At 41.5% G+C, this 144179-nt stretch overlaps 1 protein-coding gene and 3 long non-coding RNA genes across 4 annotated transcripts; 3 read left to right on the forward strand and 1 right to left on the reverse strand.

The window, feature by feature from the left end:
• Positions 1-1763: 1763 nt before the first annotated feature.
• ELL2 (elongation factor for RNA polymerase II 2) lies at positions 1764-40793 on the reverse strand. Its single transcript, XM_082191465.1, has 12 exons — positions 40477-40793; positions 32637-32684; positions 26236-26357; positions 24528-24691; positions 20804-21063; positions 17838-17962; positions 17614-17707; positions 15215-15788; positions 12766-12832; positions 8801-8972; positions 6350-6394; positions 1764-3257 (listed from the first exon to the last, which is right to left on the reverse strand). Exons 1-12 carry the CDS (start codon positions 40606-40608, stop codon positions 3141-3143), a joined length of 1920 nt encoding a protein of 639 aa, XP_082047591.1. The 5' UTR covers positions 40609-40793; the 3' UTR covers positions 1764-3140.
• A 19-nt stretch (positions 40794-40812) lies between these two features.
• Positions 40813-55679, forward strand: LOC309514402. Its single transcript, XR_014211966.1, has 3 exons — positions 40813-41263; positions 44482-44569; positions 54274-55679. It is a non-coding gene; the product is annotated as an uncharacterized lncRNA (long non-coding RNA).
• On the forward strand, positions 41277-43636 carry LOC309514412. Its single transcript, XR_014211976.1, has 2 exons — positions 41277-41698; positions 43448-43636. It is a non-coding gene; the product is annotated as an uncharacterized lncRNA (long non-coding RNA).
• Positions 45730-47385, forward strand: LOC309514406. The gene is made up of 2 exons (XR_014211970.1): positions 45730-46866; positions 47236-47385. It is a non-coding gene; the product is annotated as an uncharacterized lncRNA (long non-coding RNA).
• Positions 55680-144179: the final 88500 nt, after the last annotated feature.

Consider the following 144179-nt stretch of genomic DNA (forward strand, 5'->3'; position numbering starts at 1 on the left):
CAATTTATAATACTCTGTTTCCAGAGCAGTTGCCATGTTAATCTTCTGAAGCAAAAGCAGCACTTAAATGATAACAAGATCATATACATTTGAAGTCTAAAGTTCACTTTGTCCAGCTGCGGGAAATGAATTTTGTTTGCAGAAATATTATGTTAAGGAGAATGTGGATTGAGAGGTTAGTGTGTGGAACAACTGGACATTTCCCAGGTCTCATGGAAAAAGTGCACATAATCCACCCACAAAGAAGGAATTGTGCACATTTCCCAGACAATATATGTAGTCTCCAACTGGCCTTGGAAAATATGTATATATCAAATGAATTTTGTCCATTCTCTGGTCATTATGCATTATGCCCAACAGGCTTTGAGAAATCCTGTCAACGTATACACAAGGAGGGTGGGAAGAGGGAAAATGTAAGATGGGGGTTCAATGGCAATGAGATGTAAAAAGTACATTCAATTAACACTTAAATGTATATTAAATATAATGCACTGGGCCAGATGGTGTATCTTGTCTAAGGCCATGCTGTGGGTTCATGGGTGCACTGAAATTTGAACTTAGAACTTTTTGTTCGTAAATCACTTAGCTATACTGCTACAGCAATTCTCAAATTACAGTTCATTTAAAGTAGTAGATAGGTAGCCGTGTTGGTCTGCCATAGTCAAAATAAAAAAATTCTTTCCAGTAGCACCTTAAAGACCAACTAAGTTAGTTCTTGGTATGAGCTTTTGTGTGCATGCACACGAAAGCTCATACCAAGAACTAACTTAGTTGGTCTTTAAGGTGCTACTGGAAAGATTTTTTTTATTTAGTTCATTTAAAGTAGTTGTCAGCTTTCAAGGCATGTAATGATGGAACCTTAGAGAAATAATCACTCTTCAGCTACTTGTAAACAAGCTTGTAAAATCATGAAGTGCATGCAACTTCATGGGTGGATTTATTTTGCATTATGATGTATTACAGATGCAGCATTAGTGCTTTACAATCTCTCTGCCGATTAGCTGTATCACCACTTTGAGCTAAGTAACCATCATTCTGGTTTTACAGGGAGGAAATGAGATGGAGGAAGTGATTTGCCCAAGGCCATGGCTGAGTTAGGTTACAAACCAAAGCTTCTCTGCCACTCAGACTGATGTCCATGCACTTGCAGCAGATTGAGATTTCCCACTCAAGTCTCGTGAGTAACAAAACTACATATGACAACTGGTCAAAAACCAAGTTTGATATTACTGTTGGGTCCTCTATGCAAATAACATGAACATAAAAAAGAATGTTGCCAAATGCAATTCAGAAATTTCTGCATCAGTCCACTAAGCCTTGAAAGCCAATACACCAAAAAAGTACTCCTGAGGAGGAAGTTTGACTGTGGTAACTCGTAATATGTTAAAATGACTACACTAAAAAGCTGTGAAAATTTATGCTTTGTGGCTAAAATAATGGGCTGTGTACATAGTTTCTTGTGAAAAATGTTCCAGATATTATTATTTTTTGTCTTTAAAATCTGAGTGCAGAATTTCAGAGTTATATGTGTATAACGCTTACAGGATGAGCCTGGATAGCTCAGTGGGTTAGACCGTGGTGCTGATAACGCCAAGGTTGCAGGTTCGATCCCTGTATGGACCAGCTGCATATTCCTGCATTGCAGGGGGTTGGACTAGATGACCCTCAGGGTCCCTTCCAACTCTACAGTGCTATGCTATGCTATTTGCATGAAATGTACCATGTTCTGTTGTTCTGCTGTACAGCAACACACGACAACTGAGTTGATGCTGGAGACAAGTTTATTAAAGATACTACCAAAATTTTGGCAAACATTCCAAAAAATAAAATAAAATCAGACTTGTAAACATAATGCTTCCCTTTTCAATTGGCAGCACTTTTGAAAGAAATATATTAAGACAAAAGAAAAGACAAGTATAAGTCAATTTTGTGACCAAATAACTTATGTTCCCACATGATAAAGTGACGGTTTAACTTAAATTAAACCAATTAACTGCATGAAATGAAAGTTTGTGCTGTTTGATGATCACAGTATTTTATAGTTAAATACATCTTTGTTATATTCCTGACACACAGGAAGAAAAATCTTTAAATATACATTTCATGTAGGCAATAGCTTCATTGCATATTCTCTTCAAAAATACTTTTATAGCAGTATATAAATAGGTCACCTACATGTTAATTTTATAATTTTGCCCCAAAACTATAGAATATTTTTTTTTGTAAAGTATCAATTTTTCCTGGATAAGAAAGCTGACAAATCGTTGAAATTGTTGAAATGGAAATATTTGTCTTCCAGAACAGATGCAGCAGTTTTATTGGAAAAAAACCCTGCATTAACACTTGTCAGTTGTCAACCTGAACATTTGGCCTATATAGCAGATTTACCCCCCAACTGTGTATGCAACACAACCCCCCTCCTCTCTCTCTCTCTCTCTCTCTCTCTCTCTCTCTCTCTCTCATGCACACACGCAGATATACACACACACACTTATTTCAGACACAGTAGTGCTTCCCATTTTAATGTACTGGGAAGCAGTGTTTATGGAGAAATGGATTAAGTACAATTCAGATACATAAGCAAACAATGTAAGGCAATCATTGAAGTGGGGGTTGAAATCACAGAAATAAGTTACTCTTGTTGATAGGTGTGTGCATGTGGGCATTCGCACATACACACCCCTGAACCCTCCAGAAACAATGTTTATTTTATTGTGCAAATTTTTAAACTTTCTACCATTTAAGGCAAATCGTTTTTGCATTAACAAGAAAAAGTCAGGAAGAAAACAGGCTTGTAATTCATCCAAAAGCATCTGCTTCTGCTACAATTTATATATATATATATTTTAAAAATGTGCACAACCTCAGAACTACAGAGACTGGATCCCCAGTACCCAATGGTAAAATGATTTCCCATGGATAAACGAGTAAATGTTAAGGATAAAAAGGGACCGGGGGGGAAAGCAGCTTCAACTATGCAGGGAAGCAACATCCTCACCATCAAGAAAAACAGCAACTTGGTCTGCTAATGCTGAAACTCCCGCATTAGAGATTTCACTTTGTTTTTAAACCTTAGAGCAAGTCATATGGAATTTTAAATAAATAATCTTTAGTTTATTCACATCTTCTGGTCCAGAGCCCTAGTGCCATGACTCTGCGTGCCGTTGGTCATATTCACCTATAAGTCTCTTAATGTGAGCCAGCTTGTTGTGGAGATATTCACATCTGTACTTTTCTTCATGGTAGTTAGGACTAGACTGCAACAGAAACAAACGTAGAATTCTAACTATATACAGAGTATACATTTAGCATATTTATATCTCATCATCCTGACACTGACGGTATATAAGACACAAAACAATGTTTATATGCTTGCATTTCATTACCTTTTAAATCACAGATAAAACAAAACCTAATCTGCCCCCACCCCCCGCAAACATCTCCTGAAACCCTACCAATTCAGAAAGAATAGGAACCATCACAAAGTTGGGCTCTTAAACCCATCTCCGATACACAGTTCAGGAGGAGGACACCATGGTAGTTGGCACTGATGCTGAGAGGTCCTGCACAATAATCATGCTTCCCCTGTGTAGTATCAGTCAGGGATGTTTCAGTCACAAAATTGGAATAGAAAACAGGCTGAAGATTCAGACAATCAAATTCCATATAGGAAACTTTTGATTTCAGGGTTTTTTTTGTTAGCCTTTTTTTGTCCTTTGTATGTTATACAACCCATGCCCAGGCATTTTCCATAATTAATCAGATAGTTAACAAAACTTAAATAATGATACAGTGTAATTCACTGTATTCTGTTCTCTGCCTATCAAGGAACTTGTGTGCTTTGCTTAATGCTGGTGACAGATCTGGCAGCTACCACATGTTTTTAAAAATGCGGGTACGTCCTTCTCAGAGAATCCATGGTGTAACCTGAGACTCACTGCACCTAGCAGAGACTAATCAAATGAAGTCTTCAATCTTTATCTTGAGACCTTACAGCCCAACACAGAGTTCCCTTATGCCTGGATAGCTCAGTTGGTTGAAGTGTGGTGCTGATAACACCAAGGTTGCAAGTTCAATCCCCGTATGGGACAACTGCGTATTCCTGCAATACAGGGGGTTCGATTAGATGACCCTCAGGTCCCTTCCAACTGCACAATTCTATTCTACAACACCAAGCCATTTTAGAATCATAGAGTTGGAAGAGACCACAAGGGCCATCGAGTCCAACCCCCTGCCAACATGGGTTTTGTTAGTTTAGTTCTCTCTTGTCCTCATTCCCTGCTTTGTCTAACACCCACCCTGATGGGCAGTTCAGGAGAATGCGAAAGCTTGCTCCCTATTTTGTGACATTTTGGTTGGTCCTAATAAAAGGACGCAGGAGGCGCTGTGGGTAAAACCTCAGCGCCTAGGACTTGCCGATCGCATGGTCGGCGGTTCGAATCCCCGCGGCGGGGTGAGCTCCCGTCGTTCGGTCCCAGCTCCTGCCCACCTAGCAGTTTGAAAGCACCCTTAAGTGCAAGTAGATAAATAGGTACCGCTTTATAGCGGGAAGGTAAATGGCGTTTCCGTGTGCTGCTCTGATGCCAGTTTGCCGGAGCAGCTTCGTCACGCTGGCCACGTGACCCGGAAGTGTCTGCGGACAGTGCTGGCCCCCGGCCTCTTAAGTGAGATGAGCGCACAACCCTAGAGTCTGTCAAGACTGGCCCGTATGGGCAGGGGTACCTTTACCTTTACCTAATAAAAGGATTGCTAAACTGCAGCTTTCAGAATTTTTCATATAGACCAACCAAGCTTTTTTTGGTTTTTATGCATAAGTTGAGGCCACTGCTATCTTGAGAAAGTCAGAACTCTTGACATACACAGTATTCAAAAGGCATATCTAACTAATGCTACATAGGAACAAGCAATGTTCCAATACTAACGTGGCCTTGCGGTTACAGTGGAGGCTGGCTGCATATCGTACTGCAGTAGAAAGGACAGGTGCCATTTTGTTTCAAAGTGGGACCAGCTGAAATATTTGTGAAGTGCTGTATGTGGACCCAGGATGTGCTTCTGGAGACGCAGTGCTTATAAAGGGTGTGGCACAAATACACAAATAGTGCATATAAAGTGTGTGTCCACAAATACAGCCATGGGTTCCCATAACTAATTTGATCACTGTGGTAACTGAAAAAAATGGTTACCGCACAAAAGAGAATTGGGCACAGCTATTGCTTTTGGACCCATGGCTGAACCAGATCATGTACTTCTTCCTCCACACTGCTGGGTCCTTGCAGTCACTCTCACAGTTTTAACATGGGTTTAACACACATGAATTGACCCAGAATTTTTAGGAACTCTGTAAAATTCTGGAAGCAGGAGGTACAATGCAGGGAATACTAGGTACGTCTAAATCCTACTGTGCAGGGGGAGCCCAATGAACACAGTTACACGAGATAAGATGAAGCCTCTTGCACTTTAGTGGGATTCAGACATTAATGTATCTGGATTGCTCATGAGAAAAACACTTGTTGGGCGGTTTATACCACCCTCATCTGCCTCTCCACCTCTGCCAATGGGACCAGCTGATGTCCTTCTCAGTTCATGCCTCTCTGGCAGAATGCTCCTCCCCTATCCTCAACAGATGGTTCTTCCAAGGCCTGAGTGACTGTCGCTTCCCTTTCCAGCTCTGCTCGGCTTCCTAAGTTATGTGCCCAGGCTCAGAAAGTGATGTAGCCACATGAGGCATACAGATGCTCAGTACCATATTTGCCATTACTCCTTCAGTTTTAAGCAGCAAATGAGGGAGAGCACATAAGAAGAGGCATATGGTCAATTAGAGCCTCATTTCTAAGTCACAATTCTAAAATTCTCATTGTTCTAAGAGCACTATTTATAATTCTGAATATCTGGGATCAATACCAAGCCTTGGCTGTCACTATGGCTAGAGGATTCAGTTGGAAAGTGGAATGCTATAGAAGGCAGGACAAAAATGTATTTCACTCATATGAAGATTCACAATTCACATTGATCATAGAAGCCAAAACGAAACATTTGCCACAAACATATTAAAAACAGACAAATAGAAGCATTTGTCCAGACTGAAAAGCAAGCCCAATGCAATGAGAATCCAAGAGGCAATGATCCAAAATGGTTTCAGAATTTAAATACACGTCACCTAAATATGTGTTTTAAACCATTTGACTGTAAAATTAGAAGTGCTAGAATCCTATACAGTGAAGCCACTATGAGTACAGGAATTAGGTCTTTTTGATGTTAACTCTGAGCTCTAATTAATCCTATTCAACTGGCATTGCATACAGTTTTATACATACACCATACACAATAATTAAGTATAGGTTATACAAACCTGTTTGATCTTCCGATATTCTTGTAAAACTTCATCATGAAGGATCTACAAGTTTAAGGATAAATTTATGGTTACTAAGTACAGCCAGCAATTAACAATTACCTTAAGATTGACTGAAGACACTGTACCACACCTGTACAGTAAGAACGTCCATCTTACACATTCCGGGATCACACATTCATTTTACCAAAAACTCCCACTCTCCCCTCAAGAATTGGGATGGTGTGAATTTGGTATTACAGTCTGAAAACCCATTTGGTAGAGCCCCTCATTTCCGCCTTCTCTGCAGAGAAAAATAACTGCTCACTAATAGAGAAGAACAGTCAGTAACAAAGAGTCACTGAGCCAGTTCAGACAATCATATCTCAGATTACTAGGCCAAAATATGAATAAGACTATAAACCAACTTCAAACTGTTGCTTAATGTCTTGACTTGTTCTGGAGCTGGTATCCCTGGAATACTGAAGCTACAGTATCCCAGTTTGGATGAAACAGGAAACTATGATTTGTGGGAGAGCCTTGTTGTTTTGATGGATGTCATTGGAGGCTAGAGCTTAACCCCCCCCCCCCAAAGGGGACTATGAACTTAAAGCAATGTTGAGATACAACTTATGTTTAAGAGGAAGAACATGGGCCAAAAAGTAAAAAGTGAAGGTGAGAGGAATTTTGCAACATATACGTGAAGCGGTACAGGGTCTCTGAAGATGCTTCTGATGGGAGCACGACGGTGGTCCCCACTTGTCGGCTATACTTGGAGAAAAATATCCTGCCTTCAAACTGAGAAAGAAAATTGCAAGTTCCTGGAACTTGTTGATCTAGCTCACCAACTGAAAGGAGAAGACTATAGTTCCTTTGGAACTTCCTACTATGGGATAGAAGGGACAGGAACTGAGCAGAGGAAGATTGGAGTCATCCTTGAGATTTCAGCTGTCCACCCCAATCACAATGGAACAACAGTACATGGTACCTCGGTTTACGAACTTAATCTGTTCTGGAAGTCCGTTCTTAAACCAAAACCATTCCAAAAACCAAAACCACTGGCGGCCTCCTGCCGCCAGTGCCCGTCCACTGTTTTGATTCCGTTCTTAGACCGAGGTAAAATTTGAAAACTGGGACACTACTTCTAGTTTTGCGGAGTTCGCAAACTGAATCGTTCGTAAACAGGACTGTTCTTAAACCGAGGTACCAATGTATTGTGACCAGCCAGCAAAGAATGCAGTTTAATACATCAATGGCAGATACACAAGACCAATGAATGTCAACAACTGGATTTATCAGATCACATCTGGACTTAAAAGAAAAGAAATATTGCTCCTCACTTGATGTTATATGAAAAGTTAAATAATATAATACAATGAATAGAAATCATTAGGAGTGCGGCTGTTGACTAAGTGATAATTTTATAAAATGGAATATAACCAGAGGTAAATAGGAGTATGAAACACAGTATTAGTAGATGATAAAGACGCATCAAGAATGGCATGTGGGAAGCCACTTAAACAAAATTGTATTAATTTGGAAATAATTAGTATAATTTTCATAATCAAGCTAAAATTTGGAAAACCAATAAAACTGACCAAAAAAGAAACAGGAAGCTATGGCTAATTAGCAGCTTTCTGGTTGGTTGGTTTACACTGCATGCATACAGCCCCTTTGCTCTTCCACTTGCAGTGTGAGCAAATGTTTATTAAACCAAGATATGCTGAATGTGGGCATTGCCTTTTAGCATCAGAGAGCTTTCCGACTAGACACTATAGGAAGTCTCCTCTCCTCCTGTTCTGTTTGTGCTAAGCAACACTCCAGGGGTTAGAGGCTAGGACAAAAGAACCAAGTTTATACAAATATATTGTTGATCCTACCACAACATGAGCGTCATCCTGCTCTTGCACAACCCTTTGTCATCACTAATCATTGGTTTTAAGACTCAGCAGCAAGCACTGCTTCTATGATTCTATGATTCTATGATTCATTTATCTTAAAGTAATCTGAAGGCACAAGACTGATGAACCTATATCCCTAATCACTATATTGGTTTGAACCAGAGAATGGGAGTAAACACTGAGGATCAGTTCATGATTGATATGTAAATAATTCTCCTAAAATAATCCAATACTAGTTTAAGCCTTGCCAAGGAAAGTAAAGATCCATCACTTCCCAAAATAAAAAGATGTGACGGGTTTACAAAATAGAACCAGCCTCTGCCAAGTCTGCAGGACAGGAATGATCACAATTGTGGAACATTTTCCAAGAGTTCTTCTCTATAAGGCCTCCATGGAGGGATTTGGCACATGCAAGGTACAGTCAAAAGTTCTTATAGAACTTAACATTATGGCCATGCCATGGGGAACAGATGTAACGTGCGTCCAACAATATTAATCCAAATCATGAGGCATACTTGGATGAAGGTTAAAGCTACATTAACATCAGAGGAAGGTGGAAAGCAAGTTTTACCTGATATTCTTTTGATCCTGGAGAAACCAGCTTACGCTGTGCATCTAGTTTCATAAACCTTCTAGTAACACTCTCCATCCTTGCATGCAAGGTTCTATATTCATCATATTCTGCGTTGAAGTCATCCTTGTAACTTTGCCGTTGTTCATAAGAGATAATAGCTATGTATTTTCTTTTTTTAAAAAAGAAATAAACAAGATTTAAAATTCATGGTATTGTAATTTTTTAAAAAGGTTATCATAATTCATTTCCCTTTAAAAACTTATTAAGAGGTATAAATTACTTAATTCTCCCTTCACTGTCATGGTGATCTAACCACCTTTTAACCAGTCAGAATTTAGTTTCTGCAATCTCCAGGTTACTGTTTATTTTGTTCAAAAAAATGTTCACAATGACATGCATTTTTACATAGGAACCAATAATATTAAAATCAAACACTGCTGCTTTTTAAAATTCTTCTGTGAATCTGATTATAGTTTATATTTCCTACAATTAATACAACTGAAGGACCTTTTAAATATCAGGCAAAATCTCATGACTTGGGTGGACTAAAGAAGTTAATAAAAAGCCCAGGTGGCTAAGACTTAAGAAATAGTTACAGTATTGTATCAACTACAATTGTGTGGGAGGAAAGATAAACAGCTTCCACCTCACAGATGTTTTAGTGGAAATACATTTTATGCAATCAACCTAATTGTTGCCTATTGCTACATATCTCCAAGCCTCCCTCTCTGCTGGGTTAGGGGAATTAGAAGGAACAATATTATAGATTGTCTCCTTTCTGTTCTTGCATTGTCCTACGTTATACCCTTCACTTTATCATTATTCACCTTTTCATTGCTCTGACCATGCAACAGCCCTCTTTAATTCCCTAAACTGGCTTCCTGTTTGCTCCTAGATCATGCACAAGATTCTTATCTGTACCTTCACAACTCTCTGTGGCCTTTGCCTTTCCATATTCAGTTCTTGTATCTTGATACAACCCTAACTGTAGCTATTACTCATCCAGCTCCACCCTCCTCAACTATCTGAAGGTCTTCTCCTACCTGAAATAACTTCACTCTTTGCTGCCCCTTCTACCCAAAACTGTCTCCCTGAACACCTCCATGTTGTTTACTCTCTTCAAGTACTTCCTCAAAACCCGCTTTTGCCATGTTATGAAGCCTCTGGGACAATCCCCAGTCCTGATAGCCGATTGTAACTAAACCCAAGTACATTTATGAGAAATAATGGTACATTCTACTTCCATTTACTGCTGCCTCCATCACTCTCCACTTCCTCTATTTCCCTTGTGCCTATTTTTAGACTGCAGGTGCTTAAAGACCCGTTTTCTCTTTTTGTAAAACGCCATGTACATAGGCAGCACTGTAGATTTAAAAAAACATTATTCCACTGGCCTTGGAACCCTTTATCTGTTTTCTGTATGACTGCTAACAAACAGTGCCTTTGGGAGAGAAATTGCTAGCCACACCGTCAAATGAGTTTCTACAGGAATGCAAGACACCATCGTCTCAGATTTTTCTGCACAAAAGGAGTGTGTGCTGCCCAAGTAGAACAAAACAGGACTCTGTGCCAGTTACAGCTGATACGCGATAGACATGTGCAGGCAGCGTGATTCCAGGGACAAGGGTCATGTGAACATGATTGGAGTCATTGCACTCTCACCGCCCTGTTGTACAGTAGCACTACTGGGCAAGGTTGTGTCAGCATTTTGATTCACAACATTCAAAAGCACACACTGCTCTTTTTTTTTTTTTACACCAAGGGTTATTAGGTTTACTGCATGTATTTAAATCCCCAGTACGGATGGATCTTTTTAAAAAAAAAATCTTGTTAGAGAAAGAGAAATAAATCTCTTTCCAACACAGAGGGGTGTTGGAAAATCATTTCAAATAACTCATAAAATGTGCATTTCACTTTCTTTGTCTCAAGAAACAATTACAAACAGGACATACTGAAAATCAGCAACCAGATGTTTGAAAATAGTTACTTTTCAGCAGGATTTCTACAATAGCACTAACTAGTTAATTATTAGTGAATAGCTAAATCTGTGACTGCTGCAAACTGGACATCTACCAAGAAGAGATGTTATGTCTGAACAGTGCAAAGTTCTAGTTGTAGAAATGTTTACACCCCAAGCAGGCTGCAGTCCCACACCACTGGCACTGCTGAGGAGACAGCTCCACCAGATGTTTCAGCTTCCTCAACTATCACCTGACAGCAGCTATTCCATCAGGTTGCAGGAAAGAGCAAGGCTGAAGCAGAAGAGGAGCAACTTTTGGCTCCTCCTCTCCTTGAACCATTTCTGTCTCAGCTGGTCATTAGAAAAACTTAACTGAGAATTAATGCCCAACTCCCCCTCCCCTTCCTTCATCCTAATCTCTTTTTCTTTTGTGTCTCTTTTTAAGCCTGAGGGCAGAGACTGTCTTATCACTGGTCTTTGTGAGGCACCCTGGGAGCCTTTTCAGATGAACAGCTGGGTGGGAATGCTTTAAAAAAATAAGTGAGCTTAGTTGATTAGACAATATTTTTGTTTTTTACATCCCCACCACTATCTCATCTAAGAAGCACACACACTCCACATGATCTATTTCAAATTTTAGAGAAACAACAATGATTTTGAAGCACAGACATATTCTGGGGAAGAGGAGCAGAGAAAAGTCAAAACAATAGTATTTTTTACATGAAGTTTTGCTGTTTTGATTATAAACAGTCATAACCCAGTCTGCAATGCAATGGCTTTTTCAAAACAGGTGTAGCCTGCTAGGCCACAGGAATATTCATGCAGCCATACATTCATGTTGTTCTGATGCCCATTTGTTTCCTTGACTGCAATGGCTTTTGTGTGCCATTATTCTTTTTCACTCCCTTTTGCTTTCGATGCCATTTATCAAGGGTGACCCATGCGATTTTGTTTGCATCTGCGCCACAAAATTGCAAGGCATACCAGTGTGCAGTTGTCAACAAAATCACATGGATTGCCAAGGCCAAATTAAACGGCAAAAAGGGAAAGGAGAAAAAATGGTTTATAATCAGTCGCTGCCAAGGGAACAAAATGGATGCAGAACATACCAAAAACACACACAAAAAACCCAAAACAAATAAATTCAGGTTGCTGAGAGTCATTTGACTCCAAACGTCTGGGAACAATTTTAATTCAGCCAGCTATCTCATCTAAGAGAGTTATTCTTTTAACAGATTACACTTTCTGGAAGGATGAATGGGCAGATCTCAGTACCAGGAATCAAGATGGCAGACAAGCTAGCCAAAGAACACAGGTACTTTTGACTATTTTATTCTTATGAAAAGGCCAGAGGTGAGGTAAACATGAACTTTATTCACAAGCACTCCTCGAGATGGCATATCAACTAAGAGACTTTTCTCTTCAGCGTGGGAATCGGAGGGAAAGTCAAGGCAGAGCTGCAATAACGCAAGTCTACTTGAAATAGACTTGAAATGGGTGGTGCTGTGGTCTAAACTACAGAGCCTAGGGCTTGCCGATCAGAAGGTTGGCGGTTCGAATCCCCGCGACGGGGTGAGCTCTCTTTGTTCAGTCCCTGCTCCTGCCAACCTAGAATTTCGAAAGCACGTCAAAGTGCAAGTATATAAATAGGTACCGCTCCGGTGGGAAGGTAAACAGCATTTCCGTGTGCTGCTCTGGTTCGCCAGAAGTAGCTTAGTCATGCTGGCCATATGACCTGGAAGCTGTCTGCAGACAAGACGCCTTCTCCCTTGGCCAGTAAATAGAGATGAGCACCGCAACCCCAGAGTCGTCTGCGACTGGACTTAACAGTCAGGGGTCCCTTTACCTTACTTGAAATCTTACACAGAGCAACATTTCCAGGCAGCTTTCCCCTCTTTACTTAGTAACTTTCTTGGTTACTAAGTGCTTATGCAGTACAAAGAGGACTGCATAAATTGTTCCCTACCGCTCTATCCCCTTTCTCCAGTATTATCCTACTTACACAAAGTAGTCCGGTAGTTCACTTGTTGACAAAGGATCTGTGGTGGAAGCGCAAGTCTCTTCAACACCTATAAAGAAATACAAGTTTACACACTTTGATAAGAGATTGTTCCCAAACCAAACTGGATTTGACTTTCAAGTGCCTACACTGAGGGTTCCTGTCTAGGCATTAGCTTTAAGAGACAATTAAGAGCAAATCACCCTATTGAATATCTGTAATAGGAGTTGCATGACAAATTCTGAATCAGCCAATGGCAGGAACTTAAAATGCAAAAGGAACTTTGGTCTGCGTACAATAAAAGCAGTCCAGTCTTAACCTAAGGTCAGCCTTCTATTATTTCAAGACAAGTTGTGGCATCTGCACAGCAATTCAAGAATTTATGTGGCAGATGTCGGTGGACAAAAGGAGATGGGAGTTTTACATCAACATCCAGCTTTCACTAGGGCACAATAAACAACAATGGAGTGGAATGCCGAAGTGCTTTTCTTTCTGCTAATTCTTCCCCTTCACACAAAGTTATGAATATGCAAAGATAATCAAATAATTTACTATAAAAGAAGATGACAAGCAATTACTGGGTTGAATCTATCCGTCATCAGAATGGCAGGGTTAAAAATAATTGCTTGGATGTAAAGAAATTTCTTGTATGAACAGAAGGCACTTGCATTTACATGTGAGACAATATATATATATAGATTTCTTACAATGATGCCAAACACAATCAAATATAGTGGTATGTTAATGTATTTCATATCAATATATAATCCAAGTTAACACATTAGAAAAGGAAAAGCTTATTTTGTATTCCTAAAAATATAATTTTAAAATGTGTGTTTCTTAAGCTGGACTTAGTCTGATAAAGAAGACCAATAATCTGTGAGAGTACCCTGTGCGACCAAGCAACTAAACAAAGACAATTCAAATTGTCCCAGGCCCTGGCTAGGACAACCAAGTCATGAGCCTCAGTGAATTGGAAATCTATTGTATCTAGTCAGCAATAATATTTAAACAGGAATTAGTTCAAATATGTAGTCAAATTTTTATTTAACTTCACAAAATAGTTTTGAAATAGTTCACAACTAAATTTGGCTCTACAAAGTGTGTCACAGGTCCTTTAGAAAAAGTTACAAATCACAGTGCCCTTGCTGATATTCAATAACTTTTTTAAAAAATAGCAGCTACATTTCCTCCCTGTCTGGATTTTTCTAACCACAGCATCTTCGTATCCTTTCTAAAATAGGGAAGGCAACAGATAGGTGGTCAACTTTCAGGATAACAACTCAAGTTCCCTGAGCGGCTGTCACTACAACTAATAGGGGAAGCCTGGAACTCTGTATCTAAATACTGTGTCTTGAGAGAATGGTATGGATAATTATTTCTAGCTATTTACTAATGGAATGCCTATGCACTTTAATAATGTGCACCAATAACTTAATCATGCTACAGCCATCAATCATGTTTGTATTTTTCGCTATCTGAAAAGTTATGCGGTGTGGTTCTTGAATTGGGCCACAAGTGTGGTCACAGTAGTCAATATAACAAACTTGTGCCTTTCAGCTGTTTATGCATAGCTCCAGCCTATATCATATGGGGAGTGGGGGCTTGTCACCCTGACTCTCTGCTCTTGAGACACCTAGAAGTACAAAGCAAACGCTAGCCCTACTCTTCAGTTGCAAGAATGATGGCTTACCTCTAAGTATTGTGATTTCAATAACACCCCACTAGACCTTCTCAAAGCTCAACTCTGAGGTGAGTCAGTGTCCTGGTGACTGTAAGTTTGCGACTGGTAATTAAGGCCAGCCCAGATTTGTAGACTAATGCATACTGGGTTCATTACTGTCAATGATTTAAATATTATTCCTGTCCTACCCACTAGATTAAATCTCAAATAAATCAATACAAAGGAAATCTGTGGGGCAGGTTAGAATAAATGATGGTCAGAATACATTCCCACAGCTTTTTGCAGATGTTACTTCTCTCCAACACTGAAACTGTGTATGCAAGTTAATAAAGAGAAAAACAACCTTACAAGAACAGGCTTACGAATATAAACTTCAGCTGATTAGAGAAATTGTTTGGAGGCAAGATATATACACTGTATAAGGCTTTCATTCATGTGGCTCTGAATATGCATTGGTCGTTGGCAACAGATTTCAAGTTCAGGCAAAAGGAAAGAGACAGGGAATTTCCATGTATTACATTTGCATGGGTTTAACTGCTTGTGGGCTGGCCCCATCCTGCACTAATAACAGGAATGCCTGCATCCTGGAGACAAGGGAGGGGTTGACATGGGAGGCAACCACTTCATTCAACTATCCCTTGTCTACCTGTATGCAGGTATTACTGTATGCAGGTATTACCATGGGCAAATAACTCCCATGCTTCAGTGCTAATGTAATTATAGGGCATAGGTGCCTTGGTCATCCAAAGTGAAAAGCAATGACAATACCTTCAATCAATTTCAGGCTGGAGTTCTTCAGTTTGACAATTTCCTTCTTTTCACAGTCTCTCTCCTTCTCTGCAGCATTCCCAGTGATGTGGTCTTTGATTTGGTCCTTCTCCCTATGCTTCTTTGACTTCTTCTTGGATTTTTTGTGCAACGCTGAGTGTTTCTCATCCGTAGACTTTGGGCACACTGACAGATCTTCAGCAGGTGCTGGGATTTCCAGCGGAGTCCTAGAAGTATATTTCTGGTGCTGGTCCCCATAAATGCTGCCATTCTGACTCAAAGTGTCAACAGGCAGGTCTTGAGTCCCCCGGCCTTCAGGAGTGCTGGGGGAATTGGAGTTAGAATTCACAGTTCGAGGAGGATTTGAAACAGGAAGGCAAGTTGGAGGAAGTGGCAGAGCAGCTGGTGTTGCAGCAACTGCAGGGGGAGGGGGAGGCTGGGAAGCTTCAGTATTCTTTTCACCAGAAGCAGTCAAGTGACCATTTAGTGTTGGTTGAACTCTATTGGTAAGATGAGATATCCTTGGTTTTTTGCTCATTAAAGGATCAATAAAATCAGAATCCAAAAGCCGTTTCTGCAATAAATTGAGGCGCACAAACAGCACTGTTACTTTTGCAGTTATTAAGAAATGACAATTAGAAATACTTATATAGCAAATATAGAAGATAAAGGAACACTATTTCAAGCTTTAGAAGAAGAATTGTGTGAGCAGAAGGGAGCTTCTGCAATGGATTTTATTTATGGTGCCATGGGAATTCTCTATTGGACATGGATTCTTTCCTTAAGAAAACCAAACAATTCACACTGTGATAATTTAGATATTAAAGGAAAAATGTTTGTACGTAACATGTCAATTGGTGCTAAATTAGTTTTCTGAAACCACTAAATACACTTTCCTTGTCCTAATTTCTCGTGTCCACATGCAGCCATGACCCAAAATATTTTGCTGCCTGAAGCAAAGCATCAAATCATGACTCCCCACCATGATAGAACCAACACTTAAAAAAAGTTTTGCTATACTCTTCAGACGTTAATTTCTGCATTCATCAATCCCTTTCACCTATGCTATCTGAAATGGTCAGCTTCACCTTGCTGCAGGATAGGACCAGACTTTTTCACATGGGAGGAAAGAATTATTCCAATATTGTCTGAAGTCACTCTCACCCAATAGTGGAGGTGTTTAAAAAAAACCACAGAGTGAATATATGCCCAAGAGCACGTATGCACACACCCAAGCTAGATGCTACTTTGCCAAATCAGCACTTTCCCGGGGAAACAACAAGCCACATTTTGAAACTGAAAAGCTTAAAATGCGCTTTGGTGGCATGGGGCTGCCAAACTGGAAAGACAACTAATGCCAGGTGTATGTGTGCTCAAGTAGTCAAGTGGGTTGTGTCCAATGACTCATATCTGTAAGGACATGGACTGTTTCAGTACAGTGCAGGAAATCTTACCAGAAGGGCTCAGCACCAATCTACACAACAGATTTAAATTAGATGTGAGTCAGAGAGAGTGCACAGAAGAGACAGAAACCAGCAGACCAAAAGGCAAGCACAAAAAATCATTCTTTCTCCTTAGGGTGGATTAGAACTGCTTCTGATTCTTCTTCTCTTGGAACACTTATTAGGAATTTTAAGCCACTCTGTAAGTGCAGTATTTTCAACTTTGGAAGACAGTTGCAATTCCCTCTCCAAAACAGGTGTTACCATAATATAGGTATCTATAGAAATACTTCAGAGAAAGAGAAGCTGCCTTATATCAAACTGGAACACTCAACCTTCTAGTTCAGTGTTGTCTATAGCTAGTAGCAGCCAGAGGCGTAGCGTGGTGGGTGCCGTGGCTGCCATGGCCCCGGGTGCAAATTTGAAAGGGCACAAACAGGCGCCCCACAGCAGGCTCCTTCATCAGACCCTGGCTCCGTGCCAGAAGAAGCTATGCCTTGGCTGCAACACTTGTGCCTGTTGCAGTTCCACCCCCTGGTTCAGGCCTGACCCGGGAGGAAGGAGAGCAGGCAAGTGGGTGGAAGAGCTGCTGCTCACCCTCCTTGGCACACCTTGCGCCTGGCAGCAGTAGCTCCACTACCGAGTCACGTCTGACCCGGAGGCAGAGAGCAGTAGAAGAGTGGGCAGGAGCTTCCCCGCCCCTCTCCAATCCTGGACTCTATGCCCTGCCCGCCCCAGGCAGCGCGGGCATAAACTCCAACACTGGTAGCAGCTCTTTCAAACTTCAGACAAGAAGATGCCAGGACTGAACCTAGGACCTTTTTGCATGCCAAGTGAGTGGCTCGTTCTACATGGCTCTTTCCCACTCGACAACTGGAGCTTCCAAACATACATCAGCATTTGTCATGTGTTGCCTTATTGGATGAATCAGGGTATAAAGAGTGACAAATAAAATACCTGGGAAGGAGAAGCAGATGCAGCATCTTTTTGAGAGCCCAGAGGAGCTTCCAAGTGACCGGTGCTGGTGACATTCTGAGATGAACTGAGTTTTCTGTAAAGATCACCCACATTCCAGGTTACAAGGAATATCAAGTTAACGATGCTCTAGCAGTTATTATTTGTAGGAAGCAAACAGCTTTTGTTTTCAAGTCAACATATTACAAAGAAGGGATTGAACTTACCGGGAGAGTATTAATTCCAGCGACTGTTTATCTATTTCATTGTACCCAGGCCAGTCTTTCTGAACTTCCTTATAAATATAGTCTTTCAGTGTATAAGAGTTGTCCTTTGGATTCAAATTGGCTACCTACAGATAAAGAGATAAAAATACAAACAGTATCAGCAAGTTGACAGAACCTGGTGTTCAACACAGCAAACGATGAAGGAAGGTCTTCTCCACAGTGGTGCCTACTCTATAGAATGCCTTCCCCCAACTCCAATGTTTGGGAGGCACAGACTGTTGGGTTTGTCCACTGCTTCCTAAAATCCCACTTATCAGACTTTCCCTGACTGGTAGCACTACACCCCTCCTAGTTTTATTCCTGTGAATGGGCTTCTCAGTATTATTTACTCTTGTAAATCACTTTGCAAGTGTAAATCACCATGCAAGTGGTATAGAAATATTATTAAAGAAATAAGCTACAGAGAAAATTTGGGTAAGACCATGCAAGACTGATGTAAAAGTCACAACAGCTACATATAGATTTATCCCAAGAGTTTAAAGAGAATATAAATACCATGTTAAAATAGTTTTGCTTACTCAGTGTATGTGTTTGCACACAGACTTACAGAAATGTTTTAAATACAAAACATATAACATATACATACACATGATTAAATATGGTTAAACAGACATATGATCTGATATGATGACTGAATACATCCAGACTCCATCCTAAGCACAAATTTGGTTCAAATTATCACATACCTAGGTCACACAGTATTGAAATATGTGTGAATGTATATATTCTGAAAAAGAGGCCGACATTGCATTTTCCCTTCATATGTATTAACCTGTACAATTCAACATATTAGTCTAATCCTGCATTTCTCTACACCTGAACATTACCTAATTATCCTCCTAAATTGCTTTGGTTACTGAAACTACTGCAAAATAGCTGGTGTTCTTTCTGATGTTTATCCCACTTGTTTTTTAAGACACATATTTATTTCCCTCCTTATTCTTCCTAGATAACGAAAAGCAGAATTTTTAGCTAACCCTAACTGATCTCTCAACTGGCCTAAGATTTCTACTTTCTTCCCCAAATCACTGCACCATCCATCAGAACATTCCAGATTTGTAAAACCTATGTAAACCATGGAATCTTTTCACTTTCTAGAGTTAGTGGCGGAGCATATGCCCACGCTGCCCAGGGCAGGCTCGTTCCCGAGGGGCATGGGGGCATGTTCCCAAAGGGTGTGGAGTGGGAGCACGGGGAAATGGAGCACTGCCTACCCGTGACTCCTGCGCCTACTGCCAGCCATCAGAGGAAGGGGGGGAGCTGGTGCACCACGCTCCTGGCTGGAGGAGGCAAGCAGGCAGGGGATAGGATGGGAAGGAGGCAGGCGAGCGGGAAGGGGAGATGAAGGAAGTGGGATCGGTGGGTGCACACGGCTATCCTGCGCCTGGGAGGGCACACTCCACACCCTTTGGGAACATGCCCCCATGCCCCTCGAGAACGAGCCCGCACTGAGCAGCGTGGGCATATGCTCCGCCACTAACTCTAGAAAGTGAAAAGATTCCATGGTTTACATAGGTTTTACAAATCTGGAATGTTCTGATGGATGGTGCAGTGATTTGGGGAAGAAAGTAGAAATCTTAGGCCAGTTGAGAGATCAGTTAGGGTTAGCTAAAAATTCTGCCCCCTTCTTTCGACGGCTTGCGTTAGCGTGGGAGTCCGAGATGTGGGCGGGCGGAGCGCCGAATGTCACCCCCGCTCAGGGATGACACCCAGAGCAGTGCGCCGCCCCCCCGCCCCCACTTTCCTTCGCCAGTGTCTAGAGTGATATGAGTAAGTGCTTAAAAGATAACCAAATATGAAATTATTCAACTATTTTATGCGATCACTTTTAAACACCAATCAAGTATAGCTCTCTATCTCAGATACCTAAACGATGGCTATATTCCAAAGAAAAGATCTGCATGTGCAGGAATGAATTGCACATGAAGCTGGAACTTTGCTTATTGTTCTTGGCACAGCAGTTTCTGAAGAAGCAAACTGCTGTTTAGCTTAAAAACCAGGTTGCCTCTCTGGCAGTGAGAGTAGGAATACAGCAATGCTGCATCAGTAGAAGTTAACTTCAGATATTCTACTCAGTCAAGACTTCTGAAATATACGTCTCAGCTACCTTGTAGTTTCTGCAGAAAGAAGAGTCTACATTTTTACACATGTAGAATTACTTCATCATCCCACTTTGAAGGCTTGCATTTAGCAAAAGAGTTCTCTTCTGCCCACTCTTTTTCTAAATTCTTTAAGTAGCTTAGTCTTATTTTCTATTTCCTTATTGTCAATTTAAAGACCCCATTATAATCGCTTCCTAGTAAGATTTCTTCTTCAGCTAATAAAATTAATTTAGCTGAGGGGTGGGGAGGAGAGCCTTATAGAAGTTCTCATTGATTCAAGTTTGAAGAGTAACAATTCTCCCTCATTAAAATATCAGGGGGGAAATTTCTTGAGGAGTTTGTTTTCTCAATTCCTAAAATAAGAATTTTAGAAAAAAACTGCTCTTTTTAACTGGGTTGTTTAAATCCATTGGCTTGGAAGCAAAGATGCCTTCCTTCACTTTTTCATTCAAGTGCTGTTTCTGCCCAAGCATAAATGTGCTTGGTCATGAAAAATATGACCCCAGATTCAAAGTAGTCCTCCCATTTGAGCAAGCTAATGCACAAGCTTTATCTCAAGAGTTTTTACACAAACCACACTGTGGCACATGTTAGAAGAGTCTTTAGGTTTAGACCCAACTTGCAGTTTTTTATATAGATGGATGTTGGCAAAACTGGAGGCATTTTCATGATATGCAAAAGAAAAACAAAAAAGAAAAACTAATTTGGCATAACACCACTAATTTAAGTATGGCAATATATGTACCGTAACCACTGAAAACAAAAACACGAGAAAGGATAGGAGAGTAAAACAAAGAATCTCACCTGTTGAAGAATAATTGCAAGGGAATTCCTGTCTTTTTGACTAACACCATCTTTGAGTAAGCGAGCAAGAAGCTCCGGTTTTTTATAGGTTTTCAGTGCCAATAAGTGAATGACTCTATCCCTATATGGCCGCTGAGAAATACTGTTGTTTGTATGCGTCTTGCGTATTGTACTTGCTGGGTTGATGGGAGTGGACCTTTTCCTCTCAGGCACTGCATCTGGAATACTTTGTGGCGCTTTCCGAATTTGTACTCTTTTACCTATATGCAAGATAAACAGCCGTTTTCATTTCTCTCCACCTTAGACACAAACGAGTTACCCAAAATTTACTTCCTAACTGACTTTTTAAAAAAAGGATTTTCAACCGTTTTAGAGAGTTGTTCGTTCTTTGTGCCTATAGCCTATATTAATATCGGTAACAATGGATATAATTTCATTACCTTGTAATTTAAGACTCAAGTAAATCCCTGCAGTATATTTCCAATGGGCAAGTTTGGTCAGTGTTAAGGCTATGTAATTGGTGGGATCATCAACCCATCTCTTTTTATTCTGTAAAATTTAACTGTGGCATCCTGCTAGTGCAACAGACTAGGTGAGTCAAACTATGTGCTAGTTGATGAAATAGAACCATTCTCTCTTTTTTTTGTCGGTATTATTTTCTTTTAGTATTAAATTTTCTGCTGGTGTGTGTCTGTATCCTCTGCTCTCAACTGTTCTTTTTAATGCAACTAAGTCCAAGGATCACTGACTGGTACCCTTGCTATTGCACTTTACAAATTCTAAATAGGGCAAAATGGATTCAAAATTTAGTAGAAGAGACAATTTTACTAGCAGTTTCCTGGCAGCTATAAATAAAATAATTAATCTTTTGACACCTGATAGATACTACTTAAAGACTTTCTACTGCTTCATTTTACACTAGAAGGAGATGCTAATAAGCTATTTCTAGGAAATAAGAGTTTTCCAAATCAGTGAAACACCCAAATTCAAAGCTATGCGTGGCTGAACTTACCAGGTTGCTTTGAACAAGTTTATTGTGGGATATGGTTTATTTATATACAGTTTTTAGTCCAAAAGCCCCCAAAGTGGTGAACTATATTTGTATTACTACAAAAGACCACTATGATATTGCTCACATAGGTTATATGGCATATAACCTATGCCACACAGAGTTACGACAGAGCACTAAAGATGATAAGCAAATATGTTTCTCGTTAATATTGCAGGATCCAATATGCCTAGTTATTTCCACAGCCAGTCAACATAGTTGCTATGAAATTTCTCTGAAGAACCCACAACTAGCATGTTTTGGTTCTGGAGCTTTGCTGTATCTTTCCAGGAAAAGAGCTTTGCATCACCACAAGCATTCAAAATTATTTGGCAAGAGCTGTGTCTTTTAAAAAAGTTCTGCAGTGCTTCATCTCTTCTGTAAATCTTGGTAACTGTGTGGAAGGAGGAGTTCTAATGAAAACCACCTGAACTCATTCCACATACACACAGATCCCAGATTTGAACAAGGGATGACGTGGTTTCAACAACAGCTACTAATGCTTCGGAATATGGCTATTTAAGAGTTCTTTGGTGTCGTGAGTTAGGAGATGACTGGCTGAGAAAGCGGATGACAATGTTTTGTAGAACTGGATTATACTAGGAAACTCACTGCTTTGGAGGCCAACTAAAGGTAAAAGACAGAAAACTAGATGGTTTTATTACTGCTATACTAAAACCTTTGTTAGTTTTTATAAAAAATCTAACACACTTTAACCAAACACAGGTAAAACCTATGTTATTTAAAGAAACTATTATCTTATTTCAGCCATCCTTTGATAACACTTCAGTAAGTGTTCTCTCATAAATCAGGTTGTTATTTTCTTGTTTTAGAAATAGTTTCCTCCTAGTTAACATAATAGCTTCCCAGTTATTATGAAATATATTAGCAACTTGACTAGAATTTTACTATTGCAAAAAAGACCCAAATGCTTCTCTAATTCTAATCTACTGCAAACAACAAATTCACTAGAACCAAAACATTCTTTGGAAGTTAAATGTTTACTGCTAATAGTGAATACAGATTAAATGATCTGTTTAGATCATGACACAGCTTGCTTGAGAACTGCTAGAAAATTACTATTCCTCTAGGTTTCACTTGGCAAAAATATGTTTGCATGAACAAGTCTGGAGTTTTGGCATCCTTTGCCCATCTTTGAAGTGAGAATCATAGCCATCTACCTTACAGATTGCCAAAGAAAAAAAAATAAAAGACTAGAAATTAAGAGAGTTACAAAAAATTTATTTGGCTAATTTTATAAAATTTAGCTTTTCTTCCAAAAGACGTTTAATGATTTGCCAAGTGGACAGCGCATTACAAAGAATGCCATTCCGAGCATGTACAACTCAAGTTTCTAAAGTCAATAAAGTAAAAGATAACTTGAAGCTCATATACAACATGCAGCAACTTGAATTCCTGCTACAGGACATTAAAATAGACACATAAATAGAAAAAAAATTAAAAGCACTAATCCAAATGAATTAACTGCAGTTAATTCCTATTATCCTATGCAGCTTAATCCTCACTGCTGTGTTTCTTCAAACTCCTGAAGAGCCATAGAGATAAGGTAAGATAGAGAAGAACTCTTCCTTCTCTGTCCTACCTTATCTCTATGACTCTTCAGGAAGCTGAGCCTTCCCTGGCATATTACCCAACAACCAAAGAGTATCAAATAGTATAGATTACATATGGAGTCTCTCCATTTTCCTTTACTCAGGCTACAAATCCTATACTCCCTTGCTTGAGAACAAGCCCCACTGAATTCAGTAAGTCTTACTTCTGAATAGACCTATATAAGATTCTGAAGGAAGCCATATCACAACAACTGAATGCCAATCCACCTATTATTACAATTACCGTCATTAGCAATCCTGTAGCTACCACTGGTATAAGAACTAGCAGACAGTAGCATAAATATTCTAGCTTTAATACCTACGCACTTGGTATGTCAGCTGCAGCTGTCAAAAACTTCAGCTGGCACAACTTCTGCAGACACTGGACACACTTTTTTTTTAAATGCACACAGAAATGTCTGGGTCAAAGTATCTCTGCATATGGTTTAACTTATTTAACACATCTGACAGAATATAAATTGGCAAAACTGGTGTCTCAATTAATCTCTCTTCTTCATATCTCTCTTCCATCACTGTACACTGTAGCTGCTAGTGCCATCTAAAATCCTGTTAAAATACTGCCTCCAACATAAATTTGGACACTGAACTAAATAACCTCTGAGATCCCTTCTAAATCCAGTTCTATGATTTTGAGATACTAATGTTCTACTCCTTAAAATCAGAAAGATATCAAAACAGGAACTTATATCTACTGCAGAGTCCTGAAATGCATTAAAAATATTGTTCAAACGGTAACTACGGTAATTCAGTAACTACGGTAATTCAGAAGCAGAATTCAGATGAACCTGACATGATGCCATCAGGATCAAGAAATACATCACTAACAGAGAGTCATTCCCATAGCACAAATGTCAACCATCGTTTCCTCTCAAACAATGCATTCTGGTGCCATATGGATGCTTTCAAAAAAAGGCAACGTATGAATGTTGCAGTCCTATATATGTTTACATAGCAGTAAGGTTCATTGAAACCAACAGGTTATACTTCAACCGTTACAACAGGCTGTTACAGAGGGAGAGAAAAAAGAAGACGACAGTCATACCTACATATGGTCCACCAGGTTTTATGACCTTTGTACTTCGATTGCGAGACTCCTCTTCTGCTTGGGTCATACGTTCTCTAGTCATTTGGTAAGAATCATTTGTTGCACATACTGTGATTTTGTCCTGTATAAACCCCAAGCAACTGAGCTGGGAAGATCCGGTACTAAGCAATAATGAGGGGGAAAGAATCTTATTTAAAACATTTGGATGTAGATGCAAAGATATAACAAAACTAAGTATGAAAAGATACTATTTTATTTCCTTCTGGTCATGTAAAGCCAAGTTATGGACTGTAACATATTCATCTGTTTGCCAGTTTTGTATATAAATCTGTAATAGATGTTTTTGTAACAGAGAACTCAGGCAACAACATAAAACAGCATAGTGGTTTATACAAATATACTGCAGCAGGGAAGTGAAATGAAATGATTTCTTAAAGCAAAAGCAATGAATGTGGTGAAAAAATTAAGAGCAGCCTTGATTGATCAGATCAAAAATTGAATCAGTCTAACATCCAGTTTTGGCCAATCAGATGCCTCAGGACACCCCATAATCAGGGCTAGAAAACAAAAGTCCTCTCCTGTTGTTGATCCTAGACAATTCTTAGTGGTCTAGTTTGTACATAATGCTAAACCATGGTTAAGTGCTCTGTGTATAAAGAGGATAGATTCACCATGAGTCTTGGTCTCACACGATGCTCATTCCTCCCTGGTGCCTGAAAGTCAGGGTTGAGGAACTCTTCTTCCACTTGGCTTTATAGAATGAAGAGAAAAGAGTGGGAGCCAGAGCCCAAGACTCATAGCAGCTCCTCCCTGATTCTGCACAAAGCTAACCTATGGTTTAGCAGAACAGGGCCAATGTTTTTAGTTAGCTGCCCATTATGAAGAGGCATTTGAGCCAGACTTAAGAACTAGATTTGACACTTAAAATTTACAAAAATGATCCTAAAGATTTTTACTCAGAAATCAGTATACATAGAAGTACAGACTTCTCCATATTACACCAACTCACAGTAATATTTGCAGGTGCTTCAAGATCAAGAATTTACAAAAAGGCAAAATGTGTGTAAATAGACACTTATCTGCTCAACCCCCACTGATCATTAGATTAAATATTCTGGTGCCTACAGAAGAAGCCACAATAAGTAGTTTCTAAGAGGCTGTAGCCTTAAAAAAATTTGTACTGAATTTCTATAATACACACAAAGCAATTGTGCCAAGAATACATATTAACATTCCTTTCATTCCATTCTATAGCAAAGGCATGATTCATCAGTAGTATCCTGGGTGCATCTGCCATATTTAGCAGGCTGAGTAACAAAAGTAAACAGCTCTTTCTATATGCTCTTTATTAAATGTGTGAGCACCGTGGATCATCTCTAAGCATCACACGTGTATGCCTGGTAGAAAGAAACTCGATAATGTAAATTGGACAGGATACTTTGGCACATTTATAGGATAAATAGTGGAAGGCATTTCATATCAAATAGCAGCAGGGGAAGAAGTGGCTTTTTTTTGTCGAACACTAAGTCTCAACAAGATTATTTCCCACAGACAGGTAATTGCATTCTGCAGCAGATTGTAGCACATTTTAAAGTAATGTTTAAATTAGGAGAGGGATTCCTCATCAATAGTTCATTGCAATTACTCTTCAGATCATAGAAGCAATTAAAAACAAACAATTTCATTTCCCTTTCATAAACATTACCTTGAAACAGTTTGCTGGACGCAGTCAAAGCTTCCCTGAGGATTATCTTTGCCAACATTTGACAAATAGAAATTAAAGGTATGCACTTCATTTGGGAGATCAGTTTTGGGAATCTTGACAAGCTGAAAAAACAATTAAAAGAGAGACTCAGACATGCTTACTTTATGGAAAAGTACCATATCTGATCATTAATACTGTAATGAATAATACAGCAAACTTGCAATGCCAGCCGCTTATTATCATGTAACAGATGCAACTGAAAGATGACAATTTGCCAAAGGGACACCCACTGGGTGATATCCAACCAAGTCATAGAGTAGGTCTTCTGAAATCAATGGACTGAAGTTCACTGATTTCAATAGATTTATTCCAAGTATGAATAACACTATATCCCACACACTGAGTCTAAGAAAGAACTGCATTCTAATCACAAAAGCACAAGCAAAGGTTTTGCTACACATAGAAATATTTTAGAGTTCACAATATATTTTCCTTTCACTGGTTTATTAATCCATAATAAGGCATACAACAAACTAGACATTTCTTGCAAGGTATAGTAGCCCTAAATGCACCTTTACATAATTCATTTACATTTAAAGTCTCAATAATCTCATGTGTACACACAAGGGGGGGAGGTGTAATTGTTTTGTTCTTGTTTTTATTATGTATTTTGATTGTGTAGGTTTATGCTGTGAACTGCCTGAGATCTTCAGATGAAGGGTGGTATACAAATTTAATAAATATGAATAAATGCAGGCTCAACAGACTTCTTCCAAATTTATTGGCTATAGGACACAGCAGTAGTGATGCCAGGCAGCTTGGCCACTCAGCATTATCTACAAACCCAGAGTATTTCATTTGGGTCCAGAGGGCCATTTTGGACTTGACATATTATATGTCCACTCAGGTGCCAAGCTAAAGTTGCTAGGATTTTCTTCTTTATAAAAACTGAAGATATAGTTAGGATAAAATAGGGATAACTATGGTCCAAATCTTGACTAGCATAAATGTCAACAGTATTACTTTATTTTTTAAATGTTTTTCATTAATGCAGTACATTTCATAGAATTACAGGCCAGTATTTCATGGAATTATAAGCCTAATTAGATAGGTATTTCCAACAGAAGTTCAATGGGGTGAGGACTTTAATTGCATCTTCTTTCTTGCTCTGTAGCTGTTGCTATTGTCAAAAGGTAAACGGCAAGAGACCCAAGAAAGGAAAATGAGGCCAATACAAACATTGATACCTGCCCACTACAGCAAACATACCAGTGGGTTCACAAGTAACCCTGCTACTAAAGTTGGCTTCAAAATCCCTCTGAGGACCCAGCAACTTCTATCAACAGCTTTTGTACAAAAGCATAATGGGGCCAGCATAATGCAGCTATGCTGTTCCACTGACTGCAACTGATACTGTATTCTAGTAGAGATTATAAAGTACTGTACTGTGCAAGCACAGATAATATATACAAAAGGGGGGGAGACACTCTGTCATGTGGTCCACTATACAAAGGCATATCTTATGGAGCAAGTATTTTTGAAAAGGTAAGCAACACTAGAAAATGTCTAAATAAATTAAGCAAAGGGGATCTAGTTCAAAGATAATGTCTAAGTCCAACAAGAGTGATTTATCTAGGGTTTCTTCCATACCTGGGGTATCACACCCAACAGTTTTCTTGTACACTTAAGCACAGCTTAGCAAGAAGAGTGTGCACAACCATGTGCCCTAAACAGAAGCAGGAGAAGGAAGGGAGACATACAGTAGGTTCACCCTGGCACTTCCTCTTCTTTGGGGAAACAGAAATTGGGTGTGGAGTAAGACCCCTTCTTTGGGGTGTCGGGCAAAAAGACTTCACTCAGAATCCCCTCACGATGCAGATATGCTGGGGCTTTTATTGGAGGGAAAGGCGGGGTTTGGGAGCCTTCTGAATGTCAGCTTCAATCTATGAGAATATAGCTACAACAATGGTTGCATAGTTCTGTCTGCTAGTGGCTCCTCATTTTGGAACCTTTATGCAGTATTCCCAACTGAAATATTTTTCTTGCATGTGTGTTCTCTTTCCAAAAAAATCTATGTGTGTCTTAGATTCAATTCCATTCAATATTACTATTGTAGACTGCTCTTTCTAAGATAATAGGGAGTTCTTAATGGGACCCAAAGGTGGCATAAAAATGTCTTTATAAACAGATTTATAAGTAAATAGTTGCACCTACTGGTTTACATTCAAACAGGTTCTTCAATACATTGATCTTTGGGCTTAAATCTAATTTTGCTCCTGTAGTATTTATAATTCTAAAGTATCATGGATGATAGCCAATGTGGTGCACTGCTTAGAGTGTTGGCTGCAACCCAGTCATGATGTTCACTGGGTGACCTTGCGCCAGTCACTGTCTTAGCCTAAAATCCCTCACAGGGTTCTTTGGAGGATAACATTGTGAGATGAGAGAAACCTTGACCTCCTTTTTCCTCCAAGGAAAATGGGATGTAAATGTAATAATTAATTAAGGTGGGGAGGGCACAACAGTCCATGAGTACATGAAGGCATTTCAGCCCCTTTTCCAATTAAGCTCCTTCTGCCTCCCCAAAAGGTGTTCCTGGAGATCAGAGATGCCATAAAGTGGCATTTGATATGACAACAACCAAACGGAAAAATTGTGTGTGTAAAATAACACATTGTAAGTGATATAATTTAGCATTAAGGTAACTTAAATGATTGTGTAGAATTTGCATATTTGGAAAATTCTTTCCAAGGACCTCTTTTCTTTTTGCTTCCTAAGGTATTTTCCTAAAGGTTCAAGTTCTCTGCATAGTCACTGAAGTCTTCCAGAAACAAGGAAGAATAAGTAGCAACTAAATGTGCTTGCTTACAAACTCCCATACAATTTGGGCATAACATATATAAGGAAATGTTTCTAGTTCCTGTAATTCTCTGCACTCTAAGGCATTACCATCCATACAACAAGGACTGAGCATATAGAGAAGAACTTTATGTGCCTATCTGCCCCAGTTCTCTAGGGCAACTTGCTGAAGACCAGACCTAGACACCACCTGGAAGCATTTTTTATTTGGAACTAGCAGTTTTGTACCCAGTATTGCACTGGAATTCTACACTCCTGCTATCAGTGAAGTTTAATCAGTAGTTAAAGGCAGTAGAGTTTTCAATTGTGCAGTCCATCATTTTGATTCAAAATGGTACCCAACTGTATCCAAGCAGAGACAAAAACCTGCTCCTTGATCTTGGGCATCATCATGCACAATTTGGTTATGACACCTTAAGGGGTGTTCAAATGCACAGTAAAAGAACAACTTTGCAAAATATGGTAGATATTAATGGGCTTAGATGACTGAATTGATGTATTGCCCCTTTTAATATCAATGGCTTGGATCCAATGACAAGGGAGGAAAGCTTTCCATCCTCACGGCAACCCTCTGAATAACATCTACATAGGAATATGTGTGTGTGTGTGTGTGTGTTCTCTTGAAAAATGCAAAATTGCATAGGAGGAAGAGAGTATGGGAACCTTCCATGTATAACTGTAATCCTATATACATTTATTGGAGTAAGACCCTCTGTACTCTAAGTAGATAAATATAGGGCTGGATTCAGGCTTGTGTTGAGATGGGGAGAGGCCACAACTTAGTGGCAGAGTGTGTTATGTTCAATCTCCATTTCCAGGGAGAACTGTAAGAAGATCCCACCTTGTTTGAGACCCTGGAAAGTCATTGCTTGTCAGTGAAGACAATGCTGCACTTGACAGACTGATAGTCATTTAAAAAGGGGAGGGGGTAGCAACACGCCATGAATATGCTAGGGACTGTTTCAGGTCAGTAAATAAATTTTCAGAAGTATATCCTTTGGCAAGAGAAAGGCAACATTCCTTATATTTCTGCCAGGCACAATAAACTGGATGGCTAGGGGCTGACATACCAGCAAAAATGAAGTAGTTTATTAGTCACCACGTTAAAGGGAGATTCACACGTCACTTCTTTAATTACAGCAGAAGGTGTAGTTTTCAAAAAGTTTTTAATTTTTGGACTTTCTTTATACATTACCAACCATTTTAGAAGTGGCATTGCCAAAGATAATATTTGGTATGACTCACAAATAGTATGTGAAATTCTTCAGATGTATCTTATCTACTACTGAGAGGAATCCATGCCAGTCGAAACAGAACCAACATTGGAACTGTATCTAGTTACTACAGTGGTACCTCGGGTTAAATACTTAATTCGTTCCGGAGGTCCGTTCTTAACCTGAAACTGTTCTTAACCTGAAGCACCACTTTAGCTAATGGGGCCTCCTGCTGCCGCCGGAGCACAATGTCTGTTCTCATCCTGAAGCAAAGTTCTTAACCCGAGGTACTATTTCTGGGTTAGCGGAGGTTGTAACCTGAAGTGTATGTAACCTGAAGCATATGTAACCCGAGGTACCACTGTATTCTTAAATACAGTTATACCTCAGGTTAAATGTGCTTCAGGTTGAGTGTTTTCAGGTTACACTCCGCGGCGACCTGGAAGTAACGGAGTGTGTTACTTCCGGGTTTCACCGCTCGTGCATGCGCAGATGCTCAAAATGATGCTTCAGGATGCGAATGGGGCTCCGGAACGGATCCTGTTCGCATGCAGAGGTACCACTGTACTTAAACTTCTTCAGTTGTTCTTAGACTTCCAATATTTGGGTATATACAGGGCAATCCAGTCCTCAAAATCTGGCTTTAAACCTAATGAAACTCTGAAGGCTGTAAAATAGCAGATGGCATCATCTTTGTAAATAGATCATCAGTAAGTCTGCCGATTCTGAGGAAGGCATTTAGGTACTGTGGCCTGCTTAGTTCAGCTAACCAACCAATGTGGTTAAACAGTAACCAGATGTGCAAGCAGAGAGACGGACAGAAAAGTCAACTTCAGACTCAATCCAAAATTTAAGATAAGACGAACCAAAGAAAGAAAATACTTGCCAACAGTCTAGTGGCTTATGGAGAAGCCGAGCAGTGGTGGCTTTGCATGCTAAAATTTAAGATTCAAATTCACAAAATCTACAGAGTTTCATACAGAGTTTCTAGCTATTGCCAGCAAAGAATTCAATTTTGTATTGCCTTATTTTCCCAAGTGTTCATACCTATTATAAGAGGTAATCACATGAAGCAGCCACAGTCATAGTACAGTGGTCCCTTGGGTTACAAACACTTTGGGTTACAAACTCCGCTAATCCGGAAGTAGTACCTTGGGTTACAAACTTTGCCCCAGTACGAGAACGGAAATTGTGCGGCGGCAGTGTGAGGCCCCATTAGTGAAAGCTTGCCTCAGGTTAAGAATGGTTTCGGGTTAAGAACGGACCTCCGGAAGTTCGTAACTCGAGGTACCACAATATAAGAATGCCCTCTAGTCTGTTTAAAATTATGGCCTGTATTGTTCTAGTAGTTGTTGTTAACAACCAGTCCCAGAGATCAAAGAAAGCCACCTGACTTATCCATGGGTAGCCATAATAGTGCTTTCCAGATGTTCTTAGACTAAAACTCCCATCATTCCTTACCGCTGGCAGTGTTGATGGGAGCTATTGTCCAACAATGTCTGAATGGCCCCATGTTCCCTACCCTGAAGCACTGAATACCAACAGCTGAGCTGTCACTTCTCAGCCTAGAATTTATATTGAAACTGGATTGTCATGAATTCTAGCAAACACACTTATTAAATCTTCCGCGTGTCTTGCCTTCATATTTAATTTAGTTTTTCCCCCTTCCATCACTTGACTAGGAGAGTCCAAAGAACACTGGCATTTAGAGCAATGTTGGTGGTTTGGAACAGAAAGTACACTGACCGTAAGACCAGTTTACTTCAGGAAACACCTTTATTTATTGCATGTATATGTACTCCACCTTTTGTCCAGAAAGACACACTTAAGGCTCCCAAGTTCCAATCCAAGCACTGTCCTGACCCAGATTTGCCTTTAGTAATGTATACTAAATATGCATTTTTAGAAGTCTAACACTCAATATCATTAAGAGCAAGATTACTTATAAAAGCTTTCCTCCCTGTCCCTTCTGTTTGCCTTAGACTTCAAAACTTCTCTGTCATACTAAGGAAAAGCCTCTATACATCTTCCCTCCCAAGTCTTATCTTTCCACATTTCCAAAAAAGTTGAATGAGAAACATTATAGCAAAAATATTAGGTAACTATGAAAAATGCACTTTCACATATTTCAGTTTTCCATATATTAATGTCTCCCCCTCCCTGTTTCTTCCAAACATGTTCGCATGTTAAGTTTTATGTCACTCTGTTCTGAGAGTGCTTGTCTCACATATCCCAGAAAGTCAGTTTATGGAGGCACTACACACGCCAGAAGAGAGAAGCTTTTGTTAACATGATAATAGTTATTTTTTTAAAAAAGTAAATACTCACCCCTTGGAGTCCTTGAAATTGGATGGAAGGTCGAGAAGGAACCAGATTCTAAAGAAGAACAAGGAACAATGAGCTCTCAAAGAAAAGAAAAAAGCAAAGCTACTTCAACAATCATCTGAAGTATTTTGTTCATGCTTGTAATTATTGAACAAAGAACCAAAGGTTAATACACATTAAGTCTGATCTCTGAAATGGCATTGGCTAGGGTCAGATGCAATGTCAAACCATGGCTTAGTGTTACAGGAATGAGTTGCAGCAAGGATTGGGTTTCTGCATTCTGCTCATCCCTGCCTCCCGTCAAGAGGACTTCTGCAGTATTGACTTTTAGTTTTCTTGAACCCTGACTTCCACTACACTCAAACCCAGTATTATGGTTTATTCCCCACCTACAGTCAGTTTGAAATAAAGGCAACTTCACAACATGGGTCCACCTTCTAGCTTCATGGAAAGAAGAAGAGGGAGCAAGCCTGAAGCCCACCATGGCTCATTCATGTAGTACTAAACCATGGCTTAGCATTACATCCATAGTATGCGCTCTGAATGAAACAATGTTGTTGTTCCACTTGCAGCAACAAGTGGAACTAATGTAAGTGAAGGGAAAACAGTTCTCAATCATTCCTTCTGCCCTCTGAAGCCCCCTGCACGACCATCTCCACTGCTCTGAATAGGCTTTCAGGGGTCTGCAGCAGAAAAGCACTTCCTCACTTTCTCTCTCTTTAGCAGAATAGCCACACTTTATCTTTATCTCAGCTGGTCTAACACAAATGTAATTTGATTCAGCTAACTTAGCTGGGAAAGCATTAGATCCCACAAAAATGAAAACAGAATGAATCAGGTAAAGTTCTTCACAAAAAACTAAAACAAGACACAACTGTGGGACACATATCCCTTTCCACTAATTCAGAAAAAAAACACCAGACTATGAATAGCATTTAAAGCATTTAATAGTGAATGGTTTGTTACCTTTCAGCAGGCTTATTTAATATATACAAACAAAAAGTCGTCTGCTATTCCCAATTTGTTTTGGTACAAGAAAAACCTACGACTGCGAATGGAACCTTTGGAAATTATCCAAATACAATAAAATTGAATGAATGGCTTTATTGTAAGGATACTGAACATGCTTTGCAGAAAGCGACAAAAACAGTGATACTTTACTAATTGTTAAAGATCTAATTTGATGGTGCCTCATATAAGATGAATTATAGCTTTACTGTTGCAATACTCGGCTTTAGGCCATAAAAAGGCAGAGGAACTGAAGAATTTCTACAGCCCAATCCCAAATTGCTCAAAATGGGTCATATAGCTCGATCTTTCTGTTTGATGTTTTGGAACAACAACCAAAACCTAACTAGATTTGGTTTTGACAATGTTGCATCAAACTAATTTACCAGCTTAGGCAATTGCTTTTGCAACACCAATGGGGAAACTCAGGCCCAGGATTGAATGTGGCCCTCTAGACCTTTTTATCTGGTCTTTGCAACTCTCCCCAAGCTACACCCTCTTTTCCTGGGCTACACCCTTTGCCAGCTCTGCTTTAAGCCCTACCTCATTTCAGCCCTTTTGTCTGCTTGATGATAATACCTCCTGGTTGCATGGATGGAGGGATATGCTTGGGGGGGGGGTTGTGTAGAAATATTTGAGGTTGACTAGGAGGAAATGTGGCCTTCAAACTGAAAAGAGCTCCTCAGCTTTAATCTAAAAGCACCTCAGTGGACAAGTTCAAGACACCTCAACAAACACTGCCAACAACCGAAATTAGGTTATATATGACAAAACAGTTTAGGTTCTAGTTCTGCAGTTCTGTTGGTTATGCCATGGAATAGTCATTTTAAAAAGAGCAACTCTTCTGTACATATTTGCATTCCTCAACAAGCACCTCACTATTCATTGCTCTAGTGTGGATGCATAAACTATGGTTTATGTGAGATTCAAAATCCTCAGGCGTGTGCACTGCCCTATTATACATGCTGTGGCCATAAGGAGACTGGAAGCTTTCAGGGAAGTTTTCAATTAACAGCATTTTATAATTATGTTTGAGCGCCAAGCTGTGGTTCATCTTTTAACTATATTTTATTGAAACAAGTCAACTTAATAAACCATGGCTTGAAGTTGGCTTATTTCCATAAACCATAGCTTGGCTAACCAGAGTTTGTCCAGATTCAACCAAACACTAAAATGTATTTATCTAAAAATCAAAATGAAAGCTTTGGCTCCCCTCTCCCTGCTGTACAAGACACTTGATGAAACAAGATTCTTTTGCATAATACTAATGTGGAGTTTAATGTCACACTCAAACAAGACCAATATCTGCATCCGTTTCATAGTGACTTGAAGCATCAAAGATTTGTTTCCAGAAATGTATGCGCTTGCTAAGACAGCTGATGCTAAATGCCTTGTGCGTCAAGCAGGTACCTGCTTCCACCTTCATTTTCTTAATCTTCTTCTACGCATGTTTAATTTCAACACAAGCAATACTATAGCTTACTCAGAAATAAGGCTCAGTGTGTTCAGTGGAGCATGTTTTGAGGAAAGTACAACAGTACAAAATATACTTTTGTTATAATTCTTAAATTCATGAAGCATATTCAAATATCTGTTAAATATGAAATGACAACTCAAATATGCTTGTTTAGAGTTTTCAGACTCTATTCCATTCAGATTCACAATATAAACTGTAATTATATTTGATGCTTCAAGGGGTGTGTTACATCACTTAAGTTGATTAGGAACTCAAATAACTTTTTGATTAAGAAAAATGAAGACATCAGCCTAGGAGTTGAAATGGGAAAACATTTTGCAAACCTTGACCTGCATGAAATGTCAAACTACCTACATATTAGCAACATATTAAATATTGAAAAACTATACAATAAAAATCAGCCACAGCTTGATTGCTTAATTCTGTTGCCTTTAAACTACTGTATTCTTACTGTGTTACATAGGTAGGCATTAAATGAAAAACAGCTCTTCATAGTAGAGAGAGTAAAACCAAGCACCTTTTAAACCAAGTGTCCCCTTAATCTCCATACTATTGTTCTCAATTCCCTTCATTTTCCTGTACTCTGTTGCCTATTTATTTTTAGATTGTAAGCTGCTTTGGGCAGAGGTCTCTCTGTATTACCTTTTGTAAAGCTCTCAGTATATTTTTAGGTGCTCCATAATCAACCTAGAAGAACAATATATATTACAAAGTGCAACACCACCCCCAAACTTGTATTAAAAGGGTCATCTTAAGACTTTTGCATGTAGAGTTTATATACTAATAAGCCAGTTGCCTGAACCCAAAGGATGTACATGACACAATGGTACAATCATTTTGGAGCCAGGTAAAAACTCATTTATTTGCCTGGGCAATTTAAAGTCCAAAGTTTTAAAGTTGATCAGTATCCAGCCTGTTGCTTGCTTTTAAAACTGTCTCCATTGTTTTTATGTTGTTTTATCTTTCATAGTATTATATTGTTTTTATTTTTTTAATTAACCTTTGTATGCCATCCAGGTATCTCTGTAGATGAAGGGCACCCTAGGAGCATTTATAATAGATAAATAATCAGCAACAAGCACCAAAGCTTAACATCAACATTATTAAAGTATTACAATTCTAAAAGTGTTATGTGAAGAGAAAAAGGGAGACTAGCACAGTGATCAGACTTTTAGTAGATTAGAAGAACTATTAACACCTGCCCTGACCCCAAAGTTCCTACTGGTTATTTATGGGCACATAAAAAGCTGGCCTTGACACAAATCAGATTCCTGCAGTATTAGTTGTGAGGCCATCCTTCAGGAGAGTGATCACATTCAGAATAGTGCCAGCTTGTAAGCAGTTATACAAAGTCTGATCACCGATCTGCAGCAGGAGCCAATCTGGTCCTCTGAAGAACTCACTTCATGAACTATTCTGAATTTCCTATTCAAACTAAAGAAATAAAATAAAAAGACAGGCTGCTGGAATGATCTGATTAAAAAGGTACAAGATGTGTTTCTACCATAACAAGATTTTATTGCATATATGACGTTTCAGCTTAGCTAAACGTTTTGACAGTACCTATAAATGATACATACATTACACAGCAAATGCTCTGCACCCACATCATGTTTATGACTATAAGCATTTGAAGATAATATTTCTTAAACCCCTTACACAGTGCCTATGGCTTCTTACAATATTTTAATTAATTTATTTTTCAGGAGGCTATTCATGCATGTTACATATTTTTAAATGTCAGGCAAAAACATTCCTCTTCTCCCAGGCCTTTAGCTAATTAAACAACCTATGGCTTTTTAAACTGTATGTGTGTGCGCTTGTTATTGTTTTTGTTATTATGGCAAGTATTGTTTTGTTTTCATATTGTAAAACTGCCCTGTGATTTTTGGATGAATTCAATGACAATAATATCTAACTACTGTGATATAGCAAGAATAAAAATAAATTAACTACAAATTTCCCTGTGTTTTGGACGTGCTGGAAGAACTGTTCAAGTTAGAGATGTTTAATTAATTAGGCAAATGGGCATAGAGAAAGCTGGTGAAGATTACCAATGCAGGCAGCTAAAAGCCAAACTGACTTTTGTTCATCAAACTGTCACTTTAATAGCTACTTTATGACTCTGCAGGCAGCTGATCAAATGGTGGGCAAGTACTGTTCCCTTCCTTTACAAATTCCCGGTATGTTGCATGTTGCAGAACTTACTTTGAACATATTTGCACAGTAATATTTTACCAGACAAGGAAACAGCAACTAGCTTTGTTACTTCAAATTTTATTTATCTCAATTATAGGTAAATAACGTCTGTAAAGTAAACTCCAGGAAATTAAATGATATTTATTCTCATGTAACTGATATTTCACATTCTAAATCACTAAAACAGTTGCAGCTAAGCTCCTGTTTTTAAGTTAATCACATTTGATTTTACAACGCTAGGGCAATTATCTTTCTCGATAATGCATTTACCTACAAAATGCAGACTAGCTGAACTCAGCACAAATTTTAAATAGTCATGTGTTGTAACATGCAAGAGTGTCACTACGTTCAGGTTAAATTAGGTATTACGTACATGAGACCCTATTCATAAGAGACTCCAGAAGAATGCTTAAAATTAATCTCAAATCTACAGTTTTACATATATTTTACATTTTATAGGAAATTAAGTTGATGTGAAAATTATGTATTTTACAATTACAACTTCAGAAACAGTTTATTCTGTGCCGCAAAGTAATATGTCTTACATTATGGAGACCTAAAGCATTATGGAATTTTAAAAGCTAGCAATTTCAGCCTCAACAAAGCCTTTGGTTTCTTTAAACTCTACAAAATAGGCAAAAATTATTCAATATGACTACTTTTTATGTTCTAAATATTGACCGAAGTTAGTTTCAAAACAGGAGAAGAATATTTAAAAATGAACATAAAATTGGTATACTATGCAACTCAATTTTTTATATTAAAGAACTGCTATAACTCAATCTCACTTTAATTAGGTTAAGTCTGAACAACAAAAAATCCTCTGAAGATATTTACTCTAAAACTTTCTTTATAAGCAGTTTGGTTCACAAGTTAATGAGTTTATTTTTAAAAAAACAACGAGTATGAAAAATAATTATACCTCCAACCACACGTTGCTTACTCCAAAGTTCTAACTTTTCTTAATTATTAAAAGATGGGGGAGGGGAACACAAGCCACTCTCTACATTTAAAGAAGAAATCAATAGTGTTTAAAACTATCACATTCCAGAATATGAGCCTTAGAGCAGCCTTGACATAGCAATAACAGTTTGCAGTTCTTCAAGAAACATATGCAGTGGAAAGCTGCAATTTGAAGTTGATTTCGAAGGATCATTTGGCAGAAGTAATGATTTCCACTCAGGTTTAACAAGGGAAACAGCTGATGTACTGCATAATTGTGCAGTACAAAACCCAGAGTAGCTATAATACACTGTTCAATGGCTAAGGGGCAGAGAGAATGATGGCCCAGACACGCTAGAATAGAAGGGGCAAACTCGGTGAAGGAAGCTTACTCTATTTTAGATTCACCTACTTATTATGAAAAACAACCATTAGTCATAAGAAAAGGCACAATTTGGAGGTCAATTCTGGGAAAACCATGTCTGAGTCATCTTTTTACATGAAGAACTACATAAGGAAAGCAGCACTGAGACTCTGAGAAGAGAGACTGTTGTCTGTCAAGAACCTGTTATTTAAATTCTGTCTGGTTTTAGTATGTTCCTGGCTTATCTTTTAAGAATTGCTCCTAGAACTGTTTCAAAGGAAATCTTTTGGAAGAAAGCCTGCTGGCACTACAAAAGACATAGAATTATTTTTTTAAAAAGAAAAGAAAAAAGAAGAGTCGAACAGCACCTTTTCTTGGGATTCATTGTACTCAAAGTAACAATTCTCCAAGATTTCTCAGAACAGTAAGGGAGAGGGGAGAGAGTAACAAATGGGCCTTAGGGGGGGGGAAATGAGACAAGTAACATTTAATTTGAAATTCCATGTTAAAACACCAGCTAATTAGAGCTTAATCCTCCTTGCTGGGACATATAGCCACTTTTAATGTGCCCTGAACAAACACAAGCGGAGGCTCAAGTTTCCAATGGAAAGCTACAGTAAGGAAAAACTAAAGAAGCCTATCAATTCTCCTGTCCCCTACTTTTACAAGAGAAGCCTGACAGAAAGAAATCTATCATATGTTCTTTTTAACTGACCGATTCCCCTAAGTCTAAAATGCCCTTCCCCTATGCTGTTTTTTTTTTTGGGGGGGGTGTAGGGTGTTAATCCCCCAAACAAAGACAACATTGCATGAATCCAACCTAGCTACAGAATATAAATGAAAAGGGGAATACAATCCAGATATAAACCGATTTAAAATATTTCTACATTATCTCCGATGTGGTGAACAATTTATACAGCTGCAGTTACCACTGGAATGTGCTGTGGAACTTGTCCCCATAAGGATTTCTCACAAGGCAGCTGTTACGGATGGGGGTGGGAGAGGGACAAGGTATTGGTGGTGGGGGACACAGGAAGACAGTGAGAAACAGTTTTCCTGACAGCATGATAAAGATGTACAATAAAACTGTCATAGTTGCCATTGTCCCTTAAAAAAACAACCAGGGCCACTTCACATTTTCGGGGTGGGCTGGCTGAGAAGCTGGGCCTAGGGAAAAGCTCAGCCCATCCCTCTCTCCCTGCCCCGGGGAGGGAGAGCAAGCGAGCGAGCGAGATCAGCAGGCAGAAGAACTAAGCCCATAAATAAATGACAGCTCAGCAGAATCGGCCTCATCTGGGAACGGCTGGCTCCGGTCACGGCCAGCTCCAGAGGCACTAGCTGGCACCGACACCGAGAAAAATGACTTTCTTGTGTAAATGCCATTTTCAAAGGATCGCCCTCTGCCACGGCCAACCTCCGCCTCCCTTCTGCGTGAGGTACATGCAGGGCAGCTGGGGGCATTTGTTGCCCCGCAAAACTTTTCCCCCCTTCCCTTACGCAAAAGGAAAAGAAAAAAGAGAGGGGGGGATCAAAAGTTGGTGAGAAGGAAGAATGTGGAATTAGTATTCTTATTCCCACCCCCCCTGCCTATAAATAGGCACGAACCATATGGAGAGACGGTCCCATGGAAAGGGGGGGGGGGGAGAAGAGAAGACTTTTCTAAGGGATCCTCAGCCGGACCCAGAGCAGAGTGTGGGGCGAGATTTCACGCCCTGGGATGAGTGGGGCGCGTGGAATTCCTCGAGGAAGCAGCCCCTCCACGCCCCTTGCGCCGGCTGCGTGTCCCTCTTCCCTTCCCGGGCGTCCCAGCCCGGGCGAGTGAGGACGACCGTCGACCCCGGGGCGCCCCTCACCTTGCTCCCCTGGTAGCTCTCCAGCGCTCGGAAGGCGGTCTCGGTCAGCTTGACATGTAGCACCGTGATGTTGTCCTGGGTGACTCTGCCGCAGGACACGCCATACCTGCCCCCTTCCTGCAGCGCCGCCATCTTACCAAGCCACCGCCGCCAACGCCGCCACCTCCCGCCCCACAGCCACCACTGCCACCGCTGGGGCCGCCAAGCCGCCACCGGAGCCTGCTACTGTTGCTGCTGCTGGGTCAACAGCTACAGCCATCCTGCCGCTGACGTACCAGCCAAGCCCGCCAGCGCGCAGACGCCGCCAGCGCCGCGCCGCCGCCGCGGCACCCCGCCCACTCAGCGCAACGGCCGCCCTTCCCCTCTCCTCCTCCTCCCTCTCCGCACACCTTAGCCACGCCCCCTTTCTTCCCCCCACGCGACAGGCCCGCTGCCAGGCCGCGACACGCACGCCACGCCCCCCTCCCCGCGCGAAGACGCCTCGCGCCGCCGGCCTCGCTGATTGGCCGAAGCTTCCCCAGCCGGGATCCGCGCGAAAGAGGCTTACCCGAGGTCAGCCGGAGAGGAGGGGGGCGGGACAGCACGCTGACGTCAGCGCAGGCGGCGTTCAAGCGCGTTTATATCATTATTGACGCTTAGGGTTGAGTCACCTGTAGGACCATTATGTACCCTGGGCTGTCAGCGGCCGTGCTCTGTGCCGCCTGTTTACCCACATCAGTGTTTGCTCTCCTCCAGGATGCTGTTTCTCCCCACATCTGGATCCACGGGGCTGCATATCTCTCTCTGTGTGTGGCTTGTGCTCTTATATTGCAGGGTTAGGGAGCCTGGGGTTCTTTAGATGTTGAGGCTTTCAACCTCCCTTCTCCCAGACCATTGGCCATGCGTGCTGGCTGGGGCTGATAGGATTTGGAGTCCAACGACCTGCCTCACAGAGTTGTTGTTAGGATAATGTGGGGGGGGGGGGGATACCACATTGAGCTCCTTTCAGGAAAGATGGGATAAAAATCAAATAAGCCTCTGGAGGCGAGCCTTCTCCAAGCCGGTGACCTCCAGCTGTTTTGAACTACTAAATCTAAGCTATGCTGGTTGGGATTGATGGGCGCTAGAGTTTGAAACAACTGGAGAGCACTGGGTGAGGGAAGGCTGGTTTGGAGGATCACAGGATTCCCATCCTCACTGCTTAGCCAAGTGACTTGCTAGGTGGCACAGAATTTAGTTACAGGTGGGTGAAATCAGGAGTTTCCTTATGCCTGATTTGTTCTTTGTAGAAAGTATAAATATCAGTTAAGTGAATGTGGTGGAGGCAGCTAGAATGAATGTACTACCTTTGCCCATTACCAGTCAGTCTTGACAAGATGCTGGGCAAATGTCTGAAGCTGAGAGTCTCTTATACTTGGTTGTATATATTTAAAGTACATTTAAAGACTTCATGGCCTTCATGACAACCATGGGATTATCTCAGATGGGCATTGGTCCAACACATCGGGCAGGGCATACCCTTGATGCTTGATGCCATCCCTCCAAATGTAGCTCTCAAAGTAATCTGGAATAATAAATATATTACTGAGTGATTTATATAGTTCATTTTTTAATTGTGCAAAACACTTCATAATTCTTATTTTACGTATCATTTACTGTTTCCATGCTGTTCCATATACTGTACAGATAAAAATCTCCACTGTATCCATAAGCAGGCATTGAAAGAGGCTTAGAGTTAAACATTTTAACTATTCAGTTTAGCTCCTTTCATGCACTCATCTCAGGGAGTTTGGAAGACATCCCTCCCCTTCCATGAGTTCAAGGGATATGTGTGAGGTGCTCATGCTTGGCTAGTTCCTTGCTTTCCTAGCATTGCACGTGGTGCATTGGGAATGTGGCAATCACACCTAAAGCCCTTTCTCCTGTATCAAACGTGTGACTAAGGGCTTAATCCCCCTTGTGTGAAAGGGGCAGTGTGGCTGGCTGCGAATGTGTGCAGTTCCCTGGCTGCTCTCCATGACATCCATCCATTGAGTGCAAACCTCTGCAGGTCCAGGAGCAGAGTTTCACCACTCATGGTCTATGTGTGTAGCTTTCCTCTTTTCAAGGGGACATTCATGGTTCTCCCCTCCCCATTTTTTAATCCTCTCAACAATTCTGTGAGGTAGGTTATAGACTGAGAGATGATTGGCTCAAGGTCACCCAGCAAACTTTATGGCGGAGTGGGGATTTAAACGCTGGTCTCTCAGGTTCCTCCTCTGAAGCTGAAGCCATACACTACTGTGACTGTATTCAGATCCAGGATAAAGGCAGAAAGGGTGTTATGAATGTAATCCCAATGGGGGTTACAAATTTAATCCCAAGTGTTTATTATGTCTTGCAATATTCTTACATTTGCCATATAAGGGTATAGATGATAGCTAAGAAAAAAAGCGGGTGGAACATCAGTGTGCTTGTCCCCAAACTGGAAATATCTCGAGAAATCAGTACTGTGTGTAATGTTAGAATCCTAGAATTGTAGAGTTGGAAGGGACCCTGAGAATCATCTAGCCCAACACTTTGCAATGCAGGAATATGCAGTTGTCCCATGTGGGGATTGAACATGCAACATTGGCATTATCAGCACCATGTTTTGTTGTCCTTGCTTTGAAATTCTGCATGTTTTTGTTTGTTTGTTTGACAACTAACGTGCTGGCTAATATTTACGTTCTGGTGTTAAAGGAAGACGGCAGATTACTACTAGCAATAGCTGGGCTTGGGGAATCAGCTACTCTTTTAATACAAATTCAGTACATTCCAGCATTTGATACACATACTGAGAAAGGGAGGATGTGTGATTTGGTGGCGGGTTGCAACAGATGGTTGCATAATCCTGTTTGTCTCCATTCTTCCAAGGTCAGGTACTATTTCTCCTTGCCAGGGTTTTTGTTTTCTTTTTAATATGAAGTCTTAAAACAGTTGGATGAACTATTTTGCACTAATTTCTTCCCAGGATAAAAGGCTGCCTCTCTGTGACGATAATGGCATATGGCACAGACAATGGTTAAAACAAAGGAAGAATCACAGAGAATTGTTCATGCTGAAGTTGGTAGCCTTCAGAGCTGCATGTACTCAGTTTCCAAAAGCCTGCGCCAGGTTATTCACATTCCACTACAGGAAAAATAAACACATTTGAATGGTTTCTGTGATGCTAGTGTTTTAACGTAAGATTATTCTGCTTGTGAGGGAATAGTTCAGGAGCACTGTAGGACACTGGAGCCTTGTTCTCTGGCTTCCAAAGGCTAAACTACAGGTAACATTGCTGTTTGCTATTAGCATCCAATCAGGATTGGGACATCTGTGAAACACAGAGAAGGCGGCTGCTGCTGTTTTTAAACCCTCTCCTCCTGTCTGAGGCACCCCTGAAACTGCTATTTAACAAACAATGCTGCAGCACAATTGCTGACAGGAGTGAGGTCTTGTCACTGTATAACACCTGTGCTCAGAGATCAAGAAGAATCCTGAGAACTAGTCTATTAAGGGCAGTGTTTTTTTCTGGGGGTACGCAGGGGTACACATACCCCTAGACATTTTGTGAATCTAACGGGAGAAGAAACTTTTTAAAAAATATTTTCTTCTCTACCATGGTGAATTGTCTGTTCTGTTGCCACCCCAATGGTGGCCTCATTTCCTGTCATGGTGTTTCCTGAGTCTTGGACAGAAGTGAGCGTTTAATGTGTGAAGTAGGAGTTGGAATCTAGCACAGTGATTGGTCAGTTTTGTTGTTACCACCTCCAATGGTGGCTTCCTTTCCTTTCTCCGTGTAATGCATATTCTTTGTACTTTTGTCCATTTACTGTATTTATTTCCCCCGATTTGAACTATAAAATGGTGATTTTCTTGAGTCAAAATGGGAGTACTTATTTTTTTAAGGAAAAAAAGGCACTAGAGTGCTTGGAATGGTGGCTCTGAGGGCTAAACTACAGTTCCCAAGATTCTTTGAGTGGTGCTGGGAATGTATTTTAATTGTATGGTCTCTGTCCGCAGCTTCTGAGATAACTGAAAGAAAAATGGATCCAGTTCACAGCCTGACCAGCATGCCGATTTTCTAGGAAGGAAGTTCCGCTGTGTTCAAGTAAATGTGCATAGGACTGCAGTCTTAGGTGTACACAGTGGTACTAGCACCACCACCACAACACTTCCTAGAATTGAAATAGGATGAAAGCAGCCTTGCATCCAATTATGCTCACCTAAGTCCCATTCAGATTGATAGAACAACTTCAATCAGTGGGACTGAATCATGCATAGTTGCATGCTCGATTACAGCCATTGTGATTTATTCCTCCTGACAACTTCTCCTTAATTCTCCTAAGTACTGAAGTGAGCACCGTTTTTTAAAACTTGCACTGACTTTGAAAGAGTAAAAGCTTAATGAACAGGCAGAAGTGTCCATTGCACTGCATCATGTGTGTTTCTTGCTAGACCGCTTGATTTTATTTATTTTTTACTGAAAACAGGCTGCAGTTGCAGTGGTCCATTTGTCCCATGGCTGCAAATCAGGACGACTTTGTTCAGAACAGGACAAAAGGCTTAGAATCCTGCTTTGGAAACATGTTTTGTCTGTAGAAAGGGATTTCCTAAAGTACTTTAGCATCTGATTTGGAGAGTTCCCATCTGGAGGGGAGCATTGTTAAAGTCACACTGGTGCCAGAAAGTGCAATGATAAGGGCTACAAAAGAGATCAATTGAACCTTCAAAAGTCAGACAATGAATACAAAGAACTTTTACAATGGAGACCATTTGATAGGAGTCTTCTCTCACCAAGGTCACTGGCAAAGTGTCCATACACATGGGTTTTAGGCTTAGATTTGAGAGGTTAATCGTATTTTAAACATGTGAAACACCTGCTGCACAAAATGCAATGCAATGCAGTGTTGCTGTTGTTTTGTTTATTTCCGTTGTGCAGTTGTGCAACGTTCTTGTGGAGGGTTCACATTAAAGGTGAAAAGGGTTTCCATGGAGCAGCCATTCCAGGGAATAAAATGATAGACTACTGCTGGAACTCATTTGCATCTCACTCTGTTGACCCTCTAGATTGTAAGGTAGACTGCCACCACCCTGGGGAAGCTCATGCCCTAAGGTTGGGGAAAAGCTTGGTCTATTTCCTGTACTACATACTGGTCTTCATGGAAATATGAACATGGAGTAAGGTGGGCCAACTTGGACAGTTGGATGTAACAATTCACCTATCAATCACCTGCCATCATTAGGATGTCTAATGGCTGGGCAGCCAATCCAGCAGTGTCTCTCCCTGTTCACATATGATGTAAAGTGTAGGGCAGTTGGGTGTGGTTTGGGAAAATTGCCTCCCGGGCCAAATTTGGATCAGTGGTTCCCGTCCTTCGGTACACCAAAAACCAACAGACGTTTCAGCTAGATCTTCACTTTGTCTTCCTTTGCTAGATCCTTATGACCGACCTTATCATACAAAATGTCACTTTTTGAGGTGCAACCTAGAACAAACTTTGGCTTGTAGTTGGTGAGGACAAAGCTTAACCACAAGCCCAGGTTTGGATGATGTGCTCAGCCATAGCTTAGCAGGGGCAGACTTGGGTCTTTCAAATTGCAGCGGCGCCCTGTTCAAGGCCAAAATTTGGCGCCCCGTCCTGCCTCGGGCCTTCCATTCTATTCAGTTCACTATGCCCATAGTTGCAGTGCTCTGCAGTGCCTCTTAGACTCAGTGCCCAGTGTGGGGAAGCCAGTCATGCTGCTCTTAAATCTGCCTCTGAGCTTGACTTGGCTGTCAGGGCCTGAGGAAGGTGTAGGTCAGCAATCAAAAACAATAAATCACCCAGGGCCAGTGAAGTTACATCTTTATCCACAGAAACAAACCACAGATCAGGCCCTGTAGTCTCAGCAACTCTTTCTTGGAAGTCTTGCCCCAATGACATAGTTGCGAGGCTGAAGGGCCCCGCCTTCCTACTGTGATAGGAATTTTGAGGTCTTAGATATATGGTAATGTTCATAAGCATACCAACCAAGCACGTACATAGATCAGCACAGGAAGACTGACCTGGAACCATTTTGACTCCTAAACTGAGCAAATGTTTTCTCTGCAAGGTCAAAGTGGGAAACCTCCCCATTGTCTCTTTCCTCACAAATCCTGTCTTAAGGGCACATTTAAGATATGAATAGGGTGTGAGCCTGTGACCTGGCCCAGGAACTAAGTATTTATCACTACAAAAGAACGGCCAGGCTCCCCAGGCAATCCAATCAAGTAACCTGCCAGACAGGAGATAAACAACTACAGGAGAAAAACAACATTCAAATTTCTGTTTAGACCGCCTTTTCTGTGATGTAGGTATGATGTATCTGAGGGGTGGTCTTAGGTTACACCCCTTCTGTGATGTATGTATGATGTTTCTGGGGGTGGTCTTGATCTAAAGGTAAAGGTACCCCTGCCCGTACGAGCCAGTCGTGTCCGACTCTAGGGTTGTGTGCCCATCTCACTTAAGAGGCCGGGGGCCAGCGCTGTCTGAAGATACTTCCAGGTCACGTGGCCAGCGTGACGAAGCTGCTCTGGTGAGCCAGCACCAGCGCAGCACACTGAAACACCGTTTACCTTCCCGCTATAAAGTGGTCCCTATTTATCTACTTGCACCCGGCGGTGCTTTCGAACTGCTAGGTTGGCAGGCGCTGGGACCGAACAACGGGAGCGCACCCCACCACGGGGATTCAAACCGCCGACCTGACGATCGGCAAGTCCTAGGCGCTGAGGGTTTACCCACAGCACCACCCAAGGTCTTGATCTACAGGGTGGCAATTTCAAAAGTCTTTATAAGGCCTTGCGCGCCATTTTCCGGGGTTCCTCCTCCTCTCCTGCGGGTGAGGGGAGCACCCTGTGGCAACAGATCAATAAAGATCAAGCTCACTAGCTGCTTTGCTTCTCAATATTCTCTAGTTGGCCTCTGTTATCTTCTTCTGCCAATAGGGAACCTATGTAAGGACTCTATATAGGCTCTTGGATACCCCATAAGCGAAAAGGGCAATTTTTGTTGACAACACTACCTCTCTCTAAGGCTCCTCCTCTCCAGGGATTTCCCCCACACAGTCTCAAACTGTGTCTGCAGAGGTGTCTGCATACCTCTGACCTCTGTTCTGCTCCCCTCATTATTCTGTGCCTTCTTGGGGAGCTTGTCATTGCAGGAGGCGGAGAATCCCTGGATTCTTCAGGAGCCTCTTGATCCCCTCCTCTCCAGCCTCTGCTTCTGCCTCAGAGTCTGAACTGCATTCAGCCACAGACTCTTCCTGCTCACTAAACCCTGTTGCCCCTCCATCTTCCAACACCCCCACCCCCGTCTTCTCCTTCTGACCACTCATCATCGTCCCTCTACCAATCCCCTGGCTCTTGAGTCTTCTTCCCCTGGGGGTTCCTCTGCTGGTGCCTCCCACCACTCTTCTGTATCCAGCCAGTTCGTGACATTAGCTCATCATAGTGTGGTGGCAAAAAGCGCTTGGGAGCAGCAAAGCAGATGCAAGCTCATTTCTAAGGGCCCACAGGTATGTTGTCCAGCCAAGGCTTGGTTTAGGATGCCATGAGAACCAGGCTAGGATTGTAGCCTTTATAAAAAAGAACTTGTACATTCCTCAGCCCTCTGGATCAAAAATATGAATTTGTTTTTTTCGGTATAATGTGTCCCCACCAGAAAATCATTAAACAAATTAGAGGGGAAGGAATTTGTTTCAAACTATAATTGCTTAAGTCTGGTGGACTGCATGTAGGTAATTTAGCATGTAGCAACAGGTTCAGTTTACTATTCCATTTTAAAATATATAATTGTGCCCAGTGTTTAGATATTGTTCCTTAAATAGGAGCCCTGCTGTTCTGGTTTTGTATTTGAAAGTCTCTGTTGTTGTGGAAGCAATAGAATTTTTGTTTCTTTTGCTGGAAGAAGTTGTAGCCACCACTTAAGCCTTCATTACTACTGTCAAAACACTATAACTGCTGTGTTTTCTAGGAAGACGAAGTTTTGCCATTATTTATAGAACCGAAGCTTGTAAATGGGGCATTTCTTATCTTTCATAAACACTATGAACACAGTAGCCAGCAAAATGGAGTACTCGAAAATAAAATGTAGACCTTTTATGTGAATATTTTATTACACCGGAGTGAAGTTTAGTCTGCAATCTTGTACACACTTACTTGGGAGTGAGCCATACTAAAATATCTATAGGATTGTGCTGTTAGGCCACAGTCTTTAAATGCACTTTCTAAGACCACTGAGTGCAGAGGGATTAACTTCTAAATCCCACCTTTCCATGCCTCACAAACTGGCCTTTTAACAATCAATCCCTCTTCACAGGGAACTCTGAGAATTATAGCTCTGTGAAAGGAATAGGAATTGCCTAACAATTCTCACCATACTTAACAAACTACAGTTCCCAGGATTCTTTGGGGGAAGCCATGACAGTGCTACAATACCTACTTAAAATGTAATTTGCAAGTGTGGCATTAATTTTTTTAATGTTGCTTATAGTTTAGCTGTGTGCACTGCAAACTATTGTGCTGATAAAACACAAACCATCTAACACCCAGAATCTAGCATTTCACTATCCCAGAGACAATCTATACATATACATTGTGTATACATCTAAATGTGCATATGTAGACTTTATGCACCTTTATGTCATGCCTCTGCACCCAAGTTCTGCCCTCATCTGGACTATATGCCTACATAAAGTGATTCCAAGGTGATTTTGTAAGTAATTAACTATTTGTAGGGTTGCTATATTTCAAAATAAAAGCCATGGTTTTCCCAGTAGTGATGTATGGAAGTGAGAGCTGGACCATAAAGAAGGCTGATCGCCGAAGAATTGATGCTTTTGAATTATGGTGCTGGAGGAGACTCTTGAGAGTCCCATGGACTGCAAGAAGATCAAACCTCTCCATTCTGAAGGAAATCAGCCCTGAGTGCTCACTGGAAGGACAGATCGTGAAGCTGAGGCTCCAATACTTTGGCCACCTCATGAGAAGAGAGGACTCCCTGGAAAAGACCCTGATGTTGGGAAAGATGGAGGGCACAAGGAGAAGGGGACGACAGAGAATGAGATGGTTGGATGGTGTTCTTGAAGCTACTAGCATGAGTTTGATCAAACTGCGGGAGGCAGTGGAGGACAGAAGTGCCTGGCGTGCTCTGGTCCATGGGGTCACGAAGAGTCGGACACGACTAAACGACTAAACAACAAATATTTCAAAAAGGAAAAACCAGGACATCCCAAAAGTTGTTGAGCTTTATGTTACAAAAACGCCAAAAAACCCCACAATTTTTCAGTTGACTTGCCTAAGATCCTGGACGAAACACCGCCTTTCGGAAATTCCCCTCAGACATCAATTCCGCCTTTGAAACCTTGGAAGTATCCGGGAAAATCCGGATGTATGGCAGCCCTACCATTTGCACAATGTTTGTGTACTCAAAATGCTTGAAGTATGTTATCCAAAAATACTCCCTTTGACTTGAGGAATACCACTTTTCAAGATTTAATGCTGAATCTAATCGTTGTGTATGCCAAGTTTACAAATATGGAGATTTGTGATATTTTAATGTCATTTCTTTCTTGACTTGTGTGGAAATATGTATTTCAAAATAAGGCTTTCTAAAAGTTTCAGCCGTTGGAACCCTTAGCTAAGGTTTACTCACTAGCCAGCTATGTCTCACTTAATGTAAAACAAATATATCAAAGTTCATCTAGCAAATGTTAAGAGTTTTGCACAGCCCAAGTGTACAGAAGTTTGAGAAACAATTTTGAAATTAGGTTAAGAGGCCCCAAACATATTAAAACTCTGGATGCATCCAAGGCAGCGCTTTCACTTTTTGTTCTTATGAATATAAACATGCTTTTACCACTTGGCAATGTTGGCTCATGGTTTTGTTTTGTTTTTAAAACAACAACATTGAGTTTGTGCAATTACATTTGCATCCTCAGGAGATGTGTGCCAGATGAGACTGATGCATTGCACATTGTTGACAAAATGGAGGATGAGGAGACTTCAGATGGGCCGGGTGAAATTTCCGCATGGGACAATAGTGCAAACTCATAATAGGAATGGGTCTGATGATTAAAGAAGAGGGATGAGACGATGGCACGGAAGACAGACAGCAAAACACAGAAAGGTTTGTACTTCTTCAGGCTGCAAGTGGAGCACTTAGTAATATCGTATAAATCATTGCAGACTGCACCACTGGCACACAAATATCAGTGGAATATCGTTCAAAAAGCCTGCTATCTATGTGCAACAGCTGACTTGTCAGCTGAGGAATCTCGAGTCAGACTATTGTCTTTCAGGAGGCTAGAGAAGGTTCTGTGAATGAAATATTGTATATTAGAGCTGATTCACTGACAGATATGCTGAATGTTAAGTCTCTTAATGATGCACTATATGGGGAGAGCCTCCATGCACCTGTAAGGGCCACTAGTTTCAATACTACAGAAGCCTCCCTCTAGCTATCTCTTGCTCTGTGCTCCCAGGAAGGACAGAGTTTAGCATTTGCTCGCTTTGGCATTAGCTTTGCATTTTCTTGTTACTGAGGCGCCAAACAGTGCCAAAGCTGGTTCTCTTTGTTAGTCTCTCCTTGAAGCTACAGACACCTGTACTCACTCTTGGAACTTAGTAGCCACTACAAGTGTATGTAATGTTCTATGTATTAGGGTCCCCTAATGCCTATTAAGGGACGCGGGTGGCGCTGTGGGTTAAACCACAGAGTCTAGGGCTTGACGATCAGAACGTTGGCGGTTCGAATCCCCGCAACAGGGTGAGCGCCCGTTGCTCAGTCCCTGCTCCTGCCAACCTAGCAGTTCGAAAGCACGTTAAAGTGCAAGTACAGTGGTACCTTGGGTTAAGTACTTAATTCGTTCCAGAGGTCTGTTCTTAACCTGCAACTGTTCTTAACCTGAAGCACCACTTTAGCTAATGGGGCCTCCTGCTGCTGCCGTGCCGCCGGAGCACGATTTCTGTACTTATCCTGAAGCAAAGTTATTAACCTGAAGCACTATTTCTGGGTTAGCGGAGTGTGTAACTTAAGTGTATGTAACCCGAGGTACCACTGTACATAAATAGGTACCGCTCCGGCGGGAAGGTAAACGGCATTTCCATGCACTGCTCTGATTCTCCAGAAGCAGCTTAGTCATGCTGGCCACATGACCCGGAAGCTGTACGCCAGCTTCCTTGGCCAAGAAAGCGAGATGAGCGCCGCAACCCCAGAGTCGGTCACGACTGGACCTAATGGTCAGGGGTCCCTTTACCTTTACCTTTAATGCCTATTAAGCGTGGGGGGGGGGCTTAATATATGAACAAATACTAGCCTTCCCCAACCTGATGCCTTCCAGACATTTTGGACTTCAACTCCCTTCAGCCCCAGCCAGCATGGCTAATGACCAGGATGATGGGATTTGTAGTACAAAACTTCTAGAGGACAACAGGTTGAGATAGGCTGCCCTTGCACCATTATCCTATGTGCTTCTTCATGAAAGTACCGTAAGTCCCACTGAGTTGAAGCTCCATGGAATGACTCCCAGGCTTAAGCAATTACAGCCTTGCACTACAATTTAACCACTTTGCTACAATATTGAACACTGATATATAATGGTGGTTTCCCCCCACACTATACTTGCAGACTTTCACCTACATCAATATTGCACATTTTCATCATGTAGGACAGTGGTTCCCAGTTAGCTAAGTACTGCAGACCCCCTGCTTTTCAAAAGCCAAGCCATGGACCCCTACTTTAGAAAATTTTGATATCTCTATGGTAGGTTTTTTTAAATGTGAATGGTGTCACGGACCCCCTGGGTGGGCTATGCAGATGCTCTGGGATCCACAGACCATTAATTTGAAACCAATGGTGTAGGGTATTTATGCAATGAATTGCATAGCCTGCCTTGGACAATGTAAAATCCCTAAGGTATCTCACCTGATTCTTGCAAAGTAATTGACTGCTAGCAAATCCAATAGCTAAGTAATCCTTGTTCAGAATTTTAGCAACTGAGGAGTGACTCTAATTAACTTTGTGGTGTTAACTTGGAGGGATTGTCAGAAGTGCTCCGACCAGAAAGTTTACTTAAGATAAGAACCTTGCCCATGCAAGGACACCAGATATTAAAGCAAAACCTGCATGCTGCAGATGTGTGTCTCTGCTTCCACAGCTAAATCTGATCTTTTAGCTTTCCTTTCAGTGTAACTTTGCTTTTTCTTCTAGATCTTATAGGTTTAGGGAATTAGATGTTTTGCTGGTTATTAGCAACCAGTATTTAATTCATAATGGATATCTCAGAATCTTGGGATATGTTTAGCCAACCAATTGCTGAAGATAAGATTTGTGTGAAGTTTTCAATACAATTTTAGGTCTGCCTCCTTACAGTAAGCAAAAACTACTTACACTGCAAGTGTTCACCTTATACACGTCTGCTCTTGAAACCCATTTAAGATCAATAGGATATTAGAGATATTAATCTCTAGCAAGGATGCAGACTGAATCAGGCTAGCCTAGCCTCTTTGAGGCCATATTCCCACTATATACTTTAAACAAAGAATACTGGGAGCTGCAGTTTCGGAAGGGTGCTAAGAGTTGGTCTGAGGCCCCTACAGTGTTTCCCATGCAGAAGTACAATTTCAAGATTCTTCTGTTAAGAGGGATTGATTGTTAAAACCACTTAGCTTTAGCTCACATTCCTAAAGCTTCTAGGTTGAAATCAGAGAGTTTAATCACTGGTCCCAGAATTTTTTATCCATGTCATTCTTTACAGATGATATAGCAAATCCACCTGGTATAGGGTGGTATATAAATATTCTAATTCTAATAATAATAATAATAATAATAATAATAATAATAATAATAATGGCAACTTTGACAGTGCACCAATTTCCAATGCTTCTTTTGTTTTAGATTTGTATGTGTGTGTAAAATCCTAGTATATTTGCCAGGATTTGTAATTATTTAATAAGTGTACATATTAAATGATTTAAATGTGCATACATTCAGTTTGCCTTTTTGCTAGTTTCAAGGGTAATTTGAAAAAAATAATAATATCTAGGTTGCAGAAAGATCTGCTCTGTTAAAGGGGCTTTAAGAGTGCAATCTGTATCAGGTAAAGCATATAGGAGTGCAGCTTGAGTGTACTTAGTCTGAATGCCCCTTCAAAGGAATGTAACAGGGAGGATTTACTTAACAGGTGTGTCTTGCTTGCTTAATAAATTGGCTTGTTATTGTATAAATATGGGCTGTGAGATAGTTAACAGCGTTATCATATAAGAGGCAATAACAGGACTTCAAAGTTAACTTTCATGAATGGGAGGAACATGCACATTCTACAGCTGCTGTTTTTATCTGAACTAGAACTAAATCAGAAGACAACATTGTTTCAGTTTACATTGTAATCAGGACCAGATTAAGGGATTACAAGGACACATGGCTATAAAATTTGGGGAGGGGTGTTCTTTCTTGCTTAAACTGTGTCTTTTAAACGGGTAGTCACGTGAGAATGATCTGAGAAGCGTCACTGCTTTTTGTTGGGCTCTGTCCATCACCCATCCATTCATCACAGAATGTTAGCCTTATGGTAGTCTCTAATATATATTTCATTTATGAATTGCTTCCCATAAAATACCCAGAAGCAATTTCACAATTAAAAACATCTGCAATAAAAACAATCACAGTTTTGTATATAAAAAACAATTACAACATTTAGAAACACTTTCATACGTGAAAATAGTTTCAAATCATGTTAAGTAATATTGTTATATATAGAGAGTCTTGAAATGTAGTTTTTTGTATTTTCTTCTAGGGGACAGAAATACAAAACATCTACAACAATGCAAAACGCTCTGCAACTAGCAGCAGCCAAGAACGTCACAAGTGGGAAACTTTTTATGACATAGGGAATTCTGAAGAAACATCTGTTCTCCTCTTCCTGAAAGAGTTCTATGAATATTTCTTGCCTAATAGACTTACTCACTTAGTGGCATGACCTCTTTGGCAGTACTCAGAACTGCCCATCTAATATTGAGAAATACACAAGACTAATCAAGACTCAAGTCTAAGTGCACGTCTCAAACAGGAGAATCACAGGATTCTCTGCGGTTTAACTTAAGAAATTTGCGAGTCCTTGCACAGTTCTGACAGTTTTCCATTTACCCATTGCTGTAACCAAGTTCCTTCCACATGTGTGCTTGAAGCATACAAATTGATTCCTAATATATATTTTGGTTATGAAATACGGAAAGAACAGACAGTGAGTTCTGGGTTAGATGCCATCTCTTCATAATGCTCTGCAACACTTATCAGCAATAAGCACTTCATAAAGAACTCACACTTATTCATCCTGGCCCTGCACTGGTCATAAACTAGGTCCGTTTTAGGCAGGACGTGAGAGACTTCATGACTTTGAGCAGGGACTTCCCAGGAGCACCTCTACCATTAAGAATACTTTTTCCCCAAGAAGGCCCGCCAAGCCACTTCCTTAAGGATGCAGGAGATGACATGCAGGATGTCCTTTGGGTTTTTGTTTGTTTTAAAGTTAGTAGCAGCTATAAGACCATGATGCTAGAGAAGGATTATTTTGAAGACTTTCTGTTTTGCACCATTTTCCCAATTAAAAATGTCCCTCTCTCTTGCATTGTTAATTTTCCTCCTATTGAAACCAATGGGAGGGTGTTTTTTGTTTAAAGAAAGGATTAAATAAGTTTTTTAAAAAATAGGAATGAGGAGGAAAGCTGCTTCCTCTACCTTCTAATCTGGTGGCACAATTTCACCAGGGCCATAGGAGCCAACTCCTAGAGGCTGAGAGGTCTTTGGGCCCCCCAATAAAATATTTGAGGGGGTCTAGCACCCCCCAATTTGATGGACATTACCATCATGTGATTGATTATGCAGGGTGGGGCTTACCTGCCCCCCCAATATTTTATTCAAGCTGGCACCCCTGGGCTAAGGAAACAATGGTTTCTCTGTTATAGCATTGCTCTACTAGTGTTTTGGATCTCTTGAGGAGAGTGAAATATTTTATCCATTTCTTTTTTAAAAACATGTTTGTGTGTTTCTAGTTTACTGATTTTATAATGTTTCTTATTTTTATTGTTGATGTTTTTAGCCTTGGGAACTTCTTTAGATATTCAGTTTATATATTTTAAAATAAAAATGAGTGTGAGTACATTATTGGCCCCATTCTTTAGTCCTGATTGTCTCCCTGGCTATCTAGTTTACTCTGGAATACTTTGTATATAGCTTGCATTTTAATGCTATTAATATTGAATTATACACTAAGCACAGGTTGAAATGATTAAACAAACATTCATTATTCACACTCTTAATTGTTTCTTGCTATTATATCATTGGATTTAATTAAAAAAACTGTATTTACATAAGTGCTTGGCAGCCACACTGCTACATGAGGAAGCGCCTCCTGACGTCGGTGGAGACATTTGGATTAATGTGTTAAAGGCTGCTTATGTATTTATTTTGATCCCTCAACCCCTGCTCTACTGTAGTTGACTGGACGAATCTTCTTGAACGAGAGATGCAAGTTGGCACTTGCATGTTCAGAATTAAACAGATGGTGCTGATTTTCACCCACATTAAATAGCTGATAGCTCCTGAGAGGAAAAGTAGCCTATTAAAAACTTGTATATGAGAAATGAAATAAGTTGTTTTGCATACAAAATGTAAACCAAAACACTCAACACATTAGACTTAGCTCCAGGACTAGCTCCAGAGGGTGACAAATGCTCGACTGGACTTGTCACAATAATATCAGAAGTCCCACTACCCTAACAGTGCTGTCATTTCCACTCTGCACAGAGCATCCAAAAAGATCAGATACAACTTAAGAGAATTCTCAGGGTTCATGTCCTATCTCTACCAGGTTCAGGGGTTTCATGCCAGAGAACGCCTCAAAATCCTGAAGCTACTTAGACCAGGCTCCCCACACAGAAGGAAGATAGCTCTTCTCAGCATCTCCAGCTCAAGAAGAGTAAAAGAAAAATGCATTATTCCCTCATTCTTCCTGTGTTGGTGGACAGTAGTTATAGACTGCTGCTTAAACTAGGCCATCTGATGTCCACACATTATCTACGGTATATGATATAAGGGTACATGCGTCAGAAAGGCAATGTGACCACTTTGTACCACTGACTTTTATACATAAAAAAATGAGAGGAAAACCCCCATAGCAACTGTTTTTCATTTTAAATAGGTGGCAAAGTCTACAGCTCTGTGCTCAGGAATGCCAAAGGGGCATTAAACAGCAATGAGCCAAGTGACCTCTTTTCAAGATCTATGGTTTAATAATTTGCTTTTAGCTTTCTTCATTGTCTGAAAAGAACAACAGGAAACGTTCCAGGTAATAAGCTACCTGTTAAAAGTCTGAGAGCTATTATTCCTGACACAGCCGATTGCTTTCTCCTCGCATCTGTGTTTTTCAGTTTCAAAGTCACACGGTGACAATGGCAAAGTATTCAACTGCTGTTTTGTCAATTGCTAGATCTTCCTCCAATTTATTGATACCTCTGAAGTTTTATTTACAATGTTCTGTAGTTACTGTGTATTTAAAAGGAAATATTCACTGTGTTTTTAAAAAATGCCTACCCTCATGGCACAGTAAAATGGGATAACATTTCAATAAGAGTTTACTGACTTTGCTGGTTACTGTGAATTGGCCGTTCACTTCCTGGAATAGAAAAAATGTTAATGTTTCTTAATGGATGTTTGCTAAAAGGGGCAATTTACCTGCAGAGGTGAGGCCTGAGACAAAGGCATAGCAGATTGTATTCAAGCGTAGTAGTTTAGGGCAGAAACAGAGAAGAAAGCCTGATAGCTGGCTGAATATAAAGCACTTTGAATCTAATATGTAGTTCTGGGTAAGTGCCAAGACTTCCAGAATTTTACACTGCTCAGAGAGTGGGGTGGCTTGTTACAGTATGTTTGTTATGAAGTTACACCTGATGTGTCTCCAGTGCACCCTCACCTGAAGAAAACAAACCTAGGTGATGCTGTCCCTAGAAGTTCTTTCACCAACCATGGAAGCTGGCAACATGTAAAAGTATTAATTGGCAGCATGGGTGTGCCTATTACCTCAAGGACACACCTCAGCATAACTCTGTATTGAACAGAAGTTGCAATACATGCTTAGGCCCTGTAATTATTCCCTTCCTATTGTTCGACTTCAGCTTTCTGTCATGAGAGAAAGAAAGCATTCGTTGTGTCTGTGCAAACATAATCTTCGTGATATAATCAATTTGTAGCAGAGCGTCTTTGGAAATCTATATTGCTCAAGATGCCTCTATATCACTTTAGCAACCTGTAGCCCAAGTTTAATGTTTTGATGGACTCTTACCAGGGAGGCTCACCGGCAGGGCTGTCTTAAGCATATCCAGTGCTGTGGTGCAAAGCTCTCTCCGGCTCCCAACCCCCCATTTCCCTGAATTGTCCACCTTTTTTAGGGAGGATGGCACTGCCAGCGGGGCTGGAGAAGGTGGGCAGAGGCTGGAGGGTGGCACCTCCAGCGGGGAAGAGGCAGAGGCTGGCCGTGGCGCCTCTTGGCTCAGATGGACGCTTCGTGCTGTGGTGGCCACGGCAGACGGAGGCTCCGGGCAAGGGCGGCGAGGTGATGCCAGGAGGCACTGCGTCCAGCCTTGGCCTCTTCCCTGGTGCCCTCCAGAACTTGGCACCCTGGTGCCCTGCGCCACTAGCCTCTATAGGTAAGACGACGCCCCTGCTCACCTGGTGCCTTCATTCTGTATCTTTAGGCATCAGGAGAAAACATTTCTCTTCAACCATGAGTTTGGCTCATTAACATTTTGTGGCTTTTAAAATGTGTTTGTGGGAGAGAGTTTATTTGTTTGTTTTTGTTTTATTATGTATTTTGTATTCTCATTTTGAATTTTTCTGTTGTGAACCACCCTGTGATCTTCAGGTTAAGGGCACTATAACAACAACAACAACAACAACAACAAAATGCAAGTCAGGTTTTGTGTTGTTGTTTTTTTAACTTTGGTTGCTTACACAGTTTCTTGCCTGTTATAAGGTGGAGTAATCTGGGGTAGAGATAAATGGGATAGAATCCAAAATAGGTCCTTACATGCACTGCCCGGGCTCCTGAGTTGTCCTTTTATTTTGTTCATTTCTTAATGCAAGAGTGACAGATCCAGTCCTGAATAAGGAAAACAAAACTTCCAGTACCTTGTTTTTCTCCTTAGCAGTGCTCTCTGTGTCACTGCTTGCTGTTCCAGCATATTAGCATTTTAATAATCACCTTTGAAGTTCTGTTGTTCCAAGCAGGTTTTTGGAGGAGGCTTATTTACACACCTCTAGTTGACAAGCATCATTGTGTGTGTGCATGTGTGGGGTGGGGGTGGCGGAACCCTTTTTATTAGATCAGCAAAGAGCAACTCTGGTGATAGGGATAGGACCAGTCATGTCCAATGTTGTTTCAAGTTGGTTTTAAGCTAAAATCCTTTTGCCACGACTGCGTGATTATGGTCAGCCTTGTGTTCCTTAACATGACTCACTGTGGTTTTATGTTGATGCAATTTTCAAGGGAAGTCAGTCCCCAAGGGGGAAAAAATAGTTTTAATTTTTTTGTTCTCCAGACAGCTTTATTCCCTTTATGTTTACCTATTTATGTTGTAATTGACGCGTCACCTGAGGGAATTTGTCCCTCCCCACTTTTACACAATGTCTTTAAATTCTGAATAAAACAACTACTTCGCACAAAGCCTCAGTGGTTGCTGCCAACAGCCCCCTGTGGACTGTTTCTCTGTGCTAAGGCACACTTTGAGGGAAGAACAAGGGAGTAGACAATAATGAGACTTATGCCCTCCCACCACCACATAGTCTCAGTGCTGGTCTTCCCAACCCCCCTAGCATCCTTTCTTATTTTATCTAAATGTTATATCATGTTGCAGAACACCTAGGCATGATTGTTAGGCTCCAGTTTAACATCCGTCACAGAAGTGAAAACAAAAAGGGATTTATTTATTTATTTATAAGTGAAGCACATAGGTACAAAGGGGCAATTCGGAAAGAGAAGGAAAACAATTTCTGGGGGTGGGAATCTAATTTATGTAGTGTAGTTCTGCATAGAATCATAGAATCATAGAATCATAGAGTTGGAAGAGACCACAAGGGCCATCGAGTCCAACCCCCTGCCAAGCAGGAAACACCATCAGAGCACTCCTGACATATGGTTGTCAAGCCTCTGCTTAAAGACCTCCAAAGTAGGAGACTCCACCACACTCCTTGGCAGCAAATTCCACTGTCGAACAGCTCTTACTGTCAGGAAGTTCTTCCTAATGTTTAGGTGGAATCTTCTTTCTTGTAGTTTGGATCCATTGCTCCGTGTCCGCTTCTCCGGAGCAGCAGAAAACAACCTTTCTCCCTCCTCTATGTGACATCCTTTTATATATTTGAACATGGCTATCATATCACCCCTTAACCTTCTCTTCACCAGGCTAAACATGCCCAGCTCCCTTAGCCGTTCCTCATAAGGCATCGTTTCCAGGCCTTTGACCATTTTGGTTGCCCTCCTCTGGACACGTTCCAGTTTGTCAGTGTCCTTCTTGAATTGTGGTGCCCAGAACTGGACACAGTACTCCAGGTGTGGTCTGACCAGAGCAGAATACAGTGGCACTATTACTTCCCTTGATCTAGATGCTATACTCCTATTGATGCAGCCCAGAATTGCATTGGCTTTTTTAGCTGCCGCGTCACACTGTTGGCTCATGTCAAGTTTATGGTCAACCAAGACTCCTAGATCCTTTTCACATGTACTGCTCTCAAGCCAGGTGTCACCCATCTTGTATTTGTGCCTCTCATTTTTTTTGCCCAAGTGCAATACTTTACATTTCTCCCTGTTAAAATTCATCTTGTTTGTTTTTGCCCAGTTCTCTAATCTGTCAAGGTCGTTTTGAAGTGTGATCCTGTCCTCTGGGGTGTTAGCCACCCCTCCCAGTTTGGTGTCATCTGCAAATTTGATCAGGATGCCCTTGAGTCCATCATCCAAGTCGTTGATAAAGATGTTGAATAAGACCGGGCCCAAGACAGAACCCTGTGGCACCCCACTAGTCACTCTTCTCCAGGATGAAGAGGAACCATTGATGAGCACCCTTTGGGTTCGGTCAGTCAGCCAGTTACAAATCCACTGATTTGTACTGAACATCCATCAATGTTCACTGATCCACTGAACATCCATCAATGTTCATTCAAGCCGGCTCCAAGACTGTTGCAATGAGCTCTGTGCAAGGCTGCACTTAAAGGCCGTTTGGAAGCTCCAACTGCTTGCAGAATGTAGCAGCCAGGTTGTTGGCGGCGGTCAGCTGCAAAAATGCATCAAACACCTGATTTAAAGCAGTTGCACTGGTTGTCTGTTAGATTCCAAGCCCACTTTAAGGCTCTCATATCAGTTTTAAGTCGAACTAACTGAAAGAGTGCCTCCTTCTATACAAGCCAGCCCAGGGACTGAGATCAGTGAAGGAGCCCCTGCTGGGGGTTCTGCCGCTCTCAGTGGACAGTGGTAGCAGCGGCAGCTTGTGAGAGTGACTCAATAAATATGGAACTCCCTTTCTATAGAGGTGTGTCTGACACCATCTCTTTATAGCTTTCATCAGTTGTTGAAGAGGCACCTCTTTACCGTGAAAATTAAAGAAATTGATTTTGATGTCCTCCCTGTAATGTGCTTTATAGAATTATTGTTCTGTGGTTACCAGTTTGTTTGTTTTTAAATAATCAAATCCCTGGCATTTATTAATTTCTAGGGTTTACCCCAAATCTCTAACAATATGCTATAACACACCCTACCATCTTCTAGCTAAGGGCTAGTAAAAAAAGTACAACAACAACACATGTGTTTATAGTAACTCTCATACTCACATCCTTTTATGTGAGACATCTTGGAAAACCAATGTTTTGAGGCCTCTCCATAGGCCAAACATCACTTTTCCAAGTGAATATTTACAGAAGATGAAGTCATTCCGCCCCCCCACCCCGTCAAGCCCCAATTAGGCTTGACAACACTTGCAAATTTGAACCAGTTCCTGGTTTTTTTAAGTGGGCATTTAAAGTCTGGGTAATCACTGAAGACAGATGAGATCAGGAAAGGATATTAGAGCTATCAGGGCAGTGACCTTCCTAAACTGTCAACAGTTCCTGCCCATTATATCAATCAGGGCTTGGGGAAGGCCTATACTAGCAGTCAGAAATCCTAAGATTGTGCAAGAAACAGAACCCATGATTACGTTAAGTAATCTCAGTGAAATCTTGGGCTCAGTTTTACTATCTGTTTAGCTGGTGTATAAAAATGGCAACCCAAAGGGCTTTTCCATCGCGATATTATTTTCCACCTCCCTCCCCACGCCCTTAATTAAGCAATATCTATCAAATACTGCAAATAAAGATAAGAATAATGCGAGCCAACAACTCAGAATGGAAAATTCTGTTTACAAAAAGGTAATGAAATTAGTAACACACTTTCAGCTCCTGTTGTAGAATTCAGGGCACAATGTACTGTACTTTAACAAGGTATATGTTCTGTGTTTTTTATATATCTATCTATCACCCCTGAGGCTTCCATTTAATCATTTACTTCTTGATGACTAACTGCTGTTGCTCAGCCCATGGCGTCAGTGTTGCAAGTGGATCCTCTTGCCTCCAGGAGGGAAATGACGTAAGCATTCCCTGTTAGTGCTGCTTGCTTTGGGCTTTGTAGCATTTCCCCTGTGGGATTAGCAGATCTAAAGGAACAGAGGTTAAGCCATTTCAGTTTTAAATAGGTTAAAAGGAGGACGTGCTTGCCTGACATTCCGACAAGTCAAATGAAATGACAGTTCTGAACATTGGGAAAGAGTGGAACTGCAATCTTGATTTTCCTGTTTAATCATCCCTGTATACAAATACTATTATCTAGCTTCTGCTTCTGTTAAATGTCAGCAGCAGCAGCAACAGCAGCAAATTAACTTTTCTATGACCCATCAGCATGCGCCCAGCAAGGGAGGTAGATTAATAATAATAATAATAAATTTTATTTATATCCCGCCTTCCCCAGCCGAAGCCGGGCTCAGGGCGGCTAACAACAATAAAGCAGTTGGCTAGTTCAGATCTGAAAATTAATTCACATGCCTTTTATAAATACTGTATTCTGAGTACTCACTCAGGATAGTGAGCTGGGCATTTGTGAGTCATAGGTCTTTCAGTCCATTCTCTCTTCTCTTTGCCCCTCAGATAACACAGTAGTATGACCTAGTGGTCAAAGTGTAGATCACACATACTGTGTGTGTGTGTGTGTGAGAGAGAGAGAGAGAGAGAGAGAGAGAGAGAGAGAGAGAGAGATCAGGTTACAGTGGTACCTCAGGTTACAGATTCTTCTAACCCAGAAATAGTACCTCGGGTTAAGAACCTTCCTTCAGGATGAGAACAGAAATCGTGCGGCAGCAGCGGGAGGCCCCATTAGCTAAAGTGGTACCTCAGGTTAAGAATGGTTTCAGGATCCGAGACTTGGGAGAAGAGGCAATGGAGGAGGACTGGAAAAAAATTAAAGACTATTTGCAAAAGTATTATAAGTTGTATGAAACATAAGACGTCGTATGATTCGGAACGTTAGCCCCAGCAATGAAATTTAATTATTTATGAAATTGCTAACATTTGTGAAAGAATCAAAGTTTAAATGGGTAAAAATGACATTATGTTATATCTTTAGAGTAAATGGAGAATAAGAGATTTAAACTTAAATTGCAACTGAAAATATAAAGAAACACACGAAATAAGGGTATAATTTGCTGATGACTTTATTATCAAGAATGCATTATGCGGGAGATGTGGGGAAGTCCAATGGAAATTTGAAATAAGCTGTTGAAATGGATGTGATTTTCTGTTCTTTTTTCTTTTTTTCTTCTATTCTGCTTTTCCTTTTGTTCTTTCTGTAATTTGGAAAAAATGCAATAAAAATTATTATAAAAAAAAAAGAATGGTTTCAGGTTAAGAACCGACCTCCGGAACGAATTAAGTTTGTAACCAGAGGTACTACTGTATTATGTTCCTGCTGCACTGTAACAATGTTGTATTAGCAGCATCTTCAGTGAAAGGTCTGTGAATTCTTCACTTCTAAAGCTTGAAATCTATACTCAGTCCTGTGCTGCAGTTTGCTGTGTAGCCAACACAAGAAAGAAAAAAGGATCATGGGAAGTGGTAACAAATCAGAACGGCTGTGGATCTCCACATGCTTCCCAATTTTTGTTAAGAAATTGCATAAAAGGCAGTAAGATCTTGCCTTGGACCTTCTCGGTAGTGGCACCCACCCTGTGGAATGCCCTCCAACCAGATGTCAAAGAGAACAACAACTACCAGACTTTTAGAAGACATCTGAAGGCAGCCCTGTTTCCGGAAGCTTTTAATGTTTGATGCATTACTGTATTTTAATACTTTGTTGGAAGCCACCCAGAGTGGCTGGGGAAACCCAGCCTGATGGGTGGAGTATAAATAATAAATTTTTATTTTTATTTTTATTGGAGAAAGAAAATATTTGCAATGCTTTGGGTTCTTAGAAGGTAAAAGCAAGTCTTCTTACTGATGCCCATCTCTATAGGGAGAGCCTCTGAGATGAATTTTATCGGGACATTGCAAGGGGTTGAGCTAGATGACACTTGAGGTCCCTTCCAGCTCTACAATTCTATGGTTCCACGAATAAATATAAATATAAAAGAGGATCAGAAATAAGAGAGCATGTTTGATTTGAACATTTTTGTTCATGCTACAATACAGATAAGGTGAAACGATTCAAAATGAAACATCCTTTCATATTGCAGTGCAGATCAGATCATCATAAGACGTTAGAATTAGTAAAAAAAAAAAAGATAGGTAGATAAACCTATTATTAAAAAATGAGCATTTCCAGGGGCTTGTGAAAAAAAATCACATCATAGCATGAACATTAATTGTTCTTTGTTTTTCTGTTGCATCAGCTCAGGGCTTTTTGGGCTCATAGTAGTTGGCTTGGCTGGTTTATATTTGGAAATAATTTATTTCGTTCAATGTATGCATGTATACTTTATGGCGTTCATCTAGAAGACAATTAATAAATCAGTGATGATGGTGATGTTGTTGTTTAGTCGTGTCCGGCACTTCGTGACCCCATGGACCAGAGCATGCCAGGCACTTCTGTCTTCCACTACCTCCTGCAGTTTAGTCAAACTCATGCTGGTAGCTTCGAGAACACTGTCCAAGCATCTCGTCCTCTGTCGTCCCCTTCTCCTTGTGCCCTCTATCTTTCCCAATATCAGGGGCTTTTCCAGGGAGTCTTCTCTTCTCATGAGGTGGCCAAAGTATTGGAGTCTCAGCTTCAGGATCTGTCCTTCCAGTGAGAACTCAGGGCTGATTTCTTTAAGAATGGATAGGTTTGATCTTCTTGCAGTCCATGGGACTCTCAAGAGTCTCCTCCAGCACCATAATTAAAAAGTATCAATTCTTTGGCGATCAGCCTTCTTGATGGTCCAGCCCTCACTTCCATATATCACTACTGGGAAAACCATAGCTAATATATATTAAAAACTGTATGCAATACTACTGCTGATAATAACTATTATCATCTTGTAGGGTGCAAACTTTGGTTTAAAAAAGGATGCAATTGTCTCTCATTCTGATAGGTCAAACGGAAATGACAGTTTGAAATATTGGGAAAGAGTGAATCAGCGAACTTAATTTCCCTGTTCAGTCATCTTGGTATACAAATAGTATTATTTGGATTTTGTCTATTCTACATGCCCTACCAATTAAAGCACTTCCGTTATTTCATGATTGAGGGCGATTTCTCATTGTTTGGTCTGAGAATTAAGGGATCACTTGTTTTTACTGCAACAGATTAATAAAGCTACCCCACAGGAGCGGGGGTGGGGAAAGCCAACAGAGTCATATGGCACCTTTAAATATGATTACATTTCATTGTGGCATAAGTTTTTGTGGAGAACAGTCCCAGTCATCGATACATGAAGTGTTATTATAGGAATACACGGCACCCTGTTTTTATTGTAGCTGTTACGGTTCTGGGGATGCAATTACAGTATGAAATAATAATAGTAATAATAGTAATAATAATAATAGTAATAATAAACATTAAATATGGCTTTTCCTTCTGACAAAGTGCCTGATCCAACCACAGAAAAATAGTTTGATTTCAACTTGAGATTGAGTGTTTATGTGTGGGGGAGGGAGGCTTGGTTAATTTCATTGTATGCAGATTGTACATTGACAATAAAGGTATTATTATTATTATTATTAATAATAACATGAGATAGTTAAGTGCTTGTCACAAAATCACAAGGCGATGTCGTGGAGGAAATGGGGAAGAATGGGAAGAGCTCAGAAAGTTGGAGTTTGATGATGCTGTGAAGGGACTCAGTAGGTTGGGGTGGCAGAAACTGGCCCCCAAGAAATGTCAGAACCTGATGAGGGGGCCAGTGATCCAGAGAGTAAGGAGATGGATGCAGGAGCGGGACCAAGTGACAGAGAAATGTTCTACCTCTATGATTTTGACTCCTTCTGGTTAGATACTTGTTGTGGAGCCTCTCTTCTGGGGAGCCTAGTGGAGTGAGACTAAATCCGCGCCGATTCCACTCCTGTGTTCATTGACACAGAAACACCAGTGTGAACCAACTCCACAGGCCCAACCCACTTGAAGGAATGCCCAGTCCCTGGGCTCCAGCTGCTTGCTGCACTGAGAGCTGTGCCCGCCCCACTTTGGAAAGAAGATGCAGGAGGCATGTTGGATCAATGTATTAATAATTCTGAGCCAAGCAACTATGCTTTTCTTGCACCTGCTAAACCTTGTAATCACTGCCTTGCCTGTGTACTGATCTGTTGCGTGCATTAAAGTCTTCAATGGGAAACAGAATGGAGAGCTTGAGTTCTTCATCTGGAAGTAAATCAGACAGGCCTTCTCCATTGCCTGAATTTAGAGAGAAACAAATAAAGAGCTCCACATGCTTCATAATGAATCCGGAAGTCCCTTCCCCATTGTATGCCTCCCTGTCCCCCGGATAGGCCTGGGCCCTGAACCCCCTCTAGCCTGTCTTGAGAGCCTTGCTGTCCTTCATAGCAGCCATACAAGTCTGCAAATATATGTCACAAGATGCTTTCACCATGACTGTTGAAAGTGAGCCTTTGTCACACTCTCTTTCAGTTTATCAGTGTCTTGACTTTTCAAGAATACATTCATAATAATACATTTGACTTTTCAAGATTAGTAATACATTCCTAAGGGATGGAAGTGGTTCTCTCTCTGAGGTAGTTTCCTAGTTACTCTCTTGCATTTTTGAAGTTTCTGAATTCCTGGCTCGGTAGTACAGTGAGTCTATTCTCACTTGTGGGAATTCCTGGTCAGACCACACCTGGAGTACTGTGTCCAGTTCTGGGCACCACAATTCAAGAAGGACACTGACAAACTGGAACGTGTCCAGAGGAGGGCAACCAAAATGGTCAAAGGCCTGGAAACGATGCCTTATGAGGAACGGCTAAGGGAGCTGGGCATGTTTAGCCTGGAGAAGAGGAGGTTAAGGGGTGATATGATAGCCATGTTCAAATATATAAAAGGATGTCACATAGAGGAGGGAGAAAGGTTGTTTTCTGCTGCTCCGGAGAAGCGGACACGGAGCAATGGATCCAAACTACAAGAAAGAAGATTCCACCTAAACATTAGGAAGAACTTCCTGACAGTAAGAGCTGTTCGACAGTGGAATTTGCTGCCAAGGAGTGTGGTGGAGTCTCCTACTTTGGAGGTCTTTAAGCAGAGGCTTGACAACCATATGTCAGGAGTGCTCTGATGGTGTTTCCTGCTTGGCAGGGGGTTGGACTCGATGGCCCTTGTGGTCTCTTCCAACTCTATGATTCTATGATTCTATGATTCTATGACGTCTTGATATAGCATCTCTCTCCATCTGTATTGGGGTTTTCTGTTGCACACTAATGAGTAAATATGTTGTGTATGCAAATGAAGTGTGATATATTGTGTGGGGTTCACTTTTTTTTAAAAAAAAGGCAGTTGTGGGGTGCACAAATGAGATCAGAACTGCAACTTTCTTTATGTGGGGGTGTTAACTGCTTTCTCACTTGCTATCATTCTGATTTCACCTCACCAAAACCCCCACAGAACTGCTATTTGTCCCACAGAGGAAAACAGATGTATCTCTGTGTCAAGGGACTGACATAGATTGGGGGAAAGCTAGGTAGGGAAAGGGTTAAACTCCTTTGTCCAGTTCTATAGACTCAGCCTTAGACCCACCCCCAGCTGCTTTTATCTTGTAAAAATGCAGATCTCCCACAGCCTGCCTCCTGGTGCCCACAGTCTCTTATCTACTGCACTACAGCAGCTTGGCTCTTGTCCAATGTTTCCTTATCGCTTACTTGTTCTAGAGGCACACTCATTTTGGAGACATGGATACAGAACTAGATAAGAATCGTATCTCCAGCTATGAACTCTGCAAGCAGATGATTTGATCATAATGCCACAGATTAGTCCCAGAATTTGCACATCAAGTTTATACATTAGCCCCACCTCTAACCTAAACATTAAGTGCTGTGCTGCCCTCTTTTAGGACACATCTAAGGTTGCTAGGTTTTCATGGCAAGATATCTGTGGCTTTCAGAGTTCCGTCGGGTAGCCTCTTCCCACATGTAGGTGTATTGATGGGCAAGCCAAACCTATTGAATTTCTGCCTGTTGTGCAGCTTTTAAAGTCACAGCAGTGTTACGGGGGTGGGGGGGAGCGAAAACCCTGAACTGATTGCATTAATTTCATTGCATAAAGCTTATAAAAGACAGAAGAAACACTATGGTAAATCACTAGAGCTATATGAAAACTATAGCTAAGACAAATGACCCTTTTTATAATAGACGTTGTGCATTTTTGCTTCAAAGCGATGAGTTGGTACCTGGAGTTGTGATCCTGAGAAAAAGCTCTTATGGCTAAGAATGGATGGATGAGCCCTTTTCCATTCTGTGACAGTTTTGCATCCTCTCAGTCAAAGAGCTGCTGGGAAAGACAAACCCCTCTTGAGATGTAAATGCTATTAACTCTTTCGCCATAAAAATTCAGGTGTAAATATGCGTGAATAAACTATATTTCATAAACAGATAGGTAGCCGTGTTGGTTTGCCATAGTCAAAATAAAAAAAATCCTTCCAGTAGCACCTTAAAGACCAACTAAGTTAGTTCTTGGTATGAGCTTTCGTGTGCATGCACACTTCTTCAGATACACAGCACACGATTGGTGTGGCTTGTAACAGTATTTTAATCTTCGCATTTAAACCATGTTCATCATGGAAGTTAAAAGCATCAAAAAATCTAAAACATAAGTAGTGCTTTGGAGCTGAACAGTGGAGTCCCAGGCTAGGTGCTAAAGAAATGAAGTTGAAAATGTGTTAATTTAGAAACTTTTCTAACCCCTAGTGGTTTTGAACTAAAGACTTGCATGGTGGCATTGCAAGTTCTGAGTTCTGAATTGTTTTGCTGCTCAGACCTAGCTTAGTTATGCTAATTTAAATACAAATGAGCTGTTGTAAATCACCTGAGTTGTTGTGCTGTGTTGTGGGCCAGGAAGTTCAGTCCTGGTACAATGTACCGTAGCCAACAAGAGCATTACAGGGAGCCACAGCAAAAGTGATACTGACCTGAACAAGGCAGAGTCCAAAGATCAGTTTTCAAGAAGGAGAGAAAAGAGATCACTTTCTCAGCCAAAGCTGAACCCTGGACACTTCTGAATAAAACTCACCTTCCTCTCTTTCTCTATCCAAGGGGCCAACGATAGGAAAGGAGGGAAAGGGCTTCACAGCCCCATCTTAACCCTGGGTCACTCTGCTCACTTGTTGAAGTGGCTTTCCTTTCTCCCTGACAGACTGGCATACAGCTTCTCAACTCTGGGGCAATGGGTGTCCTGCAGAAGTTGTAAACTCTGAACACCAGATACTTTGCAACCTGCATTCCCTGATTCAGACCAAGCCAGACTTTAAGATATTATGAGCATCTGGTCATCCACAATTACTGGATTGTCACTTGATGACAGCATGGCATCACGCCTTCTTGGCACTAGCATTCCCACTCTGAGATGCCCTTCTTCATTTGTGAAGTGGAGACAGTTTAAATGACTTCAAAACCCCCCCAAAGTTTACCCACACTTTCCTAGACTCGGATTTTTAAGATATTTACTTTTTTGTTTTGTATACTCCTCAGTTTTCTTTTTACTTGTGATGTAGAGTTGAATTATTATTATTATTATTATTATTATTATTATTATTATTATTATTATTACTACCCTGGCTTAAGGTTTTCTTTTAATGTTTGCATTTTTTATTGTAATTGTATTTTTTGAGAAGTTTATTACATTAAGTTGTACATTGGAATAAATAAATATAAGCTATATCACAGCAGTCAGGCCGTGAGGTTGCTAAATTTTGCATTGGGAATGTTGCAGCTTTCTTCCTATATATACAGATGGCAAAAAGTACTCATACTGAAGACAGAGGCGCAGCAGTGGATCCAGGAATACCTCAAGGCTGCTAATCTGAGTGACTGGGTGAATCCCGCCTTAGTCAGGATCCATCTTTAATTGGTTCATCCATAAATACCCCTGACTGGAGCCAAACATCCAGACCTGCATAATCATGAACAGACAGAGGTGCCAAAAGTTTCCGTTTTGAAAATCATTTTCAGAGAATTAATTTGATACAGTGTTGGCTGCCTGCTCCGTTTCATTATTTTATATTTTAAAGATGTTTTAGGTTTTTTTTCCTTTTACACTGCCATGGTATATATGTGTGTATATGAGAGTTGGTGGTTTAGAAATATGCTTATAAATATAATAAAATATAAAATAAAAGCTGGCTTATTGAGCAAGAGGATACACAACCAAGACATCAGGAAGTCCTGGTGGTCCAGGTAACTGCCCTGCTTTTTCCCTTGTGCCTCATCTCACACGCTGTTCCCAGTTCTTCTGTCATGCATCAATTATATGATATACTGATATCAATGAAATGTGGGTTAGAAATCTCTTTAATAACAGCAGCAGCAGCAATAATAATTTTGTGAAAATTCACTTTTTAAATTGATTTTTTTCACTCGAGTCAGTCAGCAGAGTCAGCTTGAATTATTTCTGACTTAACGGCCAATGTAACTGAGAAGTTTCCAAGCTCTATTTTTTGGCAGAGATATGAGTCAGCTAAACTGTGAAAGCTGACTACACACAACAGCTGTTTAAATTATCTTGTCAATTCAGAGATGGCCTCTTCTGTTTCCGTCTTGCTTGTATGTCACTGTGAGAATTTGTCATGAAAGGCTGTGGCCTATCGGACTTGCTATATTTAGCCATTTGAAGCTTCTCTTGCTGCCTACCTTTGGGACTTTGGCCTCCGGCCATCATGATTGCCTGGAGAGGCAGTGCCAAGGTTTTCCCTCAGCTATACATGGATGGGTACGTCAGCCTTCCTCCAAAAGGAGCTAGTGCCACTGAAAAAAAGTGCCACTCAGCTATGTGGCCGTTCTAGATATTTGACATGCATATTTGTTGTGTGCCATCACCCTGCAGTATGGCATCATCAAAAATACTTTGTCTTTGAAAAATGATCTGCATGAACTGAAATCAAAAATGCATTTGCTGTTCTCTGTTTTCATTGAACACAGACCGTCATCTCTGCTAGCATTCATAGAGAGAGAAGTTTCGTACCTGATCTCCACCAATAACTCTTAGCTCATCATCTGCATAGTTTATGGATGCCTTGCGGGAAATCTAATAGTGTCTGCCTGCCAGAAGAATGGTGGAATGAATTCCCCATCCCTCCTGCAGCTCCCTGTGTGTGCCCAAAATCTGCTCTAAAGCAAATTTGTGGTGTGTGTGTATGTGTATGTGTATGCAGAAGGGATGAGAGGAAGGAAAACTCCATCACATGAGTGGAAGTCAAGTTCAATCTGAAAGTTACCAATGCATGTATAAGAGCAGAAAGCTAAAGGTAGCAGCAATTACTCAAGGATCCATCTCTATGTCTAGCCGTGAGCATCTTTAGAATTCTCATAATTCTCCTGCGCTGGCCTGCTCCTTCCTTCTTTGGCTTCTTCCTCCTTTGTTGAATCCATCTGACAACCATGACATTCTGTCCTCCTAAGCCGTAGGTTTTGCTGAACCTCCTGCTTGATGGTCCAGCCTTGCTTGTTAATGCCATTGGATTATATGCTTTGATATGATAATATCAGACCTGTGTTACAACCCCAACAAGTGAGCCAGCTGCCTGGTGTCAGCATTGTGAGACTCTCTTTGACACCAGTGAACTTGATGGTGGCTCCAGAGATGTCACTGGCTGCCCCTGTTTCCATTGCTTTGATATTCCAGAGAGTTTTGCAAGGACAGCTGGACAGCTGGGCTGGACAGCTCACTGCTTCGGGGCAGTGGGGGAATCCTTTGATTCTGAATGCTAAGATTTAAGGAAAACACCTTGCTGATGATACCTTGTTTGTGCAGATTGGCCTCAAAGCCTTTTATCAGAAATAGACTTATATTGCTGCTTACCTTTTATGTACACCTAATACATCAAGAAGAGGTGGCAAGAATACACAGAGGAATTATACCAGAAAGATATGGATGTCTCATACACCCCAGGTAGTGTGGTTGCTGACCTTGAGCCAGACATCCTGGAGAGTGAAGTCAAATGGGCCTTAGAAAGCACTGCAAATAACAAGGCCAGTGGAAGTGATGGTATTCCAGCTGAACTGTTTAAAATTTTAAAAGATGATGCTGTTAAGGTGCTACACTCAATATGCCAGCAAGTTTGGAAAACTCAGCAGTGGCCAGAGGATTGGAGAAGATCAGTCTACATTCCAATCCCAAAGAAAGGCAGTGCCAAAGAATGCTCCAACTACCGCACAATTTCACTAATTTCACATGCTAGCAAGGTTATGCTTAAAATTCTACAAGGAAGGCTCAAGCAGTATGTGGACCGAGAACTCCCAGAAGTGCAAGCTGGATTTAGAAGAGGCAGAGGAACCAGAGACCAAATTGCAAACATGCACTGGATTATGGAGAAAGCCAGAGAGTTCCAGAAAGACATCTACTTCTGCTTCATTGACTATGCAAAAGCCTTTGACTGTGTTGACCACAGCAAACTATGGCAAGTTCTTAAAGAAATGGGAGTGCCTGATCACCTCATCTGTCTCCTGCGAAATCTCTATGTGGGACAAGAAGCTACAGTTAGAACTGGATATGGAACAACTGATTGGTTCCAAATTGGGAAAGGAGTACGGCAAGGCTGTATATTGTCTCCCTGCTTATTTAACTTATATGCAGAATTCATCATGCGAAAGGCTGGGCTGGATGAATCCCAAGCCGGAATTAAGATTGCCGGAAGAAATATCAACAACCTCAGATATGCAGATGACACAACCTTGATGGCAGAAAGTGAAGAGGAATTAAAGAACCTTTTAATGAGGGTGAAAGAGGAGAGCGCAAAATATGGTCTGAAGCTCAACATCAAAAAAACGAAGATCATGGCCACTGGGCCCATCACCTCCTGGCAAATAGATGGGGAAGAAATGGAGGCAGTGAGAGATTTTACTTTCTTGGGCTCCATGATCAGTGCAGATGGTGACAGCAGTCACGAAATTAAAAGACGCCTGCTCCTTGGGAGAAAGGCGATGGCAAACCTAGACAACATCTTAAAAAGCAGAGACATCACCTTGCCAACAAAGGTCTGTATAGTTAAAGCCATGGTTTTCCCAGTAGTGATGTATGGAAGTGAGAGCTGGACCATAAAGAAGGCTGATCGCCGAAGAATTGATGCTTCTGAATTATGGTGCTGGAGGAGACTCTTGAGAGTCCCATGGACTGCAAGAAGATCAAACCTCTCCATTCTGAAGGAAATCAGCCCTGAGTGCTCACTGGAAGGACAGATCGTGAAGCTGAGGCTCCAATACTTTGGCCACCTCATGAGAAGAGAGGACTCCCTGGAAAAGACCCTGATGTTGGGAAAGATGGAGGGCACAAGGAGAAGGGGACGACAGAGAATGAGATGGTTGGATGGTGTTCTTGAAGCTACTAGCATGAGTTTGATCAAACTGCGGGAGGCAGTGGAGGACAGAAGTGCCTGGCGTGCTCTGGTCCATGGGGTCACGAAGAGTCGGACACGACTAAACGACTAAACAACAACAACAATAGTAATTTTTTTGCCTTGCTGGGATGAATAATCTAAATGATGCACTGAATGTCACCTTTCTTATACTGGACCACATGGTTTACAAAAATGTTGCAAACTGCTTCTCCTCTCTAGAATTAACTGAGTAAAGGAACTTGAAGACTTTACAATGTCGAGGATAATTTCAGGCAGATATTAGTAGAGAGTGCCAGGTGCAAGAGCTACTGATCCATCTTAGTATTAAACAACTTGAAACATAAGAATTCACAAAAGTTGGTGTCAAAACCCACTGTCAAAGCAAACTTACTGCAGATAATTGTCCCAAAAGAGCATGCACTTGTAGATTTATAAGCATTAATACCAGCAACTGTAATATTTTTTTAGCTTCTCGGTGGGTCACAAGCTGCCTATTCCTGTTGTTCACAAGTCATCAACTTTGTCACTTGAGTAGTTACATAATATTGAACCAGTTTCTAAAGTGGTTGCTGAAATCAATGCAATGCAACATGGGCTTGATAGTTCTAAGCACACTCACTATGTATTGTCACAGAAAGAATTACCCAGGATGCAGCATAACCGGTATATCCTGACTTCCACGCTCTGCAGACTTCTCTACCATTCCCCTTTCAATTCCTACTTGTACTATCCACACTGCCTAATCTGTTGCATATTGAAGGTTACACTGAATATGCGTCAAAAATTGATTCTTTTTTTTATACCTGTATTCCTTGTTCATGTATGAGCATGGTCACCAAAATTTCTATTTAAATAACAAACCACAATTTTATAGGTTTTAGGAGAAGACAACTCCTATTCCTGGAAAGTTTTCCTCATTATGGTTGACTGAGTTCAAATGTGGTTTTTGAAAAGATGCCACACTAGTTTCCAATCATAGTTCCCCCCCCCTTAAAATTCAAAAATCATTGTAATTTTTTTTTACAATGAGTGAGGCACATAGGAAACTTGGTTATAAATATTATTATTAATTTATTTCCCCCCCAGATCACTCAAGACTTCCATTTCTCCCTTGTATTTTTTTCAGTTAGTTTTTCACCCAAGAGTACCTTCAGGTTGGCTTATCACAAGCTTGCTTATTTGTGTTTTCTGCAAACACACACACACACACACACACACAGCGCGCAAGAGAGAGAGAGAGGTTTATCTTGTTTTATGTCCTGTTTTTCTGTCCCAGCAACATTCATAGCTGTGTTGCAAATATTTACATCAAAGGTTGGCAAATAAATCCTTAAAAGAAATAGGGCGGGGCCAAGACATTTCATTGCCCGAGGCAACGCAGCACAGTTCCCTCCTCCCACCACTGGTCCCAGTCCAACTGCAATGTACTCAAGGCTGACAATGTTAGTTGGGGACCTGAAGCAAAAATCCCACATGTGTCTCTCTCCCTGGGAACAAAAACACAATAACAACAAACATAACCATTTGCCGCCTTTTCATGACACTCAAAATCTGATGCTTGAGGATATTTCATCAATATGAAAGGAACATTTCGTACAAAGATTACCATAATAAAAGACAAAAGTGGAAAGGACCTAACAGAAGCAGAAGACATCAAGAAGAGGTGGCAAGAATACACAGAGGAACTATACCAGAAAGAAATGGATGCCTCGTATACCCCAGGTAGTGTGGTTGCTGACCTTGAGCCAGACATCCTGGAGAGTGAAGTCAAATGGGCCTTAGAAAGCACTGCTAATAACAAGGCCAGTGGAAGTGATGATATTCCAGCTGAACTATTTAAAATTTTAAAAGAAGATGCTGTTAAGGTGCTACACTCAATATGCCAGCAAGTTTGGAAAACTCAGCAGTAGCCAGAGGATTGGAGAAGATCAGTCTACATCCCAATCCCAAAGAAGGGCAGTGCCAAAGAATGCTCCAACTACCGCACAATTGCACTCATTTCACATGCTAGCAAGGTTATGCTTAAAATTCTACAAGGCAGGCGTAAGCAGCACGTGGACCGAGAACTCCCAGAAGTGCAAGCTGGATTTTGAAGGGGCAGAGGAACCAGAGACCAGAAACATGCACTGGATTATGGAGAAAGCTAGAGAGTTCCAGAAAGACATCTACTGCTTCATTGACTATGCAAAAGCCTTTGACTATGTCGACCACAGCAAACTATGGCAAGTTCTTAAAGAAATGGGAGTGCCTGATCACCTCATCTGTCTCCTGAGAAATCTCTATGTGGGACAAGAAGCTACAGTTAGAACTGGATATGGAACAACTGATTGGTTCAAAATTGGGAAAGGAGTACGGCAAGGCTGTATATTGTCTCCCTGCTTATTTAACTTATATGCAGAATTCATCATGCGAAAGGCTGGGCTGGATGAATCCCAAGCCGGAATTAAGATCGCCTGAAGAAATATCAACAACCTCAGATATGCAGATGACACAACCTTGATGGCAGAAAGTGAGGAGGAATTAAAGAACCTTTTAATGAGGGTGAAAGAGGAGAGCGCAAAATATGGTCTGAAGCTCAACATCAAAAAAACGAAGATCATGGCCACTGGGCCCATCACCTCCTGGCAAATAGAAGGGGAAGAAATGGAGGCAGTGAGAGATTTTACTTTCTTGGGCTCCATGATCACTGCAGATGGTGACAGCAGTCACGAAATTAAAAGATGCCTGCTCCTTGGGAGAAAGGCGATGGCAAACCTAGACAGCGTCTTAAAACGCAGAGACATCACCTTGCCAACAAAGGTCTGTATAGTTAAAGCCATGGTTTTCCCAGTAGTGATGTATGGAAGTGAGAGCTGGACCATGAAGAAGGCTGATCGCCAAAGAATTGATGCTTTTGAATTATGGTGCTGGAGGAGACTCTTGAGAGTCCCATGGACTGCAAGAAGATCAAACGTATCCATTCTTAAGGAAATCAGCCCTGAATGCTCACTGGAAGGACAGATCATGAAGCTGAGGCTCCAATACTTTGGTCACCTCATGAGAAGAGAAGACTCCCTGGAAAATACCCTGATGTTGGGAAAGACTGAGGGCACAAGAAGAAGGGGATGACAGAGGACGAGATGGTTGGACAGTGTTCTCGAAGCTACAAACATGAGTCTGACTAAACTGCGGGAGGCAGTGGAAGACAGGAGTGCCTGGCATGCTCTGGTCCATGGGGTCAAGAAGATTCGGACACGACTAAACGACTAAACAACAACATGAAAAATCAGTATCCTATACACATATGCCTTTTTACCCAAATTGTTAACTTTCTACATATCTTTGACTACACTGCTTATTAACAGTAAACAATATATTTCTGGAAGAGGATCTGGCCCTGAATCTGAATTTATAAAGAATCTCTGCACACTTCAGAAGATCATCACAGAAGAACTGACCGACTTAACCTAACCTTGTTATACCGTATTTTTCGCTCTATAAGACGCACCAGAGCACAAGACGCACCTAGTTTTTGGAGGAGGAAAACAAGAAAAAAAAAAATTCTGAATCTCAGAAGCCAGAACAGCAAGAGGGATCGCTGTGCAGTGAAAGCAGCAATCCCTCTTGCTGTTCTGGCTTCTGGGATAGCTGCGCAGCCTGCATTCGCTCCATAAGACGCACACACATTTCCCCTTACTTTTTAGGAGGGAAAAAGTGAGTCTTATAGAGCAAAAAATACGGTACCTGGTCTTGTGTCAGGAATTTAATGCATATCTAAGCATGCGATATGCTGTAGGGGTAGAAATAGATCCAGCATCGTATAGTAAAAGAGATTATATCAGTATATATATCTGCTGGGGAATTTTCCTCCTCCCTTCCTTCTGGTGGCACAGATGTAAAGAACAATATACCAGTCAGAGCAACACACACAAATTTATGTATAACAGTCTTGTGGCAACCTAAAGACAAAAAATAATAGCTTGGGGGTACTTCTGAATCCAGCTGCTATCACCTGAGTCCAGAGGCATAGGAAGTGGGGTGCAGGTGGGGTCGGAGCGCCCCAGGTGTCATCGCTGAGGGGGGTGACATTCGGCATGCCGCACGCCTGCGACTCCCAAGCCTACCCCGAGCTGTTGACGTGCGGGGAGGGGACACAAAAGAAATTTCGCACCGGTACCACCTGACCTTGCTATGCCTCTGCTTGAGGCTCAAGTGGCTTTGGTGGCATAGAGCACCAGCTTGGGCTGGTGGCTCAGCTGCACTCCTGTCTGGACAGGTGTAGCCTAACTTCTGTTGTCTAGGCTCTGGTAACCTCTAGGTTAGATTACTGCAATGCATTATATGTGGGGCTGCCTTTGAAAATGGTTCGGAAACCGCAGCTGGTGCAAAATTCAGTGGCCAGGTTGCTCACTGGGGCAGGACAGTGTGAGCACATAGCACTAATCCTGGCCCAACTGCACTGGCTACAGATTAGTTTCTGATTTCAATTTAAAGTGCTGGTTGTGACCTATAAAGATTTATGCAACACTGAATCCCAATTTCTCAAGAACCGCCTCTCCCCATATGAACTGACCTGGACCATATGTTCATCTTCTGAAGCCTTTCATTGTGTGCACCTCAGGAGGTGAAGAGGGTGACAACACGAGAATAGGCCCTTTCAGTGGTGGCTCCCTGCTTGTGGAATGTTTTCCCCATGAAGGCTCACCTGGCGCCATCATCACATATATTTAGGCCCCAGGAAAAAGCATTCCTTTTTCAAAAGGCCTTTGGGTTTTAATTATCTATGGCCTTTTCCATAGGTGTGATGTTTTAATCTATTTTTTAAAAACAGATTTGTATTTTAGGCTGTTTAAAATTCAGGTTTTAATATATGTAGGTGTTTGTTTTTTTGCTTAAGATATTCTAAGTTGATATCACTGATAATATATATCAACTTCATATATTCACTCTGATCTAGCACTGTTTTGCAGGTGTTTCAGTGTAGATGAAGAGTTGCCTTTCTTTTAAGGACTGAACTACTGACTCTATGCCAAAGTACCCCCTCTACAAAATCAGAAAAAATGTCTGGGTTTTTGCCACCTGGAAATGTGCATTTGAGTATCACTCTTTGCCTTTTTTGGGTGAATTCCCAAGAAAGCCCAACAACTCTGAGCTCAACAACTTTTGTGTCTGGATTTTTACTTCTTGTAATATGGCAACCCATCTTTGTTGAAATGAATGGGACTTTAGGCACAGGAGCTGCGTGCCTGCTTTGGAGTGGATACACAGCTCTGGATTAATGCAATCAAGTTGTTTATATCATATGATTTTTCTTCATGTGCTATATTACTCTAAAAATGTAACATGGGGAAAGTTAAAATATGCATGTAGCTCTAAGGACAGCTGAGCCAGGGCCCCAGTATATCTGTGGGGTTATTTTATTTTATTTTATTTTTTGTAAAGTTTTTTATTAAGTTTTAACAGTATAAAAGAAAAAATACAAGGACAAAGACAAGAAAAATATAAAAACACAAAATACATACTACAAAATACAACAATACAAACATTAAGCACAAAAATACAAAAATACATACATTAAAAACTAATAATAAAAAGAAAAAGCACATATAGGAAAAACACAAAAATTCCCTTTTTCTTAATTTTATATCTTAAATTCACATATTTTCCTGACTTCCTCGCATCCCCCGTTCTTGTATCCCTTTTCAAAATTGGTTATTTTAAATGATTAATCTGAAACAATGAGTCAATCCTTCCTTTGGTGTTCTGTTTGAAGGTCACTGAAGATATGGGAGCATCGTGTAGGAACACTTCTGTGTTTAAGCTAGATAATGAGGGAAGCATTCCCGAGTTCAGCACTTTGAACTAAAGCTTGGGTGTAAAATGTTGCATGGATCCACCCAAATGTGTCGGTTCTCATGAGCCAGAGGAGTTTTTCTGGTATAACGTGCATCAGAAGCATAAAAAGGATGTGTAATCACCACTAGTGGGGCTGTTTCTGCTGATCTGTCAGGTGTAGAAAACACTTAGCAACTTGGGCTGATCAGTGCAATTCTCCTACAAGGAATATGCCTCACCTTCAAATTTATGTTTCTAAGACATATAAATTTGTGTGTTAAGATTCGGCAACTTGTGCGAATGTGTTTTCCCCGCTCTCCAGTCTGATGAAGACCTTAGTGGTGCACTTTGCTAACAGCACAATGGTTATCTGTGTCATGCTAAACAAATGTTAAAATGTCCACCAGGGTTGGTGGCAGAAGTGGAAGGTGATCAAGGAAACGTTGTTGCTGAGCTAACTTAAAACCAATTCTTTAGAGTCGGGTGCAATGAGAACATGCTGACATTTTGCCTTGCAGTTGCTGCCATTTGGGAAATCTTAAGAAAGGAATTAATTTATAAATTATATGGAAGGTTTTCAAATGAAATCTCCAAGGAGTGTGTGGATGTAATCTGTTGGTTTTTTATCCCTGTGCATTGTTACTGGTATATGTGGTCTGTGATTAGCCAAAGTGCCTTCCCTTCTGTTAGGTATCCTTATTAGCTCAGTTGGCAGAGCATGAGACTCTCAACCTCAGGGTCGTGGGTTTGAGCCCCACATTGGGGAAATAATTCCTGTATTGCAGGGGGTTGGACTAGAGGACCCTCGTGGTCCCTTCCAACTCTACAATTTCTGCTTGTGCAACATGACTTTCCCCTCCTTTCCTTCCCTCATGCCCTTCCCTAAACCAGCTCCAGAGGGCTGGGGAACCCCTGAAACAGATTTTGGGGGGCATGCAGGGGTTGGGGCAGCAGTCCACTGTGCAAAGAGAACAGTTGCCTTAGTGAACTCTACGCATTATCTGGGTTGGGTCCAGCGCTAGTAATTGGACCAACATACAAGCCAGCAGATTCTTGGCAGGCCTAGTTCAGCCTCCAAAATGTCTCCTTTGTGGGGCTCACACTGGTTACCAGTGGCAAGCAAATTGCCAGTATTAGTTTTCTCCACCCAAGCTTTTGTGGGGTGCAGCAGGGCCCTTTATGCCAGCAGAACTGAGCTAAGCCAGGCTGAAGGAGAGCTCCACCATATCCAATTTAGCTTAAGTGTGGTGGCTCAGGGGTCTGTATTGCTCTCCCTGGCTGTTTACATCAGTGGTAACTAAATTGTGGTCCTCCAGATGTTGGTGAAGTACAGCTCCCATCGTCCTGCCATTGGCCTTGCTGACTGGGTCTCATGAGATATGGCATCCAGCCACACTGGAGGGCACCACATTGGCTTTTCTTGACTTGGCCTGTTTACATGTAGCTGTCACCCATAATCTCTTCTTAATCTCAAACTAAATATGACATAATAGGCATCACTGAAACCTGGTGGGATAAGTCCCACGATTGGAATGTAATAATGGAGGGATACAATCTATTTCAGAGAAACAGACCAGACAAGAAAGGTGGAGGAGTGGCGTTATATGTCAGGGATGTGTATACCTGTGAAGAGATCCAAGATTTAGAACCTCAAAGCCAAAGTGAGAGCATTTGGGTCAAAATTAAGGGAGAGAAGAATAACAGAGACCTCATTGTGGGAGTTTACTATAGATCCCCAAGCCAAACGGAGGACATAGATGATGCCTTCCAGGAATAGATGGCCAAGCAGGCAAAAGGAAGGGAGATAGTAGTAATGGGGGACTTCAATTACCCGGATATTTGTTGGATGTCAAACTCAGCCAAGAGCATAAGGTCAAACAGATTGCTCACTGGCCTTGCAGACAACTTCATTGTCCAGAAAGTGGGAGAAGCAACAAGAGGAACAGCCATTTTAGATCTGGTCCTAACCAATGTTGATGACCTGGTTAGTGGGGTAGAAGTGGAAGGATCATTAGGCACGAGTGATCATGCTCTTCTGAAGTTTACTATACAGCGGAAAGGAGCAGCCAAGCATTCTAGGACTCAATTTCTTGACTTTAAGAAAGCTGACTTCATAAAATTTAGGGAAGTGCTGGGTGAGATCCCATGGACAGTAAGACTAAAAGGAAAGGGAGTTCATGATGGCTGGGAGTTTGTTAAGAGGGAGATAGTAAAAGCACAACTTCAGGCAATACCAATGAGATGGAAACATGGAAGGTGCCTAAAGAAGCCAGGGTGGCTATCTAAAGAACTTTTAACTGAGTTAAGATTAAAAAAGGATGTGTACAAAAAATGGAAAAGGGGGGAAACCACCAAAGAGGAATTCAAACAAATAGCCAGCACGTGTAGACACAAAGTCAGAAAAGCTAAAGCACAGAATGAACTCAGGCTTGCTAGAGAGGTTAAAAGCAACAAAAAAGGCTTTTATGGGTATGTCCGTAGCAAAAGGGAGAACAAAGAAACAGTGGGGTCACTCAGAGGAGAAGATGGTGAAATGCAAACAGGGGACACAGAAAGGGCTGAACTCCTCAATGCCTTCTTTGCCTCAGTCTTCTCCGATAAAGAAAACAATGCCCGACCTGAAGAATTTGGAGCAAATGATTCAGCAGAGGAAACACAGCCCAGAATAACTAAGGAGATAGTACAAGAATACTTGGCTAGTTTAGATGTATTCAAGTCTCCAGGGCCAGATGAACTGCATCCAAGAGTATTAAAAGAACTGGCAGATGTGATCTCAGAACCACTGGCTGTCATCTTTGAGAATTCCTGGAGAACAGGCGAAGTCCCGGCAGACTGGAGGAGGGCAAATGTTGTCCCTATTTTCAAAAAGGGGAAAAGAGAGGACCCAAATAATTATCGCCCAGTCAGTCTGACATCAATACCAGGGAAGATTCTGGAGCAGATCATTAAGCAAACAGTCTGTGAGCACCTAGAAAGGAATGCTGTGATCACCAATAGTCAGCATGGATTTCTGAAAAATAAGTCATGTCAGACTAACCTGATCTCATTTTTTGACAGAATTACAAGCCTGGTAGATGAAGGGAACGCAGTGGATGTAGCCTACCTTGATTTCAGCAAGGCATTCGACAAGGTGCCCCATGATATTCTTGTAAAGAAGCTGGTAAAATGTGGTATTGACTATGCTACCACTCAGTGGATTTGTAACTGGCTGACTGACCGAACCCAAAGGGTGCTCATCAATGGTTCCTCTTCATCCTGGAGAAGAGTGATTAGTGGGGTGCCACAGGGTTCTGTCTTGGGCCCGGTCTTATTCAACATCTTTATCAATGACTTGGATGATGGACTCAAGGGCATCCTGATCAAATTTGCAGATGACACCAAACTGGGAGGGGTGGCTAACACCCCAGAGGACAGGATCACACTTCAAAATGACCTTGACAGATTAGAAAACTGGGCCAAAACAAACAAGATGAACTTTAACAGGGAGAAATGTAAACTATTACACTTGGGCAAAAAAAATGAGAGGCACAAATACAAGATGGGGGACACCTGGCTTGAGAGCAGTACATGTGAAAAGGATCTAGGAGTCTTGGTTGACCACAAACTTGACATGAGCCAACAGTGTGACGTGGCAGCTAAAAAAGCCAATGCAATTCTGGGCTGCATCAATAGGAGTATAGCATCTAGATCAAGGGAAGTAATAGTGCCACTGTATTCTGCTCTGGTCAGACCTCACCTGGAGTACTGTGTCCAGTTCTGGGCACCACAGTTCAAGAAGGACACTGACAAACTGGAATGTGTCCAGAGGAGGGCAACCAAAATGGTCAAAGGCCTGGAAACAATGCCTTATGAGGAACGACTAAGGGAGCTGGGCATGTTTAGCCTGGAGAAGAGGATGTTAAGGGGTGATATGATAGCCATGTTCAAATATATAAAAGGATGTCATATAGAGGAGGGAGAAAGGTTGTTTTCTGCTGCTCCAGAGAAGCGGACACGGAGCAATGGATCCAAACTACAAGAAAGAAGATTCTACCTAAACATTAGGAAGAACTTTCTGACAGTAAGAGCTGTTTGACAGTGGAATTTGCTGCCAAGGAGTGTGGTGGAGTCTCCTACTTTGGAGGTCTTTAAGCAGAGGCTTGACAACCATATGTCAGGAGTGCTCTGATGGTGTTTCCTGCTTGGCAGGGGGTTGGACTCGATGGCCCTTGTGGTCTCTTCCAACTCTATGATTCTATGATTCTATGAGTTTCAGCCTTTTGATTCCCAGGCCTGAGTCATACATTTTTCTCATACAAAAATGCCTCTTCCCTCCTCCTAATAGGGAAAAAGGAGAACATTTTTTTTTACCTGGAATTTCTGACAGTAAACATATAATGAATCAATCACCAACCTGATACTGACAAGATAAATTGAGATTAGGTATGTCAGGGGCGTACAAAGTGGGGGGCGCAGGGGGCGGGCTGCCCTGGGTGCCACTCTGGGGTGTATGTGACAAGATGGCCCCTGCCTCCCCCCGGCTGTAGAGCAACCAAGGGTGTGTGCAGACAGAATGGGTGCCGCTTGCGCGGTGTCCTTACAGGCTGCTGCTCTTGTGCGCTGTCCATATGGGCTGCCGCACGTGCGCTGTCCATATGGATGTCATGCGTGCGTCACTGGGTGGTTCGTCCCGCCCCTTGGCATCCCGCCCCGGGTGCTGATGAGGGTTCCTCCACCACTGAGGTGCATCCATGATGCGACAAGCATGCATGTTACCTGAAAAGTCTGATTAATTTATATAAAGATTCCTCCTTCCTCCCACAGACAATCTGAAGCAAGTTATGTGGGAGCAACATCTATACAGATGAGAACAATGTGAATCTCATTATCTTCAGTATGTATATCGTTATTTCATATTATTATTATATATTATTTTTAATTATTTAAAATATATTTAAAGCTGTAAAAAGATTTATACTGTCTGATTTCTAATGTCTACAACATATCCTTTCTTTTTTAAAAGGAGGTTGCAGCACCTTCCAATTCTACATTTCCCCCCTCCTGCTAGAAATCACCCCACTTAACATGCAAGAAGCAGCCTGTTAAGCAAAGAGCACTTGAAGTAAATGAAATATAATTGTTCCCTAAAGCTGCATGAATTTTATAAATCACAGGCAGGCATAGAGTCTATTTTAGGACTTTGACATCTCTGATGATGAGTGATCTGTCAGGAGTACACCTGGCTTGGTGGATAGAATAATTGAAGGTTCACACTGGAAGGAAAAAGCAGACTGTTGGTCTTCCAGGGGCATTACTGTTACAGGCTTATATTGCATTGAAGTCTCATCAGAACTGGTGAAATTCTTATACAGAAGTTGAGTTCCATGGAGAAATTTGTACGTCCCTTTATACAGATCACTGTGCCACATGTTTATTGTAAGACAAACATCCTTAACCTTATCTTGATTTCTTAGATGCTTGCTACAAAAAAGAAGTAGATATGGAAATTACGATACAAAAACACACCGCGAAATATAAATTATGCAAGAGGATGAAAAACTACACCACCAAGCCACAGACAGAATCTCTCCTTCCCTCTAAGCGCATACCCATCATCTTGGTCACCCAAAAATTAGCCAGCTAAAGCACCACAAAGATTCACCGGAAAGAACGATGGAAAAGGAGAGGCAAAGATAGCAGCAGATACAGTACAGTGAAATCACCATGCAGTTAATCACGTGAGGATCATGGCAATTTTGCTACAGATGTAAATGAACTGCAGTAATGGCAAGCAAAGTCCTGGGTTCCTTAATTGTTCTGCCAGGTTTAGTAGTGCTTGTGTAACAGAATTAAACTGTGTGGTGGTCATCTCTAGGACACAAATATATTTAAATGGGGCTTGGAAATGTATTAGGAGCCAGTGTAGCTATACTGAAAAATTGCAAGCAGAAATTTGTCACTGAATGCACACCATGTATGCAGAGAATTATTACGGTACCATCTAGTCGACATTCCATGCATATGTCTATGTGAACCTGGCTTCCAGGTAGGAATTCACAAAGGCTGTCATATTGGATGAGATTGTGGAAGAGGAACTGCTGATGACGGAGGCAACAAGGAACTGATCTCAAGGAATCCTCTATAAAAAGGAATATGTGTTTATTTGACTACTCACTGTACGACCTGAGCCATTTTTGAAAGTAATATTTGAGAGGCAATGGGAATAACATGGGAGGAAGAAGGAAGGTAAGGTCAGTTTGTGAACAAAATGCAGTGTGCAATGTTCTGATAAAGGCTTGCATGCGTCTGATAGTCACACGCACACTCATGACTTCAAATGATTATGCAAGGAAGTTTGAGAAGGATTTTAAAGGTTAGAGTAGTTTGGTAAACATGGACTGAAAGGCCCTTTGCATGGGCTGAAATTGGACACCCCATATTGAAATCCTTCCTGATTTCAGAAGAATCAGCCCTGTCAATAAATGCCTGCTGTTTCACTAGTTTGAATTAATACTCAATGCTGGTAAAACTGAGTATTAATTTCAGTTCATCATTTGAGCAATAGCCAAATTAAGGACAACAGTGGTTTCAGTGAATAAGTTGTTGAGCCTGTATCGTAGTATATGGTGATGATTAAGTTCTAACTCACCTGGCCTTTGTTTTCGGAACCACACCCACACTCTTACACGTTGAGACAGAAAAGGATGAAAGTGAATTACTGTGGCCCTTACTTCAGTTTTTCATTTGTTCTTGAAAACTGTGTTCAGGTTCTGAGCCACAACTTATAACATGAGAAAATGTTGTAGCACAAGAAGAAGATGGGCATATTTTGCCATTTTATTTGTCCTTTCACATTCAGGTGATGCAACTCTTTAAGCTAGCAAGGATGGAATATAATGAAGTTTTTATTTTTTTTAATTAGGACACATTTGCATGGTACACTTTATTTTTTTATTAAGGGGATGGATTTGCATCCACACCCTTGTGAAGAAACGCATCTTGCAACCACTTCTTGATCATTTTCCTGCAACCTCTGGAGGTTCTTGCCAGGGCCCAGGAGAGAAAGAGAGAAAGACAGACAGACAGAGAGAGAGAGAGAGAGAGAGAGAGAGAGAGAGAGAGGGAGACACATGAAGTCTTCTTTTTCATTCATCTCTGCTCCCTGGAAAGCATTGCTTAGTCTCAGGAAAATACTGGCCATATGTACCCAACATCTTCCGGTCTTTTAGTGTGTAGTTTCTATCACTGAAATGAGTGTATGTGTATTATTTTAATATTCTACAACTCCATACCGTCCAACTTTTTTGGATCCAGAATTGGGGTGCACGTCTTTTGGGATGAGTTCCTGGGTGTGTCACATGATGTGCTCTGTGCTCTAGCCCCCCCAAGTGCTTTTTTGGGGGGCTAGAGAACAGCCCAAGAATGTGCAAGATCATGGCACCTAAAATGGACGCTGAGATCTCATGTGAAAAAAATGAGATTTCCCGCCAGGTCACTTGGCAGGTATGCAACTGTTTCCCTGCATTTATTAGGTTGTTAAAGAGGGTACAGCCACCTTGTGATGGCCCTGTTGTGTGTGGACACTGTTGATCTTTTGGATCACAAATAAGATATTAGGTTTTTAAAAAAACAAAAATGCAAAAAGCAAAACACTGGCTAACAAATATTCCGCTTTTCCCCTAGCTAAGAAGAAGGGGGCTTCAAAAATAGGACGTTGGAAGGGCACTAATATACTCGGGACACACCCACACCATACCTTTCAAGCACATTTATACCACTTTAGTAGTCATAGATTCAACAAAAGAATCGTGGGAACCGTAGTTCAGCCTCAATAGTACTACAGTCACCAGCACCCTTACCAAACTACAGTTCCCAGAATTTTTTGTGTTGGTGGAGAGAAGCCACAACTGTTAAAGTGATATAAGAGTGCTTTAAATGTGTTAGCCAAAGCAGCTTTTGCCAGAGTTTGTGCAAAATGGCATTTGGGGATTGGCTGAAAGCACATTTTCTATGGATTGAATGGTCTCACATATCCAGGGAATAAGGGGGACCTTGTCTTGAATACTTCTGTGACAATCCTGTTCATATTCATGAGTTCATGAGGATGGTCATTTTTTGAAAACTTATTGTTATATTTTAAGCCTTTGTGCAGAGACAAATGGATTTCTTCATAATGGATGCGACATTGCAGAAAAAGTGGAGACAGTAAGGAAGGACACACTGAGATGGAATGATTTATCCAGGCTTTTTTATTATTATTTTAAGAGAAAGTGAAAACAGGGAACAAAAATGTCTTCACTCTCAGTCCTGCACTTTCTTCAGACAATCTTCCTACAATCTCTGTTGAAAACCCAGTGCCATTTCTCCAAGGTATCAGGACGATCAGCCATCTATTTCATCCGCCTTTGTTGGCGTCAGGAATCTCAGCCTATCTTTAAAAAGCTCTCGGTGGCTTTGTACTGATGTCTCACTTGGTTTGCCTGAAGCATCATCCTGTGTGATAGTGTTGAGAGCCTCCACACCCAGAGCATTAAATTCGTAGAACAGCAACCAGCCATACTAGTCCTCATTAAAATGTCAATGTACATTTTGCTCATGGATACAAGTGGTGCTAAAGTGGCAATTTATCTCTATTATAGGAAGCTTACTAGAGCTAGCATGCCCACCATATGTTTTTCATTATGTTCCTTTATGATGGAAAAAATTGCATTGGATGTTGGAGGGGAAAGGCAATTCTTTTCACATTGGTTCACGGTTGCAATTCCTCAGCTTGATTTAAGACTGCTCAATTCACGACCATTTCCCCATTAGTGAAGATGTACTACATTGCTAACTTTTCTTTGTGTATCTATATTCAACGAGTGGCATTTATTATAATTGGCACCATCCTACGGAGATAAATTAAGATGCCCAAAGTTAGAACACAACGTAACAGCTGAATAGTCTAAGTCTTTTAAATTGCTCTTTCTATTTCCTTTAAAATAAAAAATGCTCCCATCATACACCTCCCCCCAAAAAAAAACCACCAGAAAGAAAGAAAAAGAAAGGTCAAATAAGACTGGGGGGGGGGGGAGCAATAATACAATGTAATTTGCATGCAGCCTAGTTGTCCCATCAACCTGTCTTGGGGAGATTTATGAGTCATAGCAGAAAAGAGAGGATAACAAACAACTCAGTCATTGGCTTCAACTGATTGGTAAGCATTTGTAACAAAGGGATCCTAGAGCAAGTTACACTGCATTTTACTCACTTACAATGTACAGTTTGTATCTGTCAGCAGAAAGCATTGTTGCTCGATCCACGCTAAGGGAAGGAAGAACCTTGCTTAACCAGTTTTTAATCACTGTGGTTCTGCTAGTCAGAAACATGGTCAATAAGCACATTTTATGTGGTAGTTGAATGAGATAGGTTTCTCTAGTTCCCTGGTACAACATGTGGTGCGTGTGTAGGTTTTAGGTTTGTTGTACCGTAGTTTTGCTCCAACTATGTCACAGATAAAGTTTTGCAAGGCTGGTGTATGTGAAATAAGAATAGCTAAAGTACTACAGAAATATGAATGGCCATTAAGCATTTTCTCACCCCCTGCCCCCAGATCGGTTGTTTTGTTGGAAAACAGGTTCCATTATCCCACGATGGGTGTAGCCAGGATTTATGCTGGGGTGGGGGTGGGGAAAGACTTTTGTAAGGGGGTGCAGAACTGAGCTATCTGTAACTCGATTGGACAGTTAGTTACAGTAAGTATTTTCATTTATTTACTTGATTTAGGGGGCAGTTGCCCCCCTGCCCCCCTGGCTACACCCATGTGCCCCACAAGGAATGGCTAATTACCCACTTAGATACATTCCTATTTTATATTGCCACATAAAATTATCTGCTTAAGCGTGTTCCCATTTGCATGCTTGAACTCTAGTAAAGTATGATATGGCATCGCTGACATGTTTTGACAGATAGGGTGATCCATTAAATATGTTTGTGCTGCCCCAGGCTCCCTACCCCACCAAATCATTATTCGCAGGAAGGCAAGGAATCCCACTGAAAACATGATTGGACTAATTTTTGTTAAAGAAATAAAAATTATGTTCCTGAAGATGTGTACAGGTACAACCTCTAAGTCTACAAAGGCACATCCATACTTAGTGAAACCCTGAATTTTTTTCTAGCACAAGTTATAGAGATGGTTGAGAACTTGGATAGTTTTGAAAGTGGGGTTAGACAAATTTTGGGTATATAAGTTATCAATGGCTTTTAGTCATGATGGCTATCTCTGGTATCAGAGGCAATCATTTACGGTACATCCCTTGCCTGCAATATAATTTTATGTTGTAAGAATAGAGGAGTAAAAAGCTAACAAGAGTAGTAAGGAGCACAAGTACAATTTATTCCATTTGTAGTTAAATAATAATTACTATTAAATTTGCACCTATATATATTAATTAGTATGTGCGCATTTTATACAAACCTGTGCTATCTTTGTCCCCTCTTTTTTTGCACTGTGTCAGTGGCCACACTAAGCAGGACTTACTAAATCAGACTTTGTTCAGATAATATTCAGCTCTCTCTCTCTCCCCCCTGCTGCCCCCATTTTCAACATAGAATCTCTTTTGAGTGAGGCAAAGCTTTTTTTTCAGTCGGAACCTGCCGGAACTCAGTTCCGGCACCTCTCAGGTGGGTACCATTCTAAAGAGGGAGGTGTTCGTAGTGAGTTCTAGCACCTCTTTTTCTAGAAAAACAGTCCTGGGTACAGGTTTCAGGCTTGCATGCTTAGATGTCAGTGCCCAATCCAAACCAGAACTGATGACAAAAAAAGGCATCAGAAAACTGGAATTATCTGAGGAAGTTGTTAGGTGGAATTAAACACCACCACTAAGAAACACATAGCAGAAATCAGATTTCCTTTAGTTGGAGATCTTAATTTAGAGGGTGACAATGTGTTGCTAAGAATTATATATAGAGAGAGAGAAAAAGAAAGAGAGAGAGCCCCCCCTAAACAAATATTTAAGGTTATTCTCATTTTGACTCAAGAAAACCACCATTTTATAGTTCAGATCTGGAAAAATAAATAGAGTAAATGGACAAAAGTACAAAGATTCACACACACACACACACACACACACACACACACACACACATATATGGAGATATTTCTTTTCAGTCTCTGGTTTTTGAAATCCAAGCCCACAACTGAAGCATCTTACAGTTGTTATAAGAAAAACTGCCGCCTTTCCCTTATGTGGGGTATTCCAGAGCCTGTATAGAGTCCTTAATTGGTAGGAGAAAACAGAGGCCAGCCAGGGTATATTGAGAAGCAAAGCGACTAGTAAACCTGACCTTTATTGAAGGAATTGTTGCAACAGGGTCCTAACTCACCACATGCAGGAGGGAGGAGAACCCTGAACAATGGTTTGCAAGCCTTTACATAGAATTTTGAAATTGCCCACACTGTAGCCCAAGACACACACCCCAACATAATACATACATCAAAGAAGGAGACGGTCTACAGCAGAAATCCTGTCTTCCAGGACACCTGATAATGGTCACTGACTGCATTACCTGGGCAGCCTGGCCATTCTTTTGTGATGGCTAATCCTTTAGTTCCTGAGTCCAGGTCACAGGCTCACCCTATTCATACGCAAATACGCCCTTAAGACAATGCGAAAAGACAATGGGAAGGCTTTCCCCATTTGCCTCTCCTACTGCAGCGGAATATTTGAGGTCATTGGGAGAGTCAAAATGGCTTCAGGATTGCTTGCCCATACTATTTCAATGACATATGGTTCATATAATTAGATATGTGTGCATTTATGAATATTTATTCTATGTTTGAGACCTTAAAATTCTTATAACACAGTGTTAAAAAATTAAGAGATATCAGGCCACATGAAATTCTTTCAGAATGCCCCCAGGAGGTAGTGATGGCCAACTTGGATGGCTTTAAAAGATGATTTGACAAATTCATGGAGGAGAGGACTATCAGTGGCTACTAGCTTGTGGATATGAAACTTAACTTGTGGATATGAAAGTTTACTATGTTCCCTAATGCCCTTTAAGCTGTTTGGCTTTTCAGAACTAATCAGGGCTAACTGGGAAGAAAACAAAGCTTGTTGTTGCCTCTCCCATCTATAGGCTTATCTCTTTAACGGTACTTGGTAATTCATACCTTGTTCTGTTTGGGATTTTGTGTGAGGAATCAAATAACACAAAGCAAATGCAAGACAGGTCCTGCTTTACCAGTGACGGGGATTGATTCTCACAGATTGCTGCATGATGCGTCATGGATAGCGATGGGTGGTGTGCTTGACTGTGTTGGCACATCAAACGTCAAGCCAGCGAATGAAGCTGGAAAGCTCAAGCAAATGCCAGTGTAAACTTGTAACAGAACATGCTCTGAGATGCTCTTTCTTTCCTCCCCGCTCTTTTTTCCTGGGGGAAACTAACCAGTTTGTCACCGTTCTGCAGTTCATAGCACCACCTATCTGGGGCCTAGCAAACTGCACCATCATGACACTCTTAGATTTTTATTATATAGGTAGATAAATATTGCTGTGCTATATTGAAAGTGCAGCCAATAAATATTTAAACAAATAAAATATTTAACTATATGAAAACTGGATTCACAGTTGTGCACATGGCTGGCAAAAACAGGACAGCCGTTTTTCTTTGCCTAACTTTCAATTGCTGAATATACAGTGGTACCTCGGGGTAAGTACTTAATTCATTCCAGAGGTCCATACTTAACCTGAAACTGTTCTTAACCTGAAGCACCACTTTAGCTAATGGGGCCTCCCGCTGCTGCCGCGCTGCCGGAGCACAATTTCTGTTCTCATCCTGAAGCAAAGTTCTTAACCTGCGGTAATATTTCTGGGTTAGCGGAGTCTGTAACCTGAAGCGTATGTAACATGAGGTACCACTGTACTCCAGGGGAGCGATGAAATTCTTCAGCAGTTCAGGAGGAGCTCAAAATGTTTAAAAACCTAGCCCAAAACTGTTTTCTGAAACACTTCTGGTAGTCCCTAATCTTAACCACCATACATTACTAGTTATTCAGCAAAAATACCTTGGCAACTTCAGAAAACCTTTGTTGGGAAGAACTTTGAAAACAGAAAAAGGCTGAATTTGAACCAAAAGAATGGATCAGTAAATATTGGGTAAATATTAGCTATTACTAGATCTTAATTTTGTGATCCTATTTTTCCTTCCAAGGGCTGCCTTGTACCAAGTCAAATCAATAGTTTGGTTTGCCATCTCTCCAATGTGAGCTTTTTAAAAAGCTGCTGTTACCCACTGAACTGAAAACCTTTCCATATACAAGGTTCCTCCTTTTTTAAAAAAGCTGTACCTCTCTTCATGTTAGCCTCACTAGACTATCTGCAGATTTTCTGTTCAGGTAACTTAAAAAGATTGATGCCAATTGCAGTCTAATTTGAAAATGGCCAAATTAATATAATATAATAATATAAACAGAACTGGGGGTGTGAAGGTTAACAGTGCAGGCCCACTCAGCATTAAGCCATACTGAGCTCAATAAAATTTACTCCCAGAGAGGTGTGTATAGGATTGCACTGTTTGCCTTAAGTGAGTATAGGATTGCTGCCTAAATTCCACTTCATTAACCAAATTAAATTATATGCTCAAAGGTAAAGTTTGTAAGGATAAAATAGGAGAAACAGAGATACTTTCCCCTGAGCTCCTGAAGAAGGGACGGTCAATACAGTTGGTTATACTGTGGTGGTGATAACGCCAAGGTTGCAGGTTCGATCCCCGTATGGGACAGCTACATATTCCTGCATTGCAGGGGGTTGGACTAGATGCACCTTAGGGTCCCTTCCAACTCTACCATTCTATGAAATAATGTGATCAATATATGATTACACACTGTACCAACATATTAAAAAACTGTGAATTTAATGTACGTATAGGGACCTGATCCCTCAAATGCTAATTTTAGTGTACTATAATTGAACTCACAGCATTACACACATTCTGCCCTGGAAGTACCAAATATTAATCTTGTTAAAAGGTAAAAGGACCCCTGACCGTTAGGTCCAGTCGTGGCGACTCTGGGGTTGCGGTGCTCATCTTGCTTTATTGGCCGAGGGAGCCAGTGTACAGCTTCCGGGTCATGTGGCCAGCATGACTAAGCCGCTTCTTGCGAACCAGAGCAGCACACGGAAACGCCATTTACCCTCCCGCCAGAGGGTATTTATCTACTTGCACGTTGATGTGCTTTCGAACAGCTAGGTTGGCAGGAGCAGGGACCGAGCAACGGGAGCTTACCCCGCTGCGGGGATTCGAACTGCCAACCTTCTGATTGGCAAGCCCTAGGCTCTGTGGTTTAACCCACAGCGCCACGCACATCCCATTAATCTTGTTATGAACATTCTAATTGAAAAGTTGAAAGGAAATAACATCAGCCAGCTTTCTTAAGGCACTCTATTCTTAGTGTAATGTGATTGAAATCTTTTGCCAGTGTGCCAATTTGTTGTTTATCACAAAAAACAAAAATTTAAAAAATGGCCATAGTTCTACTAGGATTAATTTTTTTATTCGCTTTTGTCTTCTCTGCCTGCCACATATCAGTATGAAAAGAAAATGATAATTTTTTTTAAAATTATACATTTGGAGGACAGAAATGGCATGAATGTGACAATGGAAGCTTGGTTTGTGTTAACAGGAACATAATATCTTATCTGTTTATTGTGTTTTCAAGGTAAATTATAACTGTTCCAAAAGAAAAAGAGACAACATAAATCAATTTTCCAGTAATGCTACTACTATATAATTAGAAAAAGAAAAAGGATTGTCACATTTACATTCTACTTGCTTTGCTCCTGTTCTGTTAACATCAGAATGACAGGAAGAATTCTAATAAGTGAAGCTCCCAAATAAATTCATCCAAGACAGGAAAAGCAGCACCAACTGAATTTCTGTCCGCCATTAAAGAAACTGGAACCCTCCAAGAAGAAAAGTGGCTCAGCAGTGCTTCTTCCACCTCCTGCCTGCAAAAGAGAAAAAGACAACTTGTAGCTGCTTCTGGTATACTCACAGTGTTTTTGCCAAAGCTGCATGGATCTCACAAGCCTCTGTTGAGTTCTTATACCAATAATCTAAGAACTTCTACTACTTTATAGCTAAGCTAAGTTTTACTGCCTGTGCAACTTTTCTGACTGATCTGTGGAAAAGAACATGAAGCGGACCTTTGGAGAGTTTGTAAGTAAACCATTTTTTTAAACTTAACGAATGTGTAGTCTTTTCCTGTGCTAAGGGAAGAGGAAAAGTTGGAACTCACCCAGAAGGGCATATTTTAAAGGTCTAGCAGCCTATATTTCCACAAATTTTGTGGTTTGATTTTAAATCTCTGCAGGGATTCTCTCACCAAAGAGTACTTATGCCAAACCTGGATCTTGGCATCAAGAAACTCTATTTTTTCCACCAACAAGAACTGCACAGAAAACCAAATGACACAGAGTTTCCTACAGCTGGGCCCATTAGGCCCCAAGGTTATCGGTGCCTAATGTTGTGGGAGACTTAAGCAAATTAAACGTACTTTAAAAAGGAAAAGATGGCAGCACTGATGCCCTTCTGACCCACTTTAAGTCAGGTGGTGACTCAGCGGTGGGCTGCCATCTACCTGCTGAAAACAAGTGGCACAGTGTGTCCAGGAAGAGGCACCTAACCCTTCACCTGAAATACTTTCCACAATTACAGTTTTAACACTCAGGTGCGGAATGGACTTATCGGAATCTGCCTCGAAGGTATGAAGACAACTTCTTGCATGCATAAACTCCAGCTTCTCCCATCAGCAAATTTTATTGTTATTTTAGAGCGTTTGAAATGATAGATTTCCACTTTCCTTTTTCATACATACGGTAATTATTATGCGGACCAATAATGTTCCCTAAAGGAAAACCGCATATGAAAAGAACAGAGGTGGGGGTGGGGAAACTGGAACAACAGATGTCTTTCATCTGTAGCTGACAATTATCTGAAGATTGGAGAACAGCAATTTTATAGCTGAAAGACTTTTCAGCTCACATTGCTGCAGGGCACACTGCTAAAGCACCCCATACAGCATAAATTCCAGGCCCCATTTCACATACTACTGTACCCCAAGGCTACCATATGAGCCTTGGATGTTTTCATGTATTGGATTAACATGGCCATGCAATCTAAGCACAGCAAGGAATGAAACTTAGAAGAGGAACTGCACCGAGTTTCTGGGATTCTGCAGACAAAATTCTGTGAAACACTCTTTAACATGTGCCAGTTATGGGAACAAGCCTTTTCTGAGGTGAAGTGGATCATCCAGATTGTTTATCATGAGCGCAAACCATAATTTTCTATTCTCATCCTTAACCCGCAATAAGAAAGCATGCAGTGTAATGCAGGGTCACGTTGCAACAATTCAGACCAGATGTTCATGCTGTAATCTATACTAGCCCAACCATGGGCAGAGTGCTTGTGTGATGGACACTCATCTGAAAATTTCATTTTTAAAAAAGAAAAAAGTAATTATGCAGCTGTTTAAATAGACGCTTTGACTACACAGTTTATTTTTTCATTAGCTATAGATACATGGATACCTTACAGTAGCCCTCATTCACTTATTGTCAGGCTATGTTTCAGTTTACTCTGTTTCCCCCTGAACTAGATTTATCTTGTATTTAGTACAGAAAAAGAAAATGAGCCAAAATACGTGTCCAGTTAGTAGATATCCTTGGGTCCAAGACTGTTGACAACAGAGTGAGAGTCACAAGAACAAGAGCAGGAATGTCCTCAACAAAAATCAAGAGTTCACATCCTTGGCAGGGCAAAGCCACTGTCAGGCCAGTTGCTGAACTGGGTCAACACCAGTTGGACACAGCCCAGCAATTAATGGGGTTCTCTTTGGCTGCATAAGACGCTATATTAAGGTTACCAGACATCCCCGTTTCCCGGGGACAGTCCCCGGATTTACAAATCAGTCCCCATACAGAATTCATTGAAGTGTCCCCGGATTCACTGAAAAAAATCTGGTAACCTTACCCTATCTAGACATGCAAATGAATCTGCTCAGAGTAGATCATGTGCTCATGTAACTGTACACCTTCAAATATCTGAGCCATGATACCAATGTATATGCATGCTTATTTCTGATTTCATGATTCTTTGGATATTGGAAATGGAAAAAAAATGTTCAGAGGTCTGTGGTTTGTGGTTGCAGCAGTTACAGAAATTAGTGCCTTCAGGTTCTTAGAAACCCAAGGAAGGGTAACTGAAGTACTCCTAGAGAAGTTTATTTTGGTTTTCAATTGGTTAAAACCCACATTTTTGTTTGACAGGTCTAATTGGCACACATTTTTAGTTTTTATCACTAGGCTAGACATTGGATCACTCCTTTTCAATTAAGTATATGAAGTGCTTTGAAGATTAAAAGCACTGTGTATGTATTATTGTAATTATATGAAGAGACGAAGCCATTATATCAGTCATTATGGTCTGTAAAGCAATAAAGCTGCAGAAGCTTCTAAGAGTCTATATGTAATTCTAGTAGTCTGCTTGTCCAAGTCTACCACTTTTAACCTTATGACTTATCGTGGAGCTCATTAGAATCATCCTGAATAAAATAAAATAGAACTCCCTTCACATTAGGCATCGTCATTTGAAACTGCATTATCTGATGTAGTTGTTTGCCTTCCATATCTATGTCTTTACACTAATATGTTTCAATGCAAATATAAATAGCTGCCTAGTGTATCTGAAGTTCTCATTATCCAAATGTTTGGGCCATCTTTGAGGGCAGCAGGTTATAGCAGTGTGCTCTGTTTATGAATTAAATATCCTGAAAAGTTGCCTTTAGAAAAGCTGGAGACATACTAAATTTGTGTGGGTATGTCTCCTTCCCATTTGGTATGCCTGCCTTTAATTATGTCTAGGAATTCATCTGCAGTGTAAACACTGGAGTGCAAAAAAAGAAAAAAGAAGACAATGAGCATATTTGAGAGAAAAAAGGATTAAATCCTGTTACATTTTTAGACGACGATAGTATTCTGAACTTTTCTTTTTTGCTGGCTTATCAGTTAAGTTGTAGTCAAATAAATTCTTGTGAGTCCCTGTTCTGCCTTATTTCTAAGGCTTGGGTTTAGAAAAAACTCCCAAGGAATAAAAATAAACCAAATATAGACCATACAAAATAACATTTTAAATTAAAATGCCAACTACTCTTCATCTTTTCCATCATCTGTGGCAGAATAACCATAGCCATCTCAAACAAAAAATGGCTCCATTTCCAGAAGATAATCAACCATATGTGTATCTTAAGAGAAAGAGCTCTATGATTCTGGGACTCATATGATTTTTGGAGAGCCAAAGAAGGTTTCTGGTGGGTGGTTGTATAATATTCCTGGGAAACCCTAGTGTATCCCTTTTCATTGTTTGTGGCTGCTTCCTCTTGATCCTCTCCTGGATCCTGCTTTCTTTCTCCCCCACTGTGCGAACTTAATCTATTAGGGATCCTGTGGCAAATGAATTTATATCCCCAAGCTATGTAACCAATCAGATTTGGCTACTTAGCAGTGTCGCTGAGGGCAAATGAAGCAGTACTGACGTCACCCAGGAGGGAGGAGGGAAAACATACCATGTCGAGGCAGCAGGCTGGTGCTCCTCCCGGACTCTGCCCTGTGGTGGTTTTATTGCCTGGCTGCATCATACAGAGTGACAAGAATGGTCATGTTGCTTAGTTGCCTCAGCGATGCCAGGAAACATCCTTTGCCTTGTGCCGAGCTGTGAGGATGGGCAATAAAACTGCCACAGTGGAGTTTGGGAACACAGGGTTGCCTTGACAACACAGGGTCCCATTCTCTGTGCTCCACACAGCAGCTGAACATTTTTACCCTGGTTTATGACCCATTCCAAAACTTCTGGATGGGGATGACTTTTGCAGGGAGCAAAGGCGTTATCAAAACGCAAAATTTGGGGGTCAGCTGTAGGGGCAGTCACCACGAATACTTACCTTATCCATGCCAGCACTTGCTTGAGGGAACTTTACCACAATTCTGCTGGCCAAAGATATTTTGCTGCTGGGCGTGAAGTCCACATTCTTCTTCTGTTAGGGCCGACACTTTAAAAATACTTTTCACAGCATCTATTTTCTACTCACACCTATTGCTCCCTCATGGTGCTGCTTGAACCAGGACGCTTTACCCTCCTGCATGGCAGGGCTGGTCCTGTGTCACTAGGTAGAGGGCAAGGCAGACACGAAATAACCATAGCAATTTTTGTGATTCTGTGGCTGAACAAAAAAAAATGCAGCCATGATAATCAGAGTCAGATTAAGACCATTAGAAGCCCATAGGACTTAAAAGTTTTTGGTGCCCCCATACATATCTAATTCAAAATATAAACAACAATTCTTTATTGTGGTCCAAATAAAATAAGAATATTTTTTTCCAAAATGAAACAAAACCTACAGTAAGATGGCTGTATACAGTGGTACCTCGGGTTACAGACACTTCAGGTTACAGGTGCTTCAGGTTACAGACTCTGCTAACCCAGAAATAGTACCTTGGGTTAAGAACTTTGCTTCAGGATGAGAACAGAAATCGAGCGGCGGCGGTGCGGTAGCAGCAGGAGGCCCCATTAGCTAAAGTGGTACCTCAGGTTAAGAACAGTTTCAGGTTAAGAACGGACCTCCAGAACGAATTAAGTTCTTAACCCGAGGTACCACTGTACTTCCATTTTATTTATTTTTGCAACTGTTTGGCTAATCTGGTAGTGGGGATGGGAAGCAGCAGTGCTCTGAGCAGGATGGTAGAAGGCTGCCATTTTAATTTCCAATAATGCTCCCGAGCAATGCTATGACATCGGGGGAAGTTAAAATGGCAGCTGGACCCAGTCTCCCCATGCAGCTTACAACAATTTTAAAAAGAGGGTTCCGGTTAATGGTGAGCCCTGCCAGGTCACTGGGCTCTTGACAGCTGCCCAAGAATACCAAGAGTTGATGCCAACCCTGACAGTAGTCACAGCCTATTAAATTCACAGTTTGCAAATACAAGTACTTTTGCGTGTGAAAATACCAAGGGCTCATTTTCTCTCAGCTTCCCCTCTCCAAGTGGCTGAAGTAGCAGCTGTTGTGCAAATGGTGTTTATTCCTTATACCATCGTATTCCTCCAAGCTTTCCCATTTGTTTTACAGGCAACAGAAATCTCACTTTTCTGTTTTTCACTGTAACCCCATCCCCAGTATAGAGCCATTAAATGTCAAGCAAATTTTGGGCTATATGATAAAGGAAACTCCTTAGAACATTCCCGTTCTTCTTTGGAATGTCAAGTTGGCCTTTATCTAGATTGCTGCTAATAGAACGGGGGACACAGTGCATTCTGCAGAGAACACTGCCGATGTGAAGAGAAGCTTAATGTCAGTGGAATGACAAGTGGCCCATACAGAAAATTGGGGGGGGGGGGAAATCAGTGCAAAATGGGTGGAAAATGAGAAATTTCCAGTACTGTTCAAAGAACAGTCTTTTGTCTGCTGCCAGATTATGAGAAAACCACTGCATACACTCTCTTTCTCTAATTTATGGTTTAGTTTCAATTGTTTTAATATGGCACAAGGCTATTTGGAGTAAATAAGGAAGGCGGGTAGTGCTGTGGGTTAAACCACAGAGCCTAGGACTTGCCGATCAGAAGGTCGCCGGTTCGAATCCCCGCGACAGGGTGAACTCCCGTTGCTCGGTCCCTGCTCCTGCCCACCTAGCAGTTCAAAAGCACGTCAAAGTGCAAGTAGATAAATAGGTACTGCTCTGGCGGGAAGGTAAACGGTGTTTCCGTGCGTTGTTCTGGTTCGCCAGAAGCGGCTTAGTCATGCTGGCCACATGACCCGGAAGCTGTACGCCAGCTCCCTCAGCCAGTAAAGCGAGATGAGCGCCACAACCCCAGAGTCGGTCACGACTGGACCTAATGGTCAGGGGTCACTTTACCTTTACCTTAAGGAAGGAATGTTAATTTGCCTTTAGACATTTGCAGCTCTGGAGGTGATGAAGAGGAATCTCCAACAAAAAAAACATGGGTATCAGGAATGGTTGGTGAGCGAGCAGCACCACCATCACATATTTGGTCTCCTAGCAGTGGAATCAATGCTGCCTAATGGGAAGCACGGGAGGATAGGGTGATTGGTGCAATGGCAGGAGTGCTGAACTGGTTCTGCTGGTGCCCCTGCACAACACAAACCTCCCTACCACCTCACTCCTTTCCAATGACTCTGCTGGTGTGAGGCCAGGTACATGCCTCCGCCTCTCCCACTGGCCATTCCTGGTGAGTCCAAAAAATCTCATTTTGTGTGCAAACTCTTTTTGAACCTAAGAGCTTAAGAACAGCCACGCTGTTCTTCAAAGCAAGGGCCCACATGTTCCAGCAACCTCTTTCCCACTGTGGCAAACAAGATGGTTCAGGGAAGCCCCTAAATAGGACACAACATCAATAAATACTCTTACCTACTACCACAGCTTTCAGTGCCCTGGGGAAAAGCATTTTGGGGAGCCAGTAAGGGGAGGCACTTTGGCTTCTCCGCCCACTAGCCATGAAGCTCAGCATAACCAGGACTGGATTTAGATGAAGAGAGGCCCCTCCCCATCCCCCCCTCATGACTAGAAGAAAATGGAAGAGTGTAATAAACAAAATTGACTGAAGCCAAGGATGATGATTTAAAATTCTGCAATTCATAATTTCTCCTCTAAAGGACGTAAGATGTTATTGCTAAATACCATGGTGATTTTCAGAAATGCATAAAATTAACTTTTGCAATAGCTGAACTTTATAAACCTTAACCAAGTGTCTCCACCATTCTCAAGAGCACCCAACAAGGTCACAGGAAGTGTAAGAAAACTCTCTGTTTGCATGCCCCACTTTGGGGGGCTAAGGGGACCCACTGAAAATGCTCTGCTGTAGCACCTCCAAAGATGGAGCTCCCAGTGAGGAAGTATAATATATCTCCAACACGGCTTGCCTTTCCTCTCCCTTGCAGCCCTCTGGAGCAGATTTGGGGGCACATGGTAAGAGGAAAGGAAGTTCCATTGCATGAGTGGAACATTGCTCATGGCCATTGATACAACCCATTGTGTCTGAGTGTCTGGGGTGGGGTTTTTTTGGACAGGAGAGTATCTTCTTGAATGAATCCTCAGTACTGCTTGCACCTCACTAAGCACATAGTGACACCATGGCTTTGTATTCTTCCGAGACTGAAAGTGTTCTGATGAATTCCTTTTCCGTGCAAAAAGTCTGATTCATCACTGAAATCCTCTTAGTCAGAAAAGATTATAAAGTGGCAGCAGCTCCCAAACTATTTTCTCAGGGGATACATGCACCAGTGAAATAGTCTATGTTGAAAAACCACCAAAGAGTTTCATCCCCCGTTGCCTCCTGTTTTAGCAGGGATATTGGCAACCCACTCATTGTGTTTTTGTAGCCCACTGATGAGACCTGACTCACAATTTGCTTTGAGATAAAGCTTCTATTCTTCATCTCCAGTGACTAGAGAAGGTTAAGTTCTCTTCGCATATTTTGCAAATAGTAAGATCCTGGACTAATAAGGTTAAACTGACATAATATTCAACTAGATAAATACTGGATAGGCATAATCCAGAACAGTGTGTTCAGTTTTGATTACCACCTTTTAAGAAGGACATGGAAACACTGGAAGGAAATTTGAGGATAGATAAAAAAATCTTTTGGTTTAAGGGAACAGTTAAGCCCTTGACAAATTCACTCACGCACCAAAAATACAACTAAAAATGGAAATGTTAAGCTAAGTCTTAGCATCCTGCCTTAACTTTCACACTATGCAAGCAATAAAACACACTCCCAACATAGCATCCATGAACTCAGACTTCTACTTGGAAACCTCATAACTTCAGGAATTTAGAACAGATTTCAGGGTGGACTACAACATACCTGCATTTTTGGTGTTATATCCAAACAGATGAAGTAGTTTAGTCTTAGAGATTTAAAACCACATTAAGCTAATATTTAAAAAGGTTGGGGAGAAACATCTGGCGCTGGAATAGCAGAAGAGCAGGCACCAGATAAACTTTCCTGTGGAAAGCAGTTCATAGGTTGGTGTGCCAGCTACAGCTTGGTCACTGTGATTGATGTGTTGGTAACCTTACAACTGGACTACTGTAATACACTCTACATAGGGATTCCCTTGGTATTGGTTTGGAAAGTGCAGCTGATGTAGAACACTGCAGTCAGGCTGTTGAGTGGAACACTTGAATGTTCACAACCTACATCTGTGCTGAAGGAACTGCAATGGCTGTCAGTCAGCTCCCATGTCATGTCAAAGGTCTTGTGGTTATCATATATAGCTCTGGCCAGCTTGGGACCACATTACTTGAAAGACCACTTGCTACTATACAGACCTGCAAGATCACCTAGATCAGGCACGTCCAACAGGTAGATTGTGATCTACTGGTAGATCACTGGATGTCTGAGGCAGATCACTGGCTCAACAACTTTGGTCCCCCTAAAAAAGCTCAACATTTTAGCCCTGCACCCCCCAAAATGGTGCTTTCCTCCTCCCTAAAAAAACCTGGTCAACCTTTACCTGAACCCCTAAAAAACAGGGCTTTCCTTTCTAAAAAAAACTCAACAACTTTGACCTGAACCCCCCAAAAGGGGGTAGATCACTGCCAGTTTTTAACTCTGTGAGTAGCTTGCAGTCTCTTGGGAGTTGGCCACCCCTGACCTAGACCATCTGGGAAAATTCTGCTTATGGCACCACACCTTATTATAGAGTATCATTGGGCGAAGACCCCAATACAGTGGTACCTTGGGTTACATACGCTTCAGGTTACATACGCTTCAGGTTACAGACTCCGCTAACCCAGAAATATTACCTTGGGTTAAGAACTTTGCTTCAGGATGAGAACAGAAATCGTGCAGTGGTGGTGCAGCGGCAGCAGGAGGCCCCATTAGCTAAAGTGGTGCTTCAGGTTAAGAACAGTTTCAGGTTAAGAACAGACCTCCAGAACGAATTAAGTACTTAACCCGAGGTACCACTGTACAGGTATTTTCTGCTATTGCCCCTGTATTATGGAACATCTTCCCCTCTGTCCGATGTGAAACAGTTGCTTCAGTCCACTAGTATGGACAATTAAATTTGCCCAGGCTTTCCCCGACCCGTAAAACTTCAGTTTATAAATGCTGACAAGTAAATAAATAAATAAGTGGGGTATCACTTTCATAACACCTGACTGTCACCAGCAGGGACATTTGACAAAGAGCCTCCAGTGACTATCTGAATGCATGGTCAGGTATCAAAAGCTGCTAAGAGGTCCTGGGGACTTCAGTTAGGTCACTGGACTTCAACTGGTGGGTTGGAGCTCACTAGCGGGTTGGGCCCTGATCCAATGTGGGTCGCACGAACCACCATGCAAATATACGGTAAAAGATTTTTGGGTTAAAAAGTGAGTTCTTGGTGTGAAAAGGTTGGCGATACCTGAGCTAGGTCACACTCCCTGTCACTTTTATCTGGTGTATGCAACAGCAACCAAGACTTCCTGTGCCAAACCCAAGCTTCAAACCAGACTGAAATGAATTCGGTTACCCAGAGTCATCCTAAACAGGACAGAGTTTCACAGCGGCCACCTATTTAGTCACCTTACTCAGGAAGGCTATACAGTGGTACTTCGGGTTACATACGCTTCAGGTTACATACGCTTCAGGTTACAGACTCCGCTAACCCAGAAATATTACCTCAGGTTAAGAACTTTGCTTCAGGATGAGAACAGAAATCGTGCGGTAGCGGTGCAGCAGCAGTGGGAGGCCCCATTAGCTAAAGTGGTGCTTCAGGTTAAGAACAGTTTCAGGTTAAGAACAGACCTCCAGAACGAGTTAAGTTCTTAACCCGAGTTACCACTGTAATTGCAACTGACTGATAGTTGTTACAATCCTCGGGATCCAGAGGGTTGTTTTTTGTTTGTTTGTTTGTTTGTTTGTTTGTTTGTTTGGTTAGGAGTGATATTACAACCACTTTTTTCCAGCAGTGCAGGCCATAAACACATTTGTAGCCTCCTGAAGCCATGGTTAATACTGTTTCATTATATGTTACTAAAGAAAGGCAAGGCTTGAGCAGAAAAGTGGTAGGCTGACTAATTTTTGATTTGATAACTCCATATTTTGGAAGCACTGTCAAACAAGAATGTGGGTTTCCAATAAGAAAATGAGTTAGGTTAACTTGCATTGAAAAATAATTCAGTCTGCATCAGAAATTTTTCTGATGCCCTAGGGAGTGATTTAATGTGGCCTGTTTATTTTACTCATATTCCGTAATCAAAACTAAAAACTCTGAAGTTATAATATTCTATTTGCAGCTGTCATTCCTTCTTTGTTACTGATAAACTTATGAAATGAAAGCTTTCCACTGAAATTTTAATGGAATATAATAAAGCCCATTTAAGCTGATTGTGTATAATTCAGTGAACATGCAGGCTATTGGAAGGGTTCATTGACCAGCAAACCTAAGCTTCTTTTCTTAGAAGTAAATCCCATTGAGTTCAATGATTATTATTTCCAAGTAACCCATCTGTGTTAAGGATCCGTGAAAAGCATGGTTTCTGAAGTGGTGCATTTATTACTTGTACTTGTGCCCCCCTGGGGTTCAAAAAGAATGTTATTTATCTGAAAGTGCTCCTTTGTGAAAAGGCTTATACATCAGAGAGGTGCCCAGGCTTGGCATAACATACTCAGCCAAGCAATCATCAGATTTTGAAATTATATTATTCCCATTACATATTACTGTCTACACAGATTGAGCAGTGATCCTTTTAACGTTTGCAGGATAAGCAATCTCTGCTAAAATAGTTCGGGACAACTACAGTAACTACAACATTCATATGTATGACCTATATTACAGTTTTGTAAACCAAAATAACACAGTTGCCCAAAACTGTCTAAGAATTCCCATATGGCATCTATTCATGCAAAGTTTTATTTTTAGAAATTGTTGGGAAGCATCCAAATGAGCCATAGTTTGACTGTAAAGCTTTGGCTGATTATACCATTGCTAGTTGTTACTCTGTAATCACCACGTCGTATAGAGGGCAGTAACTTCTGCCTTACAGACGTCTGTGGTATAGTCTTCCAATTACTTTTCATTTTCTCCCATAGCTTGTCTGCTTTTCTCATTTGATCCACAAGTTGAAACCCCATATTTCTGTCTGTGATACCATTTTGTGGATAGAGCCCTTGAGATCTGCTGATCTAGCCTTTATCAATTATGTACGGCTATTATTTTTCAAAATCATGTTAACAATAGAATTCTAGTTCCTGATATATATATTTTAAGTTCCCGTAAAGAGACGGCAATAGTCAATTGAAGGGTTTCTTTTAAGCACCGTATTCTTAATGTGCATTTAACAATAGAAGGAAACTTGTTTAAATGGCATGGAAAGATGAGAACAGCATATTAACCACATTTTCAGCACTGTGAACCTTTGGTGACAAAATAATGGTTACTCCAGAGAAATATATTTCATTGTTGCATGCACTGTTATAAGCATTTATTTCGTCAGGTGCAAAAAGAATCCTTCGTGGACACTAAAAATGTATCCTAAAATTGTACTGCATCACAGAAAACAAAGAGAAGAGTGATCATTTTATGGCCCTCGTTCTCTAAGAAGAGCGGATCCCTTTGTTGCCAAAATTGCACTGTCCATGCACAACTGAGGGAAACGCAAGGTTTTCAGAAGTAGAGAAGCGACACACATACACACAATCTTTAGGAAGCAACCCTGAAGGTGTGAAGACCCCAGATCAGTGCAATAAGGACTGAGCATGCTCAGTAGCCATGGAATAATGGCTGGCTGTTGCGGGAGGCGAGGTGAGGAGAACAAAATGAAAGAGAGGACATTGCTGGCTGGCAGGCACCATAAATGAGAGCATTCCATCATATTGCAGGTCCTATATGTGTTCTCAGAATGTGAGGATATTAGACACTTTGTTCGTTTTAGCAGGGAAGTACTATGGCTTGCCTGAGTTCATAGAAAAAGGGGAGCGGTGTATATTGTAAATTGTTGTAAATATATTGTAAATATTCTGCATATTGTTGCACCCCAACCCAATCTCTGAGGTATATGAGATTCCAGGGTTTCCAGGCTCTTACCCAGGGTTGTGTTTCTGTTGCAACGAAGCACAGTAGAGACTGTAATGTCATACATATATGTATATGCATATATACAACCTGAGTCTAGGATATGGTTACCAGATTTTTTTCAATAAATCCAGGGACCCTTTTTTTTTTTTGGAGCTGAGTAGCAACAGGGAGTCAGTAGTGGGGATGGTGAGGCAAAAGACCCTGGGGTCAAGCACACATGCCTATTGTATAGAGGTACAAATCCCTTCTTTCGCACCCTGTGAAACATAAATGCACAGAGTTTATAAAAAACGGGGCAATGGCCACCTGCCCACGACTCCCAAGCCTCCCCCAATCAGTCAAAACAAAGGGGGAAGGGGGCAGGAGATCGCTCAAGACACATCATAGGCGCACAAGACACATCATATGGGGACTTCCGGCGAGGAAAAATGGCGGACGCCACGGCAGCGAGCAGCTCCTGAAGCCAGCCAGAGCCAACTGTGCTACCAGCTGCTGAGGTTGCCGCTGCCACGTTTCCCAGGGACAGATTTGCAAATCTGGGGACATTCCAGGGATGGAATTTGTCCGGGGACAGATTTGCAAATCCGGGGACTGTCCCTGGGAACCGGGACATCTGGTAACCCTAGTCTAGGACTCCCAAAAGCTCTTGCTTCTCTCATTGCCTTAGCCTTGAATTCAAATAGAAATCAACCCCCCCCACCAGTTTGTTGCTTTTCTTCTAGCTCACATCATGATATCTTGGCTCTCAACCCTGGCTTTGTCTTTCTAACTACCTGTGAGTTGGGGACGGCCCCCCACACCCATTTGCCATCTCACACAGGTCCACTTCTTTTGTTTCCCTTAGTGGCCCATCATCCAAGCCATCGCCTCATTAGGAAGCTAGCCTGGCTATTCCAGGCATTAGATGGGGTGGGGGTCCAGACATTAGACATCATTTTTGCCAGTATTATTGTTACTGAGCATATGAACTACCTCTGCACTTCTTTCTCTACCCCCAAATTGTTGTTCCAGCCTACAGCCTAGTCCCTCTCTCCCAAACTTATAACACTATAAAAATATTAGTAAATCCATAGTTTGAGATTCTGCTGAGAAGGTTCAAATGCGAATGGAGACTTGTACTTGCACAAGAGTTTATGCTTCCAAAATCTGATCCCAGGCTGCTGATGTACTGCTTACAGGAGCTATTGATACTGCTAAACAAAGCCCCTTCTGCATGGCTCATGAGCTCAACTTGATGAGTTTGTGCTTTACGTTTCTCCATTCTGGCTTGCAAAACAGAATTGGCTGTAACCAAACACTGAGCTTGGATAAATGTGCTGGAAATGATGTCGACCTTTCCTAAATCCAGGAACAACAATTTGGAGGCAGAGGAAGAAGTGCAGCATGGTTCATATGTTCAGTAACAACGATTCTGGCAAAAATGTATTTTCATGAATCTCATTCTCTCGGACTCCGTCTTGCTCTTGCTAATATAGTTTTAACAACTGTGTATTAGGCAAAACTGATCTCTGCTGACTTTAGCTGTCACATTACTAGCAATGGACAAAACTGTCCATTTTTGGTTTGTCTCATTTTCTCATTATCGGTTCTCCACATTTCCACATTTGTATACAATTTTGCTGAATATGCACACTTTTGCAAAGCAATTCCCTAATTTAATACATTTTGAATGTTTTCACTAATATACACATTTATACACACATTTGTGTACACATTACTTGTGATTGAGAACAACACTGCAAGATTTAGAAAAATGCAAATTTCGAAGAACAGCTGTTTTGGTTCATTTATTGTTTCAGAAAGCGTGAATTAGGTAGGTTCACCTTTAATTGTGAGCTGAATCAAGTTATGTGACCTTCCTACACATCATATGAACATAAAACTCCCAATGTCTTTTTCAAGTTAGTCCCGCCCCCTTGCATATTACTTAGGGATGAAATTTTCTGAAAATCTCGATACTGAGCTTATCTGTGTGGATCTTTTTTTTCTAATTCCCATCTCACTCTTTCACTTTACTTAAAACAAGCCCCAAGCTCTCCTAAAAGTAGGAGCAATTTTTGCATATAATATAATTATGCATATACACTCCAGGTTTCCTAAAATAACCAGCACATTAACAGACACATACAAAAATGCATATATCTGTATAAAAATGTGCATGCATTTATATAAAATTAAGCTACAGAAGTGTAATACAGCAAGGGTCTTGACTTTTATATGCATTGTGCACATATTTTTGTGGTTAATTATTCAAGCTTTTGTTGTTGTTAAGTGCATTAGTGACTGAGACATAATAGGCAGTCTAGTGTGAGCTAAGCCCAACGGATTCAGAACCACCAAATTCCATTTATGAAACTTATCCTCCTCCATTCCTAATGGTATTTATTCTTTTTCACAAAAATCTTCCCTACTTTGAGCCACACATAACAGGGAATTGCAGAAAGGCTCACTGTTATGTCTATACTCTGTTGCAAACTGAGTAAATTATGAGTGCTATTTCTGCTTTCCAAGATATTTTTCATGTATTAGCCTGTGGTAAGGGAAGGTGAAAAGAGTTGTGTATATAGGTTGAGGCAATCCTTAGAAGCCCTGTGTTTTTGTTTCCAAAAAGGCTTCAGAGAATGAAATAAAGTGCCTCCGAAAAGGCTGCATGGATCAAATTCACATTGCATAAAGAGGGACAATTTGGCGGCTGCAGCAAAGAGGAAATGCAAACTGTGTTTGCGTATTCTTTGGCTCCGAACGCCTTACAGTTCACGGCTAATATTTGCATTGGCTCTTAATTATGTTAAGCAGTGTCATCTTATTACAGTTTCAAAATGTGACAATAACCTCAAGTGAACTTTGGGAAATAAGTGCATCATTTGAAATGGATGCGAGCCTTTCAAACTGGGCCGAGCCTGTTCCATTTCATTAGCAGGACTAGATAGAAGGGCAAGGAAACACAGGCAGAGTGACAGGAAGTTGCTTGCAAGGTAGCAAAAGCTGGTTTGTAAACACGCTATAGTTAGTACAGTTCCACTTTCCAAACTAGAATGGACTCTGAAACATGGCAAGAAGATGTTGTAAACAAAACCTGCCCTTTTCCCCTTATGGGGTGTCCAAGAGCCCGTATAGAGTCCTTACATGGAAAGATATGCTGCCACAACCTACCCCCAGAATTACCATTTTCTTGCAAGCCATTCTGGAGATATGGGTCAAAACAGTGATGGCAGCAGGGGACAGGGGAACTGTGCACAGTCTAGAATGGTAGTATGGATTCTGAACTTGTTCAACTGAATTTGAAGTCATACCCTCCAACTTTAATGATTCATCACGGTTTTTGGCTCGGTTTTTGGCTCCTATCCCAGAAGAACCACTGCCTCCGGAAAATCCCAATTTTCTCCTCTCGGCAAGAGCCATTTAAAAAAAAAAAAGGCTGCCAAGAAAAATAAAAAAGGCAGCACTCATAACTCTTTTTGAGGACCAAACTAGATGTGACGGGGCAGTCATGCGCACACAGATCCCATTCACCTCTTTCCCCACCTTAGCTCATGTGTTATGCTGTGTTTAAACAGTTATTCCTGAACCCAACTGCAATATGGGTAATAAGCCAGAAAGGGAGAAAATGTGCTTAAAGCAATGGAGTTCAGTATTCTTATTCTTGACCAAACTGCGGGAGGCAGTGGAAGACAGGAGAGCCTGGCGTGCTCTGGTCCATGGGGTCACGAAGAGTCAGACACGATTAAACGACTAAACAACAACAGCAACATTCTTATTCATAGAATCATAGAGTTGGAAGAGACCACAAGGGCCATCGAGTCCAACCCCCTGCCAAGCAGGACTGGGTTGCCCCAGCCACTCTGGGTGGCTTCCAGCAAATTATAACATCAAACTTAAAAAACTTCCCTAAACAGGGCTGCCTTCAGATGTCTTCTAAAACTCAGATAGTTGTTTATTTCCTTGACACCTGATGGGAGGGTGTTCCACAGGGCAGGTGCCACTACCAAGAAGGCCCTCTGCCTGGTTCCCTGTAACCTCACTTCTCACAGTGAGGGAACTGCCAGAAGGTCCTCGGAGCTGGACCTCAGTGCCAGGCTGATCAATGGAGGTGGAGATGCTCCTTCAGGTATACTGGATGAAGGCTGTTTAGGGGTAAGTGAGGTAAGGTGTGGGAAGAGGGTGGGTTTAGCTGCCCTCTCCACACATTCCTTTTCAAAAACAAAGCCTAATGTTCAGTGGAAAAGGATATTGCATCAGCTATTCTGATTCACCAGTCCTTTCTCATGCAGATCTCACCGATGGAACACTAATTTTAATTTAACCATGAGAATAGATTCCTGAATGATACCTTACATGGACTACTGACCAAATATGAAAAAAATGTAGCAACAGCCACAATGTGTAAATAACATCACTTTTAAATAACATCATTTTTAAATTGCTTCCATGAGAACAATTCAAAAGTATTGTTATTTTCAAATATATGCAGATGCTATGACAAAAGCCATCAATAACAGTTGCAAATTATTTCCAGCACATTTCAGCACTTCTTTTGCTATATTTCAAGAAGTTGTTGATCAAATTATATATTCTTTGTGTTCTAAAGCGTTCTGGGCACTGAGAGGGTTTTTTTTAGACCCGCCTACTCCCATAACAAAAGGCTCTTATGCGGGGAAGAGTTCAAAAATCCCTGATGGATGGAAGCAAAAGCGACTGAGAAGTCTATCTGCCTCAGTTTGAGATCATCCCAAGTATAAGTGATTGGAATATTCAAGAGAAAGAAGAAATAGTGACAACACGAGTGGAATATTATTGAGGGCCGACGTGAGGAAACGAAACTCCAGCCATTATGCATTTGTTTGTAGTTATAAATAGGTTGCTTTTGGTTTAGACAAGGTTATTTAGCCATTAAAATAAATGTTGTATTTTAATCTTGTTTTTAAGTTGTATTCATTCAACTTCTTTTTATTATTGCTTGTTAGCCGCCCTGAGCCTGGCCTTGGCTGGGGAGGGCAGGATATAAATAAAATTTATTATTATTATTAGAGTCAAAAGGTCACACAAGGTACAGCTGGTCAGCACAGGAAATGGCTGGGGTCAGCCAGTCAGATGGACAGGGTATTATTATTATTATTATTATTATTATTATTATTATTATTATATAAAAGCCGAGTGGTAAGGGAGAAAGAAATCTGGTTACTTTAGGAGCCAGACTCATGGCAAAACTATTATTATTATTATTATTATTATTATTATTATTATTATTATCATTTAAATGTGTATAAGCTGTGCTGCCCTTCTACAGTGGTACCTCGGGTTACATACGCTTCAGGTTACAGACTCCGCTAACCCAGAACTAGTACCTCGGGTTAATAACTTTGCTTCAGGATAAGAACAGAAATCGTGCTCCGGTGGCGCAGCGGCAGCAGCAGGCCCCATTAGCTAAAGTGGTGCTTCAGGTTAAGAGCAGTTTCAGGTTAAGAATGGACCTCCGGAACGAATTAAGTACGTAACCAGAGGTACCACTGTAATTATATATAGTGCAATGGTTTCTAGTTGGTAATCTGCAGACTCCTTGGGTCTGCGTAACCCTTCCAGGGGGTCCATGGCACTATTCACATAACAAAAACTACCATAGAGATATCAACATTTTCAAAATTAAGGGGTCCATGGCTTGGCTTTTGAAAAACAGGGGGTCCTCACTACTTAGCTAATTGGGAGAGCTAGACATCAGAAGACAAAACCCGGTGTGGAGAGTACTACAGAGACCTCAGACTCCAGAGACAAAAGACGCTTGGGAGAAAGAAAGAAGGCTGGAAGCTGCACTGTCATAGGACTAGTAATCCCTGAAAGAAATTGTTCTATTGCTAGGTCTTGGCTAAAGCAGGGAAATAACCTAGGAATTTTTAGTTAGCTGCATTTTTCAATGGTCTTTTCATTTCCTAATTGTGCTTACAGTTAACTCCTAAAACTGTTTTGAAATCTGTCCCCCCCCCCAATACTACACCTTTAAAAAACTAAATGTGTTCTTGGTTAACCTTGGTTTGATGCCTTGCTTTCTCCCCCTTCACCCCAATGCCTAATTGCCTCTACCCATTACAGTGAGTTGGCAGTTTCAGTAAAAGAGACAACATAGTTCATAGGAGACAACAAAAGGAAAGAAACCAGGAAAACTAAAGACATTGATTTGGTGACAGTGCTGTGGACCCTGGGAAAGAAATGGCAAATAACAAAGTTAGTTGGTTTGCTAGCCTCTTCCCACCTTTGGTACATGCTATAGCTTTTAATGTGATGCCTGTGCATGATTGACCCTAAGATATGAAGCAAAGTTACCTGGGTTTTGCAAAGGTGCAGATGGAATTTGGATTGCTCTGCTACTTGCTGAATATAGTGAGAATCCAATGGAAGAGGAGAAAAAACAAAGCTGAATTAGATGGTACAAAAACCAAATGGCAAAGAAGACGCCTTGATGAACTTTGGAGTTTTTCTTTGTGGAATGCGGTCCTGATGGCATTGATGAAAATCTTTTTTATCCTTGCCCTACCTATCACAGCGAACCATCGACTTAGAAATACAGGAGCCATTAAGGTTAGGGAAGTCTAACCTGTCCAAGAACATTAAGAAAGAACACTGGGAGGCTAAAGAGATGTCTATCTTCATGAATACAATTGAGTGCCCAAGACTGGGGTGATGATGTGTGTACATAAGGCTGGGACAATGTGTAAATGGGTCAAACATATCTTTTGTTTTGTTAATGGGATGGTGTGAATGGGGATAATTATGTTAAAAGGGGGGAGAATAGTGATGGGAAAACTGATTGCATATTCAGGGAAAAGAGAGCATTGGTTAATGTTTGAGTAGTTACCAGTGGAGCAACTTGTACATCAGTTCTGATTTTTTGTTAAGCAGTCCACTTACCATATTTCCTAGGAAGGGTTTAAGATTTCTGGCAACTAGCTCTTTTTGGAAAGCAGAATGATGCTATGAACTTGGCTGTCACAGTTCACATGAATGAGCCCATCCCAGCAGTTCTGCCTGACAAACTTGACAAGAGAACAGGGATTTAGCAAGAGTTTTAATGGTTCTTCGTTTCCTGGCTGATATACATGAACAAGATATCTCCCACCCAGCATGTTGACCATCCACAGTCTGTTGTAATAGGGCTGTGTTTTCCTGAGTTACACTCTGCCAGTCTTGCTTGATGAGCAGCACCTACAAACAGAAGAGACATGCCATGTGTGTATATACATCAATGGGAAGTACTGGAAATGTTGTATTTGGCATGAAATTGGGCTGTTTGTTTCCTTTTTTTTTAATGCTGGGAAGTATTCTGGCTCTCACTCACAGACACAGTAGTTTGACTCCCAGCTCAGTTATTCCTGAAGGATTCATTCCAAAAAGTCCAAAAGGGAAACGTGGGCTTGGGAGAGCACGTCTTTGTTTGAAACTCTGTCCTGCCATGTGATACCCAAATCTTTCTGAAGGAGATGTGGAAGGAGTTGAGACATAGACAGAATCATACTGCATTTCTTCAGGGAATATCGTGTGGAGGTGATTACTTCTGGCGTTCATTGAATATTACATTCCAGGAAGATCCATTTCTGTATGTCATTTGATAAATAAAGGTAAAGGGGACCCCTGAATGTTAGGTCCAGTCGTGGCCGACTCTGGGGTTGTGGCGCTCATTCGCTTTACTGGCCGAGGGAGCCGGTGTACAGCTTCCGGGTCATGTGGCAAGCATGACTAGGCCGCTTCTGGTGAACCAGAGCAGCACACGGAAACACTGTTTTACCTTCCTGTCGCAACGGTACCTATTTATCTACTTGTACTTTGACGTGCTTTCAGACTGCTAGGTTGGCAGGAGCAGGGACCGAGCAACGGGAGCTCACCCCATCACTGGGATTCGAACCGCCGACCTTCTGATCGGCAAGCCCTAGGCTCTGTGGTTTAGACCACAGTGCCACCCGCGTCCCTTTTATTTGATGAATATATCTAAACAAAATAGCTTTGCATGGGCTAGAGTCCATTTGCACAACCAAATTGCACCAGTAACATTCCATATTACCTAGCTAATCTCTAAAGAAAGATGATCATTGTGCTAATGCTTTATTGACTTTTCCTATTCACCAGGCTGGGGGCATTAATGGATGAGGTATTGACTTTCATGTTTTTGTTGCAAACGGCCATAAAAAAAGGGCTCCAGTTGTATGTTATAAGACTTAGGAAGTTTTCAGATCCAAATTCTCAGCAATGCCAAATGTACTTTCCCTGTTTGTCCTATAAAACTAGATAATGGAGAAAACAAATGGCGCTCTCTGAACTTCAGCCCAGGCCAACGTATTAGATTTAGCATGCAGGGTGGGTGGGGGCATTCGAACAGAAAGCTCTTTGTCAAACAGAGGGTACCACTAAACCTTTGGCAGAGTTTTCCTTTCTCTCCATTGACCTATTCTTTAAAGCAACAGTTTAGTGGGTGAATTTAATTACACAGTAGTAACAATAAGGGGTTCTTTTCGGAATTGTAAGTGACAAGAGGAAGCAAAAAACAAACAAGCCCAAAACCATGGTCACTTCCTTCTGCTTGATCAAAAGGGAAGCAGATAACCTGCACACGTCTCACTGTCTGATAGAATTGATTGCTCTTCTGGCTTGGTAAAATCAGCTTTTTAACTGGTTTATGTTGTTCGCCTCTTTGGAGACATCCAGCAATCCCTCTCCCAGAGGGTGCCATTGTTAGGGTATAACCCAACCAAGTTCAGGTTATGGAGTGTCTTCAACAAAGGCTGAGTTAACAGGCAGCTGTGCAATGCTTGCATGTACCATTTCACTTTTGTAGCTGCTTGGTTTTCCTTAGGTGCTTATAGTAAGCAAAAGCTCATGTTGTAATAAATGTGTTTGTCTTTAAGGTACCACAAGACTATTATTTTTGTCCTTTAAGTCAGGTTTTGCACATTAAGGCTGCAATCCTAGACATACTCATCTAGGAATAAGTCCCACGAAACTGAGTGGTGCATACATTTGATATAATAAGTAACTATTCCGAAAATAACTTCTCTGTTACTTTTGTGTCACACACTAAAGCCTTTTCCAAACAAACTATTCACCGAGCATCCACCCTGATTTGTTTGCACAGATCTAGCCTTATGAGGGGATTAGATTATATCCGGTCTTTGAATGTAACAGCTGCCTCTGGTCCTCACTTACCTTTCATTACTTTGGTTCCCATTTGATCTATAGATTGCCCCTTTCCCCACATAAACTATTAGGGGAGGCTCAGCTATAAATGCGATGCATTTTATGTTTTTTAAAAAATTCCTATCATTCAGAAATTGCAAGCCAGGGTCAGTTTATCAAACATGGGAAGCAAGGAGGTTTGAGTTTCATCTTGTGTACTGCTTGTACAGCCAATTCTCCCTTTTGTCCTATACATATTTATATCTGGAAGATCCTCCAGGATAATTTCAAATAATGCCATCTTAATGAACAGCTTACCTTGCATATTATCTACTTCCTTATTATTTATAGGAATGATTTATACCAAATTACAAAGCTGCCTGGTTTGTTTCATAACGAACTGTGACATGTATTGCAATAATTTGAATACTCTGGAAATAAGACCGCACACACACAAGCCCATTCATCTTTTTTCTGCCATATTGGTCTGGATTCATTTTATCAAACAGGTGGGAAAAAGGTGGGAGTTTGATGGGTGTGGGTGTGGTTGGAAGGTGGTTTGTTTGGTTGTTGCTGTTGTTTTGCTTTTGTTGTTTTTAAGGGATGGCATCCAATTTCGTTGCACTTGTGCAATGTTGCACTAGTGTAATGACAATAAAGAATCTATCTATCTATCTATCTATCTATCTATCTATCTATCTATCTAAAGCTGGGATGTCAGAATGATGACTCAATCAAAATGGTGTTTTTAGGCTGTTAGCATTGCAGTGCAAACTAAATCTGATCGTATGAGAATAGCCCTAAAGCGGTATATAAAAATGGCGTTGTTGCTTTTAAATAATCTCCAGTCATCTGCCATGCATTTGGTAAAGACGTATGAGCCATTTAAAGGCCTGTGTTCTGAAATTAGAGAAAGAGGAGCAAGCTCAGTCTCTGTCAAGACCTGGAATTTGGTGTAGGTCAGTGATAAAAAAAACCCATGCTACCGGTGAAGTTAACTCTTTATTCAAAAAGACCAAAACAGTGCACGCCTAGTGATGCCAGCAACTCTTCCCAGTAGGTCTTGCTCCAACAATACAGCTGCCTAAATGCCCTCCTCTCCAGGGGTTTTTTCAAGTTCAGTCTCCTGGATCCAAACCAGACGTGTGGTTATTGACGCATGTTGGCTCTTTTACCTTTAAAGTGAGGATAAGGGTAACTCTTGATACTAAGAGCACAGGAGCAATGGTAATTTTGGACTCTGGGACATGGGAGGCATTTAGCAGGCCATTGGCATTACTTCAGTTGTGAAGGGCTCAGTGCTTTCCCCATCCTCACCAGGTCATTTCGGGCATTACAGCTGCTTAGAGTGAAAACCCAAACCCAAACCAAACCAGTTGACTTTCCTTGATTAAAAAGAAAATGAAATACTCTAGGCATGTCTGGTTTTCCATTTTAAGCTCCCTTACATCACAGAATCATCACTCCAAGTCCAGATTTGGTTTTGGGAAGTGAGCTGGGGGGGGGGGAGGAATGGCTCAATGGAGCAAAATAAAATGCAGGAGAGAGAAACTTCCATCCTGTACACTGTACACTTCTTATAATACACAAAGTTGATGTCCAGCCCCAATATATAGCCCAATAGACCACAGCATGATCAATTAGATACAATGTCTGCTGTGGCCCTTGGTCACTAACACACTGCAAATCTCTTGCATGTATATCCTACTTTCTTCCAAAAAGATTTGGATTATCTATTGGCCCCGCTTTCTCCCAAAGACCTCAATGGTATTCTGGAATGACTGTCTTCTTTTAGGAGTAGGGATTGGGGAGAAATTGAGTTCAGTTCCAGGGCCGTCTAAAGTATATCCGGCGCGTGGTGCAAAGATCCCTCTGGCGTCACCCCCCCATCTCCCAGAGTTGCTGACCTTTTTACAGGGCTGCTGGCAGCTTTATGGGGCTGGAGGAGGCAGGCAGCGGCTGAAGGGCGCGGCGCTGCTTCAGTGAGGTGGGCGAGGACGGTGAGCTGATGCTAGGAGGCGCCGCGCCCAGCCTCCGCCTCTTCCCTGGCGCCCTCCAGAACTTGGTGCCCTGGCGCCACTAGCCTCTATAGGCAAGACGCCCCTGTTCAGTTCACATTTAAAGGCAAACCAACTAAATTTGTACTTCCCAAAACTGAAATGCTGCCATCCTTTGAAATTCCAAGAAATATGTACAGAAATGCATATACCATGGTAATGTGTGCATTAAAAAAATCATATATTAGTGAAAATAACCTACACAAATGCCTTATATTGGAGGACATTGCCTGCAAATACATGTATATTAGGCAGAATTGCATACCAGAATGTGTATTTTGGATGAAAACTGCACTAAAATCTCAATGATTTTCATGATGATTTTTAAAATAAAAAATATAGAAACCTGGAGAACTGATTTTAATCCTGGGAAAATGAAGGAGAGAAATTGAAACTGAGATATTCACCCATCCCTACATATGAGGAAGCTATTTATCTAGTTTGCACGCCTGTTTTATTCCCAGCTGTCAAAGCTTGCAAAGAGGTCCTTTTGACATCTGCATAGGCTTCAGCAGTCAAGCCAAGAGGCCCATGCCAGGAATGTCTATGACACTGCAGAAGATGCTGAGGCACTAAGCTTATGCATAGCATTGCCAGCTCTATTTCCCTTGGCTACTTCAAAGAAAGAGCTGGCGAGAAGGATACTGCAGCCTGGATCTGTGAAGAATGGGACCACAGATAGGACAACGAAAGGAAAGGGAGAAGCAAGGTAGGCAAGCTAAGCCCACAGGACCCAGTTGCTCAGCGAAAGCACTTCAGTTGTCTTATGTGGCATTTGTGCACCTTTCTCACAATCCATTCCCTAAAAGTCTGTGAATAACTCTTTTTGTAAAAAGGGGTTTACAAAATCGAGCCAGCACAATAATTTACAACGACTGGAAATTCTTGGGCCGTGGTTTATAGCATATCTTCAACCAGCAACACGGAACAATTTCTGATTCAAAGCCTGGAATGTAGTGGGAACTGATGGTAAAACAGAGGAATGTTATAGCTGGAACAGCTGAGCAAAAATCCTTTCCAAGCCTGTCAGTTGTATTTATATGAAACTGAAAAATAAAAGCAGACCTGGGGAGGCAGGGATCTTAAGCCCGATTCTTCTCATAACCAAATGGTACAAGCCTGAGTACGGTATATTTGTTGATGGCAGCTGGACTAATGCCTTTATAAATTGACATACAGTCTTGGTTGGAAGATTAGAAATGTATTTCTTAACCGCCATTTGTTGGTGGTTAATGTTTATCTTAGCTTTATAGGAATCCTATTCAGCCTTCACATTCCACGGAAAATCAACACCTGGTGGAAGAAATATGGGTTCATGCTCACTGCCCATGCCTTGCCTCATATTGATCACTCCTTTGGGACAAAGCCTTTCTCCACAAGATCTGGAACCTGGAGAAAGCATGTGGGGAGACCATACATGTTTGGAGATGTCCTGTGTTCTATGCGAGATCAAGACAGGGACAGAAGAATGACCTCATTTGCCTTCTCTGTGTTATTCCTGCATGTAATTGAAAGGTCTAAAATGAACTATTCTGTGGTCCCATTGATTTCAAAACTGTAGATTCTACAGTTTTGTGGGTTGGGACACTCAGACCCACCGAGTGCACCTATTTTCCGGGGACAGTCTCAGTTTTACAGAAGCCGCCTCAGTTCCTGATTTGATTCTGGAATGTCTGGCTTTTCTTTAGGACATCCCTATTTTCATTGGAGAAATGTTGGAAGATATGGTACGTGAACCCCCAAGTCTAGGAGATAAGTAACTATACAACCTTTAGAAGACATCTGAAGGCAGCCCTGTATAGGGAAGATTTAAAAATATTTAGATAAATAGGTACCGCTCTGGCGGGAAGGTAAATGGCGTTTCCGTGCGCTGCTCTGGTTCACCAGAAGCAGCTTAGTCATGTTGGCCACATGACCCGGAAGCTGTACAGCGGCTCCCTCAGCCAATAAAGCGAGATGAGTGCCGCAACCCCAGAGTTGGTCACGACTGGACCTAATGGTCAGGGGCCCCTTTACCTTTACCTTTATGGGGAGGACTGAGCATGATCAGAATGGGAGTATGAGCCAGGGAAAGTGTAGGGTAGCAGACATCTCCTGCTTTGCATTTAGGAAGAGAATGTGGCCATCTCACTTGCATTTGACAAATCAAATCTATTCACCCACTTTTGACAAAGTAGACATTTGTGTCTAGAGAATTCTACTAATAATTCCACTGGGGTGTCTTCCTTTGCCATCTTTGGTTTGTAGGCCTGATTGCTCCAGCATATCTGAGGTTTTACTTCCTATGAGTAACATGCTTCTTTCTTTCTTTCTTTTTTGCAATGCTAGACCTTTATTCCTTCAAGTCTTGTAACATGCTTCTGCCAGTAATTGATATTTTATGGGCCTGCAGGTCAAGGTGCTTGCTGCTTTCTCATGATTTATAGCGCTGGTTGTGCGAAAGCATATGTCTGTGAGAGAAGGAAAATTCCCTCTTGTAATTCTTCTTTCCTTCTCCTCTCCTTTTTTTATTTGCTCTCATGCATGATACTTACTTCACTTAGGAATGTTGTTCTTCTTTTAACTGATTTACATAAATGTAATATTTTCCTTTCAAAGTCCTCCAGCTAGATTCTATCCTCTGAACATGGCAGGTTGCATTTTTGCATCAATCCTGTATATTTAAATTTGTAATCAATGTTATTCCATAATACCTATAGGCAGAGAGAGTGAGAGAGAGGAGAGAGACGAGCATCCCTCCAATATGAAATTATGCTAGAATGCTCAGTTTTCAAAAGATTTTGATATGTTCCTAAAATATAATAATGCTTTTCCTTTAAAGAATATATAAGGTAGGAAGGGGCAGACTTGTAGGATCAACCTTAGACCTTTAGATCCACCAACAAAAGCCAGGAAGACAATTGTGGCTGGGAAACAGAGCTTGGTGCAAAATAAGGGTCAAAGAGGCAGAGTCAATTACCCCCAGCACCCCAGGAGCACAGAATAATAGACAGATAGCCTCACCTTTTTATTTGGTGCCTGGAAGTGTTGCCAAGTGAGCATTCTAAGACCACATAAACCATGATCTAAGCACATATGCATATAGCTAATTCTTAATGTTTGAAGAAGTCCTATGCCTGGGCATTTTCAAAGCTATCTGTGGGATACATACCTAGAGCTCAAGTAATGGAGAACCATACCAGAATGGAGTGAGACATGAATGCAGACATGGCCAACATATGATTTAGTTATATATAAGCAGGAGGCTCTGTAATAATGAATCACTTTTTTCATACTTATGGTCTTTGTTGAGTTCCATTACATTAAATCAGTACATTTAAGTGAAGAAGAGAAACTCAGGGTATCAGGCTTAGTTCTCCTTTAGACAAAAGGAAATTTTGGTCAAGAAATGAAAAAGGTTACAACGTAATAACTATAGAATATGTGTTTATTCTCTTTGTCCATAATCAGCCCAGGGAAACGAGCACAATGATGCTGCTTTAATTATTGGTGTCATAGCTTAAGGGAGGTTTCCAGTACTGGTAGTTCTGAAACGAAGTAGTGCAAATGCCACGACTCAGCAAATATTGTAAACTGGATGCAGTGACTCAGCTTCCCACACCCATGCAGAATGCATCAACTCAAGTGGTTAGCTTGGTCCATAGATAATTCTCTCTCTCCCCCCTTACCCCTGCTGCTGCTGCTGCTGAAGTTCCCTGTGAATGCCACAATTTACAATAAAATACGTATTGGTAAAACACAGACACAGAAATACGAAGTGACCAAAATGGAGACAATGTACTTCCTTCTTCTTCTTTTTAGTGCCCTTCATGTGGTTTCAAGCGTTAAATTTTTGTCATTATAGAACAAATACAAATTCTCTAAGGAGAAAGAGAAGAAAGTCTTAAAATGACCTTTTAATGTACCGGTAAGTAGAACCAGACCTCAAGGAACAGAAGAAAACTGCGGCGACTGCCTTAGGATAATCAGAAAACACAGGAAGCTTAAATCACTTTTGAAGCTTTTTAATTTTATTTTTATTTTTTTACATTAACATCTTGGTTTCTTTTTCATGCAGAGAAAGAGAAAGTGAAGGTGAGGCATTTGTAAAGTAAATGAGAATTCTGGCCAGTGTTTATATTCGCATTACGAATCTAATTGAAGCAAAAACCACTTTAAGCATCATGCGTGACAAAATAGTTTTGTAAGCCATTGGCAAAAGTTTGTCTTAAGTGGCCCAGTGATGAGAGTTTGTGCAACATTTGGCAATTTGTATTGCAATAGTGTGTCGGCACTTTAGCGACCCTAAAAATTAAACATGCACAGGTGCCCTGTCACATCTAGTTGCATCCTCAGTATGGAGCAGGGGAGGGGCTGGGGTGTTTTTTGGGTGTGTGTGTGTGTGTGTGCGAGCAACACTACTCTAAGCACATCGCACCACCAGCAAAATATCAGTCACATCTGCACTGCATACTTAAAGCACTCCCATTCCACTTTAAGAGTCGTGGCTGCCTTTCCCAAAGAATCCTGGGAATCGTAGTTAATTAATTTCACGAAAGTTAGTTAGAAAACCCCTAACTAACCACAGTTCCTGGGATTTGGAGCAAGGGGAGCCAGGACTCTTAAAGAAGAATAAAAGTGCTTTAAATGCATAGTGTCGATGAGGCCCAAGCCAGAAAATGGCTTCAAAATGGCCACAACTTTATTAGTAAAGATTTTGATCATATGCAGAGTATTAGCGCTAACTGTTACTCAGAGGTTAGTGAAATGGCTACAACCTCATATAACTGGGAGGAAACCCTATTGAATATATCGAAGGCCTTACATAGGAATGGACTGCAATGTGATGTGTTGCTGTGCTTTCTCTTCCTTTTATTTGGATTTTAATGACTGTGAAGTCACAGCACAAAATGACAGGAAAAGGTACCCAAGCTGGGTTTATTTTTTAAATTCCGAGATAGTTTCAACTCTCCTTTTCTGTTTAGGAGCTTCCTGTTATCTGAGCAGTGTTCCTCATGTCACTTGCAGATGACTGCCTTGGTCTGTGTCTGCTTCAGTTGCTCTGTACCACACCCAGGTGCAACCATCAGATAGATGCTACCAGGAACTTTAAGAAAAAAAAGAGATTCCAGACTTTTAAAAATACCAAGTATTTCATTTTTATAAAACAAGCAAGTAAACCTCAAAAGTCAGGTACAGTGAGCAAAACAGAAACCACTTCATTATCTGGAACTTTGCTCTTTCCAGAAATTCACCGTGTCACACTTGACCTATGTCACTGAAAAAATGTCATGTCATGTTTGAGTTTGCTGTTTTGCTTCACTGATCTTCAAAAGACAAGTATATTTCAGTATATATTACGGTAAGCAGGAACTGTAATGAACCATGATTGAAATGTATGCAAAGGAAGATACTTGTAGCCTTAACACTGCTTGGGAATTCTTGCTTCTCAGTGTATTTAAAGATGCCATGCTGCTCTTATGGCTCCATATCATTCAGGATGGCAACAAGGTTTGGAGGAAACCTTTAATGGTATATTTAGAGGAGAGTACCTACTTTTGTCTTATTTTAAGCTGATGTGCCATTTAATCTGATTTAAGATACCAAACGAGGCACTTTAGCAGACACTGCTTTCCATGGCATAAATGCTTGTGGTTGAGTCAAGGCTTTCATTTACAACGTAACCTTGTTTTTAAGACTTTCTCTTTTTTTACTGAAATACCCAACAGCTTTAATTATATCAGTGTGGGAGTAGGGATGTTCTTCATGCTCCTTTTTGAGACAACCAACCCATTTCTGATAGCAAAGACCTGTTGTGACAAGGCAGTGTTTAACAGATTGGGATTTCAACCTAGTCATAGAAATGAAAGGGGATTTATGGCAGAAAGGAAGAAGAAGTGTCCTATAATTACAAGCATGGATAGAAAAACTGTGGGCCTCCAGATGTTGCTGGGCTCCAACTCCCATCATCACATACCATTTGCCATGCTGGCAGGGGCTGATGGGAGTTGGAGTCCAGCAATATCTGGAGGGTGTCAGGTTCCCCACTGCTGATTAAGGGGCAACACATGAATTTTTATGGAAACACCCAGGTGCAAAACGTTAATGGTTGTTTAATAAAAAGTTGCCACAGCAGCCATTTTGAATTGAGAAGTGCTGTTGTGTTTATGGATAATTATTTTCCTGCTGGTCTTCTTTCTACTCCAACCTCCCACCCGATCATCTCCCCCACTACATGCCAGATTCAATACATGTGTTTACTTATATATGCTTGCAAAATCATGTCTAGAACCCCACATGTAAGGAGAAGGGGTCAAGCTTGGAGTGGGGGTCAGTTTGGAACAAAAAATGGTTGGTGCACCATTTTAAAAATAGAGATGTGAGACTGGGGCAGAGGTGGGTAGGGAATACTACTACTACTACTACTACTACTACTACTACAACACATATGCTACCCATCTGACTGGGTTTCTCCAGCTACTCTGGGCATCTTCCAGCAAATTATAAAGCCACAGTAAAACATTGTACATTAAAAACCTCCCTATTCAGGGCTGCCTTCAGATGTCTTCTATAAGTCAGATAGTTGTTTATTTCCTTGACATCTGATGGGAGGATGTTCCACAGGGCGGGCGCCACTACCGAGAATGCCCTCTGCCTGGTTCCCTGTAACCTCACAGTGAGGAAACTGTGAGAAGGCCCCCAATAGGTGTATCTCAGTGTCCAGGCTGAACAATGGAGATGGAGACACTCCTTCAGGTAAGCACAGTTAGCTGACAAAAGGTAGGATGTAAATCCAGGTCTTCATAATTGAAGCCGTATTGACTATGCATGGGCCCATTTTGATGCCCCTAGTATTGCCTCTGGAGCTCACCTTATCACCTGACAATTGTAAATCAATATACTTCTAAATCTTCTGCAAAAAAAGAATTGTAGTTTGAAAATGAAATTCCACATGGGAGTTGAGCCCATTGGGATTCACTGGGACTCGTTTTCCATGTGACATAGGGCTGCACTTGCCTGCTGCTGCTTTCCTTCTTAGTCAGGGATGGGAACACCTTTCAGCCTACGGGGCCACATTCCCTTGTGAGGAACCTCCCAGGGGCCACTTCACAGCAGTGGGCAGGGTCAGAGTCAAAAGTGGTCTGAGCAAGAGATGTGACACTCACCTTTGGGCAGTTGACTAGCCACACAAGTCAGAGGTTTCTACATCCTCCCCTCTTATTTTCCCACCGCTCATTCAGGAAACAAGAGGCATCAATCCTATTCAAGAGCAGCTTCCAGCTAACCAAAAGCATTCAAGGATGGTGCGGAGCGGAACAGGGCAAGTAAAGGATATGATCTGGGGAGAAAGGGCCTGGCTGGAGAGACAGAGGGCCAGCTAGAAAACCTTGGAGGTCCACATTTAACCCACAGCTCTGATATTCCTTATCACTCTTCCAAGACATTCTTTAGCTTCCACTTTGATACATATTAATCTAAAAGAATGGATTTCTGCTATATGTCAGAGAGTACCATGGTTAATACCAGACCCAGTTAATACTGGAAACTACAGGGGAGCCATTAAAATGAGAGGGGTGGCCATGCGAGCTTTAAAGTGCCTCAGTAGGTTCCTAGATAAGGGAATGCAAAGAAAACTAGAGCAGGATCCTAACGGCTGGCAAATGCGACAGAATATATTTGCTGGGAGTGGGATAGGGAATATGCCTAGTGCTCTGTTTTTTTGTTTTTGTTTTGAAGAGGATTCTGTTGAGACAACCCAGGCAGAGGCTGGAAATAACAATGCTTTTGCATGCAGAACAATTCAAGGCACAGGCTTGTCATCACTTTGCAACGTCCTGCTGGCATCTGCTCAAAAACGCACTGGAAATTCCTGAAAGGTGATCCGCGAAGCTGGTGGTGAGAAAGAGCCAAACATGGCCGAGTGCCTTTTAAAAACACATCACTAAGAAACATAATAATTAGGAGTGTTGGCTAAAGTTTTTTGAGCTGAGGAAATGTGTCTGCTTTATCCAATCCGTCAATTAATCCTTTAAAAACCCACTTATTGTTGTATCTATCTTCCAGCGGTATTATAAATACTTGAATCTCCAGGCACCAGAGAGCTTGCTGCGGTTGTGGAGCTAGAAACATTCCCTCTAACGTGCTCATGCTTTGCACATGCAGGAAAATTCAAGAAAGGGAGTCATTCAGTCATGCAATTCTCCACATGCATTTTGGAAGTTACCAGAGTCTCATTCAGGACTACACCACATGTATTACTGAATTGTGGGTAACCCCTTGGGTCTGGACCCAACAACAAAAAATGTAAATCTCATTGGCAAACTTTGAAATCTCACAAAACTTTTCCTCATCCTGGAGCAGAGATGGAGAACCTGTGACCATCCAGATATTGTTGGAATCCAACTTCCATCTGTTCCAGCCAGTATGGTCAGTGATGAGGGTGATGGCAGCCATAGTCCAACAAAATATGGAGCGCCACATCTTCCTCATCGCCAACTGGCAGCATGTAGAGCCAGAAAATTAGATAAGCCTAATTCATGGGTAAGAAATAGACACTTAGGTCTTAGGGTCCTTCCACATGGGGGCTTAATATTGCAAATGAGTCCCTGTGAAATTGCAAGTGTGTTGTTGGCACATTATAATTTTCGCAACATCAGATTTCAATGGAAAGAGTAAATCCAGATTAAATGAGGAAAAAATATAGGTTGGCATTTTGATCACCATGTTATCTTGTGGATGCTGTGAAAAAAGAGTTACCGGTACATGAATGAGATGCACTATCCCACAAGAATCACCAGTCTGGAAGCACCCCTAGAATTCAAGGAATGGCAGAGAGACCTGACAGGTGACACTGGTCATGCCATTTCAATGATCCAGCAAGGGATTCCCCCCCCCCAGCCCAAGGTCCAGATGGAGAATCAGCTCACACCTCCACAGGCCATTTTTTATAGGTGAGCTGAGCCATGCACCTGTCCATCACCAGAAATCGTTCTTCAAAGGGGCTCGATGATGGTGAGCTGGTTTTGCCTGTTTGCAGGCTCAGTGTGGATTCAAAGGTAGGCAAAACTGTTTGCAAGGGAAAACATGCCTCTTTGAATTCAAACCACACCTGAAAGTGGACTGCTTCAAAGGGGCTTGCTATCAGTGCCCACCAGCCAATCAGTGCTGTCAGCAAAACTTACTTGCCAAGGAGCCACTGGGAGTGGACTTCAAGCGCCTGATTGTTCTTTTGCAGCTGAGTCTTTATCTGCCCTACATTTGATGTCACTTATGAGGTCTGCTCTGGAAAAAATGGCCTTGCAGACCCCCTGGCAGGCCTAATTAGGCTGGAGATTCCCCACCTCTGGCATCTAGGTTTGGAGTTACATCATGTAGTGAAAAAGGTCAGGGAACATTCAGATTGGAGGAATGCCAAGTAGCACTGTGATGAATATATCTGAGCTGAAGCTGGAGGCTGTGCAGCAAACAGATACAAGCAGTTCGGAGGGAAGCACAAACTGGATCCATTGATGCAACCTGCAATTTTAATCTGTTGCACAGAGAATAGAGCTCAGCATGATTGTGATGCTTTGAGCACATAAAAGCAGCCCAGTTATGTTTCCTGGAGTTAAGAAACAACTGTAGATGTTCCTCGGGCTGATAAGTTGTTACCCGGCCCAGTGAGTCCTCAGAATAATTCTATAAGTGGTTTTTCACCATGACTAACTGCAAAAGAGTGCTTAAGAAGTGTGGAAACATTTTGTCTCTATCTTCTTACCTCCACCTGCTGCATCTGAACCACTCCTGAAGATCCTTGAAGTTTCAGAAGTCTACTGGGTGTTGTGTAGAGCAGCTTTCAAGAAGAGGTTTTCAGAAATTCTTGCTTCTGTGTAGGGTTTATCATGCTCCTCTTTGGATCATGGACCTTGTCATCATGCCTGCACTTACGATGATTCAAAAGCAGTGAAAATGCACAGGGGTAATCTTCCTCCCAGGATTTTACTGCTTCAGTCTTCAAACAGGAACATAGGAAGTTGTCTTATGTTAGTCAAGGCAGGCATGCTCTTTATGGCTGAACTATGGACTGCACTTTTAAATGTTATTTGGGAGAAGGGTTTTAGTCTAACTCTCTTCCTCATGTATTAGCTTTCCTTGTCCCCATTTTCCAGGGACAGTCCTGGATTTACAGAAGCTATTCCGGTTTCTGATTTGATCCCGGAATGGCCCACTTTTCCTTAGTACATCCCTATTTTCATTGGAGAAATGTTGGAGGCATGGGTGTAGCCATGGTGGGCCAGGGAGAGGCAGCTGCCCCCCAAATCAATAACAATCAATATAAATACTGTACATAGCTAACTGAGGTTCTTCCCCCCCTAACATAAGGCCTGCCGCTGCCCCCAACAAAAATCCTAGCTAACACTCATGGTTGGAGGGTATGGAATAGGATGTCCCTATTTTCATCAGAGAAATGTTGGAGGATGTGGGATTTTCTTTGAAAATGAAAGCATCTAAACGTGGGATCCCCCAAAATCAATGCAAGGTAATACAGTCATAGGCAGGTTATACTGTAAGGGTTTTGTGGCCAGAATCAGCAGAACTCGTGATCAAAACAAGGACATCTACCCAGCACGTTTAGTTTGAGGTACCAGTAGAACATCAAGAAAGAAATGTTTGTGGTATAGGATAAATGTGGAAAATCAGATTTGGGAGTCATCAAGGAAAGATAGTAAATGAAGCCATGAAAAGAGGAGAATTTGTCTCTATTATACATTCCTTCTAGGGAACATTCCGTTTTCAGCATAATCATATTATATGGATTTAGAAAAGCATTGTACTAACTTGTATATTGTGAATGATGTCAGCTAGCAGGTATGCGCCTTAATGTGAGGACAGTCTCATTTTAGTTGTTAGCTCCTTTGTACATGTTAAAAATGTTCTGCTCGTTTGTTATAAATGTGTGCTCCTTTCCCCGTTCTTCTGGCACCATACCTCCCCCCCCCCTTTTGAGGTCAAAGACAAACGAAGGCCTCAAAATAAAAGCACTGGGATGTCATGAGAAACCTAGAGTGTCAGTGAGCACAAGACGGACAATGGTGACGTACGTTTTCCTCCGCCCAAACATTCCCTCGTCTTTCCAAAGCCACGTCTGACATCCTCCGTTTGCTTGCTGTGACCTGGCTGAGATGCTTTGTGCCCGATACTTTGGCAGCAGCGACGATGCACATTGTGCTGTGAGGATGAGGAGGAGATGATGACTAGCTTCTGAAGTCTGTCAACAAACAGCTGATGGCTAGAACAGATGCTGCTGCTGCCCAGAAAATGTTCTGATCCTTGATATATATTTTTTATTGAAACTGAATTATTCAGCTTACAGGGAATTTGGCAAGAGATAATTCACAGGATAATGGAAGTAACTGATGACAGCACCGAGATCATTAAGCCCCTTTCATTTGCAACACCACCAGCAAGGTTTTGGCTCCTTTTCAGATGTGTAAAGCCTGCTCCTTGACACACTGAGTCACTAATTGCCTCCAAAGTTTCATTAAAAGCAGATGCATTGCTAAAGAGCAAGTATTAGTCACACGCCTTTCAGAGTACAAGTAGATTTTCTGAGCATGGACAGATTGCCTGTCTAACAATACGAAAAGCAGTCACTAATGAAGTGACTGTATTCTTCATTGTACACACCTAATTAATACGAGCAAAACTGAAAAGCCTGTTGGGAACATGTTATAGTGATTGCATAAAAGGAGACTAGGGGAAAAGACGACTTTGTAATAAGATAAAATGCCATGTCTGAGCATGAATCCTGAGCGGAGTGCATTTGCGTTTCTTTCCCTCTTTTTAAGAAGTAATGGTGACCATGATCATGTAGCAGTGAATGTTTAGGCTCATGGCAGATGGACGTACTATAAACATTTGATTGATAACTTAAAGCCAATCCATTTTGTTGATGCTGTTTAGTCGTTTAGTCGTGTCCGACTCTTCATGACCCCATGGACCCGAGCACGCCAGGCACTTCTGTCTTCCGCTGTCTCCCGCAGTTTGGTCAAACTCATGCTGGTAACCATCTCATCCTCTGTCGTCCCCTTCTCCTTGTGCCCTCCATCTTTCCCAGAATCAGGGTCTTTTCCAGGGAGTCTTCTCTTCTCATGAGGTGGCCAAAGTATTGGAGCCTCAGCTTCAGGATCTGTCCTTCCAGTGAGCACTGAGGGCTGATATTACATGGACAAATTGGGAACTCCTGGCCATCTCTTGCCTAGTCTGTTGTCTCATGTGGCTCCCTTCATGTCTATCTAGCACTCTGCTTACCAAATGAGCCACTTCTAATGTCACTATGATTAAGTGACACCCTTCCTGAAATCCCTACACTGATTTGCTGCCTGCTCCTTACCTTCAAAGTCCTTCATGGCTTTTCCTGCCCTCCAGCCTGTTATTTCTTTGCTCCTTTATCTCTCTGCCCATGTTCTTTGACCTTCCAGTTCCATCACCTTCAGCCATCCAAAGGTGTTTTGCTTCCTCAAAAGATGGCACCCCTTCTCCCTTATTACACCATTTGCTTTGATCTGCTTCTTAGAGCATCTTTCCCTCTTAGGAGCCATCCACGCTGTACATTTAAAACAGTATCATACCACTTTAAGCAGTCATTGGTTCCCCCAGAGAATTCTGGGAACTGCGACCTGTTCAGGGTGCTGAGAGCTGTTCGGAGACCCCTCCCCCCCCACAGAGCTACAATTCCCTGGGAACAAATTCCACAGTTTAAGAAGAAATGCCATGGTGTACCTGTAGCAGCACAATCAGACGGCTCCATCTGCCCCAGCTGCAACAAAACATGCCTCTTCCATATCAGTCCCCACAGCCAAAGCAGGTGCTGTAACCTTCCAATAGTTTGACTTCACCCCAAGGGGCACTTCTCCATTGTTTCCCAAGACAGTCAGATGCCAATAGCTTCTGTGAGAAGCAGTCTTTCTTTTTGTCTAGACTGAATCGCTAAACAATGTAACTTAAACAAACACAGCATCCTTCCCTTTTCTACCCTTGCCTTCATCTTTCTACCCATCTACTTGTTTCTGTTTGTTTGTTTGTTTGTTTGCTTGCTTGCTTGCTTTGTGTCTATTTTCAGATTGCATGCTTCTCAGGGCAGAGATTTGTCCTATAATGTGTAAAATGCTATGCACACCAGTGACATTACAACTACTACTATAATAATGATAACAAAGGAACAAAGAAGCAAAACAGCAGAATAAGAAGGAATGGCAATTTGAGTAGAAATGTGTACGTTGATATCCTAGTTGATATCCTTTAATTAATTAATTTTTATAATGAATGATTTTAGAATGTTGTTTATGTTGTACTTTTGTACTGTTTTATTGTTGTTAGCCGCCCTGAGCCTGGCTTAGGCTGGGGAGGGCGGGATATAAATAAAATTTATTATTATTATTATAATGGCATCTTATAGAATGAAGCCACGTTAGTATTTCCTTTTCTTCTGAATTTCCTCTATTTGTTTCTGGTCCACTTTTCAGTGAAGCTACTGATTCGTATCTGGTGAGCCGAACATGAAAGCAGATCAGTCATAAAAGTTAACAAGTGCATAGCAGGTTCAGCTGGTTAGATGCCCCAAACTGGTTTTCAGAAATATATGCAACGTAGTGAAGTATATATTCTTTCTCTTACTTTTTAAATAGCTGCTCCTTTAGCTGAGTTGGCCCCATCTGTTGGTCCTAGGGAAATGGATTGTGGATGTGGCCATTATTTATCATCTCCTATAGCAGAAGCCACAGACTGTTGGCCTGTAGAGATCCATCATCACTGCATTAATCTAAGACAAATTGTGCAGTTATAGCACCACTTGACCTGAAGCGTCGAGCTGGGCACTACTTGTGCAAGTGCTTACTGGAGAATTTGAGGTGCATAGATTTATCACTGGGATTGACATGTGACAAGCTGGTGTGCAGTCGTAAATAAAAGTCTGTTTTGTGAGTTTATGGGGGGGGGGAGTTGAGAGCGTGCGGCGCAAAAGTAGTTACAAAGACTGCCACAGAAAGTTGAGAAATTATGGTTACATGAGGAAAAAAATGCTTAAAATGTCTAGGTTTGATATTTTCTTGTGCCCCAAGGCCCCAGTGTTGCTTCCTGCCACACTTCCTCCCTCCCTCTCTCTCTCTCTCTCTCTCTCTCTCTTCTTTTCTGACTGTGCAGTCAGAATTGAGTTTGGTTCATGTGGCGGTGAGGTTAGAACACTGCATGTGTACAAGCCGAAGTGCTGGGTTGGCTCTGGCAGTGTAACAGGGCTGCCCCAACCTCACCACCTTCCTGTCTTTCCCCATCCTGATAAGCAACAACAGGGCCGGTCCACACATGAGGCAAGGTGAGGCAATTGCCTCGGACAGCGGGATGCACAGGGGCAGCAAATCCCAAGGTAGATCTTTTTTCCGCCTTGTTCCCAATCTACTTCCTGCTTTATCCCAACCCTTCCTATGGCTATCTTAAGAGCAGAAAAAAGGAGCTAGTGCTTTAGTAACCCAACAATACAAAACATTTATCTCTACCAAAAGAATAATAAAATAATAATAAAAATGTTAAAGTTCATGCTATTATAGTAATTTTCTTTTTTAAAAATAATAATGGAATGATACCATACAGGAGCATAGATAACAATCCTTAATAAATGACTCCGTCTGTTAACAAATTAAATTTGTAAGCATGGAAAGAAGATTGACATTATATTACCTAATCTGCTTCTCCACCGAGAGACTGTAATACTATTTTTGTTTCATCAGGAATATGAATGCTGCTTGTGAAAATAATAATAATGATAATAATAATGATGATGATGATGATGATGATGATGATACCCCGCCCACCTGACTGGGTGGCCCTCATCACTCTGGCCAGCTTCCAGCATATATAAAAACATAATAAAACATTAAACATTAAAACTTCCCTATACAAGGCTGCCTTCAGATATCTTCTAAAAGTCAGATGGTTGTTTATTTCCTTGACATCTGATGGGAGGGTGTTCCACAGGGCAGGTATGACTACCAAGAAGGCTCTTTGCCTGGTTCCCTGTAACTTTGGGGCCCTCAGGGTGGAGATGCTCCCTCAGGTATACAGGGTCCAAGGCTATTTAGGGCTTTAAAGGTCAGCACCAATGCTTCAAATTGTGCTTGGAAATGTACTGGGAGCTAATGTAGGTCTTTCAGGATATGGTCCCAGCGGCAGCTCCCAGTCACCAGTTTAGCTGCCGCATTCTGGATTAGTTGTAGTTTCTGAGTCACTTTCAAAGGCAGCCCCAGGCAGAGTGCATTGCAGTAGTCCAAGTGGGAGATAACTAGAGCATGCACCACTCTGGTGAGACAGTGTGCAGGCAGGTAGGGTATCAGCCAATATATCAGATGGAGCTGGTGGACAGCTGCCCTGGACACAGAATTAACCTGTGCCTCCATGGACAGCTGTGAGTCCAAAATGACCCCAAGGCTGCGCACTGTGTGAGGTTTAAGGTGTCTGGTACAAGAAGGCCACAAAGTGTTTAATCAATGCATATACCTCATTAGACATTGTCTAAAAGCCAGTTTTCTTTTCTGGGTTTCATCTTAACTAAAGGTGTAATTAAATAAGAGATTGTTTTTACAGGCACAGGCACATATTTTAACCTAAACCTTTAATCATTATCCATATTGGAAATAATTTTGATTCCAGGTGGGACTTGCTCATTGCAGAAAAAAACCCTTTTGATAGAGCCTCAAAAGAAATAGCCTTGCACTCAGCGTGATGAAGCATCTCTGCTTGGGAATACAGATGCTTAGTAATGTTCCATAAAGGCTTCCTACCTGTAACAACAAAGGCTTCCAATAAATGAGACAGCATTGCCTGATTTCCTATGAACTTACAAAACAGCTATAAAGGATTAGTAGTCTGTAAAGCACTTACAATTAGCTTGTCCAAGGAACAAAACAAAAATAGAAAAGTGAGAGTCTTCTAGCTGAATCCTAAGAGATCAGAGCTATGCAGCATGCTATAAGCAGCTCGGGGGTATGACTGCTTACTTATGCCTACTGCCTCAGTTTCCCTTATTGAGTAATGCAAATTTCTGAAATGATGACAGGGAATACTTTTGGGGCACTGTAGTCTGCTTTTGCAATGTCTAATGTGAAGTAGATTACTAGATCATTTGGTCAATTATTGAGTAACAGATTGATTGACTCCATGGATAAATGCCTTGGGAAAACAAAGAGGGTTTTCCTCTTGGATAAAGGTAAAGGTAAAGGGACCCCTGACCATTAGGTCCACTTGTGACCGACTCTGGGGTTGCGGCACTCATCTCGCTTTATTGGCCGAGGGAGCCAGCATACAGCTTCCGGGTTATGTGACCAGCATGACTAAGCTGCTTCTGGCGAAACAGAGCAGTGCACAGAAACACCGTTTACCTTCCCGCCGGAGCAGTACATATTTATCTATTTGCACTTTGACGTGCTTTTGAACTGCTAGGTTGGCAGGAGCAAGGACCGAGCAACGGGAGCTCACCCCGTCGTGGGGATTCGAACCGCCGACCTTCTGATCAGCAAGTCCTAGGCTCTGTGGTTTAACCCACAGCGCCACCCACATCCCTCTTGGATAGAACTGGCTACAGTCAACTGAAGACTGGTGAGGGGACCACTGTAAGAGCCCATTGTGCTATCCTGGAATAACTATGAAGATGTGCCCATAGAAGAGCAGTTGTCAGCCCTCTGTGGTGAATTGTGGAGATCGCTAAACTGACGGTGTGCTCAGACAGGAGCTTCCCATATTCATGACAGGGTTTAGTTCAGGGGTCGGCAAAGTTTTTGAGGCTTGGGTCAGTTTATTGTCCCGCAGATGTTGCGGTGGGCCGGAGTGCGTTTGTCCGTGCATGTGCACACATGCACAAATGCTATTTCTGGCACTCCTTCTGGCGCGGAGGAGGCGTGCGCAGCTTCCCATTGACTGCAGGAACTTGAAGCTGCTTCCAGCAATGCCCTTCCTGTGTTCTCTCAGCTTGAATCTCCTGTTCCTGCACCAGTCTGACAAATGAAATTGTTAGGCAATACCTGAATACCTCACAGTTTTGTTGCACAAAGTTGGGCAATTCATATCAATAGGCACAATGGAAAGTGTATGGAATGGTTAAGCGGTGAGGCCCATAAATGAGAAAAGAGCTATCCTATGTAGCAGAATGGATTGTGCAGTGATAGTCCTTCTTGAAAACCATGCTAGAAATAGAAACAGCTAATTTGTTAACCCTCAAAAAATGTGAAGTAGCTGGATTTTATCTTATAGAACGTACATTGTTTCCTTCCTCTGCTTTATATAGGGAAATGTGTCCAACAATAGAATAATTGTGCTTAATACACGCCCCCCGCCCTGCCTCGGACTGAAGTGCTTGTTAACAGAGGGGTTACAATAGTACATGGTTTTAATTATTATTCATTCATTATTATTCATTCAGCTGCATAGTCCAGCCCTGCCATCTCAAAGGAAAGCAACAATCAAACAACCACAAATAATATAGCAAGTTAGCTTTAGGGAAAAAAGAAAAATAAAACTTCAGTCTTTATTAAAAGCCAACCGAAACAGAATGATTTCACATTGTTTTTAAAACTCCAGGTTTTGTGAGACTCCAGGTGTAGGAAACGTAACAGTCGCTGAGCTGCTACAGAGGATACTTTTGTGTTTCACCTGGAAGTGCATACAAAAGAGATGCACAAATGATTTGTACAGCTCCTAAATTTGCTTCTAGGTTGTGTGTGAAGCAGGAAATAGCAGATGTTCCTTGTTGCAGACTTGCATGTTCTTCCAGAAGCACTGTGTGTGTGTCCCCTTTTTGCAGGACATGTAGGGAAGTGTGTTTAATTAAGTGTACAGCACCTGAAGATATTTGCATTCTTTGAGGGGCTTGGGCAAAACCATAATATTTTTCATGGTTGGACTAGCTCATCATGAAGGAGAAGAGGTGGCACAGGATGGCTGCATTATTATTTATTTTTATTTTGCAGGGGGCGGGGAAATGTCACCACTTTAAGCAGTGACAGAGCTGCAATAGCAACCCAGCGGTGTTTCTCGCTGAATCACAAACAGAATGGCCAAATGGGAGGGATACTATTCTGAGGAAAGCACCTATGAGAATACTTGGGAGGAGGGGGAAGTCTGTGTGGGTGCCTGCCTGGATCAGGGCTCAGCTGAGAGCCAGGAAGTGGAGGACCTCTGCCTCCCATTTAGCCTCTTGTCCTGAGTCAGATCATCACTGGAGCAACAGCTCCCTTGGGACTCTAAGCTCCTGTTTATTGCCGGCCAGCTGCCTGTCTCTCCAGAACCGGGCAAATGCACACTGACTAGGTCATTCCATGCTCTGAGCCCCTAAGCAGCAAGGGCCTTTCATCCCTGCTAAATGAATGTCTGTCAGCATGCGGTCCGCAGGAAAGATAACCTCTAGGAGCACAAAAATGCGATTTATTAGGCCCAACACATTTCGGTCAAGTTCTTCAACCTTGACACTATAAAATATATAAAAAAATACATTGCCATTTGAATAGTTTTATTGATAAAACGTAGGTAAAATACTGCCAAGTATTACAAAGACAATGGTTGTCAATGGGATTTACCTCTTAAGATTCTGCAGCAAGATGGAATCTAGGATTTCCTGATTTCCTCATGAATTGCACATAACTTGAGCTGTGACTGATACTTCTATAACTGCGAGGCTTTAATCTTCGCATGGTTCTCCAACTTGCCAACATGCATTTTGTGCAGAGTTAGTGTTGCTCGCCTCCCGAAATGCTCCAGATGTCAGTGTGGAAAATTAGTTTCAGGGTCTCTTTGTTTTCTTGCTAGAGGACCCATTGATCCTGCTCTCTAGTTGAGATGGACTTCGCTTCTTACAAAGCGAACACAACCACTTCACCATACCCCAGATTCTCTGAGACAACACGTAACAATCTGAGCCTAAATAACAATGCAACAGAGTACTGAGAAACAAAAATAATTATTTTTGAATCCAGTTGAACTGTGTGTTGAATTGGTTTGGGTGTTAATTAAATTCAAAAAACACCCAAAGGCATCATAACTAATTTACATTAAAGGCTCTTTTATATCAATGGAGTAAACACAGGCAGCTTGGTCTACACACCCAGAGGTGCATTTTAAAACAAATGTTCTTTAATCACTTCAGACGCCTCCAAGGACTCACTTGGTGCTTAAAACTGGCTCATTCAGGTCAAAACTTTAAACCAGCAATGCTTTGCAAGTATCACTGCTCTAGTGCACACCTGGAGCTCCTCTGGTATTTTTATTTATATCTCTGTGTATTTATCTAATTAAGGTCTATACCATTGTTTGTAATAAATAATTTCAAGGCAGTTTACACATGTAATGTTGTTAAAATTAAAACTATTATAAAATTATTAAATATAATAAAAAGGTGAGCCATCTACCGACAGCACTTCAATTCCCCCCCCCCACTAGATTCAGTCTTAAGTTTATTGCCCATGAACTTGCACACCTTCTTTTTTGAGCTTCTGAGTAACAGCTGAAGCTGCCTATGGTTATTGTTCTTTCTGCATATTGAAGTTTGTGTGTGCAGAAAAGTGAAAATGGTTTTAGGGCCTCCCGGTTTATGGCATCATGATTTTTCAGCATAAATGCCGTTGAAGGTCTGGTTCAATGAGGCCAGCATGCCACCTTAAAATATTCTTAGTGCAAAACCATTAGAGAGTCTCTTCTGCTCTGCCTGCACAGTCAGATGCACAATGCAAAAGGTTTTTCAGCATGTGTGCATTAGTATTCTTCATGCTCATACGCAGCATGATATTCCCCACTCGGTCTGCTGTTCTCTGAAAGCACATTTAAAGTCACACAGACCATACTACAGATCCAAAAACTAACTGCCAGGAAGAAATGAGCTTACAATTTTAGGTGGTCAAATCTGTCCATTTTAATGCTAATTTTAGGCACAAACCATGCCCCCTTGAAATATCCCTTTCTCCCCAGTCCCTATCACTATCTGTCTCTCAGTTGGTAACAAGTATAGCTGAGCAAAAAAAACCTCCCACGTCTCCCATACAGAGATCATGAGCTGACAGTGTGGTCAGACTCACCTGACATCTCTCTGGTTGCATTTGTTGCATATTGAGATGGACAGGGGGTGGTAAGAGGAGGTGATGAGGTTGATACAGTGCAACTGCACCAGCAGAGCCAATACAGCGCACTTGCTGGTGTGTTTGTACCTCACCACCCTCACCGCCCTCTCCCACTCTCCATCCTGGTATGCAGCAGCGACTTAGCCCAAAGGAGATCAGGTGAGCAGTGTGGCTCCACCACGCCACCCATTACTGACTGATGCAGATTCAGTGGTTTGACTGTTCTCCAGGACTATGCATGCCGGCTACTGTACTTAACGGTGTGAGCATGTCTAGGCTGTATGAATGGCCCCAGGAAGGAGCAAGATAGTAGAATCTGCATGTGGGTGGTGTGCATGGCCCTTCCTGTTCCAGGAAATGACCAGCTGCATTGCAATGTGTCCAGCAGGAAGTGATGTCAACAAAGGAGGAAGAGTTAGAGCCACATGAGGATCCTGTGCATTTTGCTGCGTGAGCATGGGAGAATCTGGATTGTGGCCTTTCTTTGGGGATAATTTTGTTTTAGTCCCTGTGGAGAAGTCATATTTTAAAATGTGTCTAATGAGACGGTGTTTGCGTTATATATGCAATGTCTAGGAGTTCACTATGTGTGTGTAGTTATGTGACGGATTAAGTTTAAAATACAAAGGATCCACTGGTGGCTGGCAGTTAGCTGGTACTGAGTTATATTCTTCTTTCTTTGGCAATCACTCGTAGCTGAGTAAGATTGTCTTCCATGAACACAGTCTTAACAGTGAGTCGTAAGTGACTGTGGAGGCCAATTCTGGCTCTACACGTCCTTCCACAGTGGGGACATAGGTTTCCAGGCAGGAGTCCATCACAGTGAGGGTTTGCCAAACATGCCTTCCTCTTAGCTCATTTCTCCTTTTTGCCCTGAGTTTGTGCTTCTTCAAAGTCCGTGACACCTTCGGTAAAGGCTGTTCTCCAGTTGGAGCACTCGAAGGCCAGTGTTTCCCAGTTACCAGTGCTTATGTTACTTATTAGTTTTTTTATTTGCCTTGAGACCATCTTTAAACCTCTTTTGTTGTCCCCTGCTATTTTGCTTTCCATTCTTGTGTTGGGAATAGAGTAGTTGCTTTGGAAGACGATAATTAGGCATCCGAACAACAGGACCAGTCCAATGAAGTTGATGTTGAAGAATCATTGCTTTGACACTGGTGATCTTTGCTTCAAAATGTACATTGGCATTCGTTCACCTGTCTTTTCAAGTGATGTATATTTTTTTCTGGAGACAACATTGATGGAATCTTTTGAGGAGTTGGAGATGGCGTTTATAAATGGTCCATGTTTCACAAGCATACAGTAAAGTTGGTAGGACGATAGCTTTGTAAACGAGCATTTTGGTTTCCCTGCAAATCTTTACTGAGTTATATAAGACTGGTCTGGGAACAGCAAGGTTCTTTTTATATTGAGTTAGAGAATGGTAAAATTGCACTTCTGATTGGCTCGTTGGATTGAAATTCTTGGTCACTCATAGGAGAGGATTCTCTGCCACTGAAATCTGATTGGTCGAAGGGTAGGCTGGCTGGAATATAAATAGGCTAGTTCTCCCACAGCTCAGGGAAGGAGTATGACAGATTTAACCTGCTGACAAAAAGCGGAAGCAGAGGAAGAACCTGGAAGAGATGGCTGAAGGCAGGAATCTTACATCTGCTGCTGGAGCTGAAACAAGACAGGCAAGAGGCTATTGAGATTAGGGAAAGCCTGGTAATATTGTCTGTCCCCCCAGATGCTAAATCATTGACTTAAGCCAAATATTGGCAGAGAGGCCATCTAAGAGCGGTGAGCAGTGAGGAAGAATTTTACAAGGACCTTCTGGAGCAGACCAGAGAAAAGAACTGCCTGTGAGACTGAATTATAAGACAACTAACAGAAATCCTTAGTACTAAGAGGGACTAAGGGTAATTGGCATATACATTAACTTTAGGCTAAGAACAGAGCTTTGCAAATCCGTCTCATGTAGGTGTCTGTATTGAAAGCAGTTATCATTTAAAATATCAACCTCCTTTTAAAAGCCAGCATAACCCTTAAAGAGACAGCAACCAATTAAGTATAGTATTTATGTTGCCTTTTAGCTAATAATAAAGAAAGAACATCTCTCTCTTTTTTTTACTTATGAAGTGTGTCTGGCTGGTTTTGCACCATATCTAAAGTACCACAGCTACTGGGTTATACATTAAATGCACAGTATAACTATTTGATGGCAGTGCTTTGAAGATGAATCAGCAGCAGTAAATAAAAGCTGATTCTCCACACATTAAAGAAAGCTAAATTTCTACAGTCCCAAGGTGCATATTACAATCCATGTGTGCCTAACTCTAGGGATGGGTGGATCTGTCAGTTTTGGTTTCTCTCAGCTTCTCGTTTCCTTTACGTTCAGTTCTCCACGATTCCGCATCACTTTGCTATTTTTGTTGTTGATGCATTTGCTCTTCAGGTAGAGCTACAACATACATTTAAACCATATGACTCTTGCAAAGAATAATGGAATAATGGGAACTATAGTTGCTGCCTCATGGAGCTACAATTCCCAGCATCCTTAAACTACAGGTCCCAAAATTCCTTGAGAAATCATATGCTTTATATATGTACATTGGATGTGCTTTCTGTTGTGTAAGTGGTCTCCTCCTCCTCCTCCTCCTCCTCCTCCTTCACAATCCATAGGCAACCACTTTAAAGGCTTCTCTTGAAATTCAAATAGTTCCAGAGAGGTGTGGCTAGTTTGGCCCATGTAGCCACTGCAACTCAAAAAGAAAGCAATTATAAAATATGTTTTTATTATCATTTCCACCATCGGCCCCCACCTGCAGCTACTGTGCCCAGTCATTTCTGCCTTTCATCACTTGCATTGTTGATGCCTATAGGATCTCGATGCCAAACAACAGCGGAGAGGTGGAACACCGCCATCCCGCTGTCTCCCGACGTGGTTCGGAGGCTGGCAGGGGGAGAAGCGCGCTTTCCCCCCTGCCAGCCCCACAAGCTGGGGGACAGCGGGGTGGCGTGCTGCACCTTCCCGCTGTCCCCCGACCTGGTTTGGAGGCTGGCGGTGGGGAGAAGCCCGCTTCTCCCTGCCGCCAGCCCCGCAAGCTCGGGGGACAGGGCGGAGGCGCAGCGTGCCCAGGCTTAGCTTCGCGCAGCTCTCCGCAAGCAGTGGGAGCCCGGCGCTGGGCTCCCACGCTTGCGGAGAGCTGCATGTTCTGGGGGCTGGGGTCGGGGGAAGTTCGGGCTTCACCCGCCCCAGCCCCGCGCCTGGGGAAAAAATAATTTCCCCCCCTTTACCCCCCCCAAAAAAATTAGGTGCGTCCTATGGGCCGGTGCATCCTATAGGGCGAAAAATATGGTATGTTTCACTCACACCACAACTCCTAAGAAAAGATACTGTCTGGATTGGACCCAAATGGAACATAGCATGCCCTCCGTCAGGTATCTCATTGTCTCCTAAAATAAAGTTGACTACCCCTTCAACTTGATATCGTTCTCGGCCAAGGTGAGTCACAAACTGGGATATCTGGAATAAAAATGAAGCCTCCCTGAAACATATGTTTATATACTGTTCTATACTTCCTAAATTTTGGGAGAAAGTGCTGGATTGTATAACTATGACTGTTCAGAAAAATAATTAAAAATTTCAGCAGAGAATATTCTTCTGAACCATATACCTACTATATGGAAGTTAACGACGGGACAACAAAAAATGAATTTTATGTGCTCTAATGGTAGCCAAGAGGCTGTTATTGATGAACTGGAAGAATTAAGACATGATCTCCTTCAATCAGTGGATTGATAATATGAAAACACTTGCAACCTACAAACAGACTGCTTACAGACATAGACTCTGTTTGGATAAATACGACAATATTTGGAATGAATTTATGCAAAATGTAGTAGGCTATGAATATTTATATTAGTTTAGGAGAATAATACCAACTTTATAAAATAATGTATGGGTTAGGGTATTTTTATATATATTCATATAATTTTTCCCCTTTACACAGTTGTGTGTTTTGTTCTTTTTTTCTTTTTGTATTGCTTTATTATTGAAAAAGATTCAATAAAGTATCAATTTTTTTAAAAAAAAAGATGGATCCAGGAAACAAACAAACAAACAAAAAATCCACAATCCAGCTGTTTCGTGTTATTAATATTCAGTCACCCCTAAAACAAATGCCAAGTTCTCCGGAGTTGAGTCAGGCCACTGAAATTAGAACTAAGCAAAAGTTATGCTTACATAATCAGGCAATGTGCAAAGAATATGACCTAGCATGCTGAGAATCTGTAGCATTCAAAGCTGCCAATGAGATGAAGCTCAGGGGAAACACAGCATTCGGGGACACTGTCTATTTTTACTGGTTGTGTTTTGAGAATAAAAGGGAGTTTTTAGCCACGGGAATGTATGCCTTTAAGAAGATTGTCCCAGAACTGAAGGCAGGAGTTTGCATCCTTTCACATCCCCCTAATACTTTTTATCCCCATTCCCAACACAGTAGCTAATCTTACAGCCTCTTTAGAGAGGCCTTTCCTAGTAAACTCCCTGTTCTCATCCCTCAGTGTCCCAAACCACGGAAATAGGATTATTCTATCTTCTAGACATGCCAACTCTGGGAGGAAGTGGAGAGTGGGTGAATTAAAAACAGCCTTTGAAGTCGCTGCCAGTGCAAAATGTAGTAGCCCATCTTTCAACAGGAGCAGAGAGTATAAAACTCCGATCTTGGCACGACTTCGCTGCCTGCCTGTTACGGGCACAGCTCAAAAGTGCTGCTTTTTCACAGCTTCAAGGGCTCTAAGCAGCCAGGGACCTGCATGCTGGCTCCCATATGTTCTTCCCTGACCTTCAGTGAGGATGCCTGTGTAAAATAACCTTTCTTAAATCAGCTTACTTTGGCCAGAACATGGTGTCCCAGGACAGAAGCCAGACATAGTTGTTTGCTGAATTTGGCAACTAGTAATCATCATGATCTTGCAAGAAGGGAAGAATGGGTGTGTGGTTAAGGCATAGGACAGGGTATCTGGGTTTGCATCCTCGCTCTCCAGCAGATTGTATGTCTGGTTTCAAGCCTCGCTTGCCCCACATGCAATTATTATGATTAACAAACAGACAGATCACTTGATCATATCAAGATCCAATATATTCATATTAGGTTGCATAGCAGATAGTCATAAAATGTAAAATAGTAGCAGCGCATGAAAACTTTTGCAGTAGCAACTTTCCCCTGCATCAAGACTAAACTGCCTTCTAACTGCTCCAATTAAAAAGGATATATGCCGATTTCCTGAACTTCTGTTTCAGAAAACTCTTGAGCAAATGAAAACATGACTAGTGCCATCTAGTGTATCTGATGCTAGACACAATTCCAGCCTTTATTGTTAAAGTGAACGTCTGTAATTTGAGGAATGTCACCATCATCTTATTGTTGTTAGCATTAGTTAGTCACTCGTTCAAAATAAAAAGTCTCAAAGTGAGTGAGCAACAAGATAAAATACAGATAAAGAAAACAATGTGCACATAAAGCACAACAACGCAAGGGGCGTAAGTCCTACATCTCCCCACTAAAAAATGAGTGCCATGGTAGAATTTAGCTTAGCCGCCAAAAGTCTAAGTAAAAAAGAATGTCTGAGGCTGGTGTCTAAATAATGACAATGAGAAGGCCAAGCACATTTTCCTGAGGAGAGCAGAAATGGGAAGGAGGAAACCACTGAGAAAGTTTGTTCAATGTGCTTATTGTGAGCATTGGCACCACCTTGCGCCCACGATTGAGGAGGCTGACATCCCTCATGTGACGTCCTGCAGTGCAATGTTGCCTGATGTTGTGCTGTTTCCGCTGGATATTGAGGGGGTTCAGACTCTCCTTAAAAACCTGAGGGGGGGGGGAGTGCCTTCCTGCCAGGAGGTGGCGCCCCTGATTGTGAAAACAGTATTTTGAGAGAAAGACAAAAACCTCTCTCTGCCCTTTTTCTCTACACCGATATTGGATTTATAACTTACATTTTCCACAGGTGGCAAATCGTGGTTTTATGTGACCTGCTTCTGTAAACAGAATGTAATACCTGTATGAACTAGAAAGTGTATTTGAGTTACAGTGGTACCTCGGGTTAAGAACTTAATTCGTTCTGGAGGTCTGTTCTTAACCTGAAACTGTTCTTAACCTGAGGTACCACTTTAGCTAATGGGGCCTCAAGCTGCCACTGCGCTGCTGCTGTGGCACGATTTCTGTTCTCATCCTGAAGCAAAGTTCTTAACCTGAGGTACTATTTCTGGGTTAGCGGAGTCTGTAACATGAAGCATCTGTAACCTGAAGCATCTGTAACCCGAGGTACCACTGTAATACATCTCAGGTTCTGTTCTACATTGAATGGATGCATTCAAATTGAGGGAGACATTTTGGCACTTT

This window comes from Podarcis vaucheri, assembly GCF_965113315.1.
Source record: "Podarcis vaucheri genome assembly, chromosome: 11".
In the NCBI taxonomy this organism is placed as follows: domain Eukaryota; kingdom Metazoa; phylum Chordata; class Lepidosauria; order Squamata; family Lacertidae; genus Podarcis; species Podarcis vaucheri.

What these genes read in the sequence shown, in the direction of transcription:
- ELL2 (XM_082191465.1), bottom strand. Translation starts at nt 40,608, where the DNA reads ATGGCGGCGCTGCAGGAAGGGGGCAGGTATGGCGTGTCCTGCGGCAGA. An exon ending in CAGCCTGAAATTGATTGAAG is followed by an intron (nt 12,833 to 15,214) that starts GTATTGTCATTG and finishes ATTTCTTTATAG; the next exon opens with GTGTTGAAGAGACTTGCGCT. An exon ending in AATATCGGAAGATCAAACAG is followed by an intron (nt 3,258 to 6,349) that starts GTTTGTATAACC and finishes TTTCTGTTGCAG; the next exon opens with TCTAGTCCTAACTACCATGA.